The sequence below is a fragment of the Camelina sativa genome, chromosome 19 (assembly GCF_030686135.1).
Source record: "Camelina sativa cultivar CO46 ecotype springtype chromosome 19, ASM3068613v1".
Lineage (NCBI taxonomy): Eukaryota > Viridiplantae > Streptophyta > Magnoliopsida > Brassicales > Brassicaceae > Camelina > Camelina sativa.
The window spans coordinates 22,929,112-23,070,048 of record NC_141898.1 but is presented as its reverse complement, the minus strand read 5'-3'; the positions used below and the strand labels follow the sequence as shown (position 1 = coordinate 23,070,048).

Genomic DNA, 140,937 nt, shown 5'->3' with positions numbered 1-140,937 from the left:
AAGTTGGTCCTATCTCTACCCTTCATCAGAAACTTCATCTCAAACCCATTCTTTCATTCTTTAGACTTGGTCTTAGGAGGAGTTCACTTCTTATCATTCTAGCGGATTGGGAAATCTTTATTATTAGTAAGGTTCTTTTTCTTTTCTTCTAAGGACTCTAGACATCTTAAACATTTTACTTTCTTTTCTTTGTCTAATCTTTTCATATTATGCCCAGAACCAACAATTCATTATTTTGCTCAACACAAATCCTTTACTAGACTTGTGAACTTTGAAAACACATCCTCCTCCTAAAGACTTTCTACCCTTTACTTTCCTGCATAAATCCATACCCAATACCCAAAATCGAGTTCTCACCTAGTCCTACTAGTCCGGATAACGCGAACTAGAACTACACAGGATCCTACTCTTGTCGGTTAGAACCTAACACTTTCTAACAAGCTCAACCCGGAAAAGGCCTGACACTCAAGAATACAATTGGCTTGAAAGAACGGTTGGTTAAGGATGCGGGGAACTGTTCCAAAAATGGGTATCAACTACTTGGATTGACAAGGGTGATAAAAATGTGAAAGAGAATCCAAGTATGTATATGGTATCCATGAGTTCAACTTCAATGCATAACAAGATAATTGCAAGTCAGGATTAGGTTCAGATAGATAGGGAATGACGTCAATTCAAAACATGCTTCAATCTTACATTTTCGAATTCAATCAATAAGCATCAAAGAACTAATAACAAGGGCCTTGATCCTATCTTATTGAATTCAGCATGCTACCAAGGTTACAATCATCATTAACCCCTATGCTAAATGCAACAACCCTATATGAATGACACTAGACTCAATCCTAATATGCAAGTGCAAACTACATGAACACTCTGTTTTTGTGGAAATTTTTGAAATTTTTCAAATTTTTATGGTTTTTCTATGCAAATAGATGAATGCAGACTCAAACATGATATGATGCAAAAATTTGAAATAAGAACCACAAAAAACAACATCATATACATCATCTCAAACTCTCCCCCAAACTTAAATTACACAGTCTCTTGTGTAAGAAAAATTTGCAGAAGGATTTGAGAATCAAAACAAAAACAATGCATGAATGAAATAGTATATACAAAGAGAGGGTGGGAGTACCTCAGTAGTAGAAGAAGGAGTCCGTGCTCGCCCAAGGAGTTGGTGCGTGATACTAGCTCTTTCCTTCACCTTGTTCGGGATCCGCATGAGTGGCCTCAGCTGCTTGGTCGACTTGCTGCTTAACCATTTGCGTGTTCTGATAAACGTTCTGATGCTCGTCACACTGCATGTCATCGACTTAGGTTAGATGGTCCGGTCGAGTCGCAAGGCCGTGATAATACGCGAGTGGATCTTCGTGCAGGTCGAGTGGAGAGCTGGTCAATGTGGGTCGAGTGGACGCGCGTCGACTCGAGCGAGGTGGATGATCCGGTGGTCGAGCCGTTCAGCTCGTGTGGTGTAACAACGAAGGGATTCGAAGGGTGACAGATGTGTGCTTGTTCTCCGGGACTGCGACTAAAGCTTCAGAAGGATCAAGTCAGAATTGGTCGTGGGTGACGAACAGCAGCAACGACGGGACGTGTGTTGAGCTTGTCGGTCGAGTGGGAGATAGTCGACTCGAGTTAGACTGGTCGAGTGAGTAGAGTTGACCCGAGCGGGATACTTCAGAATAGAGGATCGAGTGGCGTCGGTCGAGTCGTGTAACGAGCTGGGATCGCCGGATGGGTCGAGTCGCGTTCCGCGCGTGTTAAGCTTCCTGGTCGAGTGGGCTGGATGTAATCTTCTGACTGCTACTTTCATTTTTCCTTTTCTATTTCTCATACTCCCTTCTGTGGATTTTGAACACAAGAAAACCAAAAACAAAAATTAAAAACACAAGGATCCTAAAAAAAAAATATTTACAGTGATACCTTTGGGACTTCCTCCCAAGTGAGCTTGTCTAAAGTCCCTAGCTTGACTTTTCAGCTTTTTATGCCTTCTGGAGTTCATAGAGGAGCACAGAAGACCCCTCTGGTCGGACTTGATCAGCTAGATATTTCTTAACTCTCTGACCATTTACAGTGAATTCACTACCATCCTTGTTCAGAAGAGTGATTGCTTCGAATGGCAGAACTTTCTTGACTTCAAAAGGTCCAAACCACCTAGACTTAAGCTTTCCAGGAAATAACTTAAGTCTGGAATTGAACAGCAAAACCTGATCTCCAGCCTTGAGCTCCTTGACAATAATCTTCTTGTCATGGAAATTTTTTGTCCTTTCCTTGTAAATCTTTTGAACTCTTATAAGCATCAAGTCTTATTTCTTCCAACTCCTGGATGTCTAGAGTCCGCTTAGCCTGAGCCGTGTCAATATTCAACTTCAGCAACTTGATAGCCCAAAGCGCCTTGTACTCAACCTCCATAGGGATATGACATGCTTTACGAAAGATCAACTGAAATGGTGTTCGTCCTATTGGCGTTTTGAACGCTGTTCTGTACGCCCAAAGAGTCTCGTCCAACTTGACAGACCAATCTTTCTTTGAAACTCCAACAATCCTTGACAGAATACCCTTGATCTGCTTGTTCGAGACTTCAACCTGTCCGCTGGTCTGAGGTTGATACGCAGTGGACACCTTGTGCTTGACATCATACTTTCTCAGCATACTCTCAAACACCTTGTTGACGAAGTGAGTTCCACCATCACTGATCACTCACATAATTCCAACAATCATTTCCGAGATCATCCATCATTAAAGTACTCCAACATACTCACGCGTAACTGTGTAGTTCTCTTAGGACGTTTGACCAAAAACATAATTACACTTTGGTGATATAGATGGTCAAAATAAATTCTTTTAAACCTCTTTGCAAACTGAGGTGTCACAGTATTTGATTTGCTTATTTGATAACACGCATATACAAAATATACATGTCAAATTAACTAGCAGATTAGGGTTGATTTTACAGCTTCAATATTCGAACTATATATTTAGAGAGGTTAAATAGAAGGCAGTGAAACAACAGCTTGAGTAATTCTTGACGCTCCTTCTACAGCTTAATATACCTCTAAAAACTTGTCAATGGGCTACAAACTTACTCGTTGCAAACATTCACGATTAAATTCAGCTATTATTTGCATCACATAAAATAAAATGACTCCAAAATAATAATATTATTATGATACTTTGAATGACAACATGTGCACACTTAAGTATCTTAATATATTATTATTTAATAATAGCAAGCACATGTTATTTCAGGGTCATCTGCCACCCGATAACATTTTCCGTGATGCAAGTGTACCTTAAAACATTTATGATACACTCTTGAGTTGTCTTGCAAGAACCTATCACATAATCGACATGTTTTGGTGTAACATCAGCTTCCGCAACTTTTGTAATATTTAATAAAACAAATTAAAAATATTTTATTATATAAAGTGTGCACATGCATCAATTAAAAACAACTTCTGTAATATATCATTGATTAGTATATTATGTAATATATTTTTTATTCAAAATTTTTTTTGATCCAACAATTTTAGTAATTAAAAAACTATGCAGAAATGAAAGTAAATAGTTGGCTTAATGTATTCATATAGACATTTTCTAGGTGGTGATAAAGAATATATTTGTAACACAGAATATATTTAGGTGTAAAAAAATACAGTTCTGATAGTAACATACATAAAAAATTTGTACATGGATATAAATCAGTGTATTATAGCAAAAATAATATTTATAAATAACTAACAACAAATTTTAATATATATTTTTTATATTAAATTTAATTTATAAAACTTAAACCCCGCATATCGGACGGGTCCTCATCTAGTAGTATATATAATATAAAGAAGCATATCATATATGTTTCAATTAAAATTGTAGATTTCTTTTGTTCCATACTTGGGATCAAGAGAACAACCAAACACAAGAATACAAAAAAGAAAGATTTGTATGATAAAGCCATTTTTTTTAATTTTTTTGTGTTGTGAATGAAACACAATCGAAACACTAAGAGTTATATATATAGAGATGTGATCACTCCATAAAATAAATTTCCTAATATCTTTTTGGAATTATTATATTGAAAACTTTTAAACTTTTAATTTCTATAAAGTGTAGGATATGATGGTTGACTAAATAATTTATAGCATATTTGGGTAAGTATTCATAGCATAAGATAGGATCATTTTTTGTATGGTACTAAAGGATTGGACAAATATTTGTTTTTAAAATCTCCTAATTTGTCATATTTAAATGGTAAGTACAATAATAAATTTATTTATGTTGAATATTTGGTCAACCTTATATTTATATTATAGATCTATCTATACTATTAAATAGGAGTATATCTTATTATATAAATCTTGGTTCTCAAAGTTAGTAACTCACCAGATCGTGACACGTGTTAGTTTTAACGATCAGAGATCAAAGTTAAAAATTCACCAGATCGTGACATGTGTCAGCTTTAACGATTAAATATCCAAGTTAGTAACTTATCAGATCGTGACATGTGTCAATTTTCACGATAAGAAATCACATATCAAAGTTAGTAACTCATCAGATCGTGACGCGTGTCAATTTTAACGATCAGAAATCACAGTTTTCAAGCTTGGTAAAACGATGCATAAGATAATTGTAGTCTTATTATATTAAAAAAACTTTGTTAATCCTAAAAAGAAAAAGATTGTAAATACACCCCTCTATATAAGCAAAGAGATGATGACATACTTTTCACCAAACAAAATAATTTTGATTAGCTTTGTTTTACTTGGTAAAATTTTTTTCTTTGTTTTTTTATTAACCTTTTGTTTGACACATCATTGTTCTTGAACAAGTCTTGAAAGCAATTTTTTTGTTGTTTAATCGAATCATCTATATAAAAAGATTCCTAGATATTACCACATGTTTCCGTCGTCGTTTATTTGAATTTTGTTTCGTTTCTCAATTTCATAATGTATACTATGCAATCTTAGACTTTGAAGTGTTAGCAAAGTTTCTTATGCATAATAACTAAGGTTTTTAGGATTAACAAATTTCTCATGGTGTTATTATTATTTCTATTGATTTGCAGGACATGTAGCATAAAATAAAGATGAATAAACAAATGCATTTTGTTTAAAAATATTTTTTTCAACTTTGTTCTATTGGTCAAACTTTTTAACGGGAAGACAAATTTTTCTTATTTTTTAAACCAAAATATACTCCTATGTTCTACTTTTTCAGTTTGGAATAGGTAAGATTAATATGCTGACAAAAAAAATAGAAGATTAATATATGCATCTTCTTTTTCTAATACTGTATTTGAAAAATTATTGTAGTAGTTTTAGATTATTTTATTTAATTTATATTTTCATCTTTGAATTATTTGAGATTCATATATTACTGTGCTTATAATTTTCTATTAATTCATTAATTATGTCAATATTCTTTCATTGATTATGTCAAATTAATTTTCTTCTAATTTCTCAACCTTGATCGGTTGGTCATAGACCTTTTTTTTGTGCAAATATAATTTTTACCATTCGTTCAATCTCAAAAGCAGATAAAGAGGAGAAGGTTATCAACCTAATGGTTGGATAAAATAGGCTAATCAAACACAAGCCTACAACAAACGTACATAGATTGGAAAAATATAAATCGTTGTTGATAGATCCATAGGAGCGTGAAGACAAAGACTACATCATGGTGTGTCAAAGAAACTTCCATGAATATGTTTGGAAATTTAACATTAGTTACTATCAAAAGATTTTGTGACGTTGGAAAAGTCTTTAGTTTCATTGGTTGTTGGAGCAAGCCACTTTGAGATAGCTAAAAGACGTGAACATGTTCTCTCTACACAGGAGAAGAGCAGAGCCGAGATTCTCTCTATGTTGAAGCAGGTTGGATGCAAGGTTATCTACCCAAGAAAGGAAGGTGGGGGAGGTTGGACGCAAGATTATCTCCCCAAGGGAGGAAGGCGGAGCGAAGGTTCTCTCCATGGTGGAGGAAGTTGGACGCAAGGTTCTCTACATAAGGGAGGAGGGCAGAACCGAGGTTCTCTCAATGGTTAGTCATACACTATTGAACCAACAATTTTAGTGATTAAAGAAACTATTCAAAAGTGAAAGTAAAGAGACGTATAATAGTTGGCTTAATTTATTCATATAGACATTTTCTAGGTAGTGGTAAACTATATTTGTAACATACAATATACCTAGGTGTAAAAAATACATTTTTAATAGTAACATGCGTAAAAGATTTGTATATGGATATAAATCAGTGTATTATAACAAAACAAAATTATAAATACTGTACAGTAAATTTTAATATTTCTTTTTAAAATTTTATTTTATTTTCAAAAATTTAAACCCGCACATCGGGCGGGTCTTTATCTAGTATTATTAGGTTTTAAACTTTTTTGTAAGTAAATATATCATATGTCATTGGTCTTAAAATTATTTTAAATTTTCTTATTAAAGGTAAATATATGTAAATATATATTAATTTTAAAAATAATTGAAACTTCTAATTAATTATTAGTTTCCAAAAAGAAATCACTTTTCTCTTTCTCATTGAATATGGAAAACAATTACTATTGTTTTTTTTAAAAAATATAGTTAAATAATCAAAATTGAAAAAAAAAACAAAGATTTGATACTATACTAGATTGTTTTTTTAATTATTATATTGGGAAGATTTTGATTTAAAATTATGATTCTCCTAGCATTTTTCTTTGATTTTAGATACAAATTATTTTGAATTATCATATGATACATATGATAAATAATTATGTAGATTTTTAAATGAAGGTGCAATACATAGTCTAGAATAAAATGTGTGTTCAATTTTTTTTTTTTTTTTTTTAAGATGTTCTACATTGATGGGTTGGTAAAACTAAACTTTTGCACGTTGATAAATTAATAATTTTATAAGCTCACAATTACAATAATATACTTACTACTTTAAAATAGATTTAAATTAAGATGATATTTCGTGATGACCTTAGGACCCAGTTGAGGGTGAGGCTACACTACGAGAGTGGAGCTGGTGGAATTTGCAGTTGATCTGTAGGATGACTTGAGGGCATAGGTTGTGGTGGTTAATCCTTCATTGCAGCCGAGGCGGGCTCAGTTGCAGTCTGATTTTGTTCCTAGCAAGGGCGGCAATCATGGTAACTGTAAAGACTTGGTATCGTCCCTACAAATCACCACATGATTTTTCCCTGTGTTTTGTCCTTACTCGCACAGTTCCGACAGTCACTTTCCGGAAGGTCACCCATCCTGAGAACACTCCAGCATATGCATGCTCAACGGTGGAGTTCTCTCAGGCTCTTTGACCGTAAAGATAAGTGCACTTTTGTGACATAGGTGTCCAAATATTTTTTTTTAAACCTCTGCGCACGTCTCTGAAACCGGGGTGTCATAATTCACCCCCACTAATAGATCGCAACATCCTCGTTGCGCACCAAAACTGTCACCCTCGAGAGTGTGAGCCCACTCAACTCCACACTCATCTGGTTTTGGGTCTGATACCACTTGTAACGTCCCGACCGCCACCTCTCTGTGGACCCCATGTTCACTCCTAGTCCATGAGCCCACCTCTCTTAATGGGTCTACATCCTCTCACTAGACCTGTGAGCCCATCCGTAGCCGACCTGTGAGCCCATCCGTGTCCTTTGCTACGTCCAGGAGGCTTTAAAGACTTGTTACCATCCTTACAAATCATCTCATGATATTTCCCTGTGTTTTTTCCTCACTCGTACAGTTTCGACAATCACTTTTTGGAAGGTCACCCATCCTGAGAACACTCCAGCATTAGCACGCTTAACTGTGGAGTTCTCTCAGGCCCCTTGACCAAAAAGATAATTGCACTTTGGTGACATAGGTGGCCAAAACAATTTTTTTAAACCTCTCCGCAAGTCTCTGATACCGGGGTGGCACAATCTCACGGTGTGAGCCCACTCGACTACACACTCATTTGGGTTCTGCTCTGATACCACTTGTAACGCCCCGACCACCACCTCTTAGTGGGTCCCATGTCCAATCCTAGTCCATGGGACCACCTTCTTTTATGGGCCTCATGTCCTCTCACTAGGCCGTGAGCCCATCCATATCTGACGGCCGGTTTGCTACATCCTGAAGGTTTTAAAGACTTGTTACCGTCCCTACAAATCACCACATGATCTTTCCATGTGTTTTGTTCTCACTCGCACAATTCCGACAATCACTTCTCGGAAGGTCATCCATCGTGAGACTACTCCAGCTCAAGCACATTTAACTCTGGAGTTCTCTCAGGACCCTTGAATGAAAAGATAAGTGCACTTTGGTGAATTCTTTTAAATATCTCCACAAGTCTCTGACACCGGGGTGTCAAAGTAACGAGCACAAGCGGAAGTTTGATGTTATGTAGAGGTCGAGTTCTAGTGGTGCGGGATGCCAAGGGGAAGAGGCGAGCTGAAGAATCTCTAAGAAATGAAGGTGATAGTTAAAAAGAGCAAGAAGAACTCACAACACCACACCATCCGCAAAACCCTAAGGAGTTTTCAACTAAACAGATTTACCAAGCCTTCAAGAGCATGCAGTTCAAGGGAACTAGATAACCACAAAAGGAGACTTTGGAGAAGCTTGGGATAACAGAAGATGTGGGGTTTCTTTTTGAAAAGTGCAAGTTGAGCAGATTATGAGCATGCACTTGGAGGCCTACCAAGAGGAGCATAGTGAATTCTTAGCCTCTCTTAGGATAAATACCTTTGAGGATGAACCAGATGTGGAGAAAGAACCATACTTCATCACCTTCACAATCAAAGGACATCATTATGAGCTCACAATCAAGGAAGTTGCACAGTTTTATGGGTTCGATGTTGGAACTGAACTGGACATTTTCATTCCAAAGGATGAGCTCCACTCATTATGGCAAACAATTAGAGACAAGAAGCCCTACTACTCCTCCAACACCAAGAGCTCACAAATAAGAAGTCTAGTTTTAAGGTATTTCCATAGAGCTTTAGCTAACACCTTCTTTGTTATGAAGCAGACTGGAAATCTCAATGAGAAAGAACTTAAGATGATAGATATAGCACTTTGTGGGATTTTGCCTTCAACAAGAGATTGAAAGGCTCTATATGGAATAGAGCTGATTCAGACCATGCCATGACCTTAATTGATCAATTGGCTTAGTACAAGGTGTGGGCAGCTAACTTGTATAGGAAAGGTTCAATTGGAGAGGTTTGTATAGGAGGAATCATCACACCCATTCTGGTATCTGTGAACTTGCCACTCCCAGCCAAACCCAAGGAGACCATGCCAAAGTGGATTGATATCCCACACCTCACTATTGCCGTCATTCTAGCAAAGGAGAAATCTCAAGGCCATAATCTCTTCAACTTTGATCACCTTGCAGTTGGGAAGGCTCATATTTTTCTTCCCAATGTCCAAGCAACTACAATAAGGTCTGGGCTCAATATTGAGTTTTGGCCAACAACTAAGCTTCTATTTGATAGAACAACACCTTTGAGAAGAAGTGAAGAAAGAGAGGATGTAGAAATGGAGGATGAGGAAGAGTAGTGCAACTTTGTGGATTATGAACCTCACCCAAGGGATAGTAGAGGAGTAATAGAGACTAGTAGAATGGTCAGTCTTCTTCAGCGTTTGAACAAATGGCATGGTAAGACCATTAATTCTTTGAAGGATAAGATGATGAAGATGTCTTACTCAATGAAGCCCATGGGTGATCAAATTAAAGAGCTAAAGGAGGGAGCTACATCTTCAGAAACTGGTGAGAATTTTAGAAGAAGCAATTCAACAAGAACCATGCCTATAACATCGTCATATGAGCCTATGTGATGTGATAATTGTTGGAGCTAAGGAGGAGGAGCTTGTAACTGAGCTTGAACCTGAGGAACTTGTAGTTGTGCTTGAACCAGAGGAGCTTGTAGCGGAGGAACCATTGCTTGTATCTGAGTGACCAATGACTAGAACAAAAGCTAGGAAGCTAAGGAATACACTTCATGGGCTAATTCAAGAACTTATGGCCAAAGAGATCATGGGAAAATCTATTGGGGATGATACCTATCTAGTCCAGCCCACTTTGAGCCTAATAAAACCCAAGAAAGCCCCAAATAATCACTTTATTTTGTGGTCAAAGAGAAGTGACGAGAATGGAGTTCAACTCACCTTGGGAAGGATACCTAGGGAAGGAAAACTTCAAGAGTTGGGTCTTCATTCAAATATCTATCTTTATTATCTTTTAGTTTCAAGAACAATTAATACTTGACCTTGTTACCAAGTTTTTTATCCCTATATAAACACATGTCATCTCATTTGAGAATCATCAATTAAATTTTTCTTTTCATTTTATTAGTCTATCTCTTTGTTCTTTGTCCAGAACACTTCCTTATTTCTCGGTGTGTAATATCCAAGCAACAGCCTCCTCTTGCTGGATTAGTGTGTCATATCTAGCAGCGATTGGAGTTGGGAATATCAGCAGCCTTTTGCAACTGCTGTGCGACCCCTCAATCTGTTAAATCTCCCTTGTTGCACCTTGCACCTTGGCGAGTTTCTATCTTTTCTAATCCGCCTGAGTGATCCTCGAATTTGGGCGTATCACTATGCAGCAAAGAAGAGGTTTATCTCCCCTAGAACAATAGTTTCTGAGGCACTCGACCAACTCACTATGGCTATCCAGGCTATCATCACTATGGTCAAGCTTATCCTTCTTATCAGCTAGAATACCATGTTGATCCTGCCTATGCTCGCCTAAGTACTATGGTTATCCAGGAGAGAATTTCTATCCGTCTCACTATGTTCGACCAGACGCTCTACCATCACCTCCAAGACGCTCGGCCGAGCGCATGTCTGGGTGCCAGATTGAGTACCCTTCGTCTCCTCCCGAAATTCAGTTTGATGATGAGAATGTTCCTTGTTACAGCTATGACAGCATGAATAGTGATGTTAGCAACTTCTTCCAGCAACTTGAGGTACCTCTTTCACCATTCCATTGTTGATAACATTGCACTGTTTGTTGTTTTGTGTTGTTTTGATTTTCAAATCATTTTTCAATTTTCTCTTACACAATGGACTGTTTAATTTATATTTGGGGGAGGGTTTGGTTGCAAAGTTGGGTTCAAAACTTGGTAAAACAAGAAGCACTACTATCTGGCCAACATGAACATGGAAATATAACTCACAGAGGATCCACCAACGCTTCTACAAGGCGCTACAGATGTGTATATGGTTAGGAGTATCGATGACTGGGCTCAAGGGGACTATTGTTGCAAATATCAGATTCTGAACCGTTGGGTCAATGATCTTTACGAGCTCTACAGTATATACCAAACTTCAAAAGCATTGTGGCTGGCTTTGGAGTGTATATACAAGACTGATGACTTTAGGATGCAGAAATATTCAACTACGAAGTTTCTAAACTTCAAGATGTTGGATTTGAAACCAAGTATGGAACAAGTGGAGGCTCTTCAACTCATCTTTCAAGAGATAGAGTTGGAAGGGAAGTCGATCTACAACGTCTTCAAAACGAATGTCTTGATCGAGAAGCTACCACAAGGTTGGTCGTATTTCAAGAAATATCTTAACTTAAAATGTAAGGCAATGTCTCTTGATGATCTCAGCCGAAGGTTGAGAATTGAGGACAACAATTATGGGGCTCATTTAGGTGCTCAAAATTAAAGGCATGATGTCCATGTTGTTGAGCATAATGCCAAGCTGAAAGGCAAGGTTAAAGGGATCTTTATTTCTCATAAGGCCTTGATGGCATCATCTGCAACAAACTTCAAGAAGATCAACCTTGAGAGGAAGTTTAAAGGAAAGTGTCATCATTGTGGCAAGATTGGGGACAAGGCTGAAGTTTTCAAAAGCGAAGCCAAGGATATCCAGAGCCAGCCAAACCTAACTGAAGAAGACATAGTTGCAGTGGTTAATGAATGTAACATGGTGGAAGACAATCCAGTGGATTGGTACTATGAGACTCGTGCTACAACACACATATGCTCTGACAAGACGATGTTCACCACCTACGTGAAGAACAAGTCAAATGAGCAGCTTTCCATGGCCAACACAACGATCTCCGCAAGGATGATCAGTTGTTGGCTAAGATTCTTGAGGATCTTCAGTCTAACATGACTTTGGAGGCGAGACCAGTGAGGGTTCTCGAGAGGAGGATCAAGGAACTTCGGAAGAAGAAGATTCCTTTGATGTGATTCCTATAGGACAATGATGGTGTGGAGGAGCAGACTTGGGAGCCAGATTCGAGGATGAAGGCAAGGTTCAAGAAGTGGTTTGAGAAGCAGGTCGCGTCTTGAACTTGTCTAGCCTGGTCCCAGTTGTAGTCCATGGCTGGAGCGGGAATGGAGTATTCCAGCCCATATCTCTGGTTACTTGGTCGCTTAGGGGTGGTTGGTTGTGCGACTAATTAACAAGATGAGGTGCTGTTCGGGGTACGAGTTTCCATGAAGCTGGTATTGAAAAGGAATGTTTCCTGAAATAGAAATTTCTAAAAGTGGAAAGTTCTAAAAATGAAAAGTTTTATGGGAGTTAGTATTTGTCCATTTTTAGTGGTTATGAGCCTTGGTGGGGCTTTTTTGGCCTTCGTGGCTGACTATTGAGTCATTTTGTGCTCGTGTGTGGCGGTCTTTTGAGACATTGTGTGGCCTTTGTGGCGGGTTGTTTAGCCAATTGTGTGGCCTTTGTGGTGGGCTTTTTAGCCAATTGTGTGACCTTTGTGGTGGGTTGTTTAGCCAATGTTGTCTGTTTAGGCGGTCCTTTAGGACATTTATTGGCCTTTGTGGCAGCCCTTGTGGCATGTTGATGATCCTTGTGTGGTCATGAGGTATCCCAATGAGGGGATATGTGGTTGGTAGGACATTGTGTTGTCTTACGCGAGCTACGAGAATGAAACTTGGTTAGGGATAGGACTCAGACGTATTCCAAATTGTTTGCTCTAGGGACAGTTGGGGAACCTTAGGTTCTCCTAGTACTACCATATTCTGAGACTTTTTGGTTTGAGAGTATGGTTGGTACATCGACTTCAGATGACGATCCAGGGGTGCGTTGTAGGGTGCCAATCCAAGAGAAGAATATTGGACTTCCCTTATATATTAGGCATGCGGGCTTAGGCCTGATGAGGAGCCAATATTATGTGATGCAGGTTTCGGCCTCATGAGGAGTCAATAAAAACTCAAGTTCGAGACCTATAAGTAAAGGAAAGTGCAAAAGTCGAGAGCAAATAATGCATGGAACGTGAGTTTATCACCTAGAGGTAACCTTCGTAGATCGGTCGGAGGAAGTGCAGGCCGTGGAGACGGTTGCACATGAGTCCTTGGCTGACGATTGTTTGGGATTCGAGGACAAATCTATGTTGGTGTGGGAGAATTGTAACATCCATGTTCCGGAAATAGAGTTTGGGATGTGTTGAGTTAACCAAAAGAATGGGTTTTGAATTGATTTTTGGTTTAATTAAAACCTGGTTTAATCTAATTAAACCAAAAACTCCTAATCTCCCTCATAAGTCACGCCTCCTCTCTAGATTTTTGCTATTGTCGACATTCAGAGAGAGGGAGAGAAAGAGAGAGAACCCTTGTTATTTGGTGTAAAGGAGGAAGAGAAGTAGATAAAGCTTTTTCCTTAGAGTAAGGAGAGAAACAGAACTGTTAGGGTTTGGGAGAAGGAGGATCGGACTGCTCAAATCGTTTCGAAAGGTATTGATTTTTGGTAGGGTTGTAGCTAAGAGATTTTCGTACACTCTCCTTTTTACAGAAGTTAACGCTTCCTTTTGATTTCGTGGTTTCACTTGTGAGGTTGTTCTTTTCTGATTTTTCTGGCAATTTGTTTTCAATGTTTGTTTGTTGTTGTGATTAGTTGTAGGAGCGAGTTTGGTTGTTCTTGTATATTGGAGAGCCTCTCTTTTGGTTGTAGTTATTTTCATGAATCGCTTGTTAAGGTGAGTGTGTGACCATGAGCTTATCTAATCGATTGGGTTGTATGACTTGTTTTGTGTGATGATGTGTAGGTGTGGTGAAAGTGTTATTGGTTGTTCTGTTTAATGGTTAGATTGTTATATTTTATTTGTAGTTGTACTCTTGATTTGCTTGTGTGTATAGCTCGTAGATGGGAGAATCGCCTCATTGGGTATTTCTAGTAATACTCACACATCTCATTGTGTTTGTGGTGCGGGTAGAGGCAAAGTGTGACCGTGAGATCATGACAATGAAGAGGAGGATGTTCTAGGGACTTAGTTGCTATGCTTTGGTTTCTGCTAGGTTGCTAGAATTGAAATGTTGGTGTTAGACCCATGGTTTAAGTTGCTAGTTTTTGGACTATGATTCTGTTAATTATTGGTTTATTATTATTGGTATTTTCCGCTGCTTATTTGGTGATTTGAGTTTCTGCATATTTAAATAAATATTTTTTGGGTTATTGATTTATTATTTATTATTAAAAAACGGGTCGGATAGTTTCACAAAAAAATCACATAAATTAATCACTCTGAAGCATGATTTCTGATTATGCAACCAAAATAAAATCTGACCTAACACCTATCCAAACTTTTAGTATAAATCATGGACATCTCCATTCACCGGAATACACCATATTCATACCAGGAGAAAAAAATTATTTGTATAGTCTGGATTTATGGGTAAAATGAAAGCATTTTAATAAAATTAATACAAAAATAATTTAAGTATATTATTTGTATAGTCTGGATTTATGGGTTCACTTGATTATTGATAATCGAGATTTACGGGTTCCCTTGATTAATTTAGGTGTATTATTAATAATAACAAGGAATCCTGAACATAAACAATAATATCTACATAAAATTAACCTTAATCATTTACACTATTATTAACCAATTAATTCGGAAGAATAATACACTTTAAGGAATAAACTATATAGAAACCTTTTATAAAATCTTCTGAATTAACAAGTGTAAGCAATATATGAGTTTAAATATAGTGGATTATATGATAAATTGAGTTTTGATCTTTATAACGGACGATGAATTAAATGTAAAATGATTATATGATAAGATTGTTTAAAAATTGATAAAAAAAAATAAAAACTCGTAATAGCACATGTACAAAATATATACACAATTTTTGTATAAAATAAAGTTCACCCGTACAATAGCACATGTAATACTCATCTAGTAATATATATTTTTTTATATGTAATATCCGCGATACGAAATCTCGGTTTAGGAGATGCAACGATCGATGCAAGGTTGTTTTGTGCGGTTCAAGTTTAAGTTAAACGTTGCATTTTGGGGTTAGGCAAACCCTGAAACCGCTTATAAAATCAGAAACTTGAGGGTTTGGCCGAGTTTGACCGTTTCTGGGAGAAAGAAAAGAGAGAAAGTGTTGAGCGTTCTTGGTGAGAGTTTTGGAGTGTAAGGCTGTTCCTATAGAGATCTGTAGCTGGGATCATTGTAGGAGCTTCCTAAGAGTGTTCTCTTCTTTTTTGTGGTTCAGAATCTTCGTGGCAAAGGTAAGTGCATGACCATGGCTTATCTAAGATGGAGATTTCTCTGATCTGCATGTTTTCAGTGTTTTATTGGCTTGTTAGTACGTTGTTGAGTCGCTAGAGGCTTTGGGAAGCTTGTTGTGGCTTCGGTGTGTGTGTTTTGTTGGTGTAGGGACGAAGATCCGGCGAGAAGTTTCAAGGAAAAACGGTGCTCGGCATGTGCATCGGTTGATGCAATGCGAGGACTGCGTGGATTGACCAAGGAGCATCAGTCGATGCCATGTGGAGGCGTCAGTCGATGCAATTAGGGATTTTGTGCAATGTTGAGGATACGTCAGTCGATGCAGTGTGCGTGTTGGTCGATGCAAGTGATCCTTGCATTGGTCGATGCAAGCTTGTGTCGGTCGATGCAACCTTAGTTGGTGTCGGTCGATGCATGGATTGACGTCGGTCGATGCAGAGTCCTAGTTTGTTTTTGTTTGGTTATTGATTGTTTGTTGATAGTTAGAGATGTATCTATTGCTTGTGAGTATAGCCCAGTAGATGGGAGGATTGCCTTACTAAGTGTTTATAAAATACTTGATAATAGGATTTTCACCCAGGATATCAATTCCCTATGCAGTTGTAGTACAAAGGGTTATCAATCCAAATGGTTGTTATGCTAGCAGATAAGATATGATCAGAACAAACAAGTCAAGCCAAAAAATAGTTGGTGTTTGATCTAACAATCCCAAAATAATTAAAAGAAAATAAATAAACAAGAACCACACGACCTAAGTACTCGATGCGAGCATTCGAGTACAGGATCGGGTGGAGTGATCGGGTAAAGAAGAAGAGTAATAACAGCTCGAAGGTGTACATGAAGCTGGTGATCGAGTACCAGTTCGGGTATAGGGTCGAGTTATGAATAAAAACGTAAACAATCAAGATGCGAAAGTTCCTAAGGATGGGGTAATCGACTCCTAAGTGTTCCTGACCAGTATGGATGTCCTACATGCCTACAGCAAATATTCCCTAGACAATGAATCTCTAAAACCTTGTTAAAACACTCTCGTGATAGAAACAATCAACCTTCATCACTCCCCTACCCAACTCTCGTTGGAGAAACATGACCAAGCAGACAATATAAACCGATTCATTATTGTTAATAAACTCCTTAAACATCTAATCTCTTAGGCTAAGTGAGTAAATCTCTAGCATTGATTGATTCAAGCATTTCAACAACATCTCTCGATGGAAAAACACCCTAGAAACATAAACAATCAAGCTAAGACATCTTAACCGATCAAGAACACATATTTGTCTATCCCATCCCTAGAAACTTTATTTCACTACTCAGATCTCATTGCAGAAAACATAAAAACACATATAAACGAAAATTGCATTGTGTTGAAAATAGAAATAGAGTAGAAGAGTACAAAATTGAAATCTAGAAGAATAGCAAAAAGAAAATGAAAATAAATCCTAACAAAGTGGAAAAAGAGTTTGTATCGCTCAGTTTCTCTCCCAGAAGCTCTCGCTCTCTGTTCTGAAGGTCTGTGGCGTGCTAGGGTGAGAGGAAGAAGAGGGGGTTTATATATGGAAACCCTTTAAACCTAGCTTCCCAGTCCTGCCCGAGGGTCTGTTCGAGGCGGTGCTCGAGGATGTGGTCGGGTTACTCCTCGGATAGGTCCTCGGGTTGTTCTTCGTGCCCTTGGATCCTCTTCGATCGGGTTGAGGTTCGGACTGTTCTTCCTGCTCCATAGCTCCTTCGGGTACATGCTCGGATTTGACTTTGTTTCTCCCCATTTTAGGCTCAAAAGCACCTGTTTTCATCCAAAATGTGCAAATGCAAGAATGCAACACCTTAAATGTGAATTCCTACAGTTAATGACCTAAAAACGCTAAGGTTAGGGTATATATAATGCAAAATATGGACAAAAAAGGATGCATAAAACATGTAAATTAGAGAGTTATCAGACCCCCAAACTTAAATCTTGCTAGTCCTCTAGCAAGGAAGTAGGAGGAAGAGGTTAAAAATGGGACTCATAACCTTTCGAGCTAAAGATAGTTTAACGGTGCTAAGATCAATCATCATACTTACAAATATTTTTCTATGCTTATCACCATGCATCGATCTAGTTCATCCTCCAACTATTAGTAAAGACTTGCAATTCCAAAGAACATCTCTTTCACATTCATTAAAGTATTTGGCGAATTCTTGCAAATGGAAAGTGAATCAAGCTCAATCGGTTTCAAGGGTAAGGCTTTTTGGTGGGGTGGTTTCAAATAATATCTTTGGATGGTTTTCTCTCAAAAGATGGAATGCTAGACAGTTGTGAAAACTATCTAAGATTGAGAACAATTAGGGCATACAAAGCTTAACTCTTGATAATCTACCCTTTTCTCATTCACTTTTTTTTTTTCTTGTCAAATCCCCTAGAATAGAACTACCCACATCCTTGATTTTAACCTTTTTTTTTTTAATCCCCAAGGTCTAATCTTTAAACATCTAGCTCTTCTTTTTTTTTCTTTTTTTTTTTTTGCTGAACTCCTAATAATATTCCTATATATATATATATTTTTTATTTTTCTAGGAAACTATAACAAGATCTTTTTCTTTTTCTTTTTACTTAGAGACTTAGAGCTTAAATGAACCGAACCTTAGGGACCTTCTTCTTTAATTTCCTTTTTATTCCTCAACCCAACCCCAAATAATCATGCTAACCACCTATCTTTCAAAACCGATTCTATTAGCTAGTCCAAATGATTCTAAACTTAGCTAAAACAAGAGCCAGTTCTTTGTCGTTCTCAATACTCTCAAGGTTTCACAACCTATAGCACAATGAAAAGGCCTCACTCAACAACTCACAACAAGGTTTGAAAGAAAGGTTTGGGTTCAAGGGTAGGGAAAAACAAATCGGGTTAAACGAAAAGATTGGCAAAAATGAAATGTTAAACTGAGTTTAGAGTTACCATGAGCAAGTATTCGAATTCCATAAGCAAGATAATTTAAATTCAGGTTAAGTCCAATAATATAGAGATGATGCAATGTTCAAGCAAGTTTCACACAAGTGGAGGAAGCTTTCAAAAGACACAAGGTTTTAAACAAATATTTTTCATTTTTTTCCAAAGTTTGATCTAGCAACAATGAATTGTGATTAAGGACTATAGCTTCAATCCTAAGGTTTGGCTTTAAACAAGGTGGTTTTAATCATTGTCCCCTAAAATGTATATGAAACAGTCCTATATGAAGCAATCTAGACTCAATACTAATATGGAAATACAACTACATGAACACTCTCTTTTTTTATTATTATTTTTTAAAATTTTCAAATTTTTTTGGGTTTTTTATGCAAATAGATGCAGACTCAAATGAATAAAACTAGCATGCAAAAATTTGAAATAAAAAAATTAAGAAAATAAAACACAATGTTATATACATTCTCAGACTCTCCCCCAAACTTAAATTACACAGTCCCTTTGTGTAAATAAAAGTCTGAAAAAGAAATATGAGAATCACACAAAATGAAACAAAATAAAATGCAATGGTATAAACAATGGTTTGGATGAAAGTGGTACCTCATGAGTTGGTGAAGAAGGAGGTTGTGGCAGCCTCCATGCTTGCCAACGTGTACCCAGGATTGTCACCGGCTTCAGCAGGCGCCAGGATTCGCTCATCAAAAACCTCGGTTATGCGCACGGACGACCTGCTCGGACCAGCATCCGAGGGGTTGATCGGGTAAGGCATCGCGTAGGTTGAGAATACTAAGGAGAGAAAAGACTAAAAAAAACGTAAGTTATATTTACAACTCTGTCGTTGGGATTTCCTCCCAAGAGAGCTTGTTTATATTCGCTAAGCTTGACTTTTGACTCTTATCATACTGGTGCGGGATCGGTGAGATACAGAGATGACCCCGCCTCTGTGCTCTCATTCACCATGTATTTCTCCACTCTCTGCCCATTAACGGTAAACTCGGTCCCATCCTTCCCGAGTAAAGTCACTGCTCCATAGGGCATAACTTCTTTAATTGTGAAGGGTCTTGACCATCTCGACTTGAGCTTCCCGGGGAACAGCCGAAGCTTCGAGTTGAATAGAAGGACTTTGTCTCCAGCTCTTAAATCCTTGTGTTGGATCTTTTTGTCATGAAAGGCTTTGGTTCTTTCCTTGTAGATCTTCGAATTATCATAAGCCTCTAACCGTATTTCATCAAGTTCGTGGAGATCTAGTACTCTTCTTTCTTGAGCAGTCTTTATGTCCAAATCAGGAGTTTGGTCGCCCAAATCGCTTTATTTTCTACCTCAACTGGTAGGTGACAGTTTTTTCAATAAAGAAGCTGGAAAGGAGTTCGCCCAATCGGTGTTTTGTAAGCTGTCCTGTAGGCCCATAACGCATCATCTAGCTTGAATGCCCAATCCTTTTTTGTGATTCCCACGATCCTGGCCAATATCGCCTTGATCTGTTTATTACTTAGCTCTACTTGTCCACTGGTTTGTGGGTGGTAAGCTGTTGCGACTTTATGCTTGAATCTGTGCTTCCTTAACAAGCCATCGAAAACTCTTTTAATGAAGTGGGTTCCTCCATCACTGATCACTACTCTTGGGATTCCAAATCTTGGGAAAATGATATTTTTGAACATCTTCATTACAACCTTGTGATCATTTGTCGGGCTAGCGATTGCTTCGACCCATTTTGAGACATAGTCGACGGCCACCAGGATGTACATGTTTCCATTCGAGGGTGGGTTGAAAGGTCCCATGAAATATATTCCCTAAACATCGAAAACTTCGACTTCTAAGATCGGCTGTTGAGGGATTTCATTCCTCCTACCGATGTTACCCATTTTCTGGCATGGGTCACACTTTGTTATGAAGAGTTGTGCGTCTTTGAACATGGTTGGCCACCAGAGACCAGCTTGAAGTATCTTTTGGACGGTTTTGAAGGTAGCGAAATGACCTCCATAGGCGGACCCATGACAGTGCTCTAGTACCCCTCAGACTTCTTCCTCTGTTATACATCGTCTGAACAGGCCATCTGTCCCTTTTTGTATAAATAAGGCTCATCCCAGTAATAGCTATTGACAACCCTGAAGAACTTCTTTTTGTGAGCATCATAGTCCTTAGGAATTTCCCCGCACACCATGTAGTTCACGAAATCTGGGTACCAAGATAGCTTAGCCGACTTGATTGCCATGAACTCGATCAACCCTGTTGACTCGGGGATCGAGTGAGCTATCGTGTGTCTGATCGTGTGGCTCATTTCTTCCTAGAAGTGGATGTGCATTAGTCTCTCTTCGGGCATTGAGTAATCTATTGGAAGTGGATCCTCAATTCTCATTCTAGACAAATGGTCTGCCACCCCGTTTTCAATTCTTTTCTTATCTAGAATCTCTATGACGAATTCTTGCAGAAGAAGGATCCATCTGAGAAGCCTAGGTTTGGTGTCTTTTTTTGAATAAATGTACCTTAGGGCGGCATGATCCTTGTAAACAATCACTTTCGATCCGAGCAAGTAACTTTGAAACTTCTCAAACGCAAAAACCACATCAAGGAGCTCGTTTTCAGTTGTCGCATACCTTGTCTGGGCATCGTCCATGGTTCTGCTGGCATAGTAGATCACATGGAGCTTTTTATCTATCCCTTGGCCAAGTACCGCCCCCACAGCGTAATCTGATGCGTCCCACATGATCTCGAAAGGATGATCCCAATTAGGTGCTTGAACTATTGGTGCACTCACCAAAGCTTCTTTTATCTTGTTGAAAGCATCCAAACAGTCTTTGTCGACAATAAATTCTGCTTCTTTGCAAAGGAGCTGCGTTGACGGTCGGGCGATCTTAGAGAAGTCTTTAATAAATCGCCTGTAGAACCCTGTGTGACCTAGGAAGCTTCTAACGTCTTTCACCGATTTAGGAGGTTTCAGTTGAACCATCACTTCTATCTTAGCCTTGTCAACCTCTATCCCCTTTTATGAGATCTTGTGGCCTAGGACTATCCCCTCCTGAACCATAAAGTGGCACTTTTCCCAGTTTAACACTAGGTTGGTTTCATCACACCTTTTGAGCACCTTGCAGAGGTTTGAAAGACAGGATGAGAAAGAGGCTCCATATACTGAAAAGTCATCCTTAAAAACCTCCACCATCTCTTCTATTGAATCCAGGAAGATGGACGTCATGCATCTTTGGAAAGTTGCGGGAGCATTGCACAAACCGAAGGGCATCCTCTTATAGGCAAAGGTACCATAAGGGCAGGTGTATGTCGTTTTCTCCTGGTCGGCAGGGTGTATAGGGATTTAGAAAAACCCACTATACCGGTCAAAGAAACAGTAGTAGGGGTGGTTAGCGAGCCTTTCCAGCATCTGGTCGATGAAGGGCAGAGGAAAGCGATCTTTCCTAGAGGCTGCATTAAGCTTCCTATAGTCAATACACATTCGATGACCTGTTATTGTCCTCATGGGAATTAGCTCATCTTTCTCGGTTTTGACAACGGTGATTCCTCCTTTCTCCAGAACGCAGTGCACCGGGGACACCCAAGTTCTATCAGAGATGGGGTAGATAACTACAACATCGAGCAACTTTAGAATTTCCTTTTTCACCACTTCCTTTAGGTTCAGGTTTAGCCAACGCTGAGGTTTTACACTAGATGTCGTCTAGGTTTATCCGGTGGGTGCAGAGTTTAGGGGATATACCCTTGATGTCATCTAGAGTTTAGCTTATTGCTCCCCTATAATTTCTTAACTGAGTGCAAAGCAATTTCAGCTCTTTTTCGGGGAGGCTAGAATTGACGATAACTGGATAAGTTGAGTTAGGTCCCAAGAAAACGTACCTTAGCCCAGACGGAAGAGGTTTGAGTTCTACTTTAGAGGCTTTCGACTCGGACCAATCATCGGTGGTTTGGAGTTGCGACTCGAAATGGTGCTCGATCACCCGACTCGGTAGAATGGTCGTGTTAGTGATCGGGATGGTGATCCGGTGGTCTGGTGTTGAGCAGCTGCACAACATGACCCAGGAGGTGACAACTGACTTTTTCAAGCTTCGGTTGTCGAGCATCATCCCCTCCTTTTCAGCCTCCCTCATGTCTTCACTTAACTCCGGCTCGATGACTTCCCGAGAAGTATCAAGCAATTCCTTATAGAACTCTGTTTCTTGGTGCACGAATCCCTCCTTGCTATCTTTTGTTAGCGCTGTTTGTAAACAATCCCCGATTGTTACTTCCTCAAACGCCTCCTCACACAGTTTTTATAATTCCTCTATCCAGAAGGTTTGCCCTGCGATTGTGGGCTTTTTCATAGTTTCCCGAATATCAAACTGCATAGTAAGGTCTTCCCCGAGCTTCAGATCGATCTTCCCATTCCTCACATCTATCATTGCTCCTACGGTGGCTAAGAATGGTTGTCCTAAGATAAGCGGATCCCTTGGTACTACATCCATTTCCAAAACCACAAAGTCGGTTGGTACGTCTACTGATCCTACCTTGACCGGCAAGTCTTCCAACACTCTACTTGGCAACCTTTTAGTTCGATATGCCAGAACTAGTTGGATGTCGGTGGGTTTGAATTTCTCAAACCCAAGACGTTTGGCTACAGTTAAAGGCATTAAGCTGACTGATGCCCCCAAGTCGTATAGACATCTTCCAAACGTCAAAGGTCCAATCGAGCAAGGTAATGTGAACTACCCCGGGTCGCTTAGTTTCTTAGGTACAGTAGTCCTTTGGAATATAGCACTGCACTCGTGATTGAGTATGACCATTTCTTGAACTTGCTTGATCCGTTCCATCACCGCATCCTTCAGGAATTTCTGGTAAGGGGGTATCAGGGTGACAGCGTCCATTAGAGGCATGCGAAGCTCGAGTTCCTGCATCTGTTTTTCGAACAATGCCTTGTACTTCTCAAGAAGTTCCTTGCGAAACCGTCCATGAAATGGCAAGGGTGGCTTGTAAGGTGGAAGGATGAATCGTCTCTCTTTCTGTTTTTCTCCTCCTGGTTTGTCTGTAGGTGGTGGAATTACAGGAATGTCCACCCGATCATCAGCCCGGGTGGTGTGATCGGGTAAAGGGTCGGGTTGCTCTATGGAATGGTTTGGTGGATGAGTAGGAGTGGGCGGCTGACGGAGATCCTCCCCATCTAAGAGTCTGACTGGTTTTGCGGGTGGTAGCGGTTGCTAGCGATTTGTACCAATTACACAAATCGCTCCCAATCGCTCTAAACCACTGAATTTCAAAAGCTGCTTTCCGCAAGCGTTTGCGGTTGCGGGCGATTGCGGTTGGATTTTTTTTTTCTTAAAACTTGAAACAAACCAATGATAATGAAATATTTTTTTTATATATCTTTTATCTAACTATTTTATTCATTAAGGATTGGAGAAAATGAAGTACGAATACGATTGAGAGTATTAAAAAATAAGCAATTTGAAGAAAATAAGATTTCAATTAACAATAACCCATAAAACTTGATGTAAATTTAACGACACATCGCACATATGTTGAAACATGTTTTTTTTTATGGATGATGATAGAGATGAATGATGGATGAACAGGTGGATGCAAGGTGTTTCAATTACCCTTATGTAGTTGTAGCATAAAGGATGTCAAACCATAATGAGTGTGATACAAGCAATCAGGATGTGAATACTCATCTAAGTCTAGCCAAATATGATGAATGAACTTTTACTAACAACCTAATGATGATTATGAAATGCAGAATGTAAAGCTACTAAGACAGGATACTAAATGCCAGGTAAACAATAAAACAAAGCAGTAATGAATCTAAACAGGGACAAGAACTATACTAATGCAAGACAAGTAATGAAACAAGATTAAACAGAAATGAAATGGATGCAACAGAAATGAAACTTGAATGAAACATGAAAAGAAGCAGGTATGATGCAGAACATAAACCAGAACTCTGGGATGAGCTCGAGCAAGCACTCGATCCGATGTGCGATTGAGTGGGTGGTCGAGTTGACAAGCGAATGAACAGAAACAGAGCAAATAATGAAAACAGAGCAAATAGCAAGCAGTTAACAATACCCAACATGGAAATCAATAAACAAAGAAAGGTCCCAAGAATGGATTCATGGGATGGACTCAAGCTATGGTTATCTAAATTGGTCAACAAACCTCAATCAATAATGAGCTATTTCTAGACAATGATCTTCTAATACATGTTAATCCATTCTCATGACCATAACAATCAAGCCAAGATACTTCTTAAACCTAGTTCTCACTAGCTATTACATATCAAAGCAGGCATTAAACAACCAGATCATCAATGTCAAAAATCATAGTAAACATCTAATCTCTTAGCATGCTTCATGATAATCTCTATTATTAGCCTTATCTAACAACTTAGACATTAGTATGATGCTAAGAAGCTTAAGATCTACCCTTACCCTCTCAGTATAAGAATATCATAGAGTGCATCTAACCCAGAAGAGATATTAAGCAATCAATCTTGACCAATTGATAACAGGATTTTCACCCAGGGTATCAATTCCCTATGCAGTTGTAGTACAAAGGGTTATCAATCCAAATGGTTGTTATGCTAGCAGATAAGATGCAATCAGAACTATGCAACTCAAGCCAAGCAATAGTTGGGTTTGATCGAACAATCCTAGAATAAATAAAAGAAAGCGAATATAAACAAGGAACCACATGACCTAAGACTCGATGCAAGCATTCGAGTACAGGATCGGGTGGGGTGATCGAGTAAGCAAGATAAGCAAGAACAGTTCAAGGTGTTACACGAAACAGGTGATCGTGTACCTGTTCGGGTAAAGGATCGACTGATGAATAAAAATGCAAGCAATTAAAATACGAAAACTTCTAAGGATGGGGTAATCGAATCTTAAGTGTCCCTGACCAATACAGATGTCTTACTTGCCTCAAGCAAATATTCCCTAGACAATGAATCTCTAAAATCTTGTTAAAACACTCTCTTGATAGAAACAATCAACCTTGATCACTCCCCTACTCAACTCTTGTTGGAGAAACATGATCAAGCAAGCATTGAGAACCGATTCATTATTGTCAATAAACCCCTTACTCATCTAATCTCTTAGGCTAAGTGAGTAAATCTCTAGCATTGGTTGATTCAAGCATTTCATCTACACCTCTCGGTGGTAAAACAACTTAGATCTAATCTCACCCTCTCGGTTAGTTGACCGCATTAAGAACACCAACCTAGAAGGAAATCTATCAAACATATACAATCAAACTAAGACATCCTAACCAATCAAGGACACAAAATCATCTATCCCATCCCTAGAAACTTTGCTACACTACTCAGAAATCATTGCAAGAAACATAAAAACATGCATGGACAAAAATTGCATTGTATTAAAAGATAGAGTAGAGAATAGAGAGTACAAAGTAGAAATCTAAAGAAATTACAAAAAATTATAAAATAAATCCTAACAAAAGTGAAAAGTGTTTTGAGTCGCTCTAGATCTCTCCCAGAAGCTCTCGCTCTCTGTTCTAGGGTCTGCGGCGTGCTCGTTTGCGAGGAAAAAAAGGGGGGTTTATATATGGAAACCCCTTTGACCTAGCCTCCCAGTCCTGCCCGAGGGTCTACTCGATGGGGTATACGAGGATAAGGTCGGGTTACTCCTCGGATAGATTTTTGGGCTGTTCTTCCTGAGCTTGGATCCTCCTTGATCGTGTTGGGGTTCGGATTGTTCTTCCAGCTCGATGGCTCCTTCGGGTACATGCTCAGATTTGTCCTTGTTTCTCTCCATTTTAGGCTCTAACGCACCTGTTTTCATCCAAAGTATGCAAATGCAAGAATGCAACACCCTAAATGGCCTAAAAGTGAATTCCTACAGTTAATGACCTACAAATGCTAAATTAAGGGTATAGACAATGCAGAATGTAGACAAAAAAAAGATGCTAAAAACATGTAAACTAGAGAGTTATCAGACCCCCAAACTTAAATCTTGCTAGTCCTCTAGCAAGGAAGTAGGAGGGTGCGGTTTGAAAACAAGGACTCATAACCTTTATATGCTAAGCGAAGGATTCAAGTTATAGTCCTTAAAGATTGTCTAATGGTGCTAAGATCAATCAATCATATTTAAAAATATTTTTCTGTGCTTATCACTATGTAAAGAACATCTCTTTCACATTCATTTAAGTGTTTGGCGAATTCTTGCAAATGGAAGGTGAATCAAGCTCAATCGGTTTCAAGGGTAAGACTTTTTGGTAAGATGGTTTCAAGCAAATTCTTTGGGTGGTTTTCTCTCAAAAGAAGGAATGCTAGACAGTTGTGAAAACTATCTAAGATTGAGAACAATTTGGGCATACAAAGCTTAACTCTTGATAATCTACCCTTTTCTCATTCACCTTTTTTATTTAAACCCCCCTAGAATTAAACTACCCACAACCTTGATTTTAACTCTCTCTTTTTTTTTTTGCAATCCTTAAGGTTTAAACTTTAAACATCGAGCTCTCTTCTTCTTCTTTTTTTTTTTTTTTTTTTTTTTTTTGTTTTTTTTTGCTAAACTCCTAATATGTATATTTTTTTCTTTCTTCTTTTTCTAGGAGACTAGCAAGATGTTTCCTTCTTTTTCTATTTTTCTTTCTTTTACTAAGAGACTTAGAGCTACTTGATTCTAACCTTAGGGACTTCTTTTCTTCTTTTCTTTTATTCCTTAACCCAACCCAAATAAACATGCTAACCACCTATCTTTCAAAACCGATTCTATTAGCAACTGATCCTCTTGTGAGCTTCCCTCACCCCAACAGGTTGCTTTTGAGAGCACACATACTCCTTAAAATCATACTCATCCGAGTTGTCTCCCTGTTCTTGCCCAGTAGTCTCTCTCTCTTCAGCTTCGGATTCCTCCTCAGGGTTGTACACCTGATAACAGGTTTTTCACCCAGGGTATCAATTCCCTATGCAGTTGTAGTACAAAGAGTTATTAATCCAAATAGTTGTTTATGCTACCAGGAAGGATGCAATCAGAACAATGCAAGTCAAGCCAAGCAATAATGGGGTTTTGTCTAACAATTCTAAAATAATAAAAGAAAATAATATAAACAAGGAACCACACGACCTAAGCACTCGATGCAAGCATTCGAGTACAGGATCGGGTGGGGTGATCGAGTAAGCAAAGAAGGTATGAACAACTCGAGGGGTTACTCGAAGCAGGTGACCGTGTACCTATTCGGGTAAGGGATCGAGTGATGAATAGAAATGCAAGCAATTAAAATATGAAAGCTTCTAAGGATCGGGTAATCGAATCCTAAGTATTCCTAACCAGTACATATGTCTTACATGCCTCAAGCAAATATTTCCTAGACAATGAATCTCTAAAATCTTGTTAAAACACTCTCTTGATAGAAACAATCAACCATGATCACTCCCCTACTCAACTCTTGTTGGAGAAACATGACCAAGCAGGCATTAAGATCCGATTCATTATTGTTAGTAAACCCGTTACTCATCTAATCTCTTAGGCTAAGTGAGTAAACCTCTAGCATTGGTTGATTCAAGTATCTCATCTACACCTCTTGGTGGTCAAACACCTTAGATCTAATCTCACCCTCTCGGTTTGTTGACAGCATTAAGAACACCAATCTAGAAGAAAATCTATCAAACATATACAATCAACTAAGACATCCTAACCGATCAAGAACACAAAATCATCTATCCCATCCCTAGAAACTTTACTACACTACTCGGAAATCATAGCATGAAACATCAAAGCAAATATAAACGAAAATTGCATTATATTAAACGATAAAGTAGAGGGATAAGAGTACAAGATAGAAATCTAAAGAAATGATAAAAAGTTATGAAATAAAATCTAAAACAAAAGGGAAAAGTGTTTGAGTCGCTCAGTTCTCTCACAGAAGCTCTCGCTCTCTGGTTTGAGGGTTTGCGGCATGCTCGTTTGCGAGGAAGGAGAGGAGGGGTTTATATATGGAAACCCCTTTGACCTACCTGCCCGAGGGTCTACTCGATGGGGTACACGAGGATGAGGTCGAATTAGTCCTCGGGTAGATCTTCAGGTTGGTCTTCATGCTCTTGGATCCTCCTTGATCGTGTTGGGGTTCGGACTCGTTCTTCCAGCTCGATGGCTCCTTCGGGTACATCTTCGAGTTTGTCCTTGTTTTTCCCCATTTTAGGCTCTTAAGCACCTGTTTTCATCCAAAATATGCAAATGCAAAAATGCAACACCCTAAATGGCCTAAAAGTGAATTCCTACAGTTAATGACCTAAAAATGCTAAGTTAAGGGTATGAATAATGCAAAATATGGACAAAAAGGGATGCTAAAAATATGTAAATTAGAGAGTTATCAGACCCCCAAACTTAAATCTTGCTAGTCCTCTAGCAAGGAAGTAGGAGAGTGCGGTTTGGAAATGGGGACGCATAACCTTTATATACTAAGCGAAGGATTCAAGCTATAGTCCTTAAAGATAGTTTAATGGTGCTAAAATCAATCAACATACTTACAAATATTTTTCTATGCTTATTACCATGCATCGATCTAGTTCAACCTCCAACTAAAAGTAGAGAACATCTCTTTCACATTCATTTAAGTGTTTGGCGAATTCTTGCAAATGCAAGGTGAATCAAGCTCAATCAGTTTCAAGGGCAAGGCTTTTTAGTAAGGTGGTTTCAAGCAAATTCTTTGGATGGTTTTCTCTCAAAAGAAGGAATGCTAGACAGTTGTGAAAACTATCTAAGATTGAGAACAATTTGGGCATACAAAGCTTAACTCTTGATAATCTACCCTTTTCTCATTCACTTTCTTTTTTTTATATCAAACCCCCTAGAATTACACTACCCACATCCTTGATTTTAACTCTTTTTTTTTTACTCCCTAAGATTTAAACTTTAAACTTCTAGCTCTCTTCTCTTTTTTTTTTTTTCTTTTCTTTCTTTGCTAAAATCCTAATATGTATATATATATATATTTTTTTTTTCTTTCTAGGAGACTATAGCAAGATCTTTTCTTTTTTTTTTTACTTAGAGACTTAGAGCTAATTGATTCTAACCTTAGGGACTTCTTTTTTTTTTTATTCCTCAACCCAACCCCAAATAAACATACTAAACACCTATCTTTCAAAACCGAATCTATTAGCTAGTTAAAATTATAACTTAGCTAAATCAAAAGGCAGTTCTTTGTCGTTCTCAATACTGTCAAGGTTTCACAACCTATAGCACAACGAAAAAGGCCTCACTCAACAATTCACAACAAGGTTTGAAAGAAAGGTTTGGGTTCATGGGTAGGACAAACAAATCGGGTTAAACGAAAAAGATTGGTGAAATGGAGTGCTAACCCGAATTTAGAGCTACCATGAGCAAGTATTCAAATTCCATAAGCAAGACAATTTAAGTTCAAATTAAGTCCAATAATATAGAGATGTTCCAATGTTCAAGCAAGTGGAGGAAGCATTCAAAAGACAAAAGGTTCTAAGCAAAGATTTTTCATTTTTTTCCAAAGATTGATCTAGCAACAATGAACTGTGACTAAGGGCTGTAGCTTCAATCCTAAGGTTTGATTTTAAACAAGGTAGTTTTAATCATTGTCCCCTAAAATGCGTATGCAACAATCTTATATGAAACAAATTAGACTCAATCCTAATATGTAAATGCAACTACATGAAAACTCTTTTTTTTTTTTTTTTTTTTTTAAATTTCAAATTTTTTTTTTGGGGTTTTCAATGCACATAGATGCGGACTCAAATGAATAAAACTAGCATGCAAAGATTTGAAATAAGAAAATTAAGAAAATAAAACACAAAGTTAAAAATATTCTGGACCCTCTCCCAAACTTAAATTACACAGTCTCTGTGTAAATAAAAGTTGGAAAAAGAATCCAAGAGTCACACAAAATGAAATAAACTAAATACAATGTTTTTTACAAAGATTGGATGAAAGTGGTACCTTATGGGTTGGTGAAGAAGGAGGTTGCAGCAGCCTCCATACTCGCCAACGTGTAGCCAGGGTAGTCTCCGGCTTCAGCAGGTGTCGGTGTTTGCTCGTCAGAGAGCTCGGTGATATGCAGGGACGACTTACTCGAGGGGTTAATCGAGGGGGGGTATTGCGTAGCTCATCTTGTAGGGCATCGGATAGTACGACGAGTATGGCAGGAGAGGTCCAGAGTGATCACCCGTATAGCCACTCGCAAGGTGCATCATATACGGCATTGTATATGGCATCTTGTATGGCGCAGGGAAGAGTCCTGAGTAATCACCCGATTGTGTGCTCGATTGGTGCATCGGATATGGCATCGTGTACCCCATCGGGTTAAGCGTTGGATAGGCGTCTGAATGGCTTCTCCGCGATGCTTCAGGTCATGTGATGTTCTCCTCAGCTTGGGGCTCGTAGGATGATGCTCTGTGAGGTTCTGGAGGTGGAAGTCCTCGAATTCCTCCTAGCGGTCCGCGTCTCCCCATCCAAGTTGGTGTGTGTGCTGAGGTAGGAGCTGCGACACATCTTGCCTTGTCTTGCAGCTCCTTGGTCTGACCTCCCATAGTCTTCACCGAACCGGTGAGATCCTTCACCTTTCTCACCAAAAACTTGTTCATCCTCTTCAGCCATCCGATCCTCTTGTGGGCTTCCCTCACTCCAACCGGTTGCTTTTGAGAGCAAACATACTCCTCAAAATAAAAATCTTCCGAGCTATCTCCCTGTCTTTGCCCGACTTCCTCTCTCTTCTCAGCTTTGGATTCCTCCTCCGGATTGTACAGCTCCTCCAAAGGTGGTACAAAGTCGATGTTATCTCCCAGCCGGACCTTGGTGCACATTACATTAGGTAGGATAATTTGTGCGGCTCCGGCGGTTGGATGGACGAACTTGAAGAGCATCATGTCGTTAGGCCTCTCATAGGCCAAAAATCTCACCAGCACGAGGTAGTCGACGTCCAGCCATCTCGGATCGTGTACCACTTTGATAACTCTCTAATTTACATGTTTTTAGCATCCTTTTTTTGTCCATATTTTGCATTGTTCATACATCTAACTTAGCAGTTTTAGGTCATTTACTGTAGGAATTCACTTTTAGAGCATTTAGGGTGTTGCATTTCTGCATTTGCATATATTGGATGAAAACAGGTGCTAAAGAGCCAAAAATTGGGAAAAACAAGGACAACTCGAGCATGTACCCGAAGGAGCCATCGAGCTGCAATAACAAGTCTGAACCCCAACATGATCGAGGAGGATCCAAGAGCATGAAGAGCAACCCGAAGATCCACCCGAGGAGTAACCCGACTTCACCCTCGTGTACCCCATCGAGTAGATCATCGGGCAGGTCTGGGAAGCTAGGTCAAATGGGTTTCCATATAACAACCCTCTCTTCCTCTAGCTTGCAAACGAGCACGCCGCAGACCCTGAAACCAGAGAGCGAGAGCTTCTGTGAGAGAACTGAGCGACTCAACATTTTTCTTCTTGTTTTGCATTTTTATTTTGTAGTTTTCTTAGATTTTTATCCTTTACTTTCTCTACTCTACTCTATCTTTTAATACAATGTCATTTTCATTCATTTTGATTGCTTTGTTATTCGTTTCTATGTCCGAGTAGTGTAGTAAAGTTTCTAGGGATGGGATTGATGATTTTGTGTTCTTGATCTGTTAGGATGCTTTAGTTGATTGTGAATGATTGATAGATTTCCTTCTAGATTGGTGCTCTTAATGCTGTCAACAGACTGAAAGGTTGAGATTAGATCTAGGGCGTTTACAAATTCTACAGGCCGAAAGGAGTAGATAAAATGCTTGATTTAGCCAATGCTAGAGGTTTACTTAACTCTGAGTAACAAAATTAGATGAGTTTAAGTCTACTGACAATGATGAATCGTTCTTAATGCCTGCTTGTTCATATTGCTAGTGCGACAGTGTGGTAATGTGTTCAAGGTTGATTGTTGCTAGTGTGAAAGTGTAGTGACAAGGTCTTAGAGGTTCATTGTCTAGGAAATAATTGCTTGAGGCATGTAAGGCATCCGTACTGGTCTAGAACACTTAGGATTCGATTACCCCCATCCTTAGGAACTTTCGTATTTTATTTATTTGCATTTCCTTCACTTACTCGACTACTTACCCGATCAGGTACACGATAACCTGTATCGAGTAACACCTCGAGCTGTTAATATCTCACTTGCATACTCGATCACCCCACTCGATCCTGTACTCGATTGCTTGCATCGAGTGCTTAGGTCATGTGGTTTACTTATTACTTTGTTTATTTTAGAAATCATTAGAACCAAAACCCTAATTGCTTGGCTTGACTTGCATTGTTCTGATCATATCCTTCCTGCTAGCAATACACAACTATTTGGATTGATAACCCTTTGTACTACAACTGCATAGTGGATTGATATCCTGGGTGAAAACTTGTCTATCAATTTGGCGTCGTTGCCATTTGGTTGATTTCATTTTGCTACGTTTAGGATTTCAGCACTTGCTAGATCAAGTTCGTTTGTTTATATTTGGTTCAGATACTGACTTGTTTGCTTTCGCATTGTTTATTTTGAATCTCAGGTACAACCCGAACACCCACCCGACCCTTCACTCGATCACCTGGATCAAGTTGATCCTCGTGTACACACTCGGACACATACCTGTGCATGCAAACACGATCCAGAGGTAGCCAGAACCTGAGTCCTTTCATCGACAACATCGACAGACCTCAGTTACTCAGACAACAACAAGTTCAACAAGAACCATCAATCATTGAGGAGACGATGAATAATCAGAACGGTCCACCAGCTCCTCAAGCAAGGACCAATATAGGAGCAGGAGATGCTCCATCTACTCACACTCAAAGGAATGGCATTGTGCCACCAGCTGTGCAGAACAATAATTTTGAGATCAAGAGTAGTCTCATCCAAATGATACAGAGCAATAAGTTTCATGGATTGCCAATGGAGGACCCATTGGATCATCTGGATGAATTTAATAGGCTCTGTAGCCTCACTAAGATCAATGGAGTCAATGAAGATGGATTCAAGCTCCGGCTTTTCCCATTCTCTTTGGGAGACAAAGCACGAATCTGGGAGAAATCGCTCCCTAAGGAGTCCATCACCATTTGGGAAGATTGCAAGAAGGCATTCCTGGACAAATTCTTCTCCAACTCCAGAACCGCAAGGCTGAGAAACGACATTTTCGGCTTTGTTCAGAAGAACAATAAAACGTTCAGTGAAGCTTGGGAACATTTCAAGAGATAAACTACTCGATGTCCACATCACGGTTTCAGTAATGCTTCATTGCTGAGCACACTTTACAGAGGAGTGGTCCCCAAGATACGGATGCTGCTGGACACCGCAAGCCATGGTAACTTCCTCAACACAGATGTTGATGAAGGTTGGGACCTAGTTGAGAACTTGGCTCAATCTGATGGCATCTACAATGAGGAATATGATCGCTCTGTGCGATCTACAGGAGAGGAAGATGCCAAGTACAAGAGGGACATGAAAGCCCTCAATGACAAGCTCGAACAGCTTCTCAACTAGCAGACGCATGTTCATGCTATATCAGAGGAAGAGCAGTTTCAACAACAAGATGGGGAGACTATGCAACTAGAGGATGTTAACTACATCAACAACCAAGGAGGGTACAACAGAGGGTAAAACAACTTCAAGCCGAATCCGAATCTGTCTTATCGGAACCCGAATGTTGCGAATCCTCAGGACCAAACTTACCCATCTGCAGTTCAAGGGAACCAGATCCAACAGAAGCCTTTTGTCCAATACAACCAAGGTTATGCACCTAAGCAGCAGTATTCAGGAACCTACAACCAACCACCTGGATTCCAACAACACCAAGGTCCACCAAACCAATCACAAGAAGCTGAGTTACGCGGTCTCATTCAGCAAATGATTCAGAATCAGGCTACAACTTCTATGGACATCGCGAAACGGTTCGCAGAGATGAGCAACAAGATCGACTCAGGGTACAATGATCTCAATGCCAAGGACGAATCACTTAACACAAAGTTTTGATACCTGGAAGGCCATCACAACAACTAACCAGCCCCAAAGATCAACCAACTTCCAGGTAAAGCTGTTCAAAACCCCAAGGATTATGCAACTGCTCAAGCCATCTTCCTTGATGATGACTATGAGGACTACCTCACTGGGGACAGTGATGATCAAGATGGGGAGGAGGTGGAACACCCAATGCGAAATGAGGCCAGGTACTACATATCCGAGTATGAACCCGAGTCTTCACCCGAAGAGATTGATCGAGTTGATGATCAAGCACTGGTTCGAGAATCGCAAACCAAAGAACAACCCGAAGTGGAACCCGATGACCTACACGATGGTGTTGATCGGATGATGCATCAAGTAGATGTTGAAAAGATAGATCAGCCTCAACCACCTGCAATAGTAGAAAGGGAGTTAGAGGAAAGGTTCAATGCTGCACTTGACATCCAGCTGGAGGCGCTTGCAGAGCGAATGGCTAAGCGTAAAGCTCCACCACCTAAGTTTTTGCTCCCACACGAGCTTCAGCAGGAAGCTGCCAAGGAAGCAGCTCGATTGGAGGATGAGGTCAAGGAAGCTGTCAAGGAGATCAGTTTTGAAATTCTGAGAAGTGGAGTTTGCTTGGATCCTGAGCTGCAAATTGAGGAAAAACTTGAAGATCCTGGCTCTTTCACCTTGTCGTGTTCGATAGGACTTCAGATCTTCAAGAACTGTTTGTGCGACTTTGGAGCTTCAATTAGCATTATGCCGCTTTCAGTTGCCAACAAGCTGGGATTCACTGATTTTAAACCAAGTAAATTGTATTTGGTTCTGGCCGACAAAACAGTGAGGCATCCTGGAGAACCTGCCTCTCAGGATTGGAAGATTGGAAGTGCCTACCGACTTCATGATCCTCGATATGGACAAGGAACCGGATGATCCGCTGATTCTAGGAAGACCATTCTTGGCAACAGTTGGTGTTGTGATCGAGGTGAAGCAAGGCAAAATCATAATAGAACATGGTGAGCATTTCAAGATGGAGTTTGATGTGAAGAAGGGGATTAAGAGGCCAACCATTGATGGTCAAACTTTCTTTACAAAGACCAAGCAAAGGAAGGTGCAACATCTTGAAGAGGTCAACACCACATTTGCCTTAGAACGTGGACAAGACCTGGAAAATCTGTTGAACCAGCCTACTACAGTGGAGAGGATTCCAGAACCTCTTCCACATGGACCCCATGCTTAAGGAGCATGAAGAGTCAAGCTTAGTGACTTTAAACAAGCTCACTTGGGAGGAAGTCCTAAAGGTATCTTTTAATTTTAGCTTATTTGTTTTATTTACTTTTATTTACTTTTTCTCTTTTTGCAGTTTTATAAAAAAAAAATGGAAAATTAAGAAGAGGAAAATTGAGGAACCCGAGGGTCAACTCGACACCGTACTCGACGCGCCTGATCGTGTCCCTGCTCGGGTGGCGAGTGGAGTCCGAATTCCACAAGGAAGCCCACTCTCAGTGAAGCCCACCAACCAAACCCTAGCCTATTTAAGGGGTTTCGACATTCTCTCCCCTTCCATCACCGATAAGTATCTCTCAACCCTAGAGTTTTTGCTTTCCAAAGTTTCTATTATATTCTCTCTCAAACTCGAGCTTTATTCGATTTCTTTGGGACTAACCCTATTAACCTCGAGACTTAGCCTTTTTCTTCTCAAGGAATCAAACATGGAGCCAATCGCTAAAATCTACCAAAGGAAGAGAAGAAGATCAACCTCCGCCGCTGCTACAACCGGAGGTGATGCCATCGAAGTTCGAGAGTCTCAAGGAAGTGGAAACGTTCTACATTCCCAACTGTTGGGTGGACGTTTAGCCTCCCCAACCCGATGCACAACCCGATCCACCACCCGACCTGATGCTCGAGTAACCGATCGAGTAGGCCCCCGAGTTCGCTCACCGAGTCCAATGGCGAGTGCTATCCGCCGTTTTCCTCAACGTAGGGACCTGTCTACGTCCGAAAAGACCCTTACCGACCCTATGGAGGTCGATTCTGATGCCGGAGGAGAAGAGCAAGGGAGATCCACACCTCTCGATCAAGGAGCAGAGCTGCGGTTGCAAGGGGGAAGAGAACGACTTCGGAGAAGGCTGAGAAGGTGGTTGAGAGAGCAGTTGAGGAAGAGGATCATCACGCGGAGGAGGAGTCCAAAGCTGAGAAGAGAGAGGAGACCGGGCAGAGACAGGGAGATAGCTCGGAGGAGTTCGATTTTGAGGAGTATGTATGCTCTCAGAAGCAACAGGTTGGAGTGAAGGAAGCTCACAAGAGGATCGGCTGGCTGAAGAGGATGAACAAGTTCTTGGCGAAGAAAGTAAAAGATCTTACCGGTTTGGTGAAGACAATGGGAGGTCAAATCAAGGAGTTGCAAGATAAGGCAAGCTGTGCCTCAGCTCCTACCTCGGCACAAGCACCAACTTGGATGGGGAAAAGCGGACCGCTAGGAGGAACTCGAGGACTGCCACCTCTAGAACCTTATAGAGCATCATCATACGAGCCCCAAGCCGAGGAGAACATCACCCGACCTGAGGCATCGCGGAGAAGCCATTCTGATGCTTACCCACGCCTAACCCGATGGGATACACGATGAACTATTCAATGCACCCATCGAGCACCCAATCAGATGAGTACACACGGATCTTCCCTCCACCTTACCAGATGCCATTCACGATGCCATACACGATGCACCCTGCGAGTGGATACACGGGTGATCATTCTGGACCTTTTCCGCCATTTCCGTCGTACTACCCGATGCCCTACCCGATGAACTACGCGATCCCACCCTCGATCAACACCTCGGATGCTGGTCCGAGTAAGTCGTTCGTGCGCATTTCTGAGCTCTCTGACGAGCAAACATCGGCACCTACTGAAGCCGGCGACGACCCAGGCTACACGTTGGCGAGTATGGAGGCTGCTACAACCTCCTTCTTCACCAACCCATGATGTACCACTTTCATCCGATCTTTGTATATAACATTGCATTTAGTTTAATTCATTTTGTGTGATTCTTGGATTCTTTTTCAAACTTTTATTTACACAGGGACTGTGTAATTTAAGTTTGGGGGAGGGTCCTAGAATGTATTTAACATTGTGTTTTATTTTCTTATTTTTATTATTTCAAATTTTTGCATGCTAGTTTTATTCATTTGAGTCTGCATTGCATCTATGTGCATTAAAAACCCAAAAAAAAAAAAAAAATGAAAAATTTTAAGAAAAAGAAAAGAAAAGAGTGTTCATGTAGTTGCATTTGCATATTAGGATTGAGTCTAGTTGGTTTCATATAGGATTGTCTCATATGCATCTTAGGGGACAATGATTAAAACCACCTTGTTTAAAATCAAACCTTAGGATTGAAGCTATAGCCCTTAGTCACAGTTCATTGTTGCTAGATCAATCTTTGGAAAAAAAATGAAAAATCTTTGCTTAGAACCTTGCATCTTTTGAATGCTTCCTCCACTTGTTTAACATTAGAACATCTCTATATTATTGGATTTAATTTGAACTTTAATTGTCTCGCTTATGGAACTTGAATACTTGCTCATGGTAACTCTAAATTTGGGTTAGCACTCCATTTTTACCAATCTTTTCGTTTAACCCGATTCATTTGTCCTACCCATGAACCCAAACCTTTCTTTCAAACCTTGTTGTGAATTGTTGAGTGAGGCCTTTTTCATTGTGCTATAGGTTGTGAAACCTTGAGAGTATTGAGAACGACAAAGAACTGCCTCTTGATTTAGCTAAGTTAGGATTTGAACTAGCTAATAGATTCGGTTTTGAAAGTTCCGTGGTTAGAATGTTTATTTGGGTTTGGGTTGTGGAATAAAAAAAAAGAGAAAAAGAAAAGTCCCTAAGGTTAGAATCAATTAGCTCTAAGTCTCTAAGTAAACAAAAAAAAGAAAGAAGAATTCTTGCTATAGTCTCCTAGAAAGAAAGAGAAGAATATATCTACATTAGGAGTTTAGCAAAGAAAGAAAAAAAAAAAAAAAAAAGGAGAGAGCTAGAAGTTTAAAGTTTAAAAGTCTAAACCTTAGGGAGTAAAAAAAAGAGAGTTAAAATCAAGGATGTGGGTAGTTTAAATTCTAGGGGGTTTAAATAAATAAAAAAATGAAAATGAGAGTGAATGAGAAAAGGGTAGATCATCAAGAGTTAATCTTTGTATGCCCAAATTGTTCTCAGTATTAGATAGTTTTCACAACTGTCTAGCATTCCATCTTTTGAGAGAAAACCACCCAAAGAATTTGTTTGAAACCACCTTACTAAAAAATCTTACCCTTGAAACCGATTGAGCTTGATTCACCTTCCATTTCCAAGAATTCGCCAAACACTTAATTGAAAGTGAAAGAGATGTTCTTTATCTTTAGTTGGAGGTTGAGTTAGATCGATGCATGGTAATAAGCATAGAAAAATATTTGTAAGTATGTTGATTGATCTTAGCACTATTAAACTATCTTTAAGGACTATAGCTTGAATCTTTCGGTTAGCATCTTAAGGTTATGAGTCCCCACTTTCAAACCGTACCCTCTTACTTCCTTGCTAGAGGACTAGCAAGATTGAAGTTTGGGGGTTTGATAACTCTCTAATTTACATGTTTTTAGCATCCTTTTTGTCCATATTTTGCATTGTTCATACCTCTAACTTAGCATTTTTAGGTCATTTACTGTAGGAATTCACTTTTAGGGCATTTAGGGTGTTACATTTCTGCATTTGCATATTTTGGATGAAAACAGGTGCTAAAGAGCCAAAAATGGGGAAAAACAAGGACTACTCGAGCATGTACCCAAAGGAGCCATCGAGCTGCAAGAACAAGTCGGAACCCCAACACGATCGAGGAGGATCCAAGAGCATGAAGAGCAACCCGAAGATCCACCCAAGGAGTAACCCGACTTCACGCTCGTGTATCCCATCGAGTAGATCATCGGGCAGGTCTGGGAAGCTAGGTCAAATGGGTTTCCATATATAAACCCTCTCTTCCCCTATCTTGCAAACGAGCACGCCGCAGACCCTGAAACCAGAGAGCGAGAGCTTCTGTGAGAGAACTGAGCGACTGAACATTTTTCTTCTTGTTTTGCATTTTTATTTTGTAGTTTTCTTAGATTTCTATCCTTTACTTTCTCTACTCTACTCTATCTTTTAATACAATATCATTTTCATTCATTTTGATTGCTTTGTTATTCGTTTCTATGTCCGAGTAGTGTAGTAAAGTTTCTAGGGATGGGATAGATGATTTTGTGTTCTTGATCGGTTAGGATGCTTTAGTTTATTGTAAATGATTGATAGATTTCCTTCTAGATTGGTGCTCTTAATGCTGTCAACAGACCGAAAGGTTGAGATTAGATCTAGGACATTTACAAATGATATAGGCCGAAAGGAGTAGATAAAATGCTTGATTTAGCCAATGCTAGAGGTTTACTTAACTCTGAGTAACAAAATTAGATGAGTTTAAGTCTACTGACAATAATTAATCGTTCTTAATGCCTGCTTGTTCATATTGCTAGTGCGACAGTGTGGTAATGTGTTCAAGGTTGATTGTTGCTAGTGCGAAAGTGTGGTGACAAGGTCTTAGAGGTTCATTGTCTAGGAAATAATTGCTTGAGGTATGTAAGGCATCTGTACTGGTCTAGAACACTTAGGATTCGATTACCCCCATCCTTAGGAACTTTCGTATTTTATTTATTTGCATTTCCTTCACTTACTCGACTACTTACCCGATCAGGTACACGATAACCTGTATCGAGTAATACCTCGAGCTGTTCATATCTCACTTGCATACTCGATCACCCCACTCGATCCTGTACTCGATTGCTTGCATCGAGTGCTTAGGTCGTGTGGTTTACTTGTTTATATTCTTTTACTTTGTTTATTTTAGGAATCATTAGAACCAAAACCCTAATTGCTTGGCTTGACTTGCTTTGTTCTGATCATATCCTTCCCGCTAGCAATACACAACCATTTGGATTGATAACCCTTTGTACTACAACTGCATAGGGGATTGATACCCTGGGTGAAAACCTGTCTGTCACACTTCCTTGAAGGGCACATCGCAAGCCAATAAAATCAGTGTGATCAGTCCTCCAATGGAGATCTCTCTGCCTCCTTCTCTTCTCTTAATAGCCCATGACTTGAGGTAGAGGAACTGATCGAGCAGCACAAACACCATGCTAGTATCCGCAACATCCCCAACTAGCGGTGTACCATCCCTAGCATTGTCCAAAACTTCACACAATGCAATTTCAAGCAGCTGAAGCTCGTGATCATTCACATTCCCAGTCTCCTTTCTAGCAAAAAGAGTGCATGCGAGGGACTTGTGAAAATACCTTAAGACAGGGCTCCTTATTTGAGCGGATTTGGTGCTTGTGGACTTGTAGGGGAGCTTGTCTCCTATTGTCAGCCACAGGGACCTCATTTCCTCCTTGCTAACCTCCATTCCTTCTCCATTACCAGCCTTGAAACCATACAGCTTCTCCATCTCCTTGAAAGTGAGCCGGTACTCCTTGTTCCTCACAGAGAAGGTGATGAATCCGATCCCTCCATCGGGTAGTAGGGTCGGGTGGTCTTCGAAATAATGTAACCGCAGTGTGGAGAGGAAACGAACCGTCTCATCCTCATAAGCCTCGAGGTTAGCTCGCATCATCTGGCCCAGGTGGCAAATGTTGAACAGGAACTCGACATCTCTAGCGATGCCCAACTGCTTCATTGTCTCACGATGAGGGTAGCGGGTACCAACGACGCTCATCTTCTGGAAAACCTTGAAGAGTGAAACTTGGCATTTGTGTGGGTGATGATGAATGAGATGATATGATGTGATGATGAACAGGTGGAATGCAAGGAGTTTCAATTTCCCTTATGCTGTTGTAGTATAAGAGATGTCAATCCTAAATGAGTGTTATGCAAGCAATCATGTTATGAATATTTGTCTAAGTCAAGCCAAATATGTAGGATGTTTGTCACTAACAACCTAATGATGAATGTAAAATGCAGAATGTAAAAGCTTATTAAACTAGATGTTAAAAGTAATGATCTAAACAACAGTGCAATGAAACAGAAATAGAAACTATAATAATGCAAGTAATAAACTAATGCAGGGCAAGTAATGAACAGGAAACTAAATGAATGTAACAGAAAAGCAACTAAAATGAAACAGGAATTGAAACAGGACAAACACAAAACATAAACAAGAATTCTGGGGATGAGCTCGAGCAAGCACTCGATCGAGTGAGCGATCGAGTACAGGGTCGAGTCGGACAAATGCGAGAAACAGAGCAATGCAAACAAAACAGAGCAAGACAAAAGTAAATCAAACAACGACCAAACAACAGGATTTAAACTAAGAAATCAATTGACAAGGAAGGTCTTGAGGAGGGATTCATGAGCTGAACTAATGATTAAGGTCATCTAACTTGGTCAACAAATCTCAATCAACTTGAGCTAATCTCTAGACAATGATCTCCTAGAACATGTTAATCCACTCTCATGGCAAAAACAATCAAGCTCATATATTTCTAGACTTGTTCTCACAAAGCAAAGAACTTATACAAGCAAGCATTAAGCAACAGATCATTTATGTCAAAAATCAAACAAGACAACTAATCTCTTAGCATGCCTAATGATAATCTCTAGATCTAACCTTATCTTGCAACCTAGACATTGGTGTGATGCTAAGAAGCTTAAAATCAAATCCTACCCTCTCAGTTATAGGATCAGCATAGAGTACATCTAGCCTAGAAGAGATCAATAACAATCAAGCTTGACCTAGCTAAACAAACCTCAACCACAATCCAGCCTAACCCATCCTCAAGATCCTAAGCAACTACTCAAAAATGCTAAACATGATGAACAAAGTCATAAACCCAGAAAATAACAAAACTTGCATCATTAGAAAGATAAAGCAGAGATCTACAATATTGAAGAAGGAATCAAACTCGAATTCTTTATACTTTGAGAGTTATTGAACAAACAAGTATGAAGAAATCTCTTGTTTTCTCCTTTAAAAGTAGAACAAAATCTAAGAAATGTAAAAAGCAAAAAGCATAAATTTCCAAAAGGGTAAAAACTAGGTTTATAGACTTTCTCCCAGGTGGCTCCCCTTGGTGGCTGACGGGTACAAGGCCTTTTTATAGAAAAAGTAGTGGAAGCCCTAAAAATGCTAAAAGACAAAATAGCTAGGCGGCTCGGTCAACTCGACCTGGTGCTCGGTCGAGTGACCGGTCGAGTTGGCTCTTCTTGTGCTCCTTCCACTCGGTCGATTCCTTCTCCGCACACGGTCGAGTGTCTGGTCGAGTGGGCGGTCGAGTGGAACTCCGGACCTTGATTCTTCACCTCTAACTCCCTTGCTTTCTTCTCTTGATAGCTTCACTCCTCTTCAGCATTGCTTCCATGCTCCTTAGGCTCCAAAATCACCTGTTTATGCAAGAAAATATGCAAATGCAATGCAACTATACTCTAATGCATTAACAGTCCTAAAAGCTATGCAAATATGGTGAAACTAGATAGCAAATGATGCAAAAGAGGTGAAAATACTAAGGGAAAACAAGGTAAAATATATGAACATCAAAGAGTTTTGCCAGAGTCTCCACTTCCTTCTGCTTCAGCCTTCGCGATGCTTGGCGTGTTCTCTCTCTCTGTTCCTCCTCTGTGTCACGATCCTCTTCCTCAGCTGCTCTCTCAGCTACCTTCTCAGCCTTCTCGGAAGCTGGTCTCTTTCCTCTTGCAACCGCAGCTCTGCTCCTTAGCCGCGACGTTTGGATCTCCTCGGGCTCTTCTCTACCAGCATCAGAATCGACCTCCATGGGGTCGGTAATGGTTCTCTCGGACGTAGATAGGTCCCTACGTCGAGGAGATCGACGAACAGCACTTGCCATCGGACTACGTGAGCGAACTCGATGGTCTACACGATCGGTTGCTCGAGCACCGGATCGTGTGGATGATCGGGTCGAGCATCGGGTGGGGAAGCAAAACGTCCAGCCAGCGGTTGGGAATGCGGAACGTTTCCTCTTCCTTGGGATTATCGAGGTTCGACGGCATCACCTCTGGTTGTAGCAGTGGTGGAGGTTGATCTTCTCCCCTTCCTTTGGTAGGTTTTCGTGTGTGGCTCCATTGTCGAATCCTTGAGAAGAAAAACAACTAAGCCTCGAGATTAATAGGGTTAGTTCCCAAAGAAAATCGAAGGTCACTCGAGTTTGAGAGAGAATAGAAAGTAGGGAAAACAAAAAGCTCTAGGGTAGAGAAACTTATCAGTGCTGTTGAGGAGGAAGTGTTCGAAACCCTTAAATAGAGTAGGGTTGGTTGGTGGGCTTCGCCGAGAGGTCGCTTGTGGAATTCGGACTCTATTCGAGTACAATATCGGGTGGGATGATCGAGTAAGCAAGATAAGCAAGAACAGCTCAAGGTGTTACACGAAGCAGGTGATCGTGTACCTGTTCGGCTAAAGGATCGAGTGATGAATAAAAATGCAAGCAATTAAAATACAAAAGCTTCTAAGGATGGGGTAATCGAATCTTAAGTGTCCCTGACCAATACAGATATCTTACTTGCCTCAAGCAAATATTTCCTAGACAATGAATCTCTAAAATCTTGTTAAAACACTCTCAATATAGAAACAATCAACCTTAAACACTTCCCTACCCAACTCTCGTTGGAGAAACATGATCAAGCAGGCATTGAGACCCGATTCATTATTGTCAATAAACCCCTTACTCATCTAATCTCTTAGGCTAAATTATTAAATCTCTAGCATTGGTTGATTCAAGCATTTCATCTACACCTCTAGGTGGTTAAACACCTTAGATCTAATCTCACCCTCTCGGTTTGTTGACAGCATTAAGAACACCAACCTATAAGGGAATCTATAAAACATATACAATCAAACTAAGACATCCTAACCGATCAAGAACACAACATCATCTATCCCATCCCTAGAAACTTTGCTACACTACTCAGAAATCATTGCAAGAAACATAAAAACATGCATGAACGAAAATTGCATTGTATTAAAAGATAGAGTAGAGAATAGAGAGTACAAAGTAGAAATCTAAAGAAATAACAAAAACTTATAAAATAAATCCTAACAAAAGTGAAAAGTGTTTTGAGTCGCTCTAGATCTCTCCCAGAAGCTCTCGCTCTCTGTTTTAGGGTCTGCGGCGTGCTCGTTTGCGAGGAAGAAGAGGGGGGTTTATATATGGAAACCCCTTTGACCTAGATTCCCAGTCCTGCCTGAGGGTCTACTCGATAGGGTACACGAGGATAAGGTCGGGTTACTCCTCGGATAGATCTTCGGGTTGTTCTTCCTGCTCTTGGATCTTCCTCGATCGTGTTGGGGTTCGGACTGTTCTTCCAGCTCGATGGCTCCTTCGGGTACATGCTCGGATTTGTCCTTGTTTCTCCCCATTTTAGGCTCTAAAGCACATGTTTTCATCCAAAGTATGCAAATGCAAGAATGCAACACCCTAAATGGCCTAAAAGTGAATTCCTACAGTTAATGACCTAAAAATGCTAAGTTAAGGGTATAAACAATGCAGAATGTAGACAAAAAAAAAGATGCTAAAAACATGTAAATTAGAGAGTTATCACCAATCTAAACAACCATAACTCTTATCCATCCTAATCCATCCTCAAGATCCTAGACCACTACTCACAATCACAAAACATGATGAACAAAGTCATAAACCCAGAAATCAATGAAACTTGCATTATTAGAAAGATGAGATGAAGATCTACAATATTGAAAAAGAAATCAAACTCAAATTCTTAATACTTAGAAAGTTATGGAACCAACAAGTATCAAAGATTTCTTAAAAATAAGCAAAAGTGGCTAGAGAATCTAAAATAATAGAAAATTAAAAGTAGATAATACCCAAAAGAGGTAAATACTAGGTTTACAGATTTTATCTAAAAGTGGCTCTCCTTTGTGGCTGCAGGGTACAAGCCTTTATATAGGAGAGAGGAGGAAGCCCTAAAAGTAGCTAGAAGACAAAATGGAGGGTCGTCGGTCAACTCGACCAGGTGCTCGGTCGAGTGCTTGGTCGAGTGGCCTCTTCCTCTGCTGCTTCCACTCGATCGAGTCCTTCTCCGCACACGGTCGAGTCTGGTCGAGTGGGCGGTCGAGTGGACTTCCGAACTTGGTTTCTTCTGCTCTAACTCCTTGATCTTCTTCACTTTGATAGCTCAAATCTTTCTCAACATCCTTCCATGCTCCTTAGGATTCAAATTCACCTGTTTATGCAAGAAACTATGCAAATGCAATGCAATTCTACTCTAATGCATAAACAGTCCTAAAGCTACTCAGTAATGGCTAAATGTGCTTATAAATCATGCAAAAGGTGTGAATATACTAAGGTAAAACATGGTGAAATATATGAACACCATATGTTCAAAAAAATCTAAATAAATATAACATTTCATCAGAAATTTTAAAAAATAAGATTACTTTTTGAAAAATATAAAAACAAATCACGAGTCTTTTCAACTCTCGTTTGATCATTACTACTGATGCAACTACTGACCCACAGAACTTACTGAGTGTGTGAAATTTAAAAAGAAGATCTACGATCTAAAACATATATTTGTCATTTATCAAATTACTTGATTAAAGTTTTGGTAAAAAGCCAAATGCATAAAGTAATAAGTATTTCAATATGAAATTTATTTGTTTTTTAAATAATTATTTTAGTACTTTTTAATGAATTTCAATTATAAATCAAGTTTAATAAAAATTTTGGTATTTTTAAACATTTATATAATTATATATTACATTTATTATGTTTTAACCGCTATTGCACCCGCTGGTCAACCAGTCATAAACTCCCGCAAACGCACCCATTTTAAAATGTTGAACCATTCATTCAAAATGCTTAATAACGCTTGAAACCGCAACCACCCGCTTCTGCAATCTCCCGCAAACGCAACCGCAAACGCTGCGGTTAAACCAGTTGGGCCCTATGTCATTGCTGTCCGCAAGAATGTCTGGTGGTGCCTCCCGAGGTGGTAAGTGGCGTCCACACCGTAGGGCTATTGCGAGCGCAGACTCTTGACTTTTTGAAGTAAAAGCTGATTTATCTGTAAGTAGCTGAATTCGAGAGCTCAAAGCATGAAACTCGTTGTGTAGTTGCTAATAATTGGCCGATAATCGTTGGTCGAGATCACCGAATCGTGTATTAATTTTTACCGCATCAGTCTTCTGAGTGGATAGGACTTGGTGCATCATTGAGATCAAATCGAGGGATGAAGAAGTGTGTGAAGTGGTTGGGCAGATTGACTGGTTATTGGGGATATAGGTTCTGTGCCCTATGTTGTGACCTCCTTTATTATTGATGAAGTTCATTGCCGCCAACTGAGTACTCTCCCCATCTTGTTGTTGAAACTGGTCTTCCCCTGAGATTGCGTGGACATGCTGCTACTGGTTGAAGAGCTTGTCTAATTTGTCATTGAGGGCTTTCATGTCTCTCTTGTACTTGGCATCATCCTCTCCAGTAGAGTGTATAGTGCGATCATACTCCTGATTGTAATGTCCATCAGATTGAGCCAAGTTCTCTACTGGATCCTAACCTTCATCAACATCCTTGTCGAGGAAATTCCCATTACTAGCGGTGTCCAGCAAGATCCGTATCTTAGGGACGACACCTCGGTACAGTGTACTTAGAAATGAAGCATTGTTGAAGCCATGATGAGGGCATCTACTTGTGTATCCCTTGAAACGTTCCCAAGCTTCATTGAACGTCTCATTGCTTTTCTGAATTGATAGACAAGTTTTCACCCAGGGTATCAATTCCCTATGCAGTTGTAGTACAAAGGGTTATCAATCCAAATGGTTGTCTATTTCTAGCAGGAAGGATATGATCAGAACGTTACAAGTCAAGCCAAGAAGATAGGGTTTTGATCTAACAGTACTAGAATAAATGAAAGCCAAGAATATAAACTAAGAAACCACATGATAACTCTCTAATTTACATGTTTTTAGCATCTTTTTTTGTCCATATTTTGCATTGTTCATACCTCTAACTTAGCATGCTTAGGTCATTTACTGTAGGAATGCACTTTTAGAGCATTTAGGGTGTTGCATTTCTGCATTTGCATATTTTGGATGAAAACAGGTGCTAAAGAGCCAAAAATGGGGAAAAACAAGGACAACTCGAGCTTGTACCCGAAGGAGCCATCGAGCTGCAAGAACAAGTCCGAACCCCAACACGATCGAGGAGGATCCAAGAGCATGAAGAGCAACCCGAAGATCCACCCGAGGAGTAACCCGACTTCACGCTCGTGTACCCCATCGAGTAGATCATCGGGCAGGTCTGGGAAGCTAGGTCAAATGGGTTTCCATATATAAACCCCCTCTTCCCCTAGCTTGCAAACGAGCATGCCGCATACCCTCAAACCAGAGAGCGAGAGCTTCTGTGAGAGAACTGAGCGACTCAACATTTTTCTTCTTGTTTTGCATTTTTATTTTGTAGTTTTCTTAGATTTATATCCTTTACTTTCTCTACTCTACTCTATCTTTTAATACAATGTCATTTTCATTCATTTTGATTGCTTTGTTATTCGTTTCTATGTCCGAGTAGTGTAGTAAAGTTGCTAGGGATAGGATAGATGATTATGTGTTCTTGATCGGTTAGGATGCTTTAGTTGATTGTGAACGATTGATAGATTTCCTTCTAGATTGGTGCTCTTAATGTTGTCAACAGACCGAAAGGTTGAGATTAGATCTAGGGAAATTACAAATGCTACAGGCCGAAAGGAGTAGATAAAATGCTTGATTTAGCCAATGCTAGAGGTTTACTTAACTCTAAGTAACAAATTAGATGAGTTTAAGTCTACTGACAATAATTAATCGTTCTTAATGCCTGCTTGTTCATATTGCTAGTGCGAGAGTGTGGTAATGTGTTCAAGGTTGATTGTTGCAAGTGCGAAAGTGTGGTGACAAGGTCTTAGAGGTTCATTGTCTAGGATATAATTGCTTGAGGCATGTAAGGCATCCGTACTGGTCTAGAACACTTAGGATTCGATTACCCCCATCCTTAGGAACTTTCGTATTTTATTTATTTGCATTTCCTTCACTTACTCGACTACTTACCCGATCAGGTACACGATAACCTGTATCGAGTAATACCTCGAGCTGTTCATATCTCACTTGCATACTCGATCACCCCACTCGATCCTGTACTCGATTGCTTGCATCGAGTGCTTAGGTCGCGTGGTTTACTTGTTTATATTCTTTTACTTTGTTTATTTTAGGAATCGTTAGAACCAAAACCCTAATTGCTTGGCTTGACTTGCATTGTTCTGATCATATCCTTCCTGCTAGCAATACACAACCATTTGGATTGATAACCCATTGTACTACAACTGCATAGGGGATTGATACCCTGGGTGAAAACCTGTCTATCAATTTGGCGCCGTTGCCATTTGGTTGATTTCATTTTGCTACGTTTCGGATTTCAGCACTTGCTATATCAAGTTCGTTTGTTTATATTTGGTTCGGATACTTACTTGTTTGCTTTCGCATTGTTTATTTTGAATCTCAGGCACAACCCGAGCACCCACCCGACCCTTCACTCGATCACCTGGATCGAGTTGATCCTCGTGTACACACTCGAACACATACCTGTGCATGCAAACACGATCCAGAGGTAGCCAGAACCTGAGTCTTTTCATCGACAACATCGACAGACCTCGACTACTCAGACAACAACAAGTTCAACAAGAACCACCAATCATTAAGGAGACGATGAATAATCAGAACGGTCCACCAGCTCCTCAAGCAAGGACCAATATAGGAGCAGGAGATGCTCCATCTACTCACACTCAAAGGAATGGCATTGTGCCACCAGCTGTGCAGAACAATAATTTTGAGATCAAGAGTAGTCTCATCCAGATGATACAGAGCAATAAGTTTCATGGATTGCCAATGGAGGACCCATTGGATCATCTGGATGAATTTGATAGGCTCTGTAGCCTCACTAAGATCAATGGCGTCAGTGAAGATGGATTCAAGCTCCGGCTTTTCCCATTCTCTTTGGGAGACAAAGCACGAATCTGGGAGAAATCGCTCCCTAAGGAGTCCATCACTACTTGGGAAGCGTGCAAGAAGGCATTCCTGGACAAATTCTTCTCCAACTCCAGAACCGCAAGGCTGAGAAACGATATTTCCGGCTTTGTTCAGAAGAACAATGAAACGTTTAGTGAAGCTTGGGAACGTTTCAAGGGATACACTACTCGATGTCCACATCACGGTGTCAGTAATGCTTCATTGCTGAGCACACTTTACAGAGGAGTGGTCCCCAAGATACGGATGTTACTGGACACCGCAAGCCATGGTAACTTCCTCAACACAGATGTTGATGAAGGTTGGGACCTAGTTGAGAACTTGGCTCAATCTGATGGCAACTACAATGAGAAATATGATCGCTATGTGCTATCTACAGGAGAGGAAGATGCCAAGTACAAGAGGGACATTAAAGCCCTCAATGAAAGGCTCGATCAGCTCCTCAACCAGCAGAAGCATGTTCATGCTATATCAGAGGAAGAGCAGTTTCAACAACAAGATGGGGAGACTATGCAACTAGAGGATGTTAACTACATCAACAACCAAGGAGGGTACAACAGAGGGTACAACAACTTCAAGCCGAATCCGAATCTGTCTGATCGGAACCCGAATGTTGCCAGTCCTCAGGATCAAACTTATCCATCTGCAGTTCATGGGAACCAGATCCAACAGAAGCCTTTTGTCCAATACAACCAAGGTTATGCACCTAAGCAGCAGTATTCAGGAACCTACAACCAACCACCTGGATTCCAACAACACCAAGGTCCACCAAACCAATCACAAGAAGCTGAGTTACTCGGTCTCATTCAGCAAATGATTCAGAATCAGGCTACAGCTTCTATGGACATCGCGAAACGGTTCATAGAGATGAGCAACAAGATCAACTCAGGGTACAATGATCTCAATGCCAAGTACGAATCACTTAACACAAAGGTTCGATACCTGGAAGGCCATCACAACAACCAACCAGCCCCAAAGATCAACCAACTTCCAGGTAAAGCTGTTCAAAACCCCAAGGATTATGCAACTGCTCAAGCCATCTTCCTTGATGATGACTATGAGGACTACCTCACTGGGGACAGTGATGATCAAGATGGGGAGAAGGTGGAACACCCAATGCGAAATGAGGCCAGGTACTACATATCCGAGTATGAACCCGAGTCTTCACCCGAAGAGACTGATCGAGTTGATGATCGAGCACTGGTTCGAGAATCGCAAACCAAAGAACAACCTGAAGTGGAACCCGATAACCTACACGATGGTGTTGATCGGATGATGCATCGAGTAGATGTTGAAAAGATAGATCAGCCTCAACCACCTGCACTAGTAGAAGGGGAGTTAGAGGAAAGGTTCAATGCTGCACTTGACATCCAGCTGGAGGCGCTTGCAGAGCGAATGACTAAGCGTAAAGCTCCACCACCTAAGTTTTTGCTCCCACACGAGCTTCAGCAGGAAGCTGCCAAGGAAGCAGCTCGATTGGAGGATGAGGTCAAGGAAGCTGTCAAGGAGATCGGTTTTAAAATTCTGAGAAGTGGAGTTTGCTTGGATCCTGAGCTGCGAATTGAGGAAAAACTTGAAGATCCTGGCTCTTTCACCTTGCCGTGTTCGATAGGACTTCGGATCTTCAAGAACTGTTTGTGAGACCTTGGAGCTTCAGTTAGCATTATGTCGCTTTCAGTTGCCAACAAGCTGGGATTCACTAATTTTAAACCAAGTAAATTGTATTTGGTTCTGGCCGACAGAACAGTGAGGCATCCGATTGGTATCCTAGAGAACCTGCCTCTCAGGATTGGAAGATTGGAAGTGCCTACCGACTTCATGATCCTCGATATGGACAAGGAACTGGATGATCCGCTGATTCTAGGAAGACCATTCTAGGCAACAGTTGGTGATGTGATCGAAGTGAAGCAAGGCAAGATCAGAATAGAACATGGTGAGCATTTCAAGATGGAGTTTGATGTGAAGAAGGGGATTAAGAGGCCAACCATTGATGGTCAAGCTTTCTTTACAAAGACCAAGCAAAGGAAGGTGCAACATCTTGAAGAGGTCAACACCACATTTGCCTTATAACCTGGACAAGACCTGGAAAATCTGTTGAACCAGCCTACTGCAGTGGAGAGGATTCCATAACCTCTTCCACATGGACCCCATGCTTAAGGAGCATAAAGAGTCAAGCTTGGTGACTTTAAACAAGCTCACTTGGGATGAAGTCCCAAAGGTATCTTTTAATTTTAGCTTATTTGTTTTATTTACTTTTATTTACTTTTTCTCTTTTTGCAATTTAAAAAAAAAATGGAAAATTAAGAAGAGGAAAATTGTGGAACCCGAGGGTCAACCCGACACCGTACTCGACGCGCCTAATCGTGTCCCTGCTCGGGTGGCGAGTGGAGTCCGAATGCTACAAGGAAACCCACTCTCAGTGAAGCCCACCAACCAAACCCTAGCCTATTTAAGAGGTTTCGACATTTTCTCCCCTTCCATCACCGATAAGTATCTCTCAACACTAGAGTTTTTGCTTTCCGAAGTTTCTATTCTATTCTCTCTCAAACTCGAGCTTTATTCGATTTCTTTGGGACTAACCCTATTAACCACGAGACTTAGCCTTTTTCTTCTCAAGGAATCAAACCTGGAGCCAATCGCTAAAATCTACCAAAGGAAGGGAAGAAGATCAACCTCCACCGCTGCTACAACCGGAGGTGATGACGTCGAAGTTCGAGAGTCTCAAGGAAGAGGAAACGTTCCACATTCCCAACCGTTGGGTGGACGTTTAGCCTCCCCAACCCGATGCACAACCCGATCCACCACCCGACCTGATGCTCGAGTAACCAATCGAGTAGGCCCCCGAGTTTGCTCACCGAGTCCAATGGCGAGTGCTGTCCGTCGTTCTCCTCGACGTAGGGACCTGTCTACGTCCGAAAAGACCCTTACCGACCCTATGGAGGTCGATTCTGATGCCGGAGGAGAAGAGCAAGGGGAGATCCACACCTCTCGATCAAGGAGCAGAGCTGCGGTTGCAAGGGGGAAGAGAACAGCTTCGGAGAAGGCTGAGAAGGTGGTTGAGAGAGCAGTTGAGGAAGAGGATCAACACGCTGAGGAGGAGGACCGAGAGAGAGAAGAGGAGCAGAGAGAGGATCCACCAAGCCTCTCGGAGGCTAAAGCAGAAGGAGGTGGAGACTCCGGCAAGACTATTCAAAGTCTTCCGGAAGATGAGCTTTGTTGGTACCTGATACCCTCACCGCGAGACCATGAAGCAATTGGGCATCGCTAGAGATGTAGAATTTCTGTTCGATATGTGCCACCTGGGCAATATGATGTGAACCCACCTCGAAGCATATGAGGAGGAGACAGTCCACTTCCTTTCAACCTTGAAGTTGCACTATTTCGAGGACCACCCGACCCTACTACCCGATGGGGGGATCGGGTTCATCACCTTCTCCGTGAGGAACAAGGAATACCGGCTCACTTTCAAGGAGATGGAGAAGCTATATGGCTTCAAGGATGGTAGTGGAGAAGGTATGGAAGTTAGCAAAGAGGAAACTAGGTCCCTATGGCTGACAATAGGAGACAAGAACCCCTACAAGTCCACAAACTCCAAATCCGCTCAAATAAGGAGCCCTGTCTTGAGGTATTTTCACAAGTCCCTCGCATGGACTCTTTTTGCTAGAAAAGAGACTGGGAATGTGAACGACCATGAGCTTCAGCTGTTAGATATTGCACTGTGTGGAGTTTTGGATAGCGCTAGGGATGGAACACCGCTAGTAGGAGATGTTGCTGATACTAGCATGGTGTTTGTGTTACTCGATCAATTCCTCTACCTGAAATCGTGGGCCGTGAAAAGAAGAGAAGGAGGCAGAGAGATCTCCATTGGGGGACTAGTCACACCGATCCTAGTGGCATGCGATGTGCCCTTAAAGGGAATTGTTCATGAACCAAGATGGCTGGATGCGGACTACCTCGTGCCGGCGAGATTTTGGCCCATGAGAGGCCTAATGACATGACGCTGTTCAAGTTTGTCCATCCAACCGCCGGAGCTGCTCAAATGGTTCTACCTAATGTCATATGCACCAAGGTTTGGCTGGGCGACAACATTGACTTCGCACCACCATTGGAGGAGCTGTACAACCTGGAGGAGGAGTCCGAAGCTGAGAAGAGAGAGGAGACCGGGCAGAGACAGGGAGATAGCTCGGAGGAATTCGATTTTGAGGAGTATGTATGCTCTCAAAAGAAACCGGTTCGAGTGAGGGAAGCTCACAAGAGGATCGGCTGGCTGAAGAGGATGAAAAAGTTCTTGGCGAAGAAAGTAAAAGATCTTACCGGTTTGGTGAAGACAATGGGAGGTCAAATCAAGGAGTTGCAAGATAAGGCAAGCTGTGCCTCAGCTCCTACCTCGGCACAGGCACCAACTTGGATGGGGAGAACCGGACCGCTAGGAGGAACTCGAGGACTGCCACCTCCAGAACCTTACAGAGCATCAACATACGAGCCCCAAGCCGAGGAGAACAGCACCCGACCTGAGGCATCGCGGAGAAGCCATTCTGATGCTTACCCGACGCCCAACCCGATGGGATACACGATGAACTATTCCATGCACCCATCGAGCACCCAATCGGGTGAGTACACAGAGATCTTCCCTCCACCTTACCAGATGCCATTCACGATGCCATACACGATGCACCCTGCGAGTGGATACACGGGTGATCATTCTAGACCTTTTCCGCCATTTCCGTTGTACTACCCGATGCCCTACCCGATGAACTACGCGATCCCACCCTCGATCAACACCTCGGATGCTGGTCCGAGTAAGTCGTCCGTGCGCATTTCTGAGCTCTCTGACGAGCAAACACCGGCACCTACTGAAGCCGGCGACGACCCAGGCTACACGTTGGCGAGTATGGAGGCTGCTACAACCTCCTTCTTCACCAACCCATGAGGTACCACTTTCATCCGATCTTTGTATATAACATTGCATTTAGTTTAATTCATTTTGTGTGATTCTTGGATTCTTTTTCAAACTTTTATTTACACAGGGACTGTGTAATTTAAGTTTGGGGGAGGGTCCTAAAATGTATTTAACATTGTGTTTTATTTTCTTATTTTTATTATTTCAAATTTTTGCATGCTATTTTTATTCATTTGAGTCTGCATTGCATCTATGTGCATTAAAAACCCAAAAAAAAAAAATTGAAAAACTTTAAGAAAAAGAAAAGAAAAGAGTGTTCATGTAGTTGCATTTGCATATTAGGATTGAGTCTAGTTTGTTTCATATAGGATTGTCGCATATGCATCTTAGGGGACAATGATTAAAACCACCTTGTTTAAAATCAAACCTTAGGATTGAAGCTATAGCCCTTAGTCACAATTCATTGTTGCTAGATCAGTATTTAGAAAAAAATGAAAAATCTTTGCTTAGACCCTTTGTGTCGATTGAATGCTTCCTCCACTTGCTTGAACATTAGAACATCTCTATATTATTGGATTTAATTTGAACTTTAATTGTCTCGCTTATGGAACTTGAATACTTGCTCATGGTAACTCTAAACTCGGGTTAACACTCCATTTTTACCAATCTTTTCGTTTAACCCGATTCATTTGTCCTACCCATGAACCCAAACCTTTCTTTCAAACCTTGTTGTGAATTGTTGAGTGAGGCCTTTTTCATTATGCTATAGGTTTCGAAACCTTGAGAGTATTGAGAACGACAAAGAACTGCCTCTTGATTTAGATAAGTTAGGATTTGAACTAGCTAATAGATTCGGTTTTGAAAGTTAGGTGGTTAGAATGTTTATTTGGGGTTGGGTTGTGGAATAAAAAAAAAGAGAAAAAGAAAAGTCCTTAAGGTTAGAATCAATTAGCTCTAAGTCTCTAAAAAAAAAAAAAAAAGAGAAAATATTTTGCTATAGTCTCCTAGAAAGAAAAAAAAATTAAAAAAAAAATAAAAAATATAATATATATATTTATATTAGGAGCGTAGTAAGTAAAAAAAAAGAGAAAGAGCTAGAAGTTCAAAATCTAAAAGTCTAAACCTTAGGGAGTAAAAAAAAAAGAGTTAAAATCAAGGATGTGGATAGTTTAAATTCTAGGGGGTTTAAATAAATAAGAAAATGAAAATGAGAGTGAATGAGAAAAGAGTAGATCATCAAGAGTTAAGCTTTGTATGCCCAAATTGTTCTCAGTCTTAGATAGTTTTCACAACTGTCTAGCATACCATCTTTTGAGAGAAAACCACTCAAATAATTTGTTTGAAACCACCTTACTAAAAAGCCTTACCCTTGAAACCGATTGAGCTTGATTCACCTTCCATTTGCAAGAATTCGCCAAACACTTAATTGAATGTGAAAGAGATGTTCCTTATCTTTAGTTGGAGGTTGAGCTAAGCATAGAAAAATATTTGTAAGTATGTTGATTGATCTTACCACCATTAAACTATCTTTAAGGACTATATCTTGAATCTTTCGGTTAGCATCTTAAGGTTATGAGTCCCCACTCTCAAACCGTACCATGTTACTTCCTTGCTAGAAAACTAGCAAGATTTAAGTTTGGGGGTCTGATAACTCTCTAATTTACATGTTTTTAGCATCCTTTTTTGTCCATATTCTGCATTGTTCATAACTTTAACTTAGTATTTTTAGGTCATTAACTGTAGGAATTCACTTTTAGACCATTTAGGGTGTTGCATTTTTGCATTTGCATGTTTTGGATGAAAACAGGTGCTAAAGAGCCAAAAATGGGGAAAAACAAGGACAACTCGAGCAAGTACCCGAAGGAGCCATCGAGCTGCAAAAACAAGTCTGAACCCCAACACGATCGAGGAGTATCCAAGAGCATGAAGAGCAACCCGAAGATCCACCCGAGGAGTAACCCAACTTCACCCTCGTGTACCCCATCGAGCAGGTCTGGGAAGCTAGGTCAAATGGGTTTCCATATATAAACCCCCTCTTCCCCTAGCTTGCAAACGAGCACGCCGCAGACCCTCAAACCAGAGAGCGAGAGCTTCTGTGAGAGAACTGAGCGACTCAACATTTTTCTTCTTGTTTTGCATTTTTATTTTGTAGTTTTCTTAGATTTATATCCTTTACTTTCTCTACTCTACTCTATCTTTTAATACAATGTCATTTTCATTCATTTTGATTGCTTTGTTATTTGTTTCTATGTCCGAGTAGTGTAGTAAAGTTTCTAGGGATGGGATAGATGATTTTGTGTTCTTGATCGGTTAGGATGCTTTAGTTGATTGTGAATGATTGATAGATTTCCTTCTAGATTGGTGCTCTTAATGCTGTCAACAGACCGAAAGGTTGAGATTAGATCTAGGGCGTTTACAAATTCTACAGGCCGAAAGGAGTAGATAATATGCTTGATTTAGCCAATGCTAGAGGTTTACTTAACTCTGAGTAACAAAATTAGATGAGTTTAAGTCTACTGACAATGATGAATCGTTCTTAATGCCTGCTTGTTCATATTTCTAGTGCGACAGTGTGGTAATGTGTTCAAGGTTGATTGTTGCTAGTGCGAAAGTGTGGTGACAAGGTCTTAGAGGTTCATTGTCTAGGAAATAATTGCTTGAGGCATATAAGGCATCTGTACTGGTCTAGAACACTTAGGATTCGATTACCCCCATCCTTAGGAACTTTCGTATTTTATTTATTTGCATTTCCTTCACTTACTCGACTACTTACCCGATCAGGTACACGATAACCTGTATCGAGTAATACCTCGAGCTGTTCATATCACACTTGCATACTCGATCACCCCACTCGATCTTGCACTCGATTGCTTGCATCGAGTGCTTAGGTCGCGTGGTTTACTTGTTTATATTCTTTTACTTTGTTTATTTTAGGAATCGTTAGAACTAAAACCCTAATTGCTTGGCTTGACTTGCATTGTTCTGATCATATTCTTCCTGCTAGCAATACACAACCATTTGGATTGATAACCCTTAGTACTACAACTGCATAGGGGATTGATAACCTGGGTTAAAACCTGTCTATCACCACACGACCTAAGCACTCGATGCAAGCAATCAAGTACAAGATCGTGTGGGGTGATCGGATAAGCAATTAGGATATGAACAGCTCGAGGTATTACTCGATACAGGTTATCGTGTACCTGATCGGGTAAGTGGTCGAGTAATGAAAGAAAATGCAAACAATTAAATTACGAAAGCTTCTAAGGATGGGGTAATTGAATCTTAAGTATTCTTGACCAGTACAGATGCCTTACATTCCTCAAGCAATTATTTCCTAGACAATGAATCTCTAAAACTTTGTCACCACACTCTCGCACTAGCAACAATCAACCTTGATCACTTCCCTACCCAACTCTCGTTGGAGAAACATGACCAAGCAGGCATTAAGATCGATTCATTATTGTCAGTAAACCCTAACTCATCTAATCTTTTACTCAGAGAGAGTGAACCTCTAGCATTGGCTGATTCAAGCATCTCATCTACACCTCTCGGTGGTAAAACACCCTAGATCTAATCTCAACCTCTCGGTCTGTTGACAGCATTAAGAACACCAACCTAGAAGGAAATCTATCAAACATTTACAATCAAACTAAGGCATCGTAACCGATCAAGAACACAAAATCATCTATTCCATCTCTAGAAACTTTACTACGCTACTCGGACATAATAACAAGAAACATAACAACAAATAAGAATGAAAATTGCATTATATTAAACGGTAGAGTAAAGTATAAAGAGTACAATATATAGATCTAAGAAAAACGATAAAAACTATGAAAGAAAATGTAAAAAAAAAAGGAAAAGTGTTTGAGTCGCTCAGTTCTCTCACAGAAGCTCTCGCTCTCTGGTTTGAGGGTCTGCGGCGTGCTCGTTTGCGAGCTAGGAAATGAGGGGGTTTATATATGGAAACGCTTTTGACCTAGCTTCCCAGACCTGCCCGATGGTCTACTCGATGGGGTACACGAGGATGAAGTCGGGTTACTCCTCGGGTGGATCCTTGGGTTGTTCTTCATGCTCTTGGATCCTCCTCGATCGTGTTGGGGTTCAGACTTGTTTTTCCAGCTCGATGGCTCCTTCGGGTACATGTTCGAGTTTGTCCTTGTTTTTCCCCATTTTAGGCTCTTTAGCACCTGTTTTCATCCAAAACATGCAAATGCAAAAATGCAACACCCTAAATGGTCTAAAAGTGAATTCCTACAGTTAATGACCTAAAAATGCTAAGTTAAGGTTATGAACAATGCAAAATATGGACAAAAAAGGATGCTAAAAACATGTAAATTAGAGAGTTATCAGATCCCCAAACTTAAATCATGCTAGTCCTCTAGCAAGGAAGTAAGAGGGTGCGGTTTGAAAGTGGGGACTCATAACCTTTATATGCTAAGCGAAGGATTCAAGCTATAGTCCTTAAAGATAGTTTAATGGTGATAAGATCAATCAACATACTTACAAATATTTTTCTATGCTTATTACCATGCATCGATCTAGTTCAACCTCCAACTAAAGATAAGGAACATCTCTTTCACATTCAATTAAGTGTTTGGCGAATTCTTGCAAATGGAAGGTGAATCAAGCTCAATCGGTTTCAAGGGTAAGGCTTTTTAGTAAGGTGGTTTCAAACAAATTCTTTGGGTGGTTTTCTCTCAAAAGAAGGAATGCTAGACAGTTGTGAAAACTTTCTAAGATTGAGAACAATTTGGGCATACAAAGCTTAACTCTTGATGATCTACCCTTTTCTCATTCACTTTTTTTTTTTTTTAATCAAAACCCCTAGAATTAAACTACCCACATCCTTGATTTTAACTCTCTTTTTTTTTACTCCCTAAGGTTTAAACTTTAAACTTCCAGCTCTCTCCCTTTTTTTTTTTGTCTTTTTTTTTTTTGCTAGACTCCTAATATATATATATATATATATATATATATATATATATATATTTCTTTCTTTCTAGGAGACTATAGCAAGATCTTTTCTTTTTTTTTTTTTTTTTACTTAGAGACTTAGAGCTAATTGATTCTAACTTTAGGGACTTTTTTTTTTTTATTATTCCATAACCCAACCCCAAATGAACATACTAACCACCTATCTTTCAAAACCGAATCTATTAGCTAGTTCAAATCCTATTAGCTAAATCAAGAGGCAGTTCTTTATCGTTCTCAATACTCTCAAGGTTTCACAACCTATAGCACAATGAAAAAGGCCTCACTCAACAATTGACAACAAGGTTTGAAAGAAAGGTTTGGATTCATGGGTAGGACAAGCAATCGGTTTAAACGAAAAAGATTGGTAAAATGGAGTGCTAACCCGAGTTAAGAGTTACCATGAACAAGTATTCAAGTTCCATAAGCAAGACAATTAAAGTTCAAATTAAATCCAATAATATAGAGATGTTCTAATGTTAAACAAGTGGAGGAAGCATTCAAAAGACACAAGGTTCTAAGCAAAGATTTTTCATTTTTTTTCCAAAGATTGATCTAGCAACAATGAACTGTGACTAAGGGCTATAGCTTCAATCCTAAGGTTTGATTTTAAACAAGGTAGTTTTAATCATTGTCCCCTAAGATGCATATGCAACAACCCTATATGAAACAAACTAGACTCAATCATAATATGTAAATGCAACTACATGAACACTCTTTTTTTTTTTTTAGGTTTTTCAATGCACATAGATGCAGACTCAAATGAATAAAACTAACATGCAAAAATTTGAAATAAGAAAAATAAGAAAATAAAACACAATGTTAAATACATACTAGGACCCGCCCCCAAACTTAAATTACACAGTCTTTGTGTAAATAAAAGTAGGAAAAAGAGTCCAAGAATCACACAAAATGAATTAACCTAAATGCAATGTTATATACAGGGTTCGGATGAAAGTGGTACCTTATGGGTTGGTGAAGAAGGAGGTTGCAGCAGCCTCCATACTCGCCAACGTGTAGCCAGGGTCGTTTCCGGCTTCAGCAGGTGCCGGTGTTTGCTCGTCAGAGAACTTGGAAATACGCACGGACGACTTACTCGGACCAGCATCTGAGGTGTTGATCGAGGGTGGGATCGCGTAGCTCATCGGGTAGGGTATCGGGTAATACAACGGGTACGCGGAAGAGGTCCAGAATGATCACCCGTGTATCCACTTGCAGGGTGCATCGTGTACGGCATCGTGAATGGAATCTGGTAAGGCGGAGGGAAAATACCTGAGTAATCACCCGATTGGGTGCTCGATGGGTGCATCAGGTAGTTCATCGTGTATCCCATCGGGTTAGGCATCGGATAAGCATCTTAATGGCTTCTCCGCGATGCATCAGGTCGGGTGATGTTCTCCTCAGCTTGGGGCTCGTATGATGATGCTCTGTAAGGTTCTGGAGGTGGCAGTCCTCGAGGTTCCTCCTAGCGGTCCGCTTCTCCCCATCCAAGTTGGTGCTTGTACCGAGGTAGGAGCTGAGGCGAAACTTGCCTTGTCTTGCAGCTCCTTGATCTGACCTCCCATAGTCTTCACCGAACCGGTGAGATCTTTCACCTTCTTCACCAAAAACTTTTTCATCCTCTTCAACTATCTGATCCTCTTGTGGACTTCCCTCACTCCAACCGGTTGCTTTTGAGAGCACACATACTCCTCAAAATCGAAATCTTCCGAGCTATCTCCCTGTCTCTGCCCGGTCTCCTCTCTCTTCTCAGCTTCGGACTCCTCCTCTTGATTGTACAGCTCCTCCAAAGGTGGTGCAAAATCGATGTTGTCTCCCAGCCGAACCTTGGTGCATATGACGTTAGGTAGGATCATTTGGGCGGCTCCGGCGGTTGGATGGATGAACTTGAAAAGCATCATATCATTAGGCCTCTCATGGGCCAAAAATCTCGCCAGCACGAGGTAATCCGCATCCAGCCATCTTGGTTCGTGCACAATTCCCTTCAAGGGCACATCGCATGCCACCAAGATCAGTGTAATCAGTCCTCCAATGGAGGAACTGATCGAGCAGTACAAACAACATACTAGTATCCGCAATGTCTCCAACTAGTGGTGTACCATCCCTAGCATTGTCCAAAACTCCACACAATGCAATATCCAGCAATTGAAGCTCGTGATCGTTCACATTCCCAATCTCTTTTCTAGCAAAAAGAGTGCATGCGAGGGACTTGTGAAAATACCTCAAAACGGGGCTCCTTATTTGAGCGGATTTGGAGCTTGTGGACTTGTAGGGGAGCTTGTGGACTTGTAGGGGAGCTTGTCTCCTATTTTCATCCATAGGGGCCTCATCTCTTTCTTGCTAACCTCCATTCCTTCTCCACTGCCAGCTTTGAAGCCTTACAACGTCTCCATCTCTTTGAAACTGAGCCGGTACTCCTTGTTCCTCACGGAGAAGGTGATGAACCCTATCCCCCCATCGGGTAGTAGGGTCGGGTGGTCCTCAAAGTAGTGCAGCTTCAAGGTCGAGAGAAAGTTGACCGTCTCCTCCTCATAGGCTTCAAGGTGGGATCGCATCATTTGGCCCATGTGGCACATGTCGAACAAGAACTCAACATCTCTAGCGATGCCCAACTGCTTCATGGTCTCACGGTGAGGGTATCGGGTACCGACAAAGCTCATCTTCCGGAAGACCTTGAAGAGTCTTGCCGAAGTCTCCACCTCCTTTTGCTTTAGCCTCTGCGAGGCTTGGCGTCTTCTCTCTCTCTGCTCCTCCTCTCTCTCTTGGTTCTCATCCTCTGCTCGTTGATCCTCTTCCTCAACTGCTCTCTCAGCTACCCTCTCAGCTTTCTCTTAAGCCAGTCTCTTCCCTCTTGCAATCGCAGCTCTGCTCCTTGATCGAGAGGTTTGGATCTCCCCTTGCTCTTCTCCTCCAGCATCAGAATCGACCTCCATGGGGTCGGTAACGGTTCTTTCGGACGTAGACAGGTCCCTACGTCGAGGAGATCGGCGAACAGCACTCGCCATTGGGCTCAGTGAGCGAACTCGGTGGTATACTCGATCAGTTGCTCGAGCACCGGATCGGGTGACGGATCGGGTTGAGCATCGGGTTGGGGAAGCGAAACGTCCAGCCAGCGGTTGGGAATCCATGACTTATCGGTGACTCTCCCTTGGCACTCTCGACGTTCGGCGGTATCAAATCTGGTTGTAGCAGCGGTGGAGGTTGATCTTCTTCCCTTCCTTTGGTAGGTTTTCGCGTGTGACTCCATGTTCGAATCCTTGAGAACAAAAATCTAAGCTTCGAGGTTAATAGGGTTAGTTCCCAAAGAAAATCGAATAATACTTGAGGTTTTGAGAGAATAGAAACTTAAAGCTCTAGGGTTGAAAGAAGACTTATCGGTGATAATGAGGGAGAAGGGTTTCGAAACCCTTAAGTAGGCTAGGGTTTGGTTGGTGGGCTTCACCGAGAGTGGGCTTGGCTTGTGGAATTCGGACTCCACTCGCCACCCGAGCAGGGACACGATCAAGCGCGATCACTCCCAATTTCCTCTTTTACTTTTCCATTTTTTTTTTTTATGAAAATTCAAAAATAGAAAATGAGATAAAACAAATAAATCAAAATTAAAACAAAACAAAAGATACCTTTGGGACTTCCTCCCAAGTGAGCTTGTTTAAAGTCGCTAAGCTTGACTCTTCATGCTCCTTAAGCATGGGTTCTTTCAGGGAAAGGTTCTGGGATCCTCTCCACTGTAGCAGGCCGGTTCAACAGATTCTCCAGGTTTTGTCCAGTTCTAAGGCAAATGTGGTGTTGACCTCCTCAAGATGTTTGACTTTCCTCTGCTTGGTCTTAGTGGAAAACGCTTGACCATCAATGGTTGGCCTCTTAATTCCCTTCTTCACATCAAACTCCATCTTGAAGTGCTTACCATGCTCTATTCTGATCTTTCCTTGCTTTACCTCAATCACAGCACCAACTGTTGCCAAGAATGGTCTTCCCAGGATCAGTGGGTCGCCTGGTTCTTTATCCATGTCAAGGATCATGAAATCAGTAGGTACTTCCACTCCTCCAATCCTGAGAGGCAGATTTTCCAGGATCCCAATTGGATGTCTGACCGTTCTATCAGCCAGAACCAAATACAGATTACTTGGTTTAAAACTGGTGAATCCCATCTTGTTGGCTACTGACAGCGGCATAATGCTAACTGAAGCTCCAAGGTCGCACAAACAATTTTTGAAGATCTAAAGTCCTATCGAGCATGGCAATGTGAAAGAGCCAGGATCTTCCAGTTTTTCCTCAATTCTCAGCTCAGGATCCAAGCACACTCCACTTCTGAGAATCTCAAACCCAATTTCCTTGACAGCTTCCTTAACCTCATTCTCCAATCGAGCTGCTTCCTTGGCAGCTTCCTCCTGAAGCTCGTGTGGTGGCAAAAGTTTAGGTGGTGGAGCCTTACGCTTAGCCATACGCTCTACAAGCGCCTCCAGCTGAATGTCAAGTGCAGCATTGAACCTTTCCTCTAGCTCCCCTTCTGTTGTTGTAGGTGGTTGAGGGTGATCTCTCTTCTCAACATCTACTCGATGCATCATCCGATCACCATCATCGAGTAGGTGATCGGGTTCCACCTCGGGTTGTTCTTCAATTTGTGATTCCTGAACTAGTGCTCAATCATCAACTCGATCAGTCTCCTCTGGTGAAGGCTCGGATTCATACTCGGATATATAGTGCTTGGCCTCATTTATCATTGGGTGATCCATATCCTCCCCATCTTGATCATCACTGTCCCTAGTGAGGTAATCCTCATAGTCATCATCAAGGAAGATGGCTTGGGCAGTGGCATAATCCTTAGGGTTTTGAACAGCCTTTCCTGGGAGTTGGTTAATCTTTGGAGCTGGTTGGTTGTTGTGGTGGCCTTAGAGGTATCTAACCTTAGTGTTGAGTGATTCGTACTTGGCATTCAAATCATTGTATCCTAAGTCGATCTTGTTGCTCATCTCTGCAAACTGTTTTGCGATGTCCATAGATGTTGACGCTTGATTCTGAATCATCTGCTGAATGAGGCCACGTAACTCAGCTTCTTGTGATTGGTTCTACGGACCTTGAGGTTGTTGGAATACAGGTGATTGGTTGTAGTTTCCAGAGTACTGCTGCTTAGGTGGATAGCCTTGGTTGTACTGGACAAAAGGCTTCTGTTGTACCTGGTTCCCTTGAACTGCAGATGGGTAAGTTTGGTCCTGAGGATTGGCAACATTTGGGTTCTGATAAGATAGATTCGGATTCGGCTTGTAATTGTTGTACCCTTTTTTGTAACCTCCCTGATTGTTGATGTAGTGAACATCCTCTATCTGTATAGTCTCCCCATCTTGTTGTAGAAACTGCTCTTCCTCTGATATTGAATGAACATGCTTCTGCTGGTTGAGGAGCTTGTCGAGCTTGTCATTGAGGGCTTGCATGTCCATCTTGTACTTTGCATCTTCCTCTCCTGTAGATCGCACAGAACGATCGTATTCCTCATTGTAATTGCCATCAGATTGAGCCAAGTTCTCCACTAGGTCCCAACCTTCATCAACATCCTTGTTGAGGAAATTCCCATTACTAGCGGTGTCCAGCAACATCCGTATCTTGGGGACCACTCCTCTGTAAAGTGTGCTCAGCAATGAAGCATTGCTGAAACCATGATGAGAACATCGGGTAGTGTATCCCTTGAAACATTCCCAAGCTTCACTGAATGCTTCATTTTTCTTCTGTACAAAGCTGGAAATGTCATTTCGCAGCCTTGCGGTTCTGGAGTTGGAGAAGAATTTGGCCAGGAATGCCTTCTTGCACGCTTCCTAAGTGGTGATGGACTCTTTGGGGAGTGATTTCTCCCAGATGTGTGCTTTATCTCCCAAAGAGAATGGGAAAAGCCTGAGTTTGAATCCATCTTCACTAACTCCATTGATCTTAGTGAGGCTACAGAGCCTATCAAATTCATCCAGATGATCCAATGGGTCCTCCATTGGCAACCCATGAAACTTATTACTCTGTATCATCTGGATGAGACTACTCTTGATCTCAAAATTGTTGTTCTGCACAGCTGGTGGCACAATGCCATTCCTTTGAGTATGAGTAGATGGAGAATCTCCTGCTCCTATATTGGTCCTTGCTTGAGGAGCTGGTGGACCGTTCTGATTATTCATCGTCTCCTCAATGATTGCTGGTTCCGGTTGAACTTGTTGTTGTCTGAGTAGCCTTGTTCTGTCGATATTGTAGATGAATGGACTAAGGTTCTGGCTACCTCTAGATCGTGTTTGCATGCACAGGTAAGTGTCCGAGTGTGTACACGAGGGTCTACTCGATCCAGGTGATCGAGTGACGGGTTGGGTAGTTGCTCGAGTTGTACCTGAGATTCAAAACAAACAAGAGCGAAAGCAGACAAGTCAGATTCCGAACCAATATAAACAAAAAGAACTTGATCTAGCAAGTGCTGAAATTCTAAATGTAGCAAAATTAAATCAACCAAATGGCAACGGCGCCAAATTGATAGACAAGTTTTCACCCAGAGTATCAACTCCCTATGCAGTTGTAGTACAAAGGGTTATCAATCCAAATGATTGTCTATTGCTAGCAGGAAGGATATGATCAGAATGTTACAAGTCAAGCCAAGCAGATAGAGTTTTGATCTAATAGTCCTAGAATAAATGAAAGACAAGAATATAAACAAAGAAACCACACGACCTAAGCAATCGATGCAAGCAATCGATGCAAGCAATCGAGTATAGGATCGTGTGGGGTGATCGAGTAAACAATTAGGATATGAACAGCTCGAGGTATTACTCGATACATGTTATCGTGTACCTGATCGGGTAAGTGGTCGAGTAATGAAAGAAAATGCAAACAATTAAATTACGAAAGCTTCTAAGGATGGGTTAATTGAATCCTAAGTATTCTTGACCAGTACAGATGCCTTACATGCCTCAAGCAATTATTTCCTAGACAATGAATCTCTAAAAAATTGTCACCACACTCTCGCACTAGCAACAATCAACCTTGATCACTTCCCTACCCAACTCTCGTTGGAGAAACATGACCAAGCAGGCATTAAGATCGATTCATTATTGTCAATAAATCCTAACTCATCTAATCTTTTACTCAGAGCGAGTGAACCTCTAGCATTGGCTGATTCAAGCATCTCATCTACACCTCTCGGTGGTAAAACACCCTAGATCTAATCTCAACCTATCGGTCTGTTGACAGCATTAAGAACACCAACATAGAAGAAAATCTATCAAACATTTTCAATCAAACTAAGGCATCTTAACCGATCAAGAACACAAAATCATCTATCCCATCCCTAGAAACTTTACTACACTACTCGGACATAATAACAAGAAACATAACAACGAATAAGAATGAAAATTGCATTATATTAAACGGTAGAGTAAAGTAAAAAGAGTACAAGATAGAAATCTAAGAAAAACGATTAAAACTATGAAAGAAAATGTGAAAACAAAAGGAAAAGTGTTTGAGTCGCTCAGTTCTCTCACAGAAGCTCTCGCTCTCTGGTTTGAGGGTCTGCGGCGTGCTCGTTTGCGAGCTAGGAGAGGAGGGGGTTTATATATGGAAACCCTTTTGACCTAGCTTCCCATACCTGCCCGATGATCTACTCGATGGGGTACACGAGGATGAAGTCGGGTTACTCCTCGGGTGGATCCTCGGGTTGTTCTTCATGCTCTTGGATCCTCCTCGATCGTGTTGGGGTTCGGACTTGTTCTTCCAGCTCGATGGCTCCTTCGGGTATATGATCGAGTTTGTCCTTGTTTTTCCCCATTTTAGACTCTTTAGCACCTGTTTTCATCCAAAACAAGCAAATGCAAAAATGCAACACCCTAAATGGTCTAAAAGTGAATTCCTACAGTAAATGACCTAAAAATGCTAAGTTAAGGTTATGAACAATGCAAAATATGGACAAAAAAGGATGCTAAAAACATGTAAATTAGAGAGTTATCATGAACAAAGCTGGAAATGTCATTTCGCAGTCTTGCGGTTCTGTAATTGTAGAAGAATTTGGCTAGGAACGCCTTTTTGCATGCTTCCCAAGCGGTGATGGACTCCTTGGGAAGTGATTTCTCCCAGATGTGTGCTTTGTCTCCCAAAGAGAATGGGAAAAACCGGAGTTTGAATCCATCTTCACTGACTCCATTTATCTTGGTTAGGCTACAGAGCCTATCAAACTCATCTAGATGATCCAATGGGTCCTCCATTGGCAGTTCGTGAAACTTGTTGCTCTGAATCATCTGGATGAGACTACTCTTGATCTCAAAGTTGTTGTTTTGAGCAGCAGGTGGCACAATGCTATGTCTTTGAGTGTGAGTAGATGGAGCATCTCCTGCTCCTATGTTGGTCCTCTCTTGAGGAGCTTGTGGACCATTCTGATTATTCATGACCTCCTCAATTGTAGTTGGTTGTGGTTGTTGACGTAGTAGCCTAGGTCTATCGATGTTGTCGATGAAAGGACTCAAGTGTTGGCTACCTTTGGATCGTGTTTGCATGCACAATCAGTTGACCGAGTGAGTACACGAGGGTCTACTCGATTCAGGTGAACGAGTGACGGGTCGGGTGGGTTCTCGGGTTGTACCTGAAATGCAAAACAAACAAACACGAAAGTAAACAAGTCAGTAACGAACCTAAGTGTATAGTAGAACTTGATCTAGCAAGTGCTGAAATCTTAAACGTAGCAAATTAAATTCAACCAAATGGCAACGGCGCCAAATTGATAATAGGATTTTCACCCAGGGTATCAATTCCCTATGCAGTTGTAGTACAAAGGGTTATCAATCCAAATGGTTTTTATGCTAGCAAATAAGATATGATCAGAACAAACAAGTCAAGCCAAGCAATAGTTGGGGTTTGATCTAACAATCCTAAAATAATTAAAAGAAAATAAATAAACAAGAACCACACAACCTAAGTACTTGATGCGAGCATTCGAGTACAGGATTGGGTGGAGTGATCGGGTAAAGAAGAAGAGTAAGAACAGCTCGAAGGTGTACACGAAGCTGGTGATCGAGTACCAGTTCGGGTATAGGGTCGAGTTATGAATAAAAACGTAAACAATCAAGATGCGAAAGCTCCTAAGGATGGAGTAATCGACTCTTAAGTGTTCCTGACCAGTATGGATATCCTACATGCCTCAAGCAAATATTCCCTAGACAATGAATCTCTAAAACCTTGTTAAAACACTCTCGTGATAGAAACAATCAACCTTAATCACTCTCCTACCCAACTCTCATTGGAGAAACATGACCAAACATGCAATACAAACCGATTCATTATTGTCAATAAACTCCTTACACATCTAATCTCTTAGGCTAAGTGAGTAAATCTCTAGCATTGATTGATTCAAGCATTTCAACAACATCTTTTGATGGCAAAACACCCTAGATCTACTCTCAACCTCTCGGTCTGAAAATAGCATTAAGAACACCAATCTATAAAGGAATTTATATAATATAAACAATCAAGCTAAGACATCCTACCTGATCAAGAACACATATTTGTCTATCCCATCCCTAGAAACTTTGTTTCACTACTCAGATCTCATTGCAGAAAACATAAAAACACATATAAACGAAAATTGCATTGTATTGAAAATAGAAATAGAGTAGAAGAGTACATAATCGAAATCTAGAAGAATAGCAAAAAGAAAATGAAAATAAATCCTAACAAAGTGGAAAAGGAGTTTGGATCGCTCAGTTTCTCTCCCAGAAGCTCTCGCTCTCTGTTCTGAGGGTCTGCGGCGTGCTAGGGCTAGAGGAAGAAGAGGGGGGTTTATATATGAAAACCCTTTAAACCTAGCTGTCCAGTCCTGCCCAAGGGTCTGCTCGAGGATGTGGTCGGGTTACTCCTCGGATAGGTCTTCGGATTGTTCTTCGTGCCCTTGGATCCTCTTCAATCGGGTTGAGGTTCGGACTGTTCTTCCTGCTCCAAATCTCCTTCGGGTACATGCTCGGATTTGACCTTGTTTCTCCCCATTTTAAGCTCTAAATCACTTGTTTTCATCCAAAATGTACAAATGCAAGAATACAACACCCTAAATGGCCTAAATGTGGATTCATACAGTTGATGACCTAAAAACGCTAAGGTTAGGGTATATATAATGCAAAATATGGAAAAAAAAAAGATGCCTAAAACATGTAAATTAGAGAGTTATCAATACTCATGCATCTCAATTTTTGTTTGTGGTGCAGGTAAAGGCAAAGTGTGATCGTGGAATCAAGGCAATGAAGAGGAGGATGTTCTAGTGATTCATTTGGTTGTTGTCTGGTTTTGCTAGGTTGCTAGAGTTGAGTCATTAGAACGTTGTTTAGGATTGCTGGTTCTTTGATTCTTGTTGTTTTGATTATTGGATATTGTTATGAATGAATATTGGATATTGGTATTACTTATTTATTGGTCATTGGTATTGTTTTATGTTATCCGTTGTGTGTGTATGTGGTTCGGTGGCTAGTCGGTATGGGACCAGTAGTTTAGATTATTATTACTATTATTTTATGATTAAAAAAACAGATAGGGTCGTTTCAGTTTGGTATCAGAGCCCTTACGGTTCTAGGTTTGGGTTCATTAGTCTTTTTTTTTTTGATAAAATTGGTTCATTAGTCTTTGTGTTGTAGATGTTGTGGATTTGCATGCTTTGATTGATTATGTGAGTTAGTCAATTGTGTGTGGCGTGTAGTCCTAGAACTAGTCTTTGTGTGTTGCATAGTCATCTATTTAATATGATTTATAGTAGAAATTAGAATATACATAAAATATTATAGAAAATTGCATTTGTAAAATTATAGACTCATAACATATGCTTTGACGAACCAACCCGTAAAAGATTGTATTCGTATAAAAATATACACTTATAATAATACACATTTACATTTTATATTTGACTAAATCAATCCATAAAAAAATTGCATTTGTAAAAAATAGAAAATCACTATGTACCTTTTTACGAAACAACCCGTAAAATATTGCATTTGTAAAAATAAATATATGTAAGAAATACACACTCACAGTTTATATTTTAATGGACCAACCCACTAAAAGATTGTATGCATAAAAATATGGATTTCTTAAAAATACAGTCACAAATATATATTGACGGACCAACCCGTAAAAAATTGCATTCATCAAAATATCAATCTTAACCCGCTCTACCGTATTATTGTGGGTTTTGCAAACCAACCAGTGAATTTTTATAAAAGAGAATCACATATTCTAAATCCTATATGTATATATATATATATATTAGATTGTTAGATTTGATTAACTTTTCGAAAATATGATGTTAAGAAGTAAATTTTTAGGATATTATAGATATTGTAAATCCTTATAATATAGGATTATAATACACGAGAATTTTCAATCCAAAAAATATATCAACTTATATTTTTGGATCATTTTTTAATAATGTAGTGTTATAACATATATTTGGTCATTGTTTGTTGTTAAAGTAATATTACAAAGCCTATATATTATGTAATCCAAATGGCGTAATTTTTTTACTTTAAATGAGGTAGTTTTCAAATTTCAATATGAACAATAGAAAATATTATGATTAATAAGTGATTGCCATTGGAATACTGTTTTGTTTTTGGCAAAACATGTGAAAAATAAATAATGTGTTTAACTAGGTAGTAACCCGTAAAAGTAAATTAATTTAAATTTATGATTAATTTAAATTTAAATTCGTAAAAGTAAATTAAAATTTTATTATTTTAATACATAAATTATGTATTTGTACAATATTGATATTAAATCCAATTATTTGATTTCAATTTGGATTTTAGTTTGGATTTCAGTTTGGTTTTAGTTTGGATTATATATCCCCTCCCGTTCCATCCGTACTGTCCCATTCCATCTTGTTCCATGTACCATCCCATTATGTCTTTTAAATAATTACTTGTTAGACGATGTTTATTAATAGAGAATGGATAAAAAATTTAGATAGGATACCCAAGTTCTCCGTTAAATACTTATTTTTATTTAGTTAGTTGAAATTATTCAAAAAAAGGATATAATTATTTTCAAAAATATCCAAAATTTTCAAAGTACTCGTTCCAAAGTAATTGATTACATATCGCATAGTCAACCTTTTTAAAATATATATATTTTTATACACAACACAATACGCAATGACCTATTAACCACTGAGACTCTTAATGTCTTCTAAGTACTATCTCGGCATACAACATGTTCCTGTATTGTATCCATTTTTATATTTGAAAGTTGAAATTAAATTTAATTATCCAAAATTAAATGATCTCATCTTGTTTTTTTTGATTAGAAATAGTTTACATAATTACTTTTATTGTTTGAATTACCCGTTCCCGTTTGTTACACATTCTTTTCTAGAAGATCATATTTTCTTTTATATAAATGACATCATTTACATGTTATTAAAAAAAATTCCTAAAATTTCCAAAGTATAGTTTTGTTCTATAAATATAGAGATGGTATAAGATAGGGCAATGTTTCTTGTACTTTTGCTATTGCATAAAATGTTTTCCCTAATAATCATAACTATTTAGGTAGCAAATATTCCTTACTTTCACCGTCTCTTTCATCACAAAAATCCCATTGAATACTTACTATTTATTTACTTATTTGAAATTATCCAAAAAAATACTTATTTGTTTTCAAAAATATCCAAAATTTTCAAAATACTCGTTCCAAAATAGCTGATTACATTTCATTAATATTAAATAGTGTAAACTTAATATATGGTCTCATATTACTATATCCATTAAAATCTTTAAAATAAAACATGTAAAACTATACTAATACACATCATGTATTGAATTTTTTTTTAACTTCATTATTCTTTCAAGGTTTTGTGTACTTACTTACAATAAAAAAATATATTACAACGATAAATAAAATTTATATCCGACTAAAATTATGTTAAATAACTTATGTTATTCTTTTTAACTTTGTTATTCATTATTTATTGATTAATATACATGCTTAATAAATTAAGTTTTTGCTTAGACATGAAAATTATTATTGAGAACACACATATAATATAATTAGCATGCAATGAAAAATATATTGATTTTGTTAGTTTTCCTTTTTGATTTAGAAAACTAATTTTTTTAAAATATAAACATGTAAAATTCTGTAAATCTAATTTTTTGAAATTTTTGACACGTGTCAACATAATCAATATATTTGACAAGTGTCACGATCTTGTTAATGAATAACTTTGACATCAAGCTTTATATAATAAGATTGACTCCAATAATGTTACACGTTTTTTTTTATAAATTATTTCATATGTTTTTTTAAAAACAATTGAAATTGTTGTTTTCGGAAATTGTTATTTTCATTTTTTTTGTATAAAATGTTCATGTTGTATAGATTTTTTTCATCGTGTGAGTATATGTGACCCAAAAAATATCGATGTACTAGGCATGATTTGTGCATGCAACAAGATAAACATGTTTGAAGTTGTTAGAAAATACACAAAACACCCTCAATCTAAAACCAACAAAGCTGCAAAATCCGAGAAGAGTTCCAAAGTTTGTTGTTGTTGACTCGAAGATGATGCTTCCTCCTGCTGCTTTATTGTCTCAGAAGATGGAACCTGCAAGCAAAATGATCAGTTTTTTATAACATGATGAATAAGGAAAATTAAGAATTCAACAATAATAAGTTTTCCTTCTTACTTCTTGCAAGGGTTTAGCTTCTTGTTGTTGCTGCTTTGCCAGTTCAACCATTTCAGCAGCTGGAACCTGCAAGCAAAATGATCAGCTTTATATAACATGAATACTAAAAACCAATCATGAAGAATACAATTACTGTCACAGAGCTAGTAAGCATCCTTACTTAATTTTTAGCTTGCAAGGCTTCAAGTGTTGCAACAACCTCTTTAATGATGAGACTCTTTCTATTCTTCCACTGCAAACATTCAGAGGCGAGCTTTAAGATTTCGTTAGCTTCTTCTTTAGAGAACTCTCCCTTCAGATTTGGATCCATCAAGTCCGTAATATCTTTTCCAGTTATCATCTCAGGAACCTAGAAACAGGAGAGAAACAACAACTCAGAACAATTGTGACTTGTGTTACAAGAAATTGGCAATGGCAGAGAATCTAAATATCTAATGATTACAATCACAAAGTCAAGTGAGAAAGCAAGACAGGACTTGAACAGGATCACTTACATGTCTTGGAGAAGTTTGCATTCCGGTTAGTAGATTCACAAGGATGGTACCAAATCTGTATGTCACACTCTCAGTGTTCACACTTCCTACGATAAGAATATAACATCACACTCTGATTATATATATGAATAATCTAAAGAGAGAAGTTCAGATTTGAATTACCTGTTGGTCTTGGATCATAATCAGTGACCTCCCTCACTAAACCGAAACAGGAAAGACATGCATCATCATCCTTTAACACATCCATCAAGCAAGAAAAACAGTTTAGTATCCTTACATCACATAGAAGAAGGCATAGGCATGAAAAAGTTGATTCTTTTTATTATACCTTATCAAACAGAACCGAGTAAGCAGTTAGGTTATCATACATTGCGAAACCTGAAGTGATACAGTAATCTAATGCTTCAGCTATATGATATGCCACTCGCAACCTCATTGACCATTCCATGTTTTTCTCTGTGAATCACAAATAAAAACTTCAAAAACAGAGACTACTAACAAGTTCTGTTGTAAAACATTCCACAAAAGTAGATACATTTATACATGCTAGTCATATAAAAGTTTCTTTCATTAAGAATCTAAAGCACAACCATGCTACTTAAACCACCAATGCGGCCTCTCTATGACTTCAGAATTAAAACCGAGAATGCTAATAAGTTTTAGCTTGTAAGGCATCAAGTGTTGCAACATTCAGAGGCGACTTTTAAGATTACGGTAGCTTCTTCTTTAGAGAAATCTCCCTTCAGATTTGGATCCATCAAGTCCGTAACATCCTTTCCAGTTATCATCTCAGGAACCTAGAAACAGGAGAGAAACAACAACTCAAAACAATTGTGACTTGTGTTGCAAGAAATTGGCAATGGCAGAGAATCTAATTATTACAATCACAAAGTCAAGTGAGAAAGCATGATAGGACTTGAACAGAATCACTTACATGTCTTGGAGAAGTTTGTATTCCGGAGAGCAGATTCACAAGGATGGTACCAAATCTGTTAAGTAGTCGAAGTGAGATTTTATATTATTGTTTCCTTAAAGCAACATGTGTAGGGCCTGCCGGACTAGAACGAAGAAAATAAGAATTACAAATATTAGAAATAGAGAAAAAGAGAGACGTCGTGCACAATTATATTAGGGAAATTTGATTTAAAAGACGTTTTTTCTTGAATTGGTCCATTATATGCTTTTTTTTTTTAGGTTTGGTATAGTAGGTTTTACTATACAGAAAAAAAAACTCAATTATACCCTTAATTGCAGAAAAAAAACAAAATTCCCTTTTTCTTAACTTCTTTTTTGTATACTTCCTAAATTTAATCAAAAAATACTTACTTTTTAATTAAATTTCTCATTTTTTAACTTTTTTTCGACATAACTCTCTCTCGATATCGATAATATTTGATAAAATAGCTATTGAAATGATATTTGTGAATTACACGAGGATTCAACTATTGGTATTTGATATAATTTTAATTCCTTTTAAGGATATAAAGAGTAATTAAAGAGTTTAATGACCTTTGGTTTGGTCATGTCCCGGACGCGGCTAATGGAGAATCGGATGATATGGCTCCTCAAATCGTTGAGAGCCGTTTTACTCATTAAGTAAAGCTTAAGCCTGGCTCTTTGGAGACTATGTAATTGATATCGACGCACATATATAGATAAATAGACTAGTTTAACCATTAAATTTGGTTAATGATGAACCTATGATGTATGGATATGGATCATGTGTTAGTGTCCGATTGGAAACTGAGCATGTCTCTACGACTTGACTTACATCGTTGCTCAATTTTGTTTTAGTCACTTAGTGATTTCTAAAAAGGAAAAAAAAATGATTTATTTACTTTGGCTTTTTTCTTTTATTGCAGTTCAGATAAAATCATAAATGTGTAATATTGGGATGTTCACAACCTGTCTAGTTAGCACCTGACTCGTTGTAAGCTAAATGTTTGTGTGACGACGATTTTTTTTTATAGAATCTTATAATATCATTCTGCTAATGATGCAATTATATACCGATCGGAGAACATTTTTTTTTTTTTTTGATTAGCAAAACTGTTTCAAACTAGGGCTGATGTCAGAAAGAATATAAATACAAGAGAAACTTAAATTAAACTCTTAAAGGTCAAACTTTCAATGAAGGAACCTGTTCAACACGAAAGACATGATCTCTATAAGAATCTTGTTTGATCCGACCGATTCATTCATTGATACAGCCTAGTTCTAAGTTCTATAACCAATGAAATGTATGTAGCGCCGAATAAAACAAGGTACCGACGAAATAAAACAAAGTACGCATACGTAATCACCACAAATGATTAACAATAATAATCTTATACTATATCATTAATAGAAATATTTATCTAGGGGCAACAAAGAGAGAGAGCAGGACACCAACCACACGATTTTAAGAAAAACATTTTTAACATCTCACCTCAAAACCAAAAACTACAAACTTCGTTCCTTTTTTTTTTCTTTTGTTTCTTCTGTTTTTGTTTCCTTCTTTGATCTTTCTTGCAGAAGAGAAGATTGATTTGTCTTTGAGAAACCAAAGATCGAGTACTGTTTACTTATTTTTTAATTACAGCAGGTACGGACAAAGTTGTATATAAGTGTGATTAGAACAGTGGTTGCTCTTATCACGGGTCCACTTGTCTGTCCTTGGGAAAGAATCTTTAAGCCCATACATAATCATCAATCACATGGTTTTGAGACCTTACCAAAAAAAAAAAAAATCACATGGTTTTGAGATTAAAATAGTCTAATCATCATTGCCTTCACCAGGTAACTTCTGTCCGGAACTAGAGAAAAAAAAAGGAAGACACCATTCAACTAAAGAGAGAGAAGCTGCTTTGTGATAAGAACTTTCACAGGTTTCTTTCTTTTCTTATAGTATATAAATATTCCCAAGATTTGATTTTGCTTATCATTTATGTGATGTGTGTTTTGTTTATGAAGAAACAGAGTGAGCCAACAACTTCTTTATAATTTAAACAGAGCAAAACCAAATCTGTGTTTTCTTGTCAGTGCTTTTTTTTTGGGTGCTTTCTCGTAAGTGTTCTTGGGTTTTGGTTACAAATCTAAAGTGAAGCTTTTTATGTTTCTCTGTGTCACAAATCTTGATAAAGTTAGTAACTTTTTGGTGTAAATTGTACTAAAATCTCTTTTAAAGTTTCTTTTGGGGGTTTTGATTTAGAATGTTTTCTGAGGGTTTTCTATCTGAAATCTTACACTTTCATAGACAATCAGATTTGATTTCGTTTTCAATTACCTATAGGCTACTAATATTCATTTGAGTTGTTTGTTAAACGAACTTTAATTAATGTTCCAGAATCTAGTACTTGAAATTGTATGGCACCCTACTTTGATTGATACCATCTAAGTCAACTCTCCATTGAAAGCAAAGCTGCTTAGATATAAGATTTTTTTTGGTAGCATCTTCTATGATTTCATTCTTTGGAAAAAGCACTTTGATACTATTGAAATATGGGATAACAACAGTTTGATTCTTCTCTGCTCTTGTTCTTTGGTTGGGTCTTTGATAATCTTTTTGTAACCTTTTTTTTCAGATTGGGGTTGGACATTATAAGGAGAGGAGTTTGTCTGGTCTATGAAGCAGAATAGCTAAGCACATTCACTGAGGACTTGTGTGGATTTAATAGGATCTGTTGGATGTTAAGATTGAAAGAATAGGAAAAAAAAAAGGAGAAATTTTTAGACATGGAAGATGATGGTGGTGGCGATGGGGGAGAAGGAAATGGTGGGTTTTCACCTAATTCTAGCTTTGGGGCATTCCCTGACACGGCCATGGATTTGGATTTTATGGATGAGCTCTTGTTTGATGGATGCTGGCTAGAGACAACAGATAGTAAGAACTTGAAGCAGACTGAACAATCTGGTTCAGCTTCTACCGCAATGAATGACAATAGCACTTTCCTCTGCTTTGGTGAGAACCCATCTCAAGATAATGAAGAAACAGAGGAGAACAGATCAATGAATCAAGAATCTTTTAACCAGGCTGAAAAGTTTCTCCTCGAAGAAGCTGAGTTGGGAAAAAGTTGGTGGATTGCTCCAAGAGCAAGTGAAGGCCCTTCTTCATCTGTGAAGGAGAGACTATTACAAGCTATTAGCGGTCTTAATGAGACGGTGCAAGATAAGGACTTCCTGGTACAGATATGGGTGCCAGTTCAGCAGGAAGGGAAGAGCTTTCTGACCACTTGGGCTCAGCCACATTTATTCAACCAAGAATACTCCAGCCTTGCAGAATATAGGCATGTTTCAGAGACTTATAATTTCCCGGCTGATGAGGGAATGAACGATTATGTGGGTCTTCCCGGTCGTGTTTTCTTGCAGAAGTTTCCTGAGTGGACTCCTGATGTGCGTTTCTTTAGAAGAGATGAATATCCACGCATTAAAGAAGCCCGCAAGTGTGATGTTCGTGGGTCTCTTGCCCTTCCTGTGTTCGAAAGAGGTAGTGGGATTTGTTTGGGTGTTGTTGAGATCGTCACAACAACTCAGAAGATGAATTACCGTCAAGAACTTGAGAAGATGTGTAAAGCTCTTGAGGTTTTTCTCTTCCTCTTGGTTTTTGCCTCTACCTCAAATTATGTAGATCTTGGAAATCTAAAGACATTCCTATTTTTGCAGGCTGTTGATCTAAGGAGTTCAAGTAACTTGAACACTCCAAGCTCTGAGGTGCATTAACTGGACTCTTAGTTCATTCAGCACCTAGAAACAACGATATGCATTGCTAAGGTCATACCTCGTGTTTCAGTTTCTGCAGGTCTATAGTGATTTCTACTGTGCTGCATTACCTGAAATAAAAGATTTCTTGGCCACAGTCTGCAGATCATATGATTTGCCTCTAGCTTTGTCATGGGCCCCGTGTGCACCGCAAGGGAAACGTGGTTCACGACATTCTGATGAGAACTTTTCTCACTGTGTTTCAACAACCGATTCTGCTTGCTCTGTCCCAGATGAACAGAGCAAAAGTTTTTGGGAGGCATGCTCTGAACACCATCTGCTCCAGGGGGAAGGCATTGTTGGGAAAGCATTCAAGGCCACCAAGCTGTTTTTTGTGCCAGAAGTGACCACATTTAGCAAGACTAACTACCCTCTTGCCCACCACGCCAAGATATCTGGACTACATGCTGCTTTAGCAGTCCCATTAAAGAGCAAATCTGGCTTAGTTGAGTTCGTGTTGGAATTTTTCTTTCCAAAAGCCTGCCTCAACACTGAAGCGCAACAGGAGATGCTCAGGTCACTATCTGTGACGCTGCAGCAAGATTTCAGGAGTTCAAATCTTGTCATTGACAAAGATCTAGAGTTAGAAGTCGTATTGCCTGTTAGAGAGACAATGCTCTTCTCAGAAAACCCGCTAAGTGGAGCAGAAACCGCAGAGACTCTGACAGGAATTCAAATGCAAGAATCCTCATGGATATCCCACATGATAAAGGCAAACGAGAAGGGTAAAGGTGTATCACTCTCTTGGGAGTACCAGAAAGAAGATCCTAAAGAGCTCTCATCTGGCCGGGAGAACAATCAGCTTGATCCGAGCGCCAATAATGTTCCTTTAGAAGCTGAGCAATTACAGCAGGCATCAACTTCAGGACTCAGAGTCGACAGCGGTCCAAGTACTGAAACACCTTCGACTGGTGGGAAAAATATGTCAGGCAGTAGGAGACCTGGAGAAAAGAGAAGAACAAAAACAGAAAGGACCATTGGCTTGGAGGTTCTTCGACAACACTTTGCTGGAAGCCTCAAGGATGCAGCCAAGAGCATTGGTGGTAAGAAATTGTTGTACACTGCTGGAGAGATAGCTCCACTCTTTATGAATTTTGGTTCTTATTGTATCTTAGGAAAATCATAACCAATACGTTCCTTAGTCCAACCCAATACATCCGAAATGAATATATAAAACAAAGATACAAGCTTGAGGATATGTGAAAATTCCATGGCCAGTATAAACAGACAAGTCTTAGATGAAACCGGAAGTGTCTTACATTCTATCTATGTGGCAGTGGATCAGCGTGTTCCAAAAACGTTTTCATCATGCATATTTATCCTTTTCTCAGACAGTGATGTGACAAGGTTTCGTTCTTATGTTGCAGTTTGTCCAACAACCTTGAAAAGGATATGCAGGCAGCACGGAATAATGCGATGGCCCTCCCGGAAAATCAAGAAGGTTGGGCATTCCTTGAAAAAACTCCAACTTGTTATGGACTCTGTTCAAGGTGCGCAGGGCACTATCCAACTTGATTCATTCTATACAAGCTTCCCAGAGTTGAACTCCCCAAATATGTCCAGTAATGGCCCTTCCTTGAAGAGTAATGAACAGTCAAGTCATTTGACTGCTCAAACTGAAAACGGTATTATGGCTGAGGAAAACACAGCACCAAGGTCACCATCATCTCCTTGCACCAAGAGCTCTGGTTCAAGCAACAATAATGAGAACACTGCAAACATTCTAGTTTCTGAGGATGCTGATGCGGCCTTAAATAGAGCTCATAGCGAAGTGGAACTGCATCAAGTGAATCAGGAGGAAACAAATTGTCCTGGAAGAACCCAGAGCCATAATACATTGAAGGAGCCTCGTGTTCTTGAAAATTCACCTCCATTACCAGGTAGTAGCAACAAGAGCTTAAGAGCTGGAGGTGCCATCAAAGTGAAAGCGACATTTGGTGAAGTTAGAATACGGTTTACCTTGCTCCCGAGTTGCGGCTTCAGAGAGCTGCAGCAAGAGATTGCTCGGCGTTTCAACATAGATGACATTACCTGGTTTGATCTTAAGTACCTGGATGATGATAAGGAGTGGGTTCTACTGACATGTGAAGCGGATCTCGACGAATGTATCGACATATATAGATTAACACAGACCCAAACAATTAAAATAAGTCTGAACGAAGCTTCTCAAGTCAAGTTGGGTGGTTCTTTTGGTAGCGCTGGTCCTTCCTGATGAGCAATCGAAGAAGGTTGTAACTGCAAAGCACCAGAAAGACTATTGATTTTTAGCTTTTGTAGAAATCTCACTTACCTTTTCAGCCTGGGAATCTTGTGTAAACATATATCCAGTGCCCTGAATACCATTTTGGAAGTGGCAATAGTAACTGGTCTCCTTTATCGCCCTAGCAGATGTCTGTATAAAAGGCTGATACATTCCCGAAACATGTATCTTATGCCTGTACAATCATTTTTTATCCAGTTTCTTAAGCTTTGCAAGACTGCAACTACGGTGATTGAAATATTCTGTGTTTTCACTTATTTATTTTTGTCTCATTACAGGATACTATCTAATCCATGATTGCATTGATGTACCAGAATACCAGATGGAAGACAAGAAAAAAGTAAATAAATGTTGACTGAAAAAGAAAAAGAAAAAAGCACAAGCTGTATGTAACATCATGATGATGATGATGAGCAATTTCCCAAAGATAACCTGACTAGTTGTTCTTCAAGAATCACAGTCTTAATAAAGACCACAACTGTTGAAACCAGTTGGCTCAGATGTTCGGTGTAACCATGATTAGCTCCTTGCACAATTTCCAGCTTGTGGTTTGGTATGATTTTTGCAAACTCGTTGGCATCTTCAACTGGTACTAGGGTGTCATCCGAACCATGAACCGTCAAGACTTTGCATTCTTTATCAATCTTGAGACAAGCTTCATGCATATCAGTGTTCAACCTATCCATTAAAGACCTTGCCCTCTACAGCATCGATGAATCCTTCTTCTTTAATCCTTTCAAGATAGTTATCTCCGAGTCGTACACCTTTCTTAAGATCAAAACGTCCAGAAATATTGACGACATTATTAACGCGATGATACTTAGTTGCATAGAGAAGAACCACATCACCTCCTTTACTGTGCCCGAGAATTACAGGAACCACACGGCTCATGTTATCAGACAAGTGTTGGATAACATAATGAAGATCATCATCAGCTTCACTGTTGAAGTTACCATAGTAGAAAGTGCCTTCACTCTCTCCGTTACCAGAGAAATCGAAACGAAAAGCGCTGATCCCTTCTTCTTCTAAAGCAGCAGCCATTTTTTTCAGAATTGTGTTGTCCTAGTTCGATCGAAATCCATGGCACAAGACCACAACTTCTCTTGAACCGGTTTCGTGAAGCAAACCCACGAGCTTCTCGTTCCGGCGGTTCGGAATCATCATCTTCATACCTGAATTCATCTTCCAACTTTTTTTTTTTCCCCTTCCGTAATCGTAATCGTGGAGAAGAAAACTATGCCGCATCCTTTTTACTTATTTATAAATAAAAATTAAAAAAAAAAAAAAAAAAAAAAGTAAAAAAAAAATAAATAAATAAAAAACCCTAAGTTGAATACAAAAAGGAAATCAAAGTGTTTCCCGATTTCTGGAAAGTGCAAAGAGAAGAAAGCAGTGAGTGGAAACCACATCGTATTGGGCTAGTGGTTCCATCTAGTTGGAAGAGTTGTCATGTTGGTTCAAAATAGGGATCAATTCTCTGCAGATGCGGAATTGCTACTTATTTACTATGTGGCTATATGGATATGGATCCTTGTTTACGGCCCATTTGAATATCTGGAGATAGGGTCTATCCGTGAGCTGCTTCTCCCCCATGGATTAGTTCGGGCCCCTCCATAGATGTCTCCAGGAGATTTACCCTGAGTTATAAAAAAAAAAAAAAAAAAAACCACAGAGTGGAAGTTGGTACATGATATATCATGGTTTTTGTGGTTTTTAACGAGTCTTTTAGAGTCTTTTGATGTGTTTTTAGGTTCTTTGAAAGTCTTTACAGGTTTTATAGGATTTTGACATGAAATAAGCAAAATAGAGCAATTAGAGAGATTTTGGAGCAATTCATCAAGGAAGAGAAGTTGGATTCGATTCAGAGTGATGGTGTCGATCGACACCCTGTTTTGTCTACGAGAGAAGCCAAGTTTTGGAAGTTTTACAAAATTACTCGAAGTTTTCCATAATTGCAACACAAGTCCCTGACGTGTTTTTGGACATATAAATAGTATTTTTAGGTTTTAGAAACCCTTAAGTTTTATTCTAGCAAGTTTTATTTTCTGCAACCCTGTGAGATTTTGAGAGCTGTTGGGAGAGAGAGATCTGAACTGCTTTGAGAGAAGAATTCATAAACTCCCTCTTTACTCTTTTAACTTCAATTGTTTATTATTCAGAATGATGATTTGTGTTTCATTGAACATGTCTAAGTAGTTTGCTTGTTAGGTTCAGGGTTTTTCACAAGAATTTTATGATTTATTAGATCTGTTCATTTAGGATTCTTTATCTTTTTAGATTTTCATCATAGGTTGTTCTTCATATTAATCCTTGATTGGCCATCTAGAATTAATAACCTAGGAAAATAAATTGATATGAGAATATAATTGATTTTCCTGATAAAACCTTTTGATTAGCAAAATTACTTTCTGCAAAGAGATTTTATTTAGTAATTTTGTGAACTTATCTAAACCTGTTTTTAAAGCTGATTTTTAACCTAGAATTTTACAAAGAGATTTGGATTTTCTGGTTTTAAATTTAGATAATATTTGCAGTGAGAACTGATTTATTTTACAGAAGAGTTTAGAGTTTTAGATCTGATTTTTAATTGCTTGAATCCTAATTAATTTATTGATTTGATATTCCATAATTTCCTAAGAAATTCCCTAGGCCTAGCTTTTTAATCATCTGAATTTACACAGTTTTTATTTAATATTTTGCATTGTTTATTTTAATTCAAATTATTTTGTTTAGCGTAATCATAAAACTCTATAATTTATTGTGTAGTCTTGAGTCCTTGTGGAATTCGACCCCTAAATATTACAGTGACCTCTTAATTTGAGAGAGTAGCTCTAGGGTTTAATTTGAGCATATCAGTGCACTAATTGATGCAAATCGTGGAAATTTCCAAACCGAACGGTAAATTTGGAGTAATTTTTTTGACGGATACACTAAAATATCCCCACTAAAATATTTTACTAATTACTGATAATTAGATTATGATCTGCTGCATTATACTACCAGATGATTTTTTTTTGACAATATACTATTTTAATATTAATTTTGGTAATGTACTCTTTTGTTAATTTTAATCATTTAGTATATAATCCATGGTATACCGCACAACAATTTTGAATAATACAATCTTAATTAAATCCATTTGATTCGACAAATATTATATTGGTGTTATTAAAATAGTAAACTGAGAATTTAACCCGTATTGAAGTATCGTATCAATGATATATTTTTTTTATTATTATCAATTTGATCTTGTCATGTCATATAATCCTTCATGTAATATAACTCGTTTGTATTATTTTATTATTTAATATGTTTGAATATTCATAATTTTTAACTTTTTATTAAGTTTCAATATATCAGTTGTGAATTATAAACTTCTTAAAATATTATAATTTACTATATACGGTTAATTTACTATATATGTATGTTGAACACACACTTTTTATATTAATTGAGTAATAAATGTTTGTTTTAAAATTATCAAATCATAATATATGCAGAAATTTTTTTTATTATTATTAACTTCTATTAACATTTTTGAAGTACATTTGGTGTTTTGCCATTTTAGTTATAGTTATTAAAAAAATTATTTACAATCTTAATCCCTTAAAATTGCACAAAACCCCCCAGTTACTAAAATTGACCAAAATCATTATATTTATTAAAATAAAATATCGATAATATATCTCAACATTTTGATTCTCCAAAAAAAAAACTCTACCCATTAAAGTTTTATTACAATAAAATCTCCAAAATATCTATAACTTTGCAATAATTGACACAACCGATTTTGTCAAAAAAAAAAAAGAACTCAAAAATCTCCATAATTATTTAACAACTAGGCTTTGAACGCGTGATATATTTTGATAAAAATTATATATGATTGATTAGGGTAATAAAATATTATCTCATAAAAAATTAAAATTAGTACTAAGTAAAAAAAATTAAATTTCAGATACACAATTTTTTAAAATATAAAAATCAGTTGTGTTATAAAATCAAATCTGATAAAAAAATCATAAATTTAACTTGACGTCTAGGCGAGGCAAATCAAACTGATGACCTCACATATCCTAAACCATTTTCTTTGACCACCAGAAAAACGAAACAATTTTATAATCATGAATTTAACTCGTTTTCATATTTAATTGATCGCTACCACCTATGTTTTCGTGTTTTTTTATTCAATGTTTTCTTATTTTTCATATTCTTTCTTGTCATTTTCATTGTCAAATTTTGTGTTAATTGTCATCATAACTTTTACCGTTTGGTTCTTCGTTATATTCTTTTTCTTCTTCTTCCTCTCAACTTCTTCACATTCTTCCACTGAAAAACCTTTTTTAGACTACCACACAACTTGTTAACCCATCAAACTCCAAGAACAAAAGCATTTCTTTTCTCATAAAATTTGTGAAATTCATGATTACCAGCATAGTCAACACATGTACCCAATTATTGACAATTTTATCCATATATTTATTTTGTTTTAGATCCACGCGTTTAGAAACTTCTCAAACCAAAATCCTTACTTGGTTTATAATATTTTAAAAACATAATAAAATATACTAATAATTATTTATTTAATATGAATCATATGATATATAGAAATATGAGTACACTATAAGAACATATTAATTATAAATAAATAATATCAATTATATTATATCATCAAATAATATCAACCGTATCATATTATCAAATAACCGTAACCGTATATAACAGTAACCGCTTGAACCGTAACTGTATTTAAACGTAGCCGTTTAACCGTTTGTTAAATGGTTCTGGTTAAGGTTACAAAAATTTCCAACCATAACCGATGGTTAATAAACCTTCACCATGACAATCGTAACCCTGGTCATGCTTATGTATAGCTAATAAAACATGTGTGTTTGTCGGCCATCTTTCTTATTTAAACCTCAAAATTTGACTCAAACATCAAATTAAGGTCTTGCGATGTCAATCCTTCTTCCTTAGACCCAAAAATAAAAAATTAATGAAAGAATATCAACTCATCTATAAAATTATATACAAAATATGTTTTACAGCTCATAAGAGATAAAACCACAAATGTAGATAAATAAGATAATTTATGTTTTACATCAAATTTATAATATTTTAAACTTTTAAAAGGGTTTCGAAATATAAAATTTGAACCTTTTAAAAATTTTCAATATTTATAATATTTTAGACTTTTAAAATTTAAAACTTATAATATTTAAAAACTTTTTAAAAGCTAAGAACTTTTAAAAGTTTCAATATTTATAATATTTAAATTTTTTAAAATTTTTAAATATTATAATATTTTTTTGAAACTGTTTAAAGTTTTAATTTGATCAAATAAATTAAAATAAGTTTTAGCCGATGTGGGATATTGTGCTTAGTTCTTTGATTTCCATAAATTTAAAATTTTTCTTTTTCTAAAAAATTCTGTAAATTTAAAAAATGTTAATGAATGATATGTCAAATCATGATAGGTTTTTTAAAATAATTCTTAATATAGAAAATTCTGGAAATTGTATAAAATGTTAATAAGTGATATGTCAAATTTCTATTGCTTGTTTAAAATCCTATGTAGACGGCCTTAGGAGCTTATAGCTCCTACTTTTTATTAGTATAGATTATTAAAGTTCCTAAAATCTAAAACCCAAATTTTTCCCTCTTAAAACCAATATTCGCAAAAAAAAACTTAATCAATAGCATATTCCGATTCACATCATATAGTCATATGTAAGAGTATCTTATTTTCATTGATTTTTGTAACTAATTTCATAATCACTTTAATTATTACTAGGTAGTAACCCGTGCTATAGTACGAGACAAAATATTTTCATATAAATTTTAAATTCGTAAAATGATTAAGAAATATATTAATCTGGGTGCTATAGCACAAGTGCGCTATTTTCATGGAAATTTTAAAAAATTAAACCTAGTCGTGTTTACTTTAGAATGGGAAACACGTCCCGTCCCGTCTCATTCCCTCACGTCCTAACCCATCCCCTCTCATCTCATCTTATCTCGTCTCATCCAGTCTCGTCTCGTCCCGTATCCATCATAATTTTTTGTCTTATGTTTGTTCTATTTTAAATAATTACTCATTAGATAATGTTTACTAAAAGAGATTGGGTAAGATATTTAGACGGAATACCAGAGTTTTCCGTTGAATATTTTTTTATTTAGTTAGTTAAAATTATCCAAAAAATTAAAATTTTCAAAAACTATATAATTGTTTTTGAAAATATCAAAATTTTTAAAGTGTGTCTGAGAACCAGAGAACCCACCAGAAGAGCGTCTTACACAAATCAATTCAGATCAGAAAGAAAACAATTGATATCTGAGCTTACTTTTGATCGGAGAGATGAATTAGACAGATTTTTGAGGTTGAGTCATCGACGATTTATGAGATTGAGTTTATCATCTCAAAATCATGTTGATGACCAGAGAAGAATCTAAAACCACTACACATCAAGATTCACAAACAATATTCCAATTAAACTTGTTTTAATCATCAAACATATACTTAAAATATAAACTTAATTAAAAGAGAAAAGAAACTAAAACCTTAGCATAATGGAAATTCTTTCCCTTCTTCTCTTCCTCTTATCTTTTCGACTTTGTCGACAAAAAAAAAAAAAATTAAATCCATTTGGGAGAGGCGGCGAGAGAGAGAGCAGAGGCGAAGGAAAAAAGTTTTTTTTTTTAGGTTTAGTCAATGAACGATTGCGATGTATTGTCAAAAAAATAGTGAACATCTGAGATTAGAAACTGAAATCAGGTCAGATTAATGGGTAAATAAGATCTGCATGTTTATCCGAATAGAAAAACTAATAAATGATGATTTTAACCCTCTCTTTAATAAATTATTTGTCTAAACTTCAATGGCATTAAGATGTAAATACTTACAAAACTAATGTTTGTTTGAAAAGTGTGTTTTCCGTTAATAGGAAGAATTTATTAAGTTTTCTAATTCTAGTCAATCATAATTGATTCAAATAAAAAATTTTGCTTGCTCACAAAGATTATTCGAAAATGTATGACAGCTAAACCTAATCTTATATGTCCTCTATATATATCCATTTCATTTAAGCACAACCAAAAGTTGTGTAAACGAAAATAGTTGCTTACCTATGTGACTTTAAACCTTAAAAAACTGTTTGGTTCATTCAGGTAAGGTAAAGATACATAGAAGCCAATATCCGCAAAACTCTGGTGAGACATTCGAGATGATCCTAGCCAACAAAAGAGTATGTATCAATATAGTTATAAGAATTGTGAATTTATAATTATTTACTAACTTTACTTTTTTTTTTTTTTTTTATTATAGTTATTGTAGAAAACAAAGAATCATGATCCTGTCAGAAAAGATAATGTTTTGCTCTTTGCAAATCAGTTACTTAAAGGGAAATGAAGGCTCATCCAACCTTCTAAAAAGTACCATTTTATTGGTGATCTTAAAAGTTGATTTTGTTTCAGTTGTCTTTTTATTTATGTTATGTACTTATATAGCGATCACATATATCATTTCATTCGGATTTCTTAATATCTAGCAAATGTGATTTTGTTTAACTAAAGACATCAAACTTACGTTATGTTTTTATTTCGACTTTTGCATTCGACATTTTTCTTGGTCTTCTCGATTTTGTCAATTCCTTCAGCTCATCTCTTATTAAAAACGAAATAATTATAAGATTTGGACCAATAAGCTTCTAGCTTCTCCATTGACTAAGAAGAAAAAGAGAAAAGGTTGGAGAGAGAGATGGATCGTGGGGAGAAAAGGAAAGAAGAAATCTATGTGAAGGAAACATGAATCAGAAAAAAGGAGAAAAAAGATATGACTACAAAAAGAGGATGGTGATAATGTAAATAATTCTCTATTTTCGTTTTTGACCAAAACATTTTTTTAACCTTTTTTCTTAATTTTTTTTCAAGGTCAAAATATTTTCTAATTTTTTTTTTTTTTTTTTTTGGTAAGTTCTAATTTCTTATTTATGTATTTCACTAAGCATTATTATTTTATTTTTCTTATAAACCACAAATATGGTTGTTTAACTACATTTATCATCTTCATTTGGTAATTGAGATGTTGAGTGAACCCTTGACCTCATGAGGAGTAGCCTTTCTTCCTTTGTTTTGACCAAAGCAACCACGACCTCTCTGACTTGGTGCAAACTGGGGATCACATGGGTTTGTCTTCTCTATGTTGAAGGCAAGATGAGGATTGACTAAGTTTGTAGCGTCATATGACTGGAGCTTGCTATCAAATCCCTGAACTTTGGTGATGACATTGTTGAATGTTGGAGCAGGGAGTTTGGTCAATGAGCTTTGTATCACCGCTGCAATAGGATCATACTCTCTTCCCAGACCATTAAGAATGCCAAATATCTCCATAGAGGGAGCTAAGCATTCATATCTTTCTTAATATCTCTAGCAAAGAATTGGTTCATAAGTCATAACACACGAACATCACACTTTCGGGCTTCTTTAATGCGTGGATATTCATCTCTTCTAAAGAAACGCATGTCTAATTACAGGATACTGATAAGAGAGCATGTGAGAGGCACATGTGAAGAGTAAAGAGAAGCATGTGTGAAGTTTAGAGTATAAATAAGAATAGTGTAGGATTGTGAAGAGGATCCTGCGTGATCAATTGTGTTGTTAGAGCTTATGTGCTCTGTTCTTAGGTGATGAGATTGGAGAACTGTAACTCCAAGCTTATCAATTAGGGTTTGAGATTGTATTGTGGATTTGAGAAGAGATAAGAGAGAAGAGTTCTTACCTTCAATCTTATCAAATGGTGCGCTTGTGAACACGGATCGAATCAAACGCTGAAGAAAGTTAGGTTTTCAAGCAAGATTTTGATTGCAATGTGTCTTGAGGGATTTCCCATCTTCGATGGTGTTGTTGGTGAATTGCGACCATGGATTTCATGGCTAGAGGATTTCTTTGTTCAGGAGGATTTCACGGCAGATGAGAAGCTTAATCTTGCGCAAAGTCTTCTCGAAGGTGAAGCTCTCTTGTGGTTTCAACGGCGAACACGAGTATGGGGATATTTTGACAGTTGGGGAATGATGGAGTTAGCCTTGGTGTTGCGGTTTGGTGACAGAGATGAAAGAATCAGACTCTTTCAGGAGCTTAGAGAAGAGAAACAGATTGAAATCTTGGAGCAGAAGAAAGAATCGAAGAAAGAAGTGGATTTGTGTTTGGGGAAGATCACGTCGCAACCATCAGACGTAACGCAATCGCATGACGCGTTAAACTGGAATTGTAACATGAACACAGGCGTGACATTGATTAGCCCTCGGTTCATCGATTATGATTCTGAGAAATTGCAAAACGATGATCTAACAGAAGTGGACGCCAGTTCTGTGTTAGTCAATCTAGACAATGTGGTCAAGAACGTGAACCATGAGAAGAAGAAAGCAATCCATAATAGAGAGAGTAATCAACTGGAATCGATTCCACAAGTATCTCATCAGCTTGTAGAGCTTTCACATCTTCAGGTATCAATCTCTACTTTGGAACCTAGCCGTAGTGTTCATCAGTTAGGATTTTCTGGAATGGATTCAGCTTTGGCAAATAGAAAACTTGGGGAAAAACATGTTGAGAATCCAATCTTTGAAGCTCTTAATGAAGTAGCATGGATCTTTACTGAAGAATCACCAAAGAGTCAAGAAGTTGATGTGATGTTAAAAAACACGGATTTGAGCTTGTTCTTTGGTGGAAATGTTGCAGCTCAGTTGCAGATTGTGTATGGTAGTGAGATGGACCCTTATGGCTACCAAGTGTTCGATCAAATGTTTCTTAGAGGGTACAACTTACTGCAACATAAGAAGATGAGCAAGTTTCCTAAGTCATGGATGTTCAAGTTCAAGAACAGTTTGGAGGCACAAATTCAGCACCAGAACAACTATTGTTTCTAGATATAGTTGCAGATGCGAAAGGGACAAGAGACGGCTTGCATAAGCAGTGTACTTTGTGTGATAGTCATGAGCTGCAAATGCAACAGCAGAGAAAATGTTCCAAGTTCTGGACATTCAAATATATTAACAAGGGTTTACGAGGAGAGAAGATATTAATGAAGCAGAACCAGTCCAATCACAGAGGAAAAATCAAGTTTGAACATATTAAGCATGCTTGTTGGCTGATCCAATGTAGAAAACATAGTTGCTATTTGTCAATGTTGCTTCAGCGATTCCAATTTGTTGTTATGGACTTCTCAAAATTTTGGAGATTTAGGTTCAAAGGCCAGATTTTGGAGATTTTCATCGTTGTGTTTGAAAGAAAAAAGCTGCAAAAGTTTAGCTTGCAACTATGGATGACCTGCAACTTCACGGTGAAGCTATGGTGCGGAAGATCAATATGTGTTCAGCAGCTCTACTATGGCAGGAGACAGAACAGAGAGCATGGATTGATTGTACTCAAGTCCCTAATCAAACGATATAATGTTGTGTGGTGGTCTCAGATTGGGAAAGTAATTCAACCTGAAACTTCTGCATCTATGTTGTTAGCTCTGCCAATCATCCCAACAACTCTGCAACAGCTTATCTACATGAAGATGGAGCATGGTTTTAACATTCAAAGGGCATTGGAACAGATTCAAAGGTTTGGAGATACTAGGATGAAGGTTGTTTGTGTGCTTTGCTTGGGTGGTCTACATATATGTTTTCCAGATTTAGGGAAGAGAAAGTTTTGCAAGGACTGGTGGTTTAAGTTCAAATACAACACATCTCTAAAGACAGCAGTGCAACTTACATAAGTCACGTTAGTGCAGTGGATCCGTTTCTCGGGAGCAGCTCTACCAGTGCATCAACGATTCTATTCTCTACTGCAGTCTACAATTGTTACATCACAGCTTGATCACAGCTTGAGGACAAGCTGTTTTGAAAGGGGGGAGTATTGATAAGAGAGGCACATGTGAAGAGTAAAGAGAAGCATGTGTGAAGTTTAGAGTATAAATAAGAATAGTGTAGGATTGTGAAGAGGATCCTGCCTGATCAATTGTGTTGTTAGAGCTTATGTGCTCTGTTCTTAGGTGATGAGATTGGAGAACTGTAACTCCAAGCTTATCAATTAGGGTTTGAGATTGTATTGTGGATTTGAGAAGAGATAAGAGAGAAGAGTTCTTACCTTCAATCTTATCAGATACTATCTAATCCATGATTGCATTGATGTACAAGGAACATGAAACGTATGTGCCAGAATACTAGTATCCGTTTCATTATATTGATTATGATATTAAACACTTCAAATAAAACTGATCTGGTATGCCTATGGTTAACAAGAAACCTATTTCCAATAAAGCAGCTAACAGTTTGTGTAACAAACTTAGTCGCTTTGTATCACAACGAACTCCTATTGTTCCCAAACCAGAAAATGTGCAGACAAGTAGCACAAAGAGTAGTAGCTTACATTTTCTTTTCTCCAATAATGTAGAATGTGTCCCTCCGACCCAAAATTCAAAGTAGGCTTCAAATTCATTATTAAAGCAGGCGGCACTTTTCCCTATTTTCTCCACCACCTTGGTCTTGCCGGCTTATGTTTGCTCGCCAGAATCATATGTTTCGCTGACTTCAAATGCACACACCCAGAAGTCATGTTTTCTTTGAAAACCCTTGGGAACGTCGTTCTTATAAGCATATCTGTGCCCAACCATGTCATCCAGTCTGCTTCTACCAGCTTAGCTGCAAAGACAGGAAAAAAGAAAGTGAATGTCCGAATCCAAAAGAGAATGGATTCATAAACATTATCCGTGATACTTTTACCACAGGTTTTTATTTAGCTTCGTTAGAGATATCTCAAACTGTACATCACAAGCTACTATAATAAGGCTAACATATTAGAGATGAGCATGGAGACAATGATGAAAAGAGTATGCCACTCGATGCAAATTTGATTGCAAACTTACATACTACTGTCTAAAGAAGCAGAATGAAAGTTAATGCTGTAAGCCCATTCCTGATTATTAATTCAAAAGAGAAATATATTTGTCGTTGAAAATATTAGACGTCTCTACATCAGAAGGCTGTTACTAGGAGACCTGAACTTACAGCAATAGTTTTCTTTATTATTCCCTCGTCCTGTTTGTTGGTTTATTTCCAGTCCTAGTTTCATACCTTTACCTGTCATCCTTAATGAGCTGCACCTCAAAAACGTGCTTGACCGCCAGCTGAACTTTCCCATAAGAAAGAAAACAGAGTCATGCAATATCCTTTAACCATCATCCTCCCAGTAGTCTAGGTAGTCAACTCTCTGAGGCTGAAAGCTTGATATATCCCCTTGGCCCCAACCTTTTTTAACCCTTGACAGAGATTTTAGTGCAATGCCACTACCATCATCTCTGCAATATAGCAATTGATAGAGAACAAATTCATTAGGTTTCCGAAAAGACATTTGAAACGAGTCTCTGAATGTGAACTCACTGAAAACCAATGAGTCTACTGCCTAATAATATACACGAATGTTTTCTCCAAATCTAGGAAACTTTTTCTTCCTAAAAAGAACCAGAACTTCAAAGGAAAAAGCAAAAAACTATGAAAGTTCCAGTAAAAGTATCTCAGGATACCTAATGAAATGGCGCCTATAACAGGAGAAACAATAAAAGATGGCAAACCAGAGGGAGAAAGTGTCATCCATACCTGTGTAATATATTCTGCCAGTTGTTTCCACCATGCCTATTATGCTTTTTCTGGTGTAAATCCCATGCATTTGGATCGACTTTGTTTGCTACTTCACTAAATGAAGCCATTTCCATCATCTTCTCAGCAAAATTATCTGCTTCTTTTTTGTTTCCCATCTTACCTAACCCATCTATCACAGGCATCAATGCTGCAGGGTCAAACCCATATCCTTTGTCTATCATCCTATGCAAAATTCCACTAGCTACTTCTAGTTCATCCTTCTTACATAAGCTCTCAATAAGATATTTGTAAAGAAAAGTCCCCAACTCAAAACCTCTATCTAAAACAGTTTCAAGCAATTCTGTAGCCTTTAAGAGTTGCCCTGCAGCTAGCAACTCATTAAAAATCAAACTGTAAAGGGCTTCCTTTTGTCCACAGATGCTTACAGCAGTCTCAAAGACTTCGTGGGCCATGTCAAAATCAGGGACCTTACAGAACGCTTCAATTAAATATTTGAAGGAAAATACATTTGGGGCTACGTTCTTTTGCATCATTTCATCTAAAAGGTTAGTTGCATCTTCAACTTTTCCTCCCTCACAGAGATACTTGATTGCAGTATTGTAGGTGCAGATATTAGGTGAAATGCCCTTTTCTTTCATCTCATCCATCAGTCCATGAATTTCAAATATCTGATTTTTTATGCCTAAGCCCAGGATCAGAGAGTTATAAGTCTCCAGGCTCTTATGACAACCTTTCTTCTCCATGTCTTTAAGAACGCGAAATGCAGATGATATTTTCCCCTGTTTGCAGAAATGATGGATGAAAATGTTGTATGCGACAGAGTCCGGTTGCAGTTTCTCTCCTATCATCTCAGCAAACAAGTTTTTTGCTTCACCGAACCTCCCTGCTTTGCACAAACCATTAAGTAAAGTTGAATACGTGATCAGGTCAGGCAAACAATTGTTCTCGATCAAGCTATCATCCACCAGTCCAATATATGAGTTGCCTAGGTTACCAAGAGCAGCACTTCCATGCACCCGCAATCCCTTAACTATCTCAACAGCTTTATCTAATTCCCCGCTGTCACAGAGTCCATCAATGATAATGTTGCAGGTGACAGTATCTAGTCCATAACCTTTTTCATTCATCTTTCGCAGCAACTCTTCTGCTTCAGATATTCTCCCCATCTTCCAAAGTTTATGGAGCAAAATATTGCAAGTGTAAGCATTTGGTAGGCAATTATTCCTCATCATCTCCTGCAACAAGCTTTTAGCTGCGTCGACTTTCCCAACACTGCAATAACCATGTAGAAGGCAGCCATATGTTACAGCATCTGGGGAAACACCATTTCTTTTCATCACACCAACTACAGTTTTTGCATCGGATAGCATGCCCAATTTGCACAATCCATCTATCAAGATATTGTAAGAGAAAATACTTGGCCCTATTCCCTTATCAACCATTTGCTTTAGGACAGTTTCAGCCTCTATAAACTTCCCATGCCTGACCAAACCCTGCAGCCAAATATTGTAACTCTGCAAACTAGTGAGATCATCATTCTCTCTAATCGACTCAAAGAGGGTCTTGGCATCCTCCAGCAACCCTACCTTACAAAATCCTTTCAGCATCAAGTTATATGTTATACTATTGGGACGAGGAAGACCAAGATACTCATCTAGCTCCATATCACTGAAAATTCTAGACGCATCCAAAACCTTTCCTTCTTTACACAGCGCTGATATCCTAGAGTTGAAAGTCACAATATCAGGAACCAAACCTTCCTCTCGCATCTTCTCCACCAGCTTCTCGGAATCATCGTTCCTACCTTCCCTACAGAAGCTCGAAACGATGGTATTATACACAACTTTATTAGGCAAAACCCCAAAACTCCCCATCGAATTCAACAACTCTAGTCCTTTATCAGGCAAACCAGCTTTACAATACCCACGAACCAAAATCCCAAAAGTAAACTCATTTGGTTTACAACCTTTCTCAGGCATTTCGTCGAACAACTCCCGAGCAGCATCCACACAACTTGAATCACACAAAGCACGGATCAACAGATTAAACGTATAAGTCTGTGGAGCAACCCCACACAAAACCATATCTTTATACAACCACGAAACGAACTCCACACGTCTTTCCTTTATACAACTTTCAAACAACACATTATACAAATAAATCCCAGGTTTGTTCTCAGGAAACCGCGACCGTATTAATTGAAACTGCGGAAACGCCTTATCAATGTAACTCGATTTCGCGAAGATCGAGACAACGGAGAGAAGAGATGAAGAAAGCTTCGTATTTTGGACTGACGACGAAGAGAGTATAATAAGATTGTGAAGGTCTTCGATTTCGTCGTGCATTTGAGCTCGAACGAGGATACGAGCGATCGTAGGAGCCGCTGATAAAGAGATCACATGGCTATCGTCTGAAGGAGAAGAGAACACTCTCTTGAAGATACTCCATGCCAATCTCGGATTGTTCGTGTTCTTCAACAAAGCTTTCACAAGTGTAGCTGACTGTTCCATGGAACTACAGAACTGAAAAAAAATTCAATTTTTCCAAATTGGTCTTATAAGCAAGTATTAAATTAAATACAGACCAAAACGTGTAAGATTAATAATTTGAGGGCTATTTTGTAAATAATACAAACATAATCTTCAAAATTGATTTTATATCGTCCAAAATGTAATAATGGGTAAAATATTAGGGCTATTATGTAAATTAAAGAAGTTATAGACAAAAAAAAAAGTAAACGCTTTTACTTCTTCTTCTTCTTCTTCTTCTTCGTTGTCTCTCGATCATCTTCAGAAGAATCTGTTTCCGATCAATATTTTTGCAGAAGAAGATGTCGCGTCAAACGTTTTCTCTACTGAAGAATCTTCGTAGCATCAGCACCGGTTCTAGAATTCAAACCCGATCCGTGACTTACATGCCCAGACCCGGCGACGGGAAACCAAGACCGGTGACTTTAATCCCCGGAGATGGAGTTGGTCCGTTGGTTACAAACGCGGTTGAACAAGTGATGGAAGCGATGCACGCTCCGGTTTACTTCGAACCGTTCGAAGTACACGGAGATATGAAGAGCTTACCTGAAGGATTACTTGATTCGATTAAGAAGAACAAAGTTTGTTTGAAAGGTGGGCTTAAGACTCCAACACCTGTAGGTGGTGGTGTGAGCTCTCTCAATGTTAGTTTGAGGAAGGAGCTTGATCTCTTCGCGTCTTTGGTCAACTGTTTCAATTTGCCTGGTTTAGCTTCTCGTCATGAGAACGTTGACATTGTTGTGATTAGAGAGAACACTGAAGGTGAATATGCAGGGCTTGAACATGAGGTCGTTCCTGGTGTTGTTGAGAGCCTTAAGGTTGACATTTTCTCACCTTTTTTGGTTACAATTGTGAATTTGATTTTAATCAATGTTTAGAATTGAGTTTAGATGCATAGAACCAGGTATTGAAGTTGTCTTTATTTAAAGATGTCTCTGATGCTGATGTTATGCTAGGTGATCACAAAGTTTTGTTCGGAGCGTATTGCAAAGTATGCGTTTGAGTATGCTTACTTGAACAATAGGAAGAAAGTTACGGCAGTGCACAAGGCCAACATCATGAAACTGGCTGATGGTTTGTTCTTGGAATCTTGTCAAGAGGTTGCTAAGAAGTATCCAAGTATAGCCTACAACGAAATCATTGTTGATAACTGTTGTATGCAACTTGTAGCAAGGCCAGAGCAATTCGATGTCATGGTAAGTGTTTCAGAATTTACGATTGTATCTGTTTCTCAAATCCTCTCTTATTTTACATGAATCTGCTTTGCAGGTAACGCCCAATCTTTATGGTAATCTAGTTGCAAACACTGCTGCTGGTATTGCTGGAGGCACTGGAGTCATGCCTGGAGGTAATAATAGTCTGCACTAAAATCACAATTGAGAAGTAGATTCTCTTACTTATGCTCTGAAGTGCTTCTATAGGAAATGTTGGGGCGGAGTATGCAGTCTTTGAGCAAGGTGCATCAGCAGGAAACGTAGGGAAGGACACAACGGAAGAGCAAAAGAATGCAAACCCTGTGGCTTTGCTACTCTCATCAGCCATGATGCTTAGACACCTTCAGTTCCCTTCTTTTGCTGACAGGCTTGAAACCGCTGTGAAGCGTGTTATCTCTGAAGGAAAATGCCGGACTGAAGATCTAGGCGGAAACAGTACTACCCAAGAGGTCGTTAACGCGGTTATTGCCAATTTGGATTGACTTGACAATTTTCAACTTTCCCCCCTAAGTAATCATCACACGTCGGTATGATTGACACTTACTGGAAAATACTTCTAGTGTTCCACATTCTTTCGAGATAAGTCGAATTGGGATTTCAAATTTCAAGAAAAAATAACATGGTTTTCGTTAAAAAGTTGCGTTTTTTTTTTCCTTTCTTTTTGTGTTCATGTAATATGCAAAGCGCAATGTGCAAACTGCCTCAGAGCAGTACTTTTTGAATAATGAAAAATTACGGTTAACTTCATATCAATGTTTTATTATTTTCTAGTTGGTATCCACACATGTGTCAAGAGCTGAAGTGTTTGCAACTTTATAATGGTACAAGGACGTGATGCTTCAAGTGAAACAATGTCTTTATTTCAATCCAAACTGTACTTAGATTCACACTCATAATTAATATAACAACAAAACATTACTAGAGAAGATAGAGACAAAGCAGCGCACACTGAATCAACACCATTACGAAATTGAACCTTGGGCTGAACGTTGACGCATAGTTACCACTACCAGGACTAGCAGAATCTGTTCATCAGCGAGTAAACATGTTATTAAGTCATTAATCGCCACTATGCAATAACCAAATCTGAAAGAAATTTTGGATCAAACAAACCTGGACAAGTTGGGGTAAGTACGGTGAAGATGGTCTGTTTGGAGTAACCAGCATAGGCGCAAGTACGAGGTCCGCAAGAGCTGCTAGTCGACGTAGTAGTCGTGTTGCCTAGAAACAAACCCTCAGCTCCTTCGCACCGTGAAGGCGGGCAAGTTGCCCATGTCGAATTCGAAGGCTTAACCTGAGATGATGGTTCACAGCTTAAACTGATAACAAAAGACAAAACCAAAACCATCAGAATCTAACACACAATTTTTTATCATATGGGACAAAGACAACTCCAAGATTATATCCATCACTTACGTCCAATTCTTTGAAGCATCACAGGAACACTTGATGCAAGTGTTTGCAGTGAAGGCGTATGAGTTGTTAGACAGAAGCAGAGGAGCATCTAACGAGTCGTTCCGCACAGAAGAGCTACAAGCTGCAAAATAAAGTACAAAGTTCATAACTTTCTTTCTCATCCAATCATCATCTGCTAAAGTCACAGACTTGTCACAAAAAAAAAAAATCGTTTCTTTCACCTAAACTATCACCAAATTCGAACCCATTAAGACATGATCAATAAAACTCCTAAAGTCACAAACTTTCAAATCCAAAAGATCTAAAAAATTTTAAACCTTTGAGAGGGACGTTCAGTGGATAGTTAGCAAGAAGCTGAGTGTTGCTGGAGATTCCATTGAGCTGAGCCAGCGTCGTGTTGTCCGTTCCAAACTGAGCAGCGATCTCACCGAGGGAGCTCCCTTCTTTGACCACATGTGCGTAGTGGACAACATCTTCATCTTTCAACTTATCGCAGCTACAGGGTAAAGGGATCCAAAACTTTTGACCAACATCAATTTTACTTGGGTCGGGGATTTTGTTCATATCAGCGATCTTCTGGTACGTAACCAGACCTCCGAACACCTCAGTTGCGACGAGGTAAAGCGTGTCGTCTTTCTTGATGGTGTATTCGATGTCTCTGTTCGATACACCTGTTCCGTTGGAGCAAGAGCAATGGATTGGGATACGCACGACTTGATTCGGGTTCACGCGCCGGTCAGGTGCGGTGTCGAGTGGGAGATTGTTAGCTCCGAGGATCGAACGGAGGTTCTTGACGGCGAAAAGGGTTTGAATATTGCGCAACGTTGTTGCGTTCTTGCTTGAGTAACCAACGAGAGACATACACGTGGAGGTTGAGCCGCTGCATTTAAAGTCTCCGGTCATTTGGGCAGAGAGAGAGAGGAAGAAGGAGAGGGAGACTAGGAGAAGAGGAAGGGTAAACCGGGAAGTTTCCATTTTTAGGTCGCCGGAGAGTTCTCTCAGGTAATCTCAGATGGGTTTTCGTTTTAAGGACAAAGAAGAGAGAGTTGACCGAGAGAAGACTTGACTATTCCACTTTGACTTTGTGAGACAATAAGTGAGAACACAACCAGAACAGTCTGTGGTGTCACATTAATGAAAGTGTCCGCATTTGCCACGCCTAACTTGTCGAGAAGAGAATTATAATATCATCATTTACTAAGTAATAGTGTAATACTAGTAATGATCATTAACACTTCAATTGAAGATTGGAAATAAAAGAGCACTAGCGCTAGATTCGTCGACAGTTCTTTTCAAACAATCCAACCCATCTTTTTTTTTCAACTAAACATTAAATTTTTCTCCAGGATTGATAGTCCAAACTGATGGGAAAATTTTTACAAAAGGAAAATCCAACCTATTTTTCTAAGAAAAAAATAATATAATTAAATATTTTATAATATTTAATTATAATAACATGCACAGTATAATACAAACTAAACCAACTACAATTTAATATAAATATTATATTAACTATAACCAATAAAAATCATCAACTTAATATATTTCTAAACCAGATTCCAACATAAATAACATAACCAATAATACAGAGACCCTAGATCATTATTCTTCTAATCGTTATGATTCCACGCTACACATTATCTTCACCACAAACACAATGAGATGTGTGACTATTAACAGAAATACCCAGTGAGAGGATCCTCCCATCTACGAGCTATACACACAAGCATATTGAGATAGCAAATCATATGAAAAACATAACCAAACTAACCAATAAAATCACATTCATCACACCTACACATAATCACAAAAACAAGTCACATAATCTCAATTGAAAAGATAAGCTCATGTGTTGGATAAGCTTAAGTTAGAAGTCATCCTATACCTAAACAAGTTGTGGTTTTGTCAAAAGAGATAAGAATCAAGCTTGTTTAGGAGTTATCTAAACAAAGGTTTTTCTAATAGGAATATGATTGGTGATTATATAAATAAGGTTTTCGCATAGCCGGCCTAAGACACAAGCTGATGTTTCATCAGCTTGTGGCCACAAATTATATAGGTCTATAATCGGCCCTATTTTGCAGAAAGTTCGTAGCCTAGTGGGATAAGCAGTAAAGGAGAGTCGAAGATGTCACAAGTTCAACCCCCAAAACTCATACTTAATTGTGATTTCATTGATTTTTTTTTAACTGGCCTAAAAATGTGACAAAACCTTAAGAGAGTTTTAAGACTGATTGCTTTAGTTTTTGAGTGATTTTCCTAAAGCTAATAAAAGAAGAGTTGTTCTTTTAGTTTTGATCTCAAAGCTAAGGTGACATGCTTGAATTCTAGATTATGGTCACACACTCACCTTAACAAAGTGATTTGATCAACAAATACAACCAGGAGATACTCTCCTTGCGTCTACAACAGCCCAGCAACACCCTACAACAAGTCATACAACCAAAACGACCTTGAAGCAAAACTGACAGAAATAACAGAAACTACACTCTCAAAGAAGAAACTCTAAACCAAAAACCAACCGTGAGTTATCAAATCCCTTTGGTGGAACGCTATTCCTAGACGTCACAAAACTTCCCAGAAAATCTCGTACGGATCAGGTAATATACGAGACAACGATTGCAGTTACAACACCTATTGGTCCCAACTAGAGTTTGAAGAAATGTGTCCCAAAAAACTGTGAATAACTCACGGAGTTTAAACGAAAATTCATTTATGTTAATAGGAGAATCTAGGATAACGACTTAGGTACAAATCTAGCAAAAATCATTACTTTTGGATACCATTTTATATGTCGAATCCTTTTTCTCTCAAACCTTGATGATTTTGCTTCCTACTTAAATTTCCTTCACACCACACCAAGATTCTCTCATTCTCTCTCATTCTCTCTCTCTTTCTTTCTCTCAACCACATCAATGAATAACAGCCACGACCAAAGAGAGAAGAGGCGTCCCAAAACTGACCCTAAACCAGGTGAACTTAAACTAAACAGGTCAATTTCCTAATTTTACATATATTGATCGCTTCTTTCCATTTTATTCCTGGACACGCGCGTTACATTTTTATTGTACACTAGGTACATATCTCACGCTCAGTTTAAAATTAATATTGCAAATATGCAACAGTCTAGAACTAATTATATACTAAAAGATATGAATTGATTATATTATATTTCATATTACAAACATTTGTTGTTAAAAGTAGTTAGTTTATATATTATCTAAGATTAAACACTTGTAATTGCACAATTTTGCAGGCAATATAGAAGATAACTTTTTATTTCTAACCAAATATTTGTATATTGAGAATGCCTTGATAGTTGATAGTGTTAAAGGGAACACTTCTTTAAATAGAATTGTATATTTAGTGAATGAAAAGTAGTTATGTAAGTAATTTTACTTTACAGTATGAGTAGTTTAAAAAAAATAAATTTTGATACATTTTTAATAAATTTTTATGAATTTATAATTGTTAAATAAATGTTTTATTTTTACGTATTTTATTAATCCAATTAAACTAATATTTATTAAAATACTTAGAATTAAGTTATATATTTTATGAGTTCGTATGGAGCGAAGCACTTAAAAGTTATTATCCAGAGCCGGTTCAGTATATAATGGGTCCACATGCTACAAAAAATATTTTAGCCAATTAATAGTAAGATAAAAAGAGAGTAAAACGAAAAAGAAAATATTAGAATCTACCAACTCAATGTTACTCTCTTTGTTTCAATATAAGTGATGTTTTAGGAAAAAATTTGTTTCATAATAAGTGATGTTTTCAACTTTCTATGAACAAACTAAATGTCTTACATTTTGTTTAACCAATTATAATTTACATCATATTTTCTTATTGGTTGAATTCAGTTTAAGTAATGATATTTTGATATAAAAGAGATAAATTAAATGAATGTTTTGTGTTTTTTTAATTGGAGTTCCAAAACCTTAAATATCATGTAAAATGAAACAGATAGAGTATTATATAAGCTACTAAAATGGGTTTGGCTAGCTTGTACTCGTCGGGTCTGAAATTATGTTGTAATTGAAACATACGATAGTAACGATAGTTCTATATTGATATTAAAAAATAGCCTATTAATCCCAAGTTTGAAATTAAAAATATAAAAATGAACACAATTGAGATAGTGTATCATGTATTTATAACATGTAATTTTAACTATATTGTAGATTGAATCCTTAAGATAATTTAAAATCATGAGATATATATATATATATATTTTTTTTTTTCAACCTAAAAATATTTAAAATAAAACTCCTAAGTTGGTTGCCCAAACCGGAGGAAAGTTGTTTACAAAAAATGGTGTCTGACAATAACTTTCTAGAGGAACGAGCTAAACAATCCGCATTCCCACTGGACTTCCGTGGGATCTTGGAAAGAGTAAAAGAAGGCAAGGAAGCGCAAAGGGCGTGGAACTCATCTAGGAGCATAGAGAAGGCCGACCACTCCTCCGGATTTTGCACCATTGCAACAAGCTCTGCAGAATCCGTTTTGAAGCTCTGATAATCAATATCGCTGGAAAGAATACACTCCATAGCCCATAGTAAGGCCTCTAGCTCCGAATGGAGTGGGGACGAACTTCGACGCTGGCATCTTGCATCCATGACTAAAGTCTGATCCATACCAACACCACACCACCATCCCAATCCTGAATTTGGTTCTGTAGATTTCCACAAACCATCAACTTGACAACGAGTAATCGGGTCAGAAGTATGCAAAGGTTTGATAAAACCAGACAAACCCTTAAGCCGACTTGGGCTTCCTCCCACAACAATTGTTCACTTAGAGCCTGATTAATGATATCTAAAGGCTGAGAAAGTATCTCTTGGAAAACCTTCTTATTTCTATCCTTCTAAATGAACCAAACAATCCACGGTATCGAAAGATGGGTAGCTCCTAAAGCCATAGGGACTAACTCTTTGCCATAAATAAAATCCAGATTTGAATACACCGAATCAAATGGAAATTTGTTCGTGGGTAATCCAACAAAGATCAAATCCCATATTTGACGGGAATGGGGACACTCAAAGAAAGCGTGCTTAATAGACTCAATCGCTAGTTCACATCTCTTACATATCGTGTCACAATTAATAAGTTAATCTCCCCATCACCGGAAGGGAACCAGACGCAATCTGCCAGAAAAAATATCTGATTTTAGGTGATACCGGAAGCTTCCAAGCCTGAGCCTTCAAAACATTAAAGTTAGGACCATATTCGATTTTGGCCGTCATGGCTTGAGCTACCTTATAACCCGATTTAACTGAACATCGGCCGAAATTTGTATAATGCCACACCAACCGATCTGGCTTAAAGATTTTACTGATAGGCAAACTCTTAATAACATGAATATCCTCCGGATCCATAAACTCCTGGAGAATAGGTAAATGCCACTCTTTAGTCTGTGGATTAATCAAATGATTTAACATTAGATTTGGGTGTAAATGTCGTCCTCTACCATTAGCAGGAAGATGATGATGATCAGAAATCCAAGGATCATGCCAAACCGAAATATTGTACCCAGACCCAACCGTCCAGTGGGCACCTCTTTCCATTAATTTCTTAGTAGAAAAAAATACTTCTCCACCCAAATGAGGGAGAATAAGGTTTCTTAGCCATCAAAGGATGTGTGTTTTTGAAATATCAACCTCTAAACACTTGAGCAAACAACGAATTCGGAAACTGTATTAAAGGCCAATACTGTTTAGCCAACAATGCATCATTAAAAGTATCCAAATCCCGAAATCCCAAACCTCCCTTCGATTTATCTCTACATATCATGAGATATTTTGATAGTGTATGTTGGATAATGGTTAAGTGAATAAATAAATAAAAAAACATTTTACAGAAATTATTGGGTAAGATATAGATTACAGTAGTGTTTCTTTCACAATCGGTGATGATGTTGTTCTCTTGAAAATCAAAATATTGTAAAATTTCCTTCTACATAGAGAATTTATGAAATGATACATATAATTCTATATCATATATTAAAAAACTGAGATCATAATAAGAATTACTTAATAATAAGTGAAACTAATTATGTGATTTAACACTAATGATTGAAAAATGATATCATATTATCATTACTTAGATTGAAGTTCATTTTAATTGTTGATAGTGTATCAACAATAATATCACATGAAGAAACTAAATCTTATTTAGAAACTGATTTTGTTTAAAATTTTACAAAGTTAATAGCATTGATTGTTTTTCACTTAGCTTATTGTTTTGTAGAATATATTACAAAATTACATTCCAATATTTATTTATTCTTTATGGTTTTGGTATGCATTAATAGCATTAAATTGCTTTCATTTGTGGTTTTATTGTATTAATAGCAGTAAATATTTTTCATGTGACTAATCACACAAATCCAATATTTTATATTTAAAATATGAAAAGTGTGCCTAATTGAAAATTGTCATTTCCTAAATTTGTTTGCTTCTTTATCTTTTCATTATGTAGTTAAAATATTATTGTATAATTATTTTATTTTAATTATGGATGTTGAGTGGTTCAATTAAACTATATTAACATATGTGTGATTTAAGTGAGGTCAAAAGCAATCTCTATAAAATAAACTATTTTCATGGATTTTATTTTTTTTATTATGTAGGTAAAATATAATAAATATTTATATTAGTTGTATATATCAAATAATTCAATGAAACTCAATTTTTAATATGTGTGGTTTAATATAAAACTATTAACTTTTAAGTAAGGAGAATTTTTTTTTTAAAAAAAAGATGAATAACAAATGTCAAATTCTTAGGTGCCACATGTCAGCTTCTCAAATTTTGTTTGTGATGGCTCTCTTCTCTATTTTATTATATAAGATTTACTAATGCTAGATTTTTACAAGTTTTGAATCAATTCAATACTTAAGTTATAAAAATTTAAATTTGAAGTGTTTTAAAGAGTTAACCCGTTTCTGAAAAAAATGAAATAAATATTTTTATTTTTAATTAAATTTCAAATTTATAATTTTATTTCATTATATGGATAATAAAAAATAAATTGAATTGAGTATCATATTTTCATCTTAAAAATATTGCATTGTGCCAAAACCATTCTAAACTATGGCCTCTTCTCAAATATCTCCAAATCGTAAGTTCTAATTTACTAATCCACTTTTCAAAGTTTACACCAGCAACCAGAAGAATAATGATAATCAAAACAAATTAATAGTAAAAATGAAATTTACTATTCCCAAACCAGTTTGGCAAATTTTTTTTCTTCTCATGTTCAGTTGTTAAACACGTTGAATGATATTTAACCTTCTCACCAGAATACTCTCAAATAAATTAAAAGCTAACAATTAATGGTTCATTCAAATAAGCAAAAATGAAAACAGAAAATGATAAGAGTCACACATGAAGCATTCAAATCTCTTGCTCAAAGGAAAGCCAACTATCAGTACAAGTTTAGTGCCAACTATAAGAATCAGTTTTGGTGCCACCAAGATTACCTTTAGAGGTTCAAATGGGAATTGCTCAGTGAGAGCTTCAAGTTGGTTTGCACAGCTCTTGTTCACTTGGTTGAACATGTTGACGAATAGACCGTCTATCAAATCCATAATCTCGCACAAAACAAAAAACAAGGAATATTATCATCAACATAGGTAAAAGAGGAGGTGTGAAATAATGTTGTTATCACAACAACTCAAATCTTACCTCATTGTAGTGGTTTTTGAGCTCCATCTCAACATTAAGAGCCACAAACTCAGTGAGATGACAGTTTGTGAATGACCTTTCAGCTCGGAAATAGGTATCAATGTCGAATATTTTGGTGACATTTTGTTGTCACTCGAATTGCCATTTGCTTATGGAGCTGGGCAGATTAGGCTAAAGATGCTTCTATTTCGATGTAATCAAGGCAGAAAACTGAAGCTCCTCTGTTACTCTTTCCAACAAACAGCTTGAGTGTATGTATCGAATCAAAATCTCTTGACAGCAGGTATTTCTGGAAAAATTAATAAAGAAAGGAATACATGTTTAAATATATTATGCATTTTTGTTGAAGTTGAAATACATAATTTCCTCTATATTTATTATTTCTTTTAAACTCGGATCATATTTTTTTATAAGTACCTCTTTAATATATTATCTAGTAAAGAGCACAAAGTTTTTGTTGAAGTATAATAAACAGCATTTTGTTGAAGTCAAAATTCACCATTTTTGGCTATATATATATATATTATTTATTTCTGTAACTACCTCTTTACTATATTATATTCCTTCTGTTTCAGTTTAAATGATATTTAAAGACTTTACAGAAATTAAAATAATATATAATCTCATTTAATTTATCTCTTTTACATTAAAACACCATTAAATAAAATGCATTCAACGAATAAGAAAACATCAAGTAAAATATGATTGGTTAAAGAAAATTATACATATTTAATTTTTGCATAGAAAACTGAAAACATAACTTAAAACATTTTTTTTTGCTAAAACATCACTTAAATTAAAATGGAAGGAGTAGTAAAGAACATGATGTTTTTACAAAAGGATTATAGTTAAAATTGGTATTACCTTAAAACTTTGAATTAAAGCAATTTTTCCATGCTTATAAAATTAGGCATTTTAGATAAAGCTAATTGAAGAAACTAACCTGGTTAAAATGGTAATGATTTATGGGCTTGAATTTCTTGGACGCGTCGGAATATTGATTAGTATTTGGGGAGCTCTAGTTGAACTGATTTAATGTTTTCTGATTTTTTAACAGTATTTTACTTGTGCAGAGAAACTATTAATGGGGATGGTGCTTTGAGAAAGTTTTTGCCATAGATTATTCATATAATTGGGTATAATCTCTCTTACCACGTTCTCTATCAATCTTTTATATATAAGACTCGCGAACCAAAAAATTGGAATTTTGGTAGGTGTGTTGATCGACACATTTAGTGGTGTCAATCGACACAGAGTTTTGGTCAGGAGTTCGGTTCGATTTTAATTACTCTGGTTTGCGTGGCTGGTTTAGGAGAACCCTAGAATCGAGTATTAAAGGAAAACCTCGACTTTTTCCAATTCCTTTAGCCGTCACATTTTTAGAGAGAAAAGAAGAAAGTAGAGTTTTTCCAAAGAAGCGTTCTTGAGTTTTTGGAGATCCTTTGTCTTGTGAGTGAGTTTTCTTCCTAGGAACGTGGTGAGAAGGTTGTTGTGGTGCTAATTTCATCGTTTGGGGCTTAGATCTCGTTGTTTGGCTAAGATGAGTGCATGTTCATGGCTTATCTAAGCTAAGATCTCTGTTTTTGTGATGTTGTATGTGTTATGTGATTGTTTCCTTTGAGTTGTATGAATTTTTTGTGGCTCCTAAGGCTTGGATTCGTTCCAAGGATCGTGTAGGACGAATAGGAGAAGTTTAGTGGCGAGATTCAGAGTTTCTGATCGTAAAGAGGCGATGCTCGACATAAGTGTCGATCGACGCAAGGCTTGTATCAGTCGACACTAATGCGAGGATGGCGCAATTGACCTACGAGCATCGATCGATGCCATGTGAAGGTGTCGATCGATGCAATTAGGGATTTTGTGAAATGTCGAGCATGCATCGATCGACACAAGGCTTGTGTTAGTTGCAAGGTGATCGGTGACGATCGACACATGTCGTGTGTCAATCGACACGACTTTGTCCAGGTGGCAGTGTCGATCGACACCGAGTGGCTCTCGGTCGACACCAACCTTCAGCAGCTGATTATGTCTTGTTTATTGCCTGGTTTGTTTTAATTGTTTGTTAATTGTGGCATAAGAGATCTTATTGCTTGTGTGTATAGCCCAATAGATGGAAGAATTGTCTCACTAAGTATTTCTGGTAATAATTACGCCTTTCTTTATGTTGTGGCGCAGATAAAGGCAAAGTGTGATCGTGGAATCAAGGTTATGAAGAGAAAGATGTTCTAAAACCAAATTAAAATTTGATATTTGGATTTAACACCTTTAAGCATACCACTATTGCTTAAAAACTACAAAACGGTCATTGTATATTTGTTAATTAACGATGTCTAAACAACGTACTAATCTAAATATATTTTAATATTACCATGTAAGTAAATCAAATATACTATTCAACACTATTTAAAATTTTGAAATTATAAAAAACACATAAAACTAAAACATTTTATGCATTCGAAATATACATAAATTAATTACAACATGTGTTATTTTGTACTGTTGCAGGAGATATTACCTAGTTATAAATTAATTTGACTTTACACACAATCAATGTTGTGTGACATAACTCCTTATAAAACTCATACATGTTTACGTTACAACTTCATATTCATAACTGATACTGTATATATATATATTTTTAATTGTCCAACGACCAAATCAAATTAGGAATCAACTTCAAGTCTTCAATGAATTGGTCTAAAACGGCGTTACACAGTAATCAAAAGACTAAAATTCGATAATTGTATTTGCCGCATAAAATTCAAAGGTTTCATTATTTTTTCCTGCATGAATCACCTAATTTATAAGTCCCCTCCTTAATCCAAATTATTAAAATTAATCCCCTTCTGAAACGGAAAAAAAATTAGTAATTTAATTACACAGTACGATTGAAACTTAAAAAATTTCATCATTGTTGTTGCTGGCCAAGATTCCTCTTTTCTCTTTGTCATCCTCCTCCGAATCACTTTATAAAGTTTCAAAATTTTCTCGAGAAAAAAAAAATATCAACTTTACCCAAAATAAGCAAGCTTTTACTTTTCTAATTCCACTCACCAAACTTCCAAAGTCTCAACCTTTTCCACTTAAAAACCTTAACTTTAAAATAATCTCTGTACGAAAACAAAATCATTTTTGATTCTTTCGAATCTCAAAGGAATCGGATTTTTTCAAATGGGTTGTACAACTTCAAAGCTCGACGATCTCCCAGCAGTTGCGCTTTGTCGTGACCGTTGTGGTTTCTTAGAAGCAGCGATTCATCAACGTTACGCTTTAGCTGAAGCTCACGTCCACACAATCCCTTATAGGAATCTCTCACTCTCTTCACCAATTCATCAATCACCACCACCGTGAACTTGACGACAACGATCCGGATTCACCCAAGAAAGCTAAACCCGGGTCGGGTCATCTCGAATTCGATTCGGATTCTGACGATGACGATACTGATTCGTTGCATTCGTCTCCTCTGCATCATCATCTAGACGACGAGGAGGACCCGAATCCGAAGACGTATTTGCGTATGAACTATATGAAGAACAGTTCGATGGCTCCTTCTGTGGTTTATGAGCAGAGACCTGCGAGTCCTCAGAGAGTTTATTTCGGCGAATCATCAACCTCTAACTATAATCCATATCTGAACTACGGACCTGAGTCTTTATCGAAGTTGCCTCCGCCGCCACCGTCGCCGCCGAGGGAAAAGGTTTGGGATTTCTTAAACCCTTTTGATAGTTATTACACTCCGTACAGTCCTAGTCGTGATTCGAGAGAGGTTAGAGAGGAATTGGATATTCCGGATTTGGAGGAAGACGATGAGGTCGTGAAGGAAGTACATGGGATACAGAAACTTGTGGCTGCGGCTTCTGTGGAAGAGCCGTTACGTGATTCTGGTGGTGCCAGCACTAGCGGAGGAGGTCAGGCTTCTTTGTATCAGACTAGGCCAAGTGTGTCAGTTGAGAAAGAACAAATGGAGCATGAGGTTCATGATGTCGTGGAGAAGAAAGTTGTTGAGGATGGTGGTGGTGGTAAGGACGTGGCGCGGAAGAGTAACGCTGCGGCTGTTGCACGTGGCAGTAGGGTCCGGCGTGGGGTGCCTGAGGTTGCTAAAGAGATAGAAGCTCAGTTTTTGAGAGCTGCAGAGTCAGGAAGTGAGATTGCAGTGATGCTTGAAGTGGGTAAGCATCCTTATGGTCGCAAACATGGTAAATTACATCATCATTTGCTACATCTCTTACATCATGTTGTGTCTGTTTTCAATGATTCTGTTGTGCAAAGTTTGCTTATTTGTAGAGATCAAGCGAATATTTATGGTGAAAAAAAAGTTACATTTGCAGCTTTCTTGTGTTTGAACCATTCTTTGCTTCCTGAAAAATGGACTTTGTGCCTGTATTGGAGCAGTTTCCTCGAAGAAGCTGCACGAGGCTACCCCTTCACCGTCTATGGCTTCGCCAGCTCAATCATCAACCTCCAAGAAAACTAAAGCTGAAGCCTTTTCTTCAGTGGCTGCTCCCACTTACGCAGACATTGAGGCAGAGCTTGCTTTAAGATCTCGGAAACTTTCTTCGACGTTGCACAAGCTCCATCTCTGGGAGAAGAAGCTTTATGAGGAAGTCAAGGTATGTTCAAACAGAAATTGTCTCTCTTAGGATAGTCAGATGTGATCTCTTTGGTTAGCTCTCTCTAGTCAAGGTTTGAACTAAATATTTGTGCATGTAGGCCGAGGAAAAACTGCGTGTAACCCATGAGAAAAAGTTGAGGAAGCTGAAGCGTTTGGATGAAAGAGGTGCTGAAGATCTAAAAGTAGATTCAACACGAAAATTAGTGAGAAGTTTGTCATCAAAGATAAGGATTGCGATTCAAGTTGTTGATAAAATCTCTGTGACAATTAACAAGATAAGAGACGAAGAGCTATGGCTTCAACTGAATGAATTGATACAAGGGTACGCTGGATGAAGTTTAAATGCAATCATATTTTACTATGATCTTTTTTTTTTATATACTGGTTTCTCATTAGATGTCAACTCCTTCTTTCAGGCTTAGTAGAATGTGGAAATCCATGCTTGAGTGCCATAGAAGTCAGTGTGAGGCTATTAAGGAAGCCAGAGGTTTAGGCCCCAATAGAGTGAGCAAAAAACTCGGTGATGATCATCTTGAAGCTACAAGGATGCTTGGGCATGAACTTATAAATTGGATTGTTGGATTCTCGAGCTGGGTTAGTGCGCAAAAGGGTTTTGTAAGAGAGCTAAATAGTTGGCTTATGAAGTGTCTTTTCTATGAACCTGAGGAAACTTCTGATGGGTTCGTTCCATTTTCTCCTGGTCGTATTGGGGCTCCAATGATTTTCGTGATCTGTAACCAGTGGGAACAAGCTCTAGATAGAATATCAGAGAAGGAAGTTATCGAGGCCATACGCCGTTTCACAACGAGTGTGCTTCATCTTTGGGAAAAAGATAGGTCAGAAACCCGGGAGAGGATGACGGGGCCGGGTGATCCAAGGAATATGGACCGAGAGGAACAGAGAATACAGAGAGAGATTCAAGAACTGGAAAGGAAAATGGTTCTGGTTGGTCAGGGCGAGGATAACATTGTCTATCAAAGCGACACTAGTAACGAGAGTTTACAGGGTAGTCTTCAACGTATATTTGAAGCTATGGAGAGATTTACAGAGGAATCTGTGAAAGCTTATGAGGATCTCTTGCATCGTGCTGAAGAAGAATGCGGCTCTCGGGAAACAGATGAAGACTAATGGAAAACCATGGAGGAAATATATCGCATGACCAAAAGATGATCATAGACTTGGGAGTTGATTCACGTTCTATAGACAGCCATGATGCATGATCTGCCATGACTCAGCTCTGCAGTCAATAGTCTAGAGCACCAGACCCAAATTGGGTCACCCTATTGATATATGGCTGCTGTCTAAGGCACTGGGAAGTTAATGCATCATCTTCCTCAGAAATGGCCAAGAACTGCTCTGCGGTAGACATGGGATAGAGAGATGGGACAGTGCTCGGGTAGCGTATGTGGGTGGGTGCGTGCCGTGACCTATCTAGGAAGGGGATGGTTGGTTGATTGATTCCATGGTTCAGAAAAAATGTTAGATACTTTGGCACAAGTGATGATGTGAAGTACCCAATTTTGTATAGCTTTATTATGTTCCACAACATTTATTTACTCTATGAACAAAAAACTTAAAACGGATTTATTTATGTTTGGTTTTATTAATTTGGGAACTGTGATTAAACTAGTTTGCGATTATCATATATACCACAAAGAGGCAGTACATTAGTAGGCATGAAAGGTTCAAGAATTGAAAGCTCCAAGCCTTTAACTATAATATGCCCATTCCATGGGTTGATACGTTTGCTACGATCACACCTTGAATGAGAGCTGCGAGACCTATTGTTGAGTGAAAAAATTTAAAACATTTGTGATTATAACAGATGCAAAACAAAGATGTATTGACTACTATACAAATTACAAATGCAAAACATATTTATTTTATTTGACCCCATTACATATTACAAAAACCAGGGCTTCAGCTATACAATATGGGGATGGGCAATGCAGTTGCGAGTAGCATATTCATATTGTGTAGCTGAAGCAATGGACCATTGTAATTTGTAATACTGTTGTAGCCTTGTAGGTTGAAAAAGTATAATGTGAGAAAGTATGATTCAAAGGAAAAAAATATGATTCGACTGAAAAATCACAAGAACTTTTTAAGTAGATACATGTAGAGAGAATAGTGTTTATGCCAGCAAAATATTTGGTTATATATATACAAAAAAAAGTATTGCAAGGGGATGTTGAATCATTAAAATCTAGGAAACATATTAATTAGTTTGACTCCCTCATTTTCTTATTCTTCTTAGTAATTTAGGAAAACTTAAAAATACTAAGAAAATTAATAAATTTTGGAAATATATTAGCACTTTTGAGATAATCAAACATTGACTACACGAATTAGGAAATATTGTAATTAGTTTTTCGTGTTATTTTTCCTATTGGTAACCGTTATTAATTAGTTTTTGACTCTTTTTTTTTTCCTTGACAAGTCAATGTTTTTGTCAAATACTAGATGTGGGAAAGTTTTTCAACCTACAAGACTACAACAGTATTTTAAACTGGATACTAAAGAGACTAGTCAAGGTGTAATCCTCTTCTTCAACTAGCCATGTAGACAAACTTCATTGAATTAAAAATGTGTACACGATAAAGCTTAAATACAAGTTTCTCAACCAACATAATTAATAACCGAATGGTACAATAGAATTTACTGAAACTAAACCAGACTAATAAACTCCAATAGGCTTGTAACTTTTACTTGATAGCCTAACACAAAACTACTTGCATGGTCTTTGTTTATAAAGGGCTTTCAACTAAAATACAGAATGACGATTACAAGCTATGACACTGAGTCATACAGGTTTTAAAGATAGTAAAGCGAAATTAAAGAACCATTTTTTTTTGTATAGAACACTTAGTGTATAGTACAAGATGAAAGAGGAGAAAGCATTAACTTAATGAGGGTAGAGATGGCAGAGTCGATGAGAAAGATCACTAAACACCACTAATTTGGGCTTCGATCGGGCATGACGACTGTGAAAGTTGACATCGAAACAATTAAGGTTAAACTACAAGTGACATAATAGCGAAACACCATTTGGTCAAAATGCAGAAAAAGTTATCTGAGTAAATAAAACATATAACTATTTCACCATTTATTTGGAGGAAATTTATATTTCTAAAATTTACCCTCTGTCATGCAAGAAAATGCGTGTCCTCTTTAATATTCGATCACTTCATTTATTGAGTTATTTCATAATCATTCTAAAAACCCTAGATTTTTTTTTCCTGTGGTTAAATTTTTTAAAACGACGATAATATGATTCTTAATTATTTATAGAAATATTATATAGGTATATAAAATATAATTTCAAAGATATGGAATCCTAAACTCTAAAACGAAATACTGAACATGAAAACGGAAATGGATAAGCGGAAGCAAAACGTTTCGGAAACAAAAAAACGACTTTTTCTAAAATTAAGAATGGAAACGTTTTGGAAACGTATGTATTATATATCTTTATATATATGTATCTACATAATAAAATGCCAAACATAAAAATTATATCATAAGGAATATTTAAAACAATACAAATTCAAAACATAAATATTATATGTTGGACTAAAACACTAATAATATTAGATATATATATGTATCATGCATGAATATATATTTTCAAATTATTTATTTATTAAGTTTCTAAGCTAAAAAAATTTATGTTTTGTTTTCAAAACGAAAACGGAGTTTCCAAACAGAAATTTTTACGAATCGTGTTTCTATGGCTTGTCTCCATGTTTTCATGAGTTTCGGTTTCTGAAACGTTTCGGAAACGGGAAACGAACCGTAAAAAGAGTTTCATGCAACATAGCCCTGAACTACAAAATTAGACCCTGACCCTAAAAGTTCAATATTTTTTTTGCATTAGTAATTTTACCTTATAATATTTTTAAGGAAAAACAAAAATAATTTTTTTTTTCATTCTTTACACTTATAATGTTAGCTTATTTGTTAAATTTTCTAATAGCCACAACATTGATTCATATTGACTACACTTTGAAAAGACTTGTAAATATGTTGCCTTTTTGAGATATATCTAAATGTGTAAAATTGAAATTAAAAGTTTGCAAGACTTTTAAAATGTAGTCAATATGAATCAATGTCCTTTTTGAGATATATCTAAATGTCCTTGTAAATATGTTGCATTTTTGATATATATCTAAATGTGTAGAATTGAAATTAAAAGTTTGCAAGGACATCTCCAAGTCATTGCAAATAAAAAACTTATAATCAAAATATATTCAAAGTATTAAAAATATAAATACTTATCAAAATTTAATTTAAAAGTTTTGAAATAAAAACTTTAGAATAAAAAATTAACGAACGTATATATTTTTGAAACTAATATATACGTTCTTTGGCGCGTATAGCACGAATATTCATCTAGTAAAAAACGAATTTAAAGAATAATTAAAAAAACCCTTGAGTGACAAAAAAGAAAGAAGGTCTCTTCTATTTTTGGCACGAGAATAATGGTCATAATGCTACAAAATCAGACTCTTTGTCTTTGGCAACAAAGAGACACTTAAGCTTCATTAGTCAAAGGACTCCAAAGACCAAACAAGGAATCAGATAAAACTTTAAGGAATAGTTGTGAATCTCTCCCCTTGTCCGCTGAAGAATCATGGGTTGTTGTTACTCATTGCCTTCAACTGTAGATCCTATTCAAGACGAGACGACCGATGCATCTTCCGAACCCAGAAACGGCAGAAGAGAAGATCCACCATTAACGAAATTCTCTTTCTACGATCTCAAGATGGCCACCAGATATTTTAGTCCTGAGAACATTGTTACGGAGCATGGCTTCGATATCGTCTTCAAGGGGCGTTTGCAAAATGGTAGCGTCATCGCTGTCAAGGTATTTAATAGCACGGTTTGGCCTGACCTTAACCTATTTGTGGTACGTACCCTTTCTTTGTCTGAAAATGTTTTTAAGTGACGGTTATTGTTCTCTTTTAATTTTGATGGGTTTGGTTATACTGTTTCTCGAAACGTTGTCAGGAAGAGGCACAAAGAGTTGGGAGGTTAAGACATAAGAGAATCGTCAATTTGATTGGATATTGTTGTGATGGAGATAAAAGGCTTCTTGTCGCAGATTTCATGCCAAATGATACTCTTGCTAAGCGTTTATTTCAGCGTATGATTCATTCTCTTCATATCTTATTCAATTTATTTCATATTTTAGGTTTTGTGTATCTGGGGATATAAAGTGAGGTTACAATGTTGGTCTATACGACATGCTGTGATGGTATATATCAATGTACATTGCTTATAGGAACCGATTGAACCAGATTGAACTTGCTAGCATTTTTTGTTGTTGTTGTTTTGGTTCATAGGGAAGCATCAAACCATGGATTGGCCTACGAGGTTGAGAGTAGCCTATGGTGTAGCTGAGGCATTGTGTTATTGCAATACAGCAGGCTTTGCTTCGTACAATAATCTAAGTGCTTACAAGGTTCTATTTGATGAGGTATACATAAGACAAACATTCTCATCTATATGCCTTCTCGTGTAGTTTAAGGATGCTAAAATGTTTTTTTTTTTTAATTGTTTAATGGTGTAATCGAAGGATGGTAATGCATGTCTTTCTTGTTTCGGCTTGGTGAAGGAGATCAATGATGATCAAAGAACAACAACAGGTAATAATAAATACGCATTTCTCTCTTTATATTTTTTATATATTATTATTATTATTAAAATGTGATGTTATATTCTCATTTCAGGAAGTGTGAACCCTCATAATATGACATACAGATTTGGTACTATCCTTGTAAATCTGATAAGTGGAAAGCAAATTCCTCCAAGCCATGTAAGTAATCTTTTGCTTTCTTAGTTGTGTGAATCAACCATTCATCTTGACTTTGTGACTGTACTCATAAAGTTATCTACCATTGTCCATTTCTTGCAATAGAAGCCACATATAAGCCGCCGATTAATTAGTTATTATTATCTTGCTTCTAGGCTCCTGAGATGATACATCGAAAGACCCTTGTTCAGTTGATGGATCCATACCTGAAGGGGAGGTTCTCCATGGATGAAGCTACCGCCGTTCTCAATCTCGCCATTCAATGTTTGCAGCACGAGGATCAAGAGAGTCCCAACACAAGAGAGATTGTTGCAGAGCTTGAAACCTTGCTAACTAGAGCAGAAGTAATGACCTTATCATATTCATAATTTTATTCTTTTTTTTTTTTTTTTTTTTTTTAATCTTGTATTCATGTTAAACTTGATCGTCCTGCTTGTAGGCTCCATCTCGTGAAGTGATTGAAACGACAACGCAGCAAGAGGAGGCATCATCATCAACTCGTATTTCGCCACTAGGAGAGGCTTGTTCGAGAATGGACCTTGCATCTATTCATAAAATCATGGTGTCGACAGCATATGACGATGACAAGGATTTCATCGAGGTAACTCATTAACTTAATACTTCAACATGACTTTACAATTTATTTGGCATCAAAGAGATGGTAACTATACTTGTATTTGTTTATGAGCTAAGTTATCTTTCGAAGAATGGATACAAGAGGTGAAAGAACTTCAAGATGTACGTAAACAAGGTGATCAAGCCTTTGTAGAGCAAGACTTTAAAACCGCCATCGACTGTTATTCTCAGGTAGTTTTTATAACATTCTCTTCCCTTTCACTTTCAGCATGAATATTAGTAGAATCTCTATATCTAATTCTGTTTCTGTTTTCTGTCCACAGTTCATTGATGCTAGGTCAATGGTGTACCCAAGTGTTTATGCGAGGCGTAGTCTATGCTATCTATTCTGCAATGAGCCAGATAAAGCCCTCCTTGATGGGATGACTGCACAAACTGTGTACCCTGATTGGCCAACCGCCTTCTACTTGCAGTCTGTGGCCTTAGCCAAACTCAACATGAACATTGACTCTACAAATACTTTGAAAGAAGCAGCTATCCTTGAAGCAAAGAGAAAGCATCAGTGAGAAAGAATCTTGATTTTGCATATTTCCTTTAGGATAAAATGTGAAATAATCAAATAGACTTGACATTTTTGTTTGTTTCTGATTGAGAGAATTCTTGTGTAAATTCTGAGTTTAGAATTAAAGCGGAAACCTTTATTTATGTGAATCTTCGTTTTCATCTTTTGCATCAGTGACTAATTTTGAGATAGCATTTGGGTTTATAGATAGAGAAAATAAAGTCTTCGTTCATTTAGTTTCCTTTCTTCTTTGTGTAAAGTATAAAGATCCAATGTTTGGTTATGGAGATTGCACGTAGACTTCAATGCTTAACTCTTTGAACAATAGGTTAAATGTATAACAATCATTCATGAAACTAGATAGAAGAGAAACAGGAAAGATGTTTGCAACCCTCTTGTCCTGGATTAGATAATATTCAATAATCAAAATTCAAGAACAAGAACTCACAAGTGTGGCAAGAAATGGATGTGTCAAAGTTTGTCACATATATTAAAGATCTCATGTCTCATTCTTGTGGTCGGGTTGTAATCTCATGTCTCCGTACTCACACGTATTGTGGTTGCTGAGAGGAAAAGTAGACAAGATCTGAGTTTAGTATATAGAGGTTATATTACATTTAACTGTTGAGAGCTTTTGTAATCTTCTCCAACCACATCCTTCTTACAGCTCATTGTACAGACACATAAGAGACATGTCTTAATTGTCACTCGTGCAAAAATGGAATAGGAGACATGTCTTAATTGTAATGAAGTGTTGAGCTGTGAGGATGGTTAGAGAGAGACATAGAGCTACAATGACGGAGATCTTGATCTATTACTTTTATATTATATGAGATGCCTCTTGTCACCTAGTAAAAGGTGTATCGCACAAACATCTTATTAATGATATGAATATTTTACGCACCAAAAGATTCCTCTTCTTTCTCTTCCCTTGTGGTGTATATATATGTAAGGCTGGTGAGGCAATGAGAAGGCAGAAGAAGCATCTTAAACTCTCTCAACAACAAAAATCTAAACATAAACAAAAATGGCTGTCTCTTTCCATGTTCGCTCTAACAGTTTCCCCTCAAGACCTCACCTACAAGCTGCTCATGTTGATGAGCAGTTGGCCCGTTTGAGATCTTCTGAGGAAGCCTCAACATCTTCCAGCTATTCTATCTGCAAAAGACTTGACAACCTTCAGGATTTATATGAGTCTCTTGACAAGCTTATTCGCCTACCCGCTACCCAACAGTCTCTAGCTCAAGAGCAGAACAAGAAAGCCGTCGAGCAGCTTCTTGATGGATCCCTTAGGATCTTGGATGTGTGCAACATTTCCAAGGAAGCTTTGTCACAGATGAAAGAAGGTCTCATGGAAATCCAATCCATTCTACGAAGAAAGCGCGGATATCTATCAGGAGAGATCAAGAAATACTTAACCACAAGAAAATCTCTTAAGAAGTCATTCCAGAAAGTACAAAAGTCTTTGAAGGTTACACACGCCGAAGACAACAACGATGAAACTTTGGCGGTCTTTGGGGAAGCAGAAGCTATTACAGTTTCTTTGTTTGATTCTCTCTTCAGCTACATTTCTGGAACAAAGACTTGTAGCAAATGGTCAGTCGTCTCAAAGCTAATGAACAAGAAGAAAGCTACATGTGAAGCGCAAGAAAACGAATTCACAAAGGTTGATTCTGAATTTCAATCCGAAAAGACCTTGAAGATGGAAGATGTTCAGAACCTAGAGTCATGCATTCAAGATCTTGAAGATGGACTTGAATCACTTTCAAAGTCTTTAATTAAATATAGAGTCTCATTCCTTAACATCTTAGGCCACTAATGAGTGCCTACAATATTTTTGTATAGAAAGTTAATGTAAAAGTGATCTCAAAAACAACAAATACAACTAACCAGTTCTTTGTTACATCTCTTTATCTTTCTCCCTTATGAAAGAACCAAATCTATCTCAATCTTGTTACAAAAAACTCATAAGAGTTTTCTAACGGTGAAAACATTTTTTTAACGGCCCTGAAGAAGTAAACATGTGCTTGCTTGACTTATCATGTGGCATATTTGAATCTTTACACGTTTGTTCGAAATTTAAAAAAGATCTACAAAATTTTTATTAGGTGGATGTGTACTCACATGCCATGATCTACGGATATGGATCTTGCCCCTACTTCATCTATATATCACAGTTGTCTTTCCTTTGATTAGTATAATTATATGATTGAATGCAAGCGTGTGCGATACTGGAAACAGGTTATATAGCACACGGAGAAACTTATAAATATTCACAAAAAAATTTCTAAGGGAGGAGGACGCAAAACCAAGCTGGAATTGACAGAAGCTATTGAACAGTGCTCGTGTAGTTAGACATTTTGTAAGATAATAACACTTACATTATCGTATGCACAGATAATGATATTATTTAATTTCTTGAAGACAACCTCCACACGATTTGTTTCACATGCCATTATCTAGGGATAGAGGTCTTGCTTCGCACTCCACATAATCACCCTTATTATCACAGTTGGTTCTAACATATGAAGATTTTAATGTAATTAACACAATGCAAGCGTGTAACATTATGTCAAATTACATTTTTATATGAAGATATCATTTTTTTTTCTTACATAATATTAGACCACAGAACACGACAAAAAACAACTTTTCTTGAATAAGTCTATCAAGGACTAAAATGAACGAATCTGGTTTATTGATGTTATCATGTAATGTTGTAACTTACATTATGTTCTATTTACAGTTTTTCCTTGACTATTTATTTTGGGTTGCATCTATGTTTACATTTTCGAAGTAACAAACATTATTGTAAGTTCACAGGACATATAAAAGGGTTACGTTCAATAGCAGACAAGCCAGCTCTATTTGTAAAATATTCGCTCGTGCAATGGAACTCAACTCAGTGCATTAAGTAAATGGAGAATTGAGCTGTGCGGATGGTTGGAGAGAGACAGAGAACTGATATGGCGGAGATCTTGGTCCATTATTTTTATTTTCATATTTGATTTGTTTACCCACCAAGAGATTCGTCTAGCCTCTCTTTCCTGATGGTGTATATATGTATTGACAAGAGAAACATGGAGAAGGCAACACAAACATCTTAAGGCTCTCTCAACACATTCTTCTTGATCAATAACATATAGCCTAAGATTAATAAAAATGGCTGTATCCTTCCATGTTCGCTCTAACAGTTACCCCTCGATACCTCACTCACAAGCGGCTCATGTCGATGAGCAGTTGGCCCGATTAAGATCTTCTGAGGAAGCCTCAACATCTTCAAGCTCTTCTATCTGTCAAAGATTTGACAACCTTCAAGAACTACACGAGTCTCTTGACAAGCTTATCCGCCTACCCGTTACACAACACGCTCTAGTTCAAGAGCAGAACGAGAAAACCGTTGAGAAGCTTCTTGATGGAACTCTCAGGATCTTGGATGTGTGCAACATTTCCAAGGATGCTTTGTCACAGATGAAAGAAAGTCTTATGGACATCCAATCGATTCTAAGAAGAAAGCGCGGAGATCTATCAGGAGAAGTCAAGAAATACTTAGCTTCAAGAAAGTCCTTCAAGAAGACTTTCCAAAAACTACAAAAGTCTCTCAAGGTTTCACAAGCCGAAGACAACAACAACAACAAATCTTTGGCTGTATTCGGAGAAGCAGAAGCTATTACAATTGCTCTTTTTGATTCTCTCTTTAGCTACATGTCTGGATCAAAGACTTGTAGCAAATGGTCAGCCGTCTCAAAGATAATGAACAAGAAGAAAATTACAGGTGAAGCGGAAGCAAACGAATTCACGAAGGTTGACTCCGAATTCCAATCCGAGAAGACTTTGAAAATGGAGGATGTTCATATCCTAGAGTCATGCATTCAAGATTTTGAAGATGGACTTGAATCATTATCTAAGTCTTTAATTAAATACAGAGTGTCAATTCTCAACAGCTTTGGCCATTAGAGCCTAAAGATTTTGTACATATCAGAAAAGTTAATAGAAACAAATTCAAGTCTCAATTCCAAACGCATTTTTTTTATTTATCTTTGACTCTTTTAACATCAACGAACAAGTTCATCCTATAAACAATACATCAGAAAATTCTCTAATTATATCTTGAACCTCTAAAGTTCACAGGTTAAACATGGTAACAAAAAAATTACGTCAACAACTTCAATCCACCTAAATGACGCTGTATGGACTCATTATTGGTGAAGTTTTTCGAATTTCACACGTTCTTTGCAATAATAACTCTGTTCATGTCGGTATGGTGGGAAACATTTGAAGTAATTCAAGAAACCATAATTAAGAGAGATGAAACTTCAAAGTCTCCGTGAGGTTTCTCACATGTCATATTATTTGTATAATATCCTTGAGAAAGTTGTTAAATATGAAACAATGTTTTCTTTAAACTCTGTGTGCATAAGGTTTAACTTTTTATATGCAATGTTTAAAGTGCCGACGTGGACTTACTTTAATGTATACACTAAACATGTATTTGTGTTTCCCACCATTCATCTTCACATGTCGGCCTTCCATCGATAACTAATTACTTATTTTTATGCTGAATCATTTCCATTGTCTCCCATTATAAGGAATGTGTGTATCGTATATATCAAACCAGAGTGGCTACAAGCATATATATAGTATACAGAGAGAAGCTAAGGTTAATGTATTTACAAAGACATCCTTTAACTTATACACTTCTTCTCTTGGACTCTAATACGCCCCCTCAAAATGGAGGAAGTTTGGTGACACCAATCTTGAGACAAGCACTTTCGAATTGCGTTCTGAACAGAGGTTTGGTGAGAGTATCAGCGAGCTGATCATGAGTTGAGACATGGGAGACACCAAGCTTGTTGGTTTGGATCTGATCCCGAACAAAATGGTAGTCGATGGCTATATGATTCATGCGAGAATAGAAGACAGGATTTGCACACAGGTACGTAGCTCCAATATTATCACAGTAAATTACCGGAGGAGCCGGAAGTCGAATGCGTAACTCAGTGAGGAGAGAACTTAGCCAGCGGACTTCAGCAGCAGTGTTGGCCACAGCCCGGTACGCAGCTTCGGTGGAGGAACGAGCCACACCCTTCTGCTTCTTCGAAGACCAAGAAATGGGATCGCGACCATTGTATATAAGATATCCATTTGTAGACACATAATCATCAGTATCACCTGCCTAATCCGCATCAGAATAACCATGGAGAAGGATAGGTGAATTTGCATGAAGATAGATACCATGTGTAGATGTGCCCACAAGATAACGAAGAACCCATTTTACCACTTGCCAATGATCAATAGTAGGGCGATATATGAATTGAGAGAGTCGATTGACAGCATAAGAAATGTCAGGACGCGTGAAGGATAGATATTGCAGGCTACCAACGACTGAACGATACTGTGAAGCGTCTTCAAGAGGCGTACCCGATGTCAGAGTGAGTTTCGGAGATGCTAGTAATGGTGTGGACACCGGTTTCGCTTGATGCATATTATTCTTGTGAAGGAGATCCATGATGTACTTGTGTTGCATGAGGTGGAGACCGTGGGACGTCCATGAAACCTCGATACCAAGGAAGTAATGCAGATCAGTAGAATCTTTGATGGAGAATCGTTGAGAGAAAGAGGTCAGGACAACGTCAATAACGGAGCTGTTATTACCGGTAACGATAATATCATCAGCATACACAAGGACGTAAGTGATATCGGAGCCAGAACCGTGGATAAAGAGAGACACATCAGCAAGAGAATTAGTGAAGCCAGTGTCAAGTAAGTGTTGTTTAAGAGCCATGTACCATGCACGCGGAGCTTGCTTCAATCCATAGATAGGTTTGCGGAGACGGAAGACATGATGAGGTTTATCCTTGTCAACAAAGCCTGGAGGTTGAGACATGTAAACTTCTTCAGTGAGATCACCCTGCAGAAAAGCGTTATTGACGTCTAGTTGTTTGAGTTGCCAGGACTTTTTCACTGCAACATCAAGAACAAGGCGAAGTGTGGTGGATTTAATAACGAGACTGAAGGTCTCTGCATAGTCTTGACCATATTGCTGATGAAACCCCTTGGCGACCAAGCGCGCTTTGTAACGATCAAGGACACCATTGGCAAGAAACTTTGTAGTAAACACCCACTTACAGCCAACAATATTTGGTGAGCATTAGGAGGAACCAAGTCCCAAGTATGATTGACATTTAAAGCATCATATTCACGTGAGCAATCAGGGCTCCAATTGACGTTAAGAGAGAGTTTGGTTTGTGGTTTGGTGATATTGTTTTTGGAACGGGTTTTCATTTTGTGGGTATTTTGTGGTGGCTCAACATTTGTATTTTGGACATGTGGTTGTACGGGATAAGCTTGGTGATATGTATATATTTTACACTCTTTCATCATGCATTTGTTATTCATTTTGGTCTCTTAACTCATTGTTTTGCATTGTTTTTAGTCACTTTTGCATAATATGCATATCTAGGTAGTCTTTGTATTGGTCTTGCATACATCTTGCATATTGGAGTTATTTCAGGTGTTTAGGAGATGTCCAGACTGTTGGAACTGAATGGAGGTTGAGACATGCGGCTCGACCAAGCATGCCCGGAATGGACGTCATGTGACTCGACCGACATGCGACTTGGACGCGCTCCCAGGAAGAAGCACCAGCATCCCACTCGATCCATCATGCCTGGAATGGATGTCATCAACGCTCGAGCCATGCTCCAACATCCACACTCAAGCCACGCTCCAACATCAACGCTCAAGCCACGCTCGAGCCACCACTCGAGCCACCATTCGAGCCACCAGTCTAGGGATTCAGATTTTTACGTCTTCATCAAAGTTGTAGGGAACTGAGTTATCTTTCCAATGACGTTTATTTCAAGCCAATCGGAGATGTTCCTAAAGAGTTATCATCGTTTTAGTGGATGCATATACACCCAGCTCGAGCCAACCTCCCCTCACCTCCGCCGAACTCACACGCTCGAGCCACTCTCGTCGCTTCCGCCAAACTCACCAATCGAGCCACTCTCCTCGCTTCCTCCGAACTCACCAATCGAGCCACTCTCACCCAAGCATTCGATCCACGCAGTTTAGAACGCATCACCCGAGCTATTCTGAGGTCACCAGTCGGGAACGCATCACCCGAGCCATTCTCAGGTCACCAGTCGGGAACACATCACTCGAGCCATTCTCGAATCACCAATCGAGCCACTGGTTGCACACGGACAAAATCGCGCATGTTAGGAAGACGCTCCGTCCGACACGCTTCAGGAGACTCCCGAACCGACGCTCTATCTTGTCGTTTTAAGTTTTAGGGATTTACATGTTTTTACTATAAATAAGTTTTGTTAAGCCTTGGCAGAGGATATCTTATCTTTTATCTCGTTTTCTTTTCTAAGGTTTGACCTAGCCACCAAAAAACGCTCTGAGACTTGTAATCCGACATCTCCGAGTTTATTCAATTTTTGCACTTGATTTCTTTTACAAAGTTGTTCTTCTCATTTCTATCTATCTACTATGCTTTGTTCAATGTTTTCTGGATTTGTATCTTTGGTGATGATTTTCGGATCCGAGTAGTGTTAAGATTCTTGGGGATGGGATAGACTAGGTGGAGGATCTTAGGATGTAGGGTGTTTAAACTTTGATTTGTATGATTCCCTTCTGGACTAGTGTTAGAATTACTAGTTTCCCTCTGATCAATTGGAACTAGGTTCGAGACATTTCCACACCCAAAAAGTGTTTGATGAAATGTTTGACCAACTAGTGCCAGAGACTTACGTTCCTAGCCTAAGAGATTAGTTGTCTAGGATGTTTGTTGACGTGAATGAACTTGTTTATAATGCCTGCTCGACCATGTTTCTCTAGCGAGAGCTAGGTATGGAAGTGGTTGAGTCTGAGTAGCTTTTGCCAAGAGATTGGATTAGCTAAGTTGTGATGTTCATTGTTTAGGGATAGTTTGCTTGTCGTATGTTAAACACTCTGTAGACTAGGATACTCCACCGACATCAATTACTCCCATCCTTAGGACTTTTATATTCTTGATTGATATTACATTCCTGAGACTGTTTTGTTTCTTCATGCTTAGAATCGTTTTCGTTTTTACTTTTGTTTACTTCTTGCCATACATTTTCGTTTCTAGTTCTGTAGTCAATTTCCGTTTTGCATTTTCATCATTCTAGGATTGTTAGATAAAAACACTCTCTTTGAATTGGCTTGACTTGTGAAATCCTGATTGCATCTTGAGCGATAGTAAAGTTTCCCAACTGGATTGACACCTTAAGTATTACAACTGCATAAGGTTAATTGAACCTGCTAGGATAGACATACAAAAATCCTAGTATCACTTGGCGTGGTGGGGGATTATTTTGTGGTTGGAGCTGAGTTGTGGGTCGCAACTCATTCTGAGGTAGAGCAGTAGGCTCGTGAGGAAGAGGTGATGGCTGAGACGTGGGTCACATCTAATTTTCTGGTGGAGCAGTAGGCTCTGAATCAGAGGAAGAAGAAGAAGCAGGTGAGTTAGAGGACGATACCTGAGGTGACGACGAGGTGGAGGGGTGAAGGTCCGAGTCCAAGGGTCCCAAAGTCATAGGTGCGGAGGTCGGTGACGAGGTCGGGTTGGCGGTGTTGTTTGGCTGTCCTAGTTGTTGTTGGTCTTGTTGCATTTGGGTCGCTGGCCGAGGACGTCGGTGATACGTAAATCAAATATCACGTGTGTCGGTAGGTGGAGTGGTAGATGGAGCTGGCGGAGGTGTAGGAGGCGGAAATGATGGAGTTACAGGAGGAAGAGAGACCAAAGGTGGTGACGAACCCGTAGGTGTGACAACAGTATCGGTGGTGGTTGTAGATTGATGGAGATCTCAAAAAGGGAAAACATCCTCAATAAATTGAACATGGCGGGAGGTATACACACGACCGGTGGGTGGATGGAAGCAGTAATATGCACTTTGTGTGATGGAGTATCTAAGAAACACACAACGTTGAGAGCGATCATCAAGCTTTTGTTGCGTATAAGGTCGTAACCAAGGGAAGCATAGGCAGCCAAAAACTCTTAACTTCTCATAGTGTGGAAACATGTTAAAGAGTTTTTGAAATGGAGACGTCATCAAGAGCACCGGAGTGGGCATCCGGTTTATTAAGAACATTGCGGTCGCAAAAGCATACGACCAATACTCCTTAGGAACAGAAGCCGTGGACATAAGTGTCATACCGATTTCAACAATGTGGCGATGCTTCCTCTCTGATAAGCCGTTGTGTTCTGGTGTGTGGGGTGGTGATGTGAGATGAGAGATGCCGTGTGTGGAGAGGAAGCTCTGTAGTGCTATGAACTCGCCCCCAATGTCTGTAAATAATGTACCAATGCGTGTTTGGAAATGATTCTCAACAAGTGCTGAATAAGTGACAAAAATGTCTTTGACATCAGATTTTCTTTTAAGAGGATATAGCCATGTGTATCTAGTAAAATGATCAATACGAACAAGATAGTATTTGTAGTTTTGGTGAGAAAGAATGGGAGAAGTCCAAACATCGGAGAAAATATATTGTAGGGGACGAGTGGAGGTAATGGTCGTTTGAGTGAAAGGAAGTTTGTGTGTTTTATTAATAAGACATTCAGAACAAGATAAATGTTTTTGAGAAGAGGTAGCAACAGGAAGTGAAAAAGAGGAAACAATTGCATTTAAAATGGTAGAGGAGGGATGGCCGAGTAGGAAGTGCCAAGAGACAAAGTTTGGTCGTGGACCAGCAGCAGACAACAACACAACAGCAGAAGAACTCGTCATCGGCCATTGATACAGCTCATTAGCAGTCCGATCTTGGAGTAATGGGACCTCCGTACTGAGATCCTTCCCCTGAAAGAATGCAGGAAAAAAATGCACAGAGACTTAATTAACATTGCACAAACGGTAGACAGAGATTAAATTCTTGTGTATATTAGGAACACAAAGGATTTTATCTAATTTTAAGGTTCGAGTTTGAGTTGGAAGAAGCGCTAAACCCGTATGAATGATTGGCATGTTGAGCCATCAGCTATGGTGAGATCATCACCACCATTGTACGGTTGATGAATGGTAAGATTGTTGAGATCAGAGGTGATGTGGTGGGTTGCACCACTATCCAAGATCGCTGGAGTGGACATGTTAGCCACCATGTTTGTGCGTGGTTGCCAAGAAGTGAATGGGCTGGTGGAGCGTGACGGAGCAGACGCTTGAACGGTGTGGAGTTGTGGACAGCGGCGAGCACTGTGTCCCTGTGTGTGACAGATCTGACACTTGCCAAGATATGGCCGGAAGAAGCGATTATTATTGTTGTTGTTGTTGCCTTGCCAATTGTTGTTGTTGTTGAAGCGAGAGGTGGATTGTGACGAACAGTGGTTGGTGCGAGTGTTGTAGGTGTTGTTGTTGTTGTAATCACCGCGACGCTGGTGCTGAGCAACATTGGCAGAGACCGGGAAAGGGGTTATTGTGGCAGCAGCTCAGAGTGTGACTTCACGATTGCGGAGGCGTTCATGAACTTCAGTGATGGTGGGAGGAGAGTCTTTATTCTCAATCTGATCAACGACCGGCTTGTAGTCATCAGGAAGACCAGCAAGGATTTTCTGAATTTGATCTTCATGATCCATCGGTTTTCCAAGTATAGCGAGTTCATCAAAGCGAACAGTGAGCCCACGTACATATTCAGCAACAGATTTGTTACCTTTGGTCCAAGTTTTGATCTGATCCTTGATTTGTTTGAAGTGGTTGCGACTAGGTTTGGCGAATGTATCCGCAAGAGTAGTCCATGCTTCAGCAGTAGTGGTAGCACGAGACATCAATGGTTGAACAGAGGTCGTTATAGCACCCAAGAGAGCGCTATAGAAAAGACGGTCTTGACGTTCCCAAAACGTGAAATCAGGATTTGGTTTCGTTGTGGCGTTCGTCGTGACAGTGGTAGGAGGTGGTGGGAGAGAACCATCAAGATAACCAGAGAGCTCATAGCCATCAATTAAGGCATGGATCTGTAGACTCCACATGAGATAGTTGGTGTCGTGAAGCTTGGTAACATTGGATGTGTTAACATTAAAAAGAGTGTTTGTGTTGGTGAAGATAACTTCACCAGTCGAAGGAGAGGTATTGTCAGAGGTCGACATGGAGGTGACGGAGAGCAGCGAAATTAGAAAAAATTTAGGGTTGATCGAAGCTGTGATACCATATAAAGAATGTATGTATCATATATATCAAAACAGAATGGCTACAAGCATATATATAGTAAACAGAAAGAACCTAGGGTTAATGTATTTACAAAGAGATCCTTTAAATTATACACTTCTTCTCTTGTACTCTAATACCCACCACTTAGACATGAACAGAGCTATAATTGTTGTAAACGTGTGAATTTGAGAGATGCTTGTAGTATTATAGTGAGGAATTTTGGCGCTGTAATTTGGTTGGTTTAAAGTTAAAACTGTAAATTTTTGGGAGGATTCAATAGTAAATGGTAGAAGTCTTGATTAGGTGACTTCTTGTTTTCTTAATTCAAGACTGAACTTCTTCTTTGATGAGAATATAATCAAATTAAGAAACGCAAAAATCATATGAGAAATATTGATGTATTTAACCTTTTGGTTATATATGTACAAAATTTATAGGCATCAGTGGCCTAAGATGTTAAGAATTGAGACTCTATATTTGATCATCAACTTGGATAGAGATTCAAGTCCATCTTCAAAATCTTGAATGCATGATTCTAGGATCTGAACATCATCCATCTTCAATGTCTTCTCAGACTGGAATTTGGAATCAACTCTTGTGAATTCATTTACTTGCGGCGTCTCAGATGAGTGACCATTTGTCACAAGTCTTTGATCCAGACATGTAGCAGAATAGAGAATCAAAAAGAGCCATTGTAACAGCTTCTGCTTCTCCAAATATGGCAAGAGATTTGTCATTGCATTCTTGGTCTTGTTTGATTTTCAAACTCTTGAGGACCTTTTGGAATGACTTCTTTAGGGATCTTCTTGAGGCTAAGTATTTCTTGACCTCTCCCGATAGATCTGCATGCTTTCTTCGTAGAATGGATTGGATCTCCATGAGACCTTCTTTCATCTGCGACAATGCATTCTTGGAAATGTTACTCGACAACTTTCTTATTCTGCTCTTGAGCTAAAGCCTGTTGGGTAACTGGTAGGCGGATAAGCTTGTCAAGAGACTCATGTAACTCTTCAATGTTGTCAAGTCTTTGACAGATAGAAGAGCTAGAAGATGTTGAGGCTTCCTCAGACGATCTCAAACGAGACAACTGCTCATCGACATGAGCAGCTTGTGGATGAAGGCTAGAAGGGAAACTGTTAGAACGAACACGGAAGGATGGTGCCATTTTTTCTTGATCTTAAGTTTTTTTTTGTTAATATCTTAAGTTCTTTGTTGTTGATTAAAGAGAAGATGTTGAGAGCTAAGATGTTTGTTCTGCCTTCTCATTGCCTCTCCGGTAATTACTTATATACATCATCATGAAAGAGAGAAATGAGGAATCTCTTGTTGCATATAAAGTTATTATATTGAACATCAATGTCTGTGCAATGTTCCCCCTCTCACACGTCATTGCCTATATGCAATAAAGATATGACCCAGCAGATCTGATAAAAAGAATGTGCAAAGTCGACTTTGCAACGCGTTGGCATAGTTTATGGAAAACCCACCAGCGTGGCTTGTCTTAATGTGAAGAGATGATAACATCACTATTCTTACATATATGAGCTCTCCATGATGCATAATAATTAACTGATAAACCACTACGGCAAAATACTCGGATCTTGTTCTTGTCTGCCTTCTACACAACAGTCACTTTTCGTTATACGGTGACTGTAGAATTCTAGATAAAACAAAAAAATAAAGACACCTTGAGGTTATAAAATGCCATGTGCTTCTGTAATATAAATTTAATAGTATCCAAAGAAACAAATGTGAGCTAACTAGTCTGTTGTCTTCATAAATGTTATCACAAGCACAATCAGAGCCGGCCCAAGACACAAACTGATGAAGCACCAGCTTGCGACTGCAAATTATATAGCCTAAATTCGGCCTTATTTTACGTAAAATTCGGTTAGCCTAGCGGTATAAGTAGTGGAAGATGGACTGAGAAGTCACGAGTTCGACTCTCAAATCTCATTTAATTTTTTGTGTTTTCATTAATTTTTTTTTTTAACAGGCTTAAAAATGTTTTTGGGCTTGTGGCCTCATAATTATGTGCGACGGCTCTGAGCACAATATATCTCCAATCTTGTTCGTAGATGTTGGACATGAGTTATGCATGCCCCTTATATATTAGGAGGTCCTAACCAGAGATCCATAAGCTTAAAAGGCTTTTGCTAATTTCCAGAGGAGACAAAATGAAACTGTAGGGAAAAGGCTTCCTATAAATACCCAAAGACACTGTTGGAAATAGGATTCGGATCAGAGGTTATTACACCACAAATAGAGAAAATCGCTGCCTAGCCCTAAATCGTTGCGCTTCCCCCCCCCCCCTCCCCCCTGTTTTTTTTTTATTTGTGTTTCGTAAGTAAACCCCTACCGTTTCTAAATTAGTCATTGTTGGCCAGAACATTAACAGACCTGAATCAACGGTGCAAACCCAACGAAACCCTAGTAACATTATGTAACACCCAAAAACAAACCTAACTCAGTTTTTTTCTCCACAATTAAACCACAACCAAGCATAGCCCTGGGCATTTTATCCAGACCCGAATCCCAAACTCGAACCCGACCTGAAGTAGATGGTTCGGTTCGAGTTCGGGTATTGTATAAAACCCGATCGGGTTTAGTACCTCTGAGGTTCGGATATCCGATCGAATTCGGGTATTATCCAAACCCGAATGACCACCAGAACTAACCCGAATTAAATGTAAAAATATGCATAATAGGAGATTTGAACCTATAACCTTGAGCATTTAAGGGTGCATCACATTTTGCCATCTTAGTTTCTCTATTCTAAAATGAAATGTTAAATATTTAAATATATACAAGTTTTCTAAAATTAATTTTTTTTTTTTCATAGTTTGATTGAGTTCGCCTATACCCGAATTACTCGAACCCGAACAGGTAATACCCGAACCCAACCCGAAAGTATAAAAAACCCGAACAGGGTTCTATATGTCTAAACCCGAAAACCCGAACCCGATCGAGTTCGGGTACCCGAATGCCCAGGGCTAACCAAGCAGCGGTCATACATGCAACATCTATTTTTGTGCCACCTTCAAAGAGCAGGAACGAACCGATCTCATTCATCGTTAACAACTTAACATTGAGCAAAACTGATAGTTTCTACAAGTTTTTCTGGAAATAAAACTCTCCCTCGCTGGTTAATCAACTCAGAGATCAATGACTTTGAACCTCACAACATGCAAAACAGAGAACCAAACAGAGGAAAAATAGATATGGCTTTCTGCTTCTCCCTAACGCAGCCAAAGATGTGTTGTTCTTTCAGGAACCTAAACTGATATGATCCTCCCAAGGATTCGGCACTTTCGAGTTGGTTGATAGAGACACCTTGATTCTAAAGACGAAGAAGCCTCAAGAATAAGGATGGTGGAACGAATGGTCGCACAAGAGTTGCGGAAAGACTCTTGATATACCGGTTTGATCTTTCAGCCTCACACCAAAAAGATCGGATCTCTCAGCCTCGCACCAAGGAGATCGGGGTTTTGACTATCGGAATCACACCAAGTAGTCGGTTTTGATTGTTGGAATCACACCAAGCAATCGGTTTTGTTCACAAAGAACAGAAGAGAATCACTCTCAAAAAGAAAAGGTTTTGATAAAAAGTTGGATTGTTTATTATTTCTTTACTCTTACATGAGTTTATATAAGATAAGAAAACTTGGTAACAAAGCCAAGTATTATTCTTGAAACTAAAAACAATAAAGATAGATAGTTGAATGAAGATTCAACTTTTGAATTTTGTCTTCCCAAGGTTTCCTTCCCAAGGTGAGTTGAACTCCATTTTTCGTCACTTCTCTTTGACCACAAAATAAAGTGATTATTTTGGGCTTTCTTGGACTTGAATTAGGCTCAAACTGGGCTGGACTTGATAGGTATCATCCCCAAAATAATTTCCCATGCTCTCTTTTGCCATAAGTTCTTGTATTAGCCCATTAAGTACCTCCTTGATCTTTTTAACTCTCTTTGACTCCTTGATCCAATTTGCTGATGAGAAACAGCATGGGCTGTATCATTTCTTCATCTTGGGCTTAGTAGAAAACAACTCCTGGTTGCCAAACATAATTCTGGAAGCTCTTAAACCAACTGGACCTGAAACTCATCAAGTTAAGAAATAGATCCACCTCCTTTGGCAAATGGGAAGTAACTCTGTGGTTTGTTGGCCAAATCTTGTGTTCTTGAACTTGTTGGAAATATAAGAGATCCATTGAGATCCTCCAGTTGATTTCGTGTCCAAACTGATTCTGAGTTGGTCTGTGTAACACGATCTTTGGCTCAGACGCGAAAAGGGAACTAGGACAGATCCACTGACTTGAAATATCCATATCTTTCAAGTATGAACTGATTTTAACGTGCTTCCAATTCTCAGTGGTTCTAGGATGGATCAAGATTTCAGAACAGTTTTGTTCATAGCTTGAGTACTTCTGGCTTGGTCGGAATCCTCCTTTGAATTCTCGTAGGTCTAAGTCGCGTAGCCATGAGTTCACCTGATTTGTAAAATGAATAACTCCTTCACCTAAACTCTGATTGGACTGATTCAACTTCGAGATATGCTCTAGATGAGGTAAGAATGCATCCCAAATAGCAGTTTGGTAGGAAGAGTTGATCTTTGACTTCGTTCGTGTTGAGCAAGACTCAAGGGTCGTCTTGGATGGTCTCATGATCATATCATAAACACTTCTCTACCTCATTCTTTTAGAGGCATTACAAAACCTTCTCGCATCTCAAAGCATTCTTTCGCCATATTGGACAAATACAATATCATGAAGATTCATCAAATTACTATACCATGATGGCTTTCTTCCTCTTAACTTGTGGGTGACTGCCCCCATATTGTCTCTTTTGGTATTCCTTTCTCTGTTTTGTAGTCAACAAAATACCTTAGAGAACTCAAGATGCCTCATCAACCAGTTTGTTCAATACATATATATCATGAGAAATATATCATCATTTGCCATCTTTATTATTACATGTTGGCATTACAAGACTCCAATGTTTATGCAATGTTCCCCTTCTGCCTAAGTCCCACATGCACAATCCACTATGATTGTCTCCTTAGAGAAGATAATAACAGCATATTTCGTGTATCTATACACTCTCAAAACCACATGAGCCTATAATAAAATTCCGAGAAATCAGAAATTTGCAGACAAGATCCTAAATGCACATGTATGTATGCATCGATTGCACTGCAAAGGAGGAAAGTCAAGTTGGATGAGAGGCAGAGTTGCTAGAACGTGGCTACATACATGTGCAAAGAAGATAATTCATGTGATAAAATCTGAAACATATCTGTTTTATTTTTTGTAAATAAAGTTGTATCTGTTGTTCTTATAGATTATGAATCATGGAATGTGTTTGGAGGGAGACATTGCACAAACATCGCTCTTTATAATCACAATGATTCCACATGTTTCCCTTCCTTGATCGATGGTTGTATATATGTAGTGGTGAGAGACTGAGAGACGTAGCAAAGGCATAAACAAACAACCTTCTCTTGATTTTAACTAGCCTTAAGACTATCAAGAAATCAATCCAAAATAAAATTAGACTCCAAAAGTAGCACAAGATCAAGAGTACATGCAAGTGCAACGACGAATCTTTGGCTGTCTTAGGAGAAGCAGAAGCTGCCACAATTGCTCTGTTTGATTCTATCTATATGGATCCAAAGTTTGTGACCAATGCTCACTGGTCACAAAGCTAATGAACAAGAAAAAAGTCTCTTGTGAAGCACAAACAAACAAATTCACAATGATTGGTTCTGAATTTAAGTCCGAGAAGACTTTGGACAAGGAGGTTTTTCAGATTCTAGAGTCACTAAGACTTTGGATTGGATCTCTCTTTGCTCTAAACAGCTTAGGACACTTAGCCCTGGAACACTTTTGTTTTTCAGATTCTGGAGATTTTTATAAAAATACACCAAATCTTATAAGAAATTTGAAAACTACATTTAATATTATAGTTATTTGAAAACTACACATTTTGAAATGAAAATAGACAGAAATATCTTTATTATTAAACAATTTTAACAATTAAATAAAAATAAGAAAAACTTAATTTATATTTAAAAATAATTAAACTTTAAAAACAAATTACTTTTAAAAATGGTTACATTTGAAATAAATTATTCAATAAATTAAAATTATAACAAAAGCGTATTTATTATATTTTAAATAATGATTACATGAATCAATTTTTGATCTTATAATTTTGAATAAAAAAAGAAGAATTTAAATATTTTTGTTGATATTATTTAGATTTAAATTTATTTAAAAATAAATAACTCAAGATTATACAATTTATAATATTATATATATATATCAATATTTTAGACTTATTTTGATCAATGTTGATTTATTTATAATGTCGACTTTTTGAACAATCATTTTGTTTTTCACTTCTATTGACTTAATTATCTTCGTCATCGACTTATATTTAAAAAGTTGACTTATGTTATGCTAGTAGATTTTTAACATAGTCGATTTTTTTAACGGTTGACATATTTTTTTTGTTCATCGATTTATATTTGTTTTTTGTTGTTTTGATTATTTATTGTTGACTTGTTACATTCTACGTTGATTTATTAATAAGGTCGATATTTTGAATGGTTGACTTAAGTTTAATTTTTGTCGACTTATTTATTTTTCCGTCGATTTATTATAAAACTGTCCACTTTTTTTTTGTTTGATTGTTTTTTTACATAGTCGACTTTTGTTGATGTTGACTTGTTTGTTTTGTTTTTTGACTTATATTTTTTCCCGTCTATTTGTTTGGTCTTAATAGACTTATTTCATTTTAAGTTAACTTATTAATATGATTGACTTTTTGAACTGTAGACTAATATTTTATTCATGTTGATTTATGTTTTTTGTTTGTTGACTTATATTAAAAAAGTCGATTTATTTTTTTATTAATTGATTTGTTACATAGTTGATTTTTTGAACTGTTGATTTATTTTTTAAAAGCTCACAATTTTTTATTATTTTATTAAGCTTGATAATTACCAAAATAAATTAAAAAATAGAATTATTTTTTAAAACTTTTTTATTAAATAAAAAAATTGGAAGAATTATTAGTGATTTATAAATTTATTTAAAACTAATATTATCTAAAAGTATTTACTAAACATAAATTGTAAAAGAGTAATTCTAATTAATTTTATTTTAATTTTTATATAGTAAATTTTCAAAATTAAATTACTAAATAATACCAGATTTTTAATCACAATTGAGTAACAGATTATTGGATCGTGATCCATGATCATTTTTATTTCTTTTATCTGAATTTTAGTTTTCGTGATTGATTAATATTATCCATAATAAACTACTTCATCATTATCTAATTTTTTTCAATATCTAGTTTATAAACCGTGATTTTTGTAAATCATATTCTAACATAAATTAATTTAATTATTTTGTGTTTATTTTTAATGTTTAATTAATTATTAATTAAGGGCAGATTTCGTTTATTTTATCTGAATTAAATATTTTATTTACTGATTAATATTATATATAATAAATCAATTCATCATTTTCAAAAACAATTGAGCAAAATTCCAAATATTTAGTTTACACAATGTTTTTAATTTTTTTTTATGAATTAACTTAATTAAATTGTATTTATTTTTAATAATTTGTAATTGAGGACAAAATAGTCATTTAGGGCAATGCATAATGTACATTTCAAAGACTCAAAAAAAATTAGTGTAGATTCCAAATTTCCTATTAAGTTTAAGGCATGTATTCAAAAAATTTCAAACAAATATCCATAGAAATGAAAACGTTTTTTTTTTACTATAAAAGAACTACGACGTTTCAAGAAACAAGAACATAGAATCTGAATTTTTTTTCTAATTCACATGGCATTCATTTGATTGTTATTTGTTATTTGTTACATTTTTTGCGTAAAATATATAATAGTATTCCTCATATACCTCTAATCCTTCTTAATTAATGTGCTACCAGAAAGATATTATTAATCTATTTTCATATTAGTTGATATATTTGTTCTTTGTCAAAAAAAAAAAAAACACAAAAGTTAATATATTTTCTTTGATTTCCTTATCATCATTTGCTCTATTTTAAAAATGATAAGAATGGGACAGGAATAAACAATTTTCCATACTTAAGGCAGCTTGTTCAACAATCCCATACAGGAAAAGAAAAAAAAAACTAATTCATAGGTTTTGATTTCATATCCATTTTGTTTCACCATATAGACATAAGACATGAAGAGAGATTCTTTGCTGAAAGCATGTGATTTCACACATGATTATATATAGTTATGAGCAATCTTGGCACAAAAGTTTTGTGGACTCAAGCTAACAACATAAATTGTTACGGTGAGAAGCCTAAACCGTGAAATTTGGGATGGTTCAAAAGCCAATGGTAGATTATTTGAAATTACATTTGTTTTCTTGATTCCGAACTAAACTTGTTCCTGGATAATAATAGAATAAAGGGAGATTTTTATAAATACAGCAAATCTTATAAGAAATTTGAAAACTATACTTACCATTATAATTATTTGAAAACAACACATTTTGAAATGAAAATAGACAGAAATACCCTTATTATTAAACAATCTTAACTATTAAATAAAAATAATAAAACTTAATTTATATTTAAAAATAATTAAACTTTAAAAATAAATTACTTTTAAAAATGGTTAAATTCGAAATAAATTTTTTAATAAATAAAAATTATAATGAAAACGTATTTATTGTATTTTAAATAATGATTACATGAATCAATTTTTTATCTTATAATTTTGAATAAAAAAAGAAGAATTTAAATATTTTTGTTTATATTATTTAGATTTAAATTTATTTAAAAATTAATAATTCAAGATTATACAATTTATAATATATATAAATATATCAAATTTTTAGACTTATTTTAATCAATCATGATTTGTTTATAATGTCGAATTTTTGAACAATCGTTTTGTTTTTTACTTTTATTGACTTAATTATCTTCATCATCGACTTATATTTAAACAGTTGACTTAGGTTATAGCTAGTAAATTTTTAACATAGTCGATTTCTTTAACGGTTGACTTATTTTTTTTGTTAATTTCAAAATATCGACCTTATTAATAAATCAATGTAAAATGTAATAATCAGTCAACAATAAATAAACAAATCAACAAAAAACTGTCGACTTAAGTTTAATTTTTGTCGACTTATTTATTGATCCATCGATTTATTTTAAAACTGTTGACTTTTTTTTAGTTTGATTGTTTTTTACATAATCGACTTTTGATGATGTTGACTTGTTTGTTTTGTTTGTTGACTTAGATTTTTTTCCGTCGATGTGTTTGGTCTTAGTAGACTTATATTTTATTCCTGCTGATTTATGTTTTTTTTGTTGACGTATATTAAAAAAGTCGATTTATTTTTTATTAATTGATTTGTTTCATACTCAATTTGTTTGAACTGTTAATTAATTTTCTAAAAGCTCACAATTTTTTATTATTTTCTTAAACTTGATAATTATCAAAAAAAGTTAAAATATATAATTATTTTTCAAAAATTGTTTATTAAATGAAAAAATTTGAAGAATTAATAGTGATTTATATATTTATTTAAAACTAATATTATCTAAAGTATTTACTAACATAAATCATAAAAGAATAATACTAATTAATTTTATTTTAAATTATATATAATAAATTTTAAAATTAAATTACTAAATAATACCATATTTTTAATCACAATTGAGTAACAGATTATTTGATCGTGATACACGATTTAGAAGATTTAATAACAATATAATTTAGTTGTAAAATCAATTTCTAAATAATTGTTATTTAACAGTTAACTAAAATCTCTATTTTATTGGAAACTGCATTTAGATATTGTACGTGATTTTACGAAGTTTCTTGTTCGCATAACTTCCTTTCAAGATCTCCTCGTAGACGGTAAACTGTGATTCTACGAAATTCTTGTTTTGGTAAAATGTTAAGTGTGATTCTTCGAAATTTTAAATAAAAATTTATTTGACTGCCACTAATTTGATTTTGTCCTTTTTTGTATTGTTTATGTTTTATAAAATCTCATTTTTATTTCTTTTATTTGATTTGAATTTTTGTTATTGATTGATATTATCCATAATAAATTACTTCATCATTATCTATTTTTTTCAATATCTAATTTATAAACAGTGATTTTTTAAAATAACTTTCTAACATAAAAATTAATTTAATTATTTTGTGTTTATTTTTTTACGTTTAATTAATTATTAGTTAAAAATAGTCATTTAGTGAAATATATAAGATACATTTCAAACACTTAAAAAATTTAGTATAGATTTCAAATTCCTTATTAAGTTTAAGGTATGTATTCCATTTTTCAGAATAAAATTCAGAATGAATAACACAAAATTATCTTTCTATCCATTTTGATAACGATCGCGTTATTGATACACAAGCTTCAATTGGGCAACAAATTGTATTTATGTCTTTTGTTTATGGGGATCCGGTCCCCCAACACCGTGACAAAGTTTGGGATAAATTAACGGATATTGGTTCATTCCGCATTGATTCCTGGTTTATAATTGGAGATTTTAATGAATTAGTTGGAAATCATGAGAAGCAAGGGGGTGCCTTGCGCTCAGCATCTTCCTTTAAGCCATTTATTTCTATGCTTCGACATTGTGGGATGCTGGAATTTCCCTGTTATGGGGAACAATTGTCCTGGCGAGGGAACCGTTGTAATAATCAGGTGGTTCGGTGCCGATTAGATCGGGCTTTGGGTAACGAGGACTGGCACAGATTCTTTCCAAATTCGAAAGTTGATTATCTGGAGATGATCGGTTCAGATCATTGTCCAATTCTAGCTACATGTTTAACGACTGTCCGGAGACGGCAGAGGCAGTTCAGGTTTGATAAGCGTTGGTTGGGGAAGGAGGGATTAGTTGGTGCGGTTGAGTCAGGGTGGAATCGGACAAGGAATTTTCGGATTCCGGGCTTTGTCGACAAAATAAGGAATTATAGGAATTCGATTTCTTGGTGGCGGAAAAATAATGTCAGCACTGGCCCTTCGATTATTTCGTCTTTGAAGACGACGCTACAAGATGCGAAGATGGATGATTCGATTACGCCGGAGGAAATTCGGGAAATTGAAAGAGATTTATTGGCAACAAAAGAGTAGGAAGTTTTGGTTAAGGGTTGGGGATAAAAACACCACCTATTTCCATGCATCTACCAAACAACGTCGGGTGCGTAATAGGATAGTTGGTTTATTTGATGCCGATAACGTTTGGGTTGAATCACCTACGGGTATGGAGCATATTGCTACAACATATTTTGAGGACCTGTTTAAGAAATCTGATGGTGGGGGTATTTCAGAATTGCTACAAGCAATTAACCCAATTATTACAGATAGTATAGTATGAATAGAGCTTTAATTCGGGATATCTCGGAAGGGGAAGTCCGAAAGGCTTTGTTTGCTATGCATCCGGAGAAAACCCCAGGCCCTGATGGAATGACGGCGCTGTTTTTTCAGAGGTTCTGGCCCTCTCTCAAAGAGGATTTAGTGGCTTTGGTTAAGGAATTTTTTCGAACTGGTAGTTTTGATCCACTATTAAATGAGACTAATATTTGTCTCATTCCTAAAGTCGAACGCCCGCAGCGGATGGCGGAGTTTAGGCCGATTAGTCTATGCAATGTGAGCTACAAAATTATTTCTAAAGTATTGTGTTTTCGCCTGAAGCGTCTATTGCCTCTTCTGGTTTTAGAAACACAATCAGCCTTTGTTTCTGGTCGCTTAATTACAGATAATATTCTTCTGGCTCAAGAGATGTTCCACGGGCTAAATACTAACTGTCGGTGTAATTCGGAGTTTTTGGCATTTAAAACGGACTTGAGTAAGGCGTATGATCGGGTTGAATGAGATTTTTTGGAGGCGGTTTTGATTCAATTAGGATTTGACAGGAAATGAATTTCATGGATCATGTGGTGTGTCTCGTCGGTGTCGTATCAGGTTCTTTTGAATGGCCAGCCCCGAGGCTTTATTAGACCACATAGGGGATTACGTCAGGGGGATCCTCTTTCGCCATATTTATTTATACTTTGCACAGAGGTCTAGATAGCTAATCTTAAAAAGGCTGAACGGGAGAAGAAATTAACGGGTATTACCATCGCCCGTGATAGTCCTATGGTTTCGCATTTGTTGTTCGCGGATGATAGCCTGTTTTTTTGTAAGGCAAATGCGAATGAATGTAGGACGGTAATGGACATAATTGGCAGTTATGGTAGAGCCTCAGGACAGGAGGTTAA

General features: G+C 37.8%; 13 protein-coding genes, 2 long non-coding RNA genes, 4 other non-coding genes and 2 pseudogenes across 31 annotated transcripts; 11 read left to right on the top strand and 10 right to left on the bottom strand.

Annotated features, from left to right (window-relative positions):
• Positions 1-2,250: 2,250 nt before the first annotated feature.
• On the bottom strand, positions 2,251-2,740 carry LOC147920878 (uncharacterized). The gene is made up of 2 exons (XM_087501272.1): positions 2,708-2,740; positions 2,251-2,625 (listed from the first exon to the last, which is right to left on the bottom strand). Exons 1-2 carry the CDS (start codon positions 2,738-2,740, stop codon positions 2,251-2,253), a joined length of 408 nt encoding a protein of 135 aa, XP_087357398.1.
• Positions 2,741-4,748: 2,008 nt separating this feature from the next.
• Positions 4,749-6,303, top strand: LOC147920877 (uncharacterized). Its single transcript, XR_015590554.1, has 2 exons — positions 4,749-5,682; positions 5,838-6,303. It is a non-coding gene; the product is annotated as an uncharacterized LOC147920877 (long non-coding RNA).
• A 27,202-nt stretch (positions 6,304-33,505) lies between these two features.
• On the bottom strand, positions 33,506-33,612 carry LOC147920876 (small nucleolar RNA R71). The gene has a single exon (XR_015591904.1). It is a non-coding gene; the product is annotated as a small nucleolar RNA R71 (small nucleolar RNA).
• Positions 33,613-47,013: 13,401 nt separating this feature from the next.
• Positions 47,014-47,120, top strand: LOC147920875 (small nucleolar RNA R71). The gene has a single exon (XR_015591921.1). It is a non-coding gene; the product is annotated as a small nucleolar RNA R71 (small nucleolar RNA).
• A 2,361-nt stretch (positions 47,121-49,481) lies between these two features.
• On the bottom strand, positions 49,482-49,588 carry LOC147920874 (small nucleolar RNA R71). Its single transcript, XR_015591859.1, has one exon. It is a non-coding gene; the product is annotated as a small nucleolar RNA R71 (small nucleolar RNA).
• A 15,332-nt stretch (positions 49,589-64,920) lies between these two features.
• LOC147920873 (small nucleolar RNA R71) lies at positions 64,921-65,027 on the top strand. Its single transcript, XR_015591857.1, has one exon. It is a non-coding gene; the product is annotated as a small nucleolar RNA R71 (small nucleolar RNA).
• A 7,727-nt stretch (positions 65,028-72,754) lies between these two features.
• On the bottom strand, positions 72,755-73,889 carry LOC104767020 (putative inactive receptor-like kinase BSK12). The gene is made up of 6 exons (XM_087501271.1): positions 73,770-73,889; positions 73,604-73,673; positions 73,442-73,527; positions 73,147-73,296; positions 72,948-73,013; positions 72,755-72,865 (listed from the first exon to the last, which is right to left on the bottom strand). Exons 1-6 carry the CDS (start codon positions 73,887-73,889, stop codon positions 72,755-72,757), a joined length of 603 nt encoding a protein of 200 aa, XP_087357397.1.
• A 2,025-nt stretch (positions 73,890-75,914) lies between these two features.
• LOC104767018 (protein NLP1) lies at positions 75,915-80,695 on the top strand. 6 transcript variants are annotated; one of them, XM_087500654.1, is made up of 5 exons: positions 75,915-76,308; positions 77,005-78,001; positions 78,083-78,130; positions 78,210-79,221; positions 79,546-80,695. In XM_087500654.1, the coding sequence occupies exons 2-5, from the start codon at positions 77,156-77,158 to the stop codon at positions 80,388-80,390; spliced, it is 2,751 nt and encodes a 916-aa protein (XP_087356780.1). In that variant the 5' UTR covers positions 75,915-76,308; positions 77,005-77,155; the 3' UTR covers positions 80,391-80,695. The 6 variants fall into 6 exon arrangements, with proteins under 6 accessions (XP_087356780.1, XP_087356783.1, XP_087356782.1 ...); XM_087500657.1 differs by having other exon boundaries at positions 76,074-76,308; positions 78,083-78,190; positions 78,277-79,221; XM_087500656.1 differs by having other exon boundaries at positions 76,255-76,486.
• Positions 80,668-81,822, bottom strand: LOC104767019 (putative uncharacterized protein YDL057W; annotated as a pseudogene).
• Positions 81,823-84,999: 3,177 nt separating this feature from the next.
• On the bottom strand, positions 85,000-87,252 carry LOC147920872 (uncharacterized). 2 transcript variants are annotated; one of them, XR_015590588.1, is made up of 3 exons: positions 86,997-87,146; positions 86,780-86,893; positions 85,000-85,407 (listed from the first exon to the last, which is right to left on the bottom strand). It is a non-coding gene; the product is annotated as an uncharacterized LOC147920872 (long non-coding RNA). The 2 variants fall into 2 exon arrangements; XR_015590587.1 differs by lacking the exon at positions 85,000-85,407 and having other exon boundaries at positions 86,595-86,893; positions 86,997-87,252.
• Positions 87,253-89,299: 2,047 nt separating this feature from the next.
• LOC147920871 (uncharacterized) lies at positions 89,300-91,689 on the top strand. Its single transcript, XM_087503219.1, has one exon. The coding sequence runs from the start codon at positions 89,300-89,302 to the stop codon at positions 90,353-90,355; it is 1,056 nt and encodes a 351-aa protein (XP_087359345.1). The 3' UTR covers positions 90,356-91,689.
• LOC104767017 (pentatricopeptide repeat-containing protein At2g17140) lies at positions 91,627-95,618 on the bottom strand. 3 transcript variants are annotated; one of them, XM_010491029.3, is made up of 3 exons: positions 93,071-95,618; positions 92,483-92,772; positions 91,627-92,116 (listed from the first exon to the last, which is right to left on the bottom strand). In XM_010491029.3, the coding sequence occupies exons 1-2, from the start codon at positions 95,581-95,583 to the stop codon at positions 92,646-92,648; spliced, it is 2,640 nt and encodes an 879-aa protein (XP_010489331.1). In that variant the 5' UTR covers positions 95,584-95,618; the 3' UTR covers positions 91,627-92,116; positions 92,483-92,645. The 3 variants fall into 3 exon arrangements, with proteins under 3 accessions (XP_010489331.1, XP_010489332.1, XP_010489330.1); XM_010491030.3 differs by having other exon boundaries at positions 92,555-92,772; XM_010491028.3 differs by having other exon boundaries at positions 92,549-92,772; positions 93,071-95,606.
• Positions 95,619-95,745: 127 nt separating this feature from the next.
• LOC104767016 (isocitrate dehydrogenase [NAD] regulatory subunit 2, mitochondrial) lies at positions 95,746-97,562 on the top strand. Of its 2 annotated transcripts, none has more exons than XM_010491026.3 (4): positions 95,746-96,419; positions 96,558-96,797; positions 96,871-96,949; positions 97,023-97,562. In XM_010491026.3, exons 1-4 carry the CDS (start codon positions 95,904-95,906, stop codon positions 97,295-97,297), a joined length of 1,110 nt encoding a protein of 369 aa, XP_010489328.1. In that variant the 5' UTR covers positions 95,746-95,903; the 3' UTR covers positions 97,298-97,562. The 2 variants fall into 2 exon arrangements, with proteins under 2 accessions (XP_010489328.1, XP_010489329.1); XM_010491027.3 differs by having other exon boundaries at positions 95,777-96,419; positions 96,570-96,797.
• Positions 97,563-97,653: 91 nt separating this feature from the next.
• Positions 97,654-99,577, bottom strand: LOC104767015 (lysM domain-containing GPI-anchored protein 2). The gene is made up of 4 exons (XM_010491025.3): positions 98,549-99,577; positions 98,232-98,352; positions 97,929-98,134; positions 97,654-97,840 (listed from the first exon to the last, which is right to left on the bottom strand). The coding sequence occupies exons 1-4, from the start codon at positions 99,204-99,206 to the stop codon at positions 97,734-97,736; spliced, it is 1,092 nt and encodes a 363-aa protein (XP_010489327.1). The 5' UTR covers positions 99,207-99,577; the 3' UTR covers positions 97,654-97,733.
• Positions 99,578-99,997: 420 nt separating this feature from the next.
• LOC147920870 (uncharacterized) lies at positions 99,998-103,801 on the bottom strand. Its single transcript, XM_087501270.1, has 3 exons — positions 103,372-103,801; positions 102,567-102,909; positions 99,998-100,025 (listed from the first exon to the last, which is right to left on the bottom strand). The coding sequence occupies exons 1-3, from the start codon at positions 103,799-103,801 to the stop codon at positions 99,998-100,000; spliced, it is 801 nt and encodes a 266-aa protein (XP_087357396.1).
• A 5,040-nt stretch (positions 103,802-108,841) lies between these two features.
• LOC104767014 (protein ROLLING AND ERECT LEAF 2-like) lies at positions 108,842-112,141 on the top strand. 4 transcript variants are annotated; one of them, XM_087502911.1, is made up of 4 exons: positions 108,842-110,091; positions 110,315-110,532; positions 110,633-110,856; positions 110,951-112,141. In XM_087502911.1, the coding sequence occupies exons 1-4, from the start codon at positions 109,440-109,442 to the stop codon at positions 111,660-111,662; spliced, it is 1,806 nt and encodes a 601-aa protein (XP_087359037.1). In that variant the 5' UTR covers positions 108,842-109,439; the 3' UTR covers positions 111,663-112,141. The 4 variants fall into 4 exon arrangements, with proteins under 4 accessions (XP_087359037.1, XP_087359036.1, XP_087359038.1 ...); XM_087502910.1 differs by having other exon boundaries at positions 108,849-110,118; XM_087502912.1 differs by having other exon boundaries at positions 108,925-110,118; positions 110,251-110,532.
• A 2,895-nt stretch (positions 112,142-115,036) lies between these two features.
• LOC104768132 (putative inactive receptor-like kinase BSK12) lies at positions 115,037-117,636 on the top strand. The gene is made up of 9 exons (XM_087503338.1): positions 115,037-115,443; positions 115,545-115,680; positions 115,880-116,013; positions 116,113-116,182; positions 116,267-116,352; positions 116,505-116,693; positions 116,789-116,950; positions 117,043-117,156; positions 117,249-117,636. Exons 1-9 carry the CDS (start codon positions 115,168-115,170, stop codon positions 117,489-117,491), a joined length of 1,410 nt encoding a protein of 469 aa, XP_087359464.1. The 5' UTR covers positions 115,037-115,167; the 3' UTR covers positions 117,492-117,636.
• An 829-nt stretch (positions 117,637-118,465) lies between these two features.
• LOC104767013 (uncharacterized) lies at positions 118,466-119,390 on the top strand. The gene has a single exon (XM_010491023.2). It carries the CDS (start codon positions 118,515-118,517, stop codon positions 119,304-119,306), a length of 792 nt encoding a protein of 263 aa, XP_010489325.2. The 5' UTR covers positions 118,466-118,514; the 3' UTR covers positions 119,307-119,390.
• A 1,194-nt stretch (positions 119,391-120,584) lies between these two features.
• Positions 120,585-121,507, top strand: LOC104767012 (uncharacterized). Its single transcript, XM_010491022.3, has one exon. The coding sequence runs from the start codon at positions 120,650-120,652 to the stop codon at positions 121,442-121,444; it is 795 nt and encodes a 264-aa protein (XP_010489324.2). The 5' UTR covers positions 120,585-120,649; the 3' UTR covers positions 121,445-121,507.
• A 7,514-nt stretch (positions 121,508-129,021) lies between these two features.
• Positions 129,022-129,901, bottom strand: LOC104768130 (uncharacterized; annotated as a pseudogene).
• A 9,417-nt stretch (positions 129,902-139,318) lies between these two features.
• LOC147920869 (uncharacterized) lies at positions 139,319-139,810 on the top strand. Its single transcript, XM_087501269.1, has one exon. It carries the CDS (start codon positions 139,319-139,321, stop codon positions 139,808-139,810), a length of 492 nt encoding a protein of 163 aa, XP_087357395.1.
• The last annotated feature ends 1,127 nt before the right edge of the window (positions 139,811-140,937 follow it).

Excerpts from the sequence above, each read along its gene's own strand:
- LOC147920870 (XM_087501270.1), bottom strand. The coding sequence starts at position 103,801 with ATGGAAAGAGGTGCCCACTGGACGGTTGGGTCTGGGTACAATATTTCG. Across the intron at positions 102,910-103,371 it reads TTTCTGGCAGATTGCGTCTG|AACCAAATTCAGGATTGGGA; the intron begins GTTCCCTTCCGG and ends GGAAATCTACAG. Across the intron at positions 100,026-102,566 it reads TTAGCTCGTTCCTCTAGAAA|GTGTGATGAATGTGATTTTA; the intron begins GTTATTGTCAGA and ends GATTATGTGTAG.
- LOC147920871 (XM_087503219.1), top strand. The coding sequence starts at position 89,300 with ATGTGTCTTGAGGGATTTCCCATCTTCGATGGTGTTGTTGGTGAATTG.
- LOC104767018 (XM_087500654.1), top strand. The coding sequence starts at position 77,156 with ATGGAAGATGATGGTGGTGGCGATGGGGGAGAAGGAAATGGTGGGTTT. Across the intron at positions 78,002-78,082 it reads AGATGTGTAAAGCTCTTGAG|GCTGTTGATCTAAGGAGTTC; the intron begins GTTTTTCTCTTC and ends CTATTTTTGCAG. Across the intron at positions 78,131-78,209 it reads TGAACACTCCAAGCTCTGAG|TTTCTGCAGGTCTATAGTGA; the intron begins GTGCATTAACTG and ends CTCGTGTTTCAG.
- LOC104767012 (XM_010491022.3), top strand. The coding sequence starts at position 120,650 with ATGGCTGTATCCTTCCATGTTCGCTCTAACAGTTACCCCTCGATACCT.
- LOC104767017 (XM_010491029.3), bottom strand. The coding sequence starts at position 95,583 with ATGGAACAGTCAGCTACACTTGTGAAAGCTTTGTTGAAGAACACGAAC. Across the intron at positions 92,773-93,070 it reads TGGCAGAATATATTACACAG|AGATGATGGTAGTGGCATTG; the intron begins GTATGGATGACA and ends GCTATATTGCAG.
- LOC147920869 (XM_087501269.1), top strand. The coding sequence starts at position 139,319 with ATGCTGGAATTTCCCTGTTATGGGGAACAATTGTCCTGGCGAGGGAAC.
- LOC147920878 (XM_087501272.1), bottom strand. The coding sequence starts at position 2,740 with ATGGATGATCTCGGAAATGATTGTTGGAATTAT. Across the intron at positions 2,626-2,707 it reads GAAATGATTGTTGGAATTAT|GTGTCCACTGCGTATCAACC; the intron begins GTGAGTGATCAG and ends GTCAAGCACAAG.
- LOC104767013 (XM_010491023.2), top strand. The coding sequence starts at position 118,515 with ATGGCTGTCTCTTTCCATGTTCGCTCTAACAGTTTCCCCTCAAGACCT.
- LOC104767015 (XM_010491025.3), bottom strand. The coding sequence starts at position 99,206 with ATGGAAACTTCCCGGTTTACCCTTCCTCTTCTCCTAGTCTCCCTCTCC. Across the intron at positions 98,135-98,231 it reads GATGCTTCAAAGAATTGGAC|TTTAAGCTGTGAACCATCAT; the intron begins GTAAGTGATGGA and ends TTTTGTTATCAG. Across the intron at positions 97,841-97,928 it reads ACTTACCCCAACTTGTCCAG|ATTCTGCTAGTCCTGGTAGT; the intron begins GTTTGTTTGATC and ends GCTGATGAACAG.
- LOC104767020 (XM_087501271.1), bottom strand. The coding sequence starts at position 73,889 with ATGGAATGGTCAATGAGGTTGCGAGTGGCATATCATATAGCTGAAGCA. Across the intron at positions 73,528-73,603 it reads TTATGATCCAAGACCAACAG|GAAGTGTGAACACTGAGAGT; the intron begins GTAATTCAAATC and ends TTCTTATCGTAG. Across the intron at positions 73,297-73,441 it reads TGCAAACTTCTCCAAGACAT|GTTCCTGAGATGATAACTGG; the intron begins GTAAGTGATCCT and ends TCCTGTTTCTAG.
- LOC104768132 (XM_087503338.1), top strand. The coding sequence starts at position 115,168 with ATGGGTTGTTGTTACTCATTGCCTTCAACTGTAGATCCTATTCAAGAC. Across the intron at positions 115,444-115,544 it reads CTGACCTTAACCTATTTGTG|GAAGAGGCACAAAGAGTTGG; the intron begins GTACGTACCCTT and ends AAACGTTGTCAG. Across the intron at positions 116,014-116,112 it reads ACAAGGTTCTATTTGATGAG|GATGGTAATGCATGTCTTTC; the intron begins GTATACATAAGA and ends GTGTAATCGAAG.
- LOC104767014 (XM_087502910.1), top strand. The coding sequence starts at position 109,440 with ATGAACTATATGAAGAACAGTTCGATGGCTCCTTCTGTGGTTTATGAG. Across the intron at positions 110,119-110,314 it reads TCCTTATGGTCGCAAACATG|TTTCCTCGAAGAAGCTGCAC; the intron begins GTAAATTACATC and ends GTATTGGAGCAG. Across the intron at positions 110,857-110,950 it reads CTGAATGAATTGATACAAGG|GCTTAGTAGAATGTGGAAAT; the intron begins GTACGCTGGATG and ends TCCTTCTTTCAG.
- LOC104767016 (XM_010491026.3), top strand. The coding sequence starts at position 95,904 with ATGTCGCGTCAAACGTTTTCTCTACTGAAGAATCTTCGTAGCATCAGC. Across the intron at positions 96,420-96,557 it reads GTGTTGTTGAGAGCCTTAAG|GTGATCACAAAGTTTTGTTC; the intron begins GTTGACATTTTC and ends ATGTTATGCTAG. Across the intron at positions 96,950-97,022 it reads CACTGGAGTCATGCCTGGAG|GAAATGTTGGGGCGGAGTAT; the intron begins GTAATAATAGTC and ends GTGCTTCTATAG.